The 144,179-nt window shown below is 46.4% G+C and overlaps 3 protein-coding genes across 4 annotated transcripts; 1 reads left to right on the top strand and 2 right to left on the bottom strand.

Moving 5' to 3' along the window:
- Positions 1–64,662: 64,662 nt before the first annotated feature.
- LOC123139417 (uncharacterized) lies at positions 64,663–130,565 on the bottom strand. The gene is made up of 2 exons (XM_044559225.1): positions 130,458–130,565; positions 64,663–65,822 (listed from the first exon to the last, which is right to left on the bottom strand). The coding sequence occupies exons 1-2, from the start codon at positions 130,563–130,565 to the stop codon at positions 64,830–64,832; spliced, it is 1,101 nt and encodes a 366-aa protein (XP_044415160.1). The 3' UTR covers positions 64,663–64,829.
- A 3,698-nt stretch (positions 130,566–134,263) lies between these two features.
- Positions 134,264–135,413, bottom strand: LOC123138141 (protein CURVATURE THYLAKOID 1A, chloroplastic). 2 transcript variants are annotated; one of them, XM_044558050.1, is made up of 5 exons: positions 135,175–135,413; positions 134,997–135,091; positions 134,789–134,896; positions 134,588–134,659; positions 134,264–134,475 (listed from the first exon to the last, which is right to left on the bottom strand). In XM_044558050.1, exons 1-5 carry the CDS (start codon positions 135,299–135,301, stop codon positions 134,404–134,406), a joined length of 474 nt encoding a protein of 157 aa, XP_044413985.1. In that variant the 5' UTR covers positions 135,302–135,413; the 3' UTR covers positions 134,264–134,403. The 2 variants fall into 2 exon arrangements, with proteins under 2 accessions (XP_044413985.1, XP_044413986.1); XM_044558051.1 differs by having other exon boundaries at positions 135,184–135,393.
- Positions 135,414–135,678: 265 nt separating this feature from the next.
- LOC123138140 (membrane protein PM19L) lies at positions 135,679–137,053 on the top strand. The gene is made up of 4 exons (XM_044558049.1): positions 135,679–136,022; positions 136,113–136,293; positions 136,408–136,453; positions 136,540–137,053. Exons 1-4 carry the CDS (start codon positions 135,893–135,895, stop codon positions 136,741–136,743), a joined length of 561 nt encoding a protein of 186 aa, XP_044413984.1. The 5' UTR covers positions 135,679–135,892; the 3' UTR covers positions 136,744–137,053.
- Positions 137,054–144,179: the final 7,126 nt, after the last annotated feature.

Here is a 144,179-nt window from a genome sequence, read left to right as displayed (position 1 = left end):
AATAAGCTGTTGGATGCTTTATATCGAAAGATCTCCAAGCATGAGGGGAAACGCAAGGAGCCTCCCGGATCCGAGCATAACTCCATTAAAAAGATAAATGGCAATACTTAGATCTATCCTCGCTTTTATGCCTAGCTTGGGGAGTTAAACCATAGCGCTTGTTGGGAGGCAACCCAATTTTATTTTTGTTTCTTGCTTTTTGCTTCTATTTAGTAATAAATATTTCATATAGCTTCTTCTTAGATGTGTTTTCATGTTTTAGTTAGTGTTTGTGCCAAGTAAAACCTATAGGATAACCTATGGTAATAGTTAATTTGATTCTGCTGAAAAACAGAAACTTTGCGATCACGAGAAAAAATTCAATAAATCACATAAACATTCTTTTTCATGGATTATTTTTTATGTAGATCAACAGAGAAATTGCCTAGGACGTACTCTTTTGGTAGGATTTTTAGAGTTCCCGATGTATTCGAAAGTTATAGATTGCTACAGACTGTTCTGTTTTTCGTGTGTTGTTTGCTTATTTTGATGCATCTATGTCTAGTATGTAGGGGTATGAACCATAGAGAAGTTGGAATATAGTAGGTTTAAAACCAATATAAATAAAGAATGAGTTCATTACAGTACCTTATGTGGTGGTTTTTCTTTCTTGCACCAACGGAGCTTATGAGATTTCCTGTTGAGTTTTGTGTTGTGAAGTTTTCAAGTTTTGGGTAAAGATTTGATGGACTATGGAATAAGGAGTGGCAAAAGCCTAAGATTGGGGATGCCCATGGCACCCCAAGATATTCAACGACAACCAAAATTCTAAGCTTGGGGATGCCCCGGAAGGCATCCCCTCTTTCGTCTTCGTCTATCGGTAACTTTACTTGGAGCTATATTTTTATTCGCCACATAATATGTGTTTTGCTTGGAGCGTCTCGTATAATATTAGTCTTTGCTTTTTAGTTTACAACAATCATCCTTTCTGTACACACCTTTTGAGAGAGACACACTTGATTTGGAATTTATTAGAATACTCTATGTGCTTCACTTATATCTTTTGAGCTAGATAGTTTTGCTCTATGTGCTTCACTTATATTTTCTAGAGCATGGCGGTGGCCTTATTTTGAATAAATTGTTGATCTCTCATGCTACACTTATATCATTTTGAGAGTCTTTTATAACAGCATGGTATTTTCTATGGTTATAAATTTGGTCCTAGAATGATGAGCATCCAAGTTGGGTATAATAAAAACTATCTTAGAAAGTGCATTAAAAACTATGATCAATTTGATGCTTGATAATTGTTTTGAGATATAAAGATGGTAATGCTAGAGTCATGCTAGTTGGGTAATTATGAAATTGAGAAATACTTGTGTTGAAGTCGGCAAGTCCAGTAGTATGCACGTATGGTAAAAGTTGTGTGACAAATTTGTTGCATGGGGTGCTCTTTTAATTGTCTTCCTTATGAGTGGTGGTCGGGGATGAGAAATGGTCTTTTCCTACCAATCTATCCTTCTAGGGGCATGCGTAGTAGTACTTTGCTTCGAGGGCTAATAAACTTTTGCAATAAGTATATGAGTTCTTTATGACTAATGTGAGTCCATGGATATACGCACACTTACCCTTCCACTTTGCTAGCCTTTATGCCGCTCAACTTTCGCTGGTATCATGCACCTATTATTTACCTTCCTCAAAACAGCCACCATACCTACCTATTATGGCATTTCCATAGCCATTCTGAGATATATTGCCATGCAACTTTCCACCGTTCCATTTATTATGACACACTCCATAATTGTCATATTGCTCTTTACATTATCATGTAGTTGACATCGTATTTGTGGCTAGGCCACCTTCATAATTTTTCATACATGTCACTCTTGATTCATTGCATATCCAGGTACACCGCCGGAGGCATTCACATAGAGTCATATTTTGTTCTAAGTATTGAGTTGTAATTCTTGAGTTGTAAATCAATAAAAGTGTGATGATCTTCATTATGAGAGCATTGTCCCAAGTGAGGAAAGGATGATGAAGACTATGATTCCCCCACAAGTCGGGATGAGACTTCGGACTTTATAAAAACAAAAGAGGCCAAAGAAGCCCATAAAAAAAGAGGCCAAAGAAGCCCACCAAATAAAAAAAAGAGAAAAGAAAAAAAAGAAAAAAAAATAAATGAGAGAAAAGAGAGAAGGGACAATGCTACTATCTCTTTTCCACACTTGTGCTTCAAAGTAGCACCGTGATCTTCATGATAGAGAGTCTCCTATGTTGTCACTTTCATATACTAGTGGGAATTTTTCATTATAGAACTTGGCTTGTATATTCCAATGATGGGCATCTCCTATGTTCTTTATGAACTGTCACGACCGGTTTCTCCGGGTACTAATTCCCAGAAAATGGCCCTTGTGCTCATCAGCCCCAGGATAACTGTTAGCTGATGAGGCACCAACTTGATACAGAAATTCCAAGCAAATATAAAATATGCAGTACAAGATCATTCTGGTCTGTGAGTACAACGAATGGTTTCTAATGGTTGATGGCGGAAGCGGGCTATAAATCATCAGAGTCTATGGGACTCCATTTCTCACGGGAACAGCTGACCTGGTTAACTCCTATCTTCGCGAGGCTAATATCACCGTTGCTTAGGTTCCGGGGCTGTCATCGCGTCGCTCCTCTTCGCGCAAGAAATCTGGCCAAGACAATAGCCAGGGACGAACCAGTGAGTACTTTGAACGTACTCGCAAACATAATGAACACGGATATAATATTGCAATGATGTGCTAATAATATGATATGCTCATGACGTCAGTCACACAAGGTAATTAAATCTCTGATGCACGTAAGTAGTTTATTTATGGGAATGCAATATCATGATAATAACAAAAGGCACCGATCGGGCGTCTGAAGCAACGCCACATAAAGGGCTCTTTAAAAGAAATGCCACAGTCGGGCGTCTGAGCGACACCACATAAAGGGCTTGAAAAGAAATGCCACAGTCGGGCGTCTGAGCGACACCACATAAAGGGCTTTTAAAAGAAATGCCACAGTCGGGCGTCTGAGCGACACCACATAAAGGGCTTCAAAAGAAATGCCACAGTCGGGCTTCTGAGCGACACCACATAAAGGGCTTTTAAGGAAATGCCACAGTCGGGCATCTGAGCGACACCACATAAAGGGCTTTTAAAAGAAATGCCACAGTCGGGCATCTGAGCAACACCACATAAAGGGCTTTAAAAGAAATGCCACAGTCGGGCGTCTGAGCGACACCAAATAAAAGGCTTTAAAAGAAATGCCACAGTCGGGCGTCTGAGCGACAGCACATAAAGGGCTTTTAAAAAGAAACAATCATAGTGAATCTCCCGGAGGTAGAACCATCCCAGGAGTATTCGATAATACCAAAAATATCACGGGTTAGTCCACAACAAAATAAAAATCATCATTATCACATGTCACAAGTTGTAATATCCGTTCTGGTTTAACAGTTTCACCTCCGAAGACTGACACTAAGACCGACACTTGACCCATCCCAGACTGTATGGACACGGCTATCCGAATAGATTTAATCTCTGCGGAGGGTGTACTCTTTACCCACAAGTAACGGATTCCTTTAGTCCATCGGGACAAATTCCGTCTACGGTCTTTTAAATGAAAACGCACCTGACTTGCACACACCATCTTAACTCACACGTGTCTGGAATCACCCACGACACTTGTCAAGCAAACTCTAAGTGGGGAGGCTACAACCTCGATTAGCATGGGATCACAAAATTTATACTGCGCGCAAAACTAGGGAAGCTACCCCCTCGGCTACAACCGAAAACACCCATGCCCCCTGACCGGATGACTAGCTTTAATCCACGACCGTGGTACCCTCATCCCGGCCCCTCTGTATGGTGTGTGCTAGAAAGGGGTTGACAAATTACTGAACCGTACTCTACTTGTTGTAGAGACGAGTGGTAGTACGAAACAAGTATGGGGGTTACTGGAACAAGACTCGATCTACGGTCGACTCAGGAGGTTTAAGTATTCCCTGCATGATTAGCATAACGAATATATTTCAACCAACAGAGTCACCACTCATTATACCTTACCACGCCATACCGGACATAACCGTCCCGACGGAGACCGGCGACAAACTCATGCCTACCCAAGGCCGAGGTTTTCCCGGATTCCTTCCGGTATGCATGCAAGGCACATGAGGATGATCATCTTCACAAGTATGCTCATTTCCAACATCATGGAAATCACCAATATGCATTCATGCAAATGACCACATCACATGAAATAACAACTCTTCGAAAAGAGGTGGTACGGTAAACGTGTCAATGAACACCCAAAAATATCATGCCGGGGTTCAGAATGCTTGCCTTCAATGTGTGGAAAGTCAGGGTGCACTCCAAAACTTTAGAAGGTTTTCTTCTCTCTCTCTCCAAAGTCCTATTTTAAAACAAATTTGAATTAACACACAAATTCAAAAACAGCACAAAAAGTTGTTTGAAAAATTTCCAAATAAATCTTAAAATAAACTAGACAGAATTTGAGAGATGTAGGAAAAAGAATCAATTCATTTGGAGCTACATTTAAAAAGTTATAGCCGGTCCAAGCTGTGGTCAAAATCTGTATTTAAAAAGAAAATAAAACAGAAAGAGAAAAACGATTCGGACTGACCACGTCGAAGGCGTATTCTAAAAATACGTTTCCACTTATCCCGCGTGGACCGTGCGTGGTCACTGACAGTGGGCTCGCCTGGCCCACTGGTCAGGTTTGACTAGTCCACGCGCGCGTCGCCTCCTCCGGCCGAAACAGAGGCGAAGCTCCGGCGAGGCTCGCCGGTGAATGACGGCACCGTTCGGAAAACGGAGGCCATCTACGTGCTCAGGGGATCAAGACGGTTACTCCGGTGGTTGATATGGTCTCTGGGGTGGACGGAGTTGCCGATGGTGAGCTTCGCGGCGGACGGTGGTCGTTGGGCAAAGTGATTTTCCCCCCACAGTGGGTCTCGATCAAAATTGAGCAGGGGGATGGATTTACGAGGGGGAGAGGGAGTTCCTGGTGAAGAGAGTGGAGAGGGGGAGGCTCTGGTGGTGCCGGAATGATCGGGGCAGTGGCGGCGGCTGCAGTTGCCGGATACGGGGAAGAAGACCTCCCCGGGTCGATTGGCTGCCACGGGAGAGCTAGTGGAGCATGCTGAGGCTGCTTAGCCAATGGAACGTGCTCGGGGCCTCCTTATATAGCGCAGCGAGGTCGGTTTGCGGCGGCCAGGGATAAGTTCGTCGGTGAACCGCCTCCCTGTAGCGTCAGGGCGTCGTGGCGACGACGATAGCTAGCCGATGGGCGAGGGGATAAACTTGCGCTGCTCACAGGGGCAGGTGGCGAGCCGGGGTGGCTTGGGCGGTGCTAGCCTGAGCAGGGTTTGTCGGGCGGCCGTGGCGGCTAGTTCTCGGCTTGCCGGGGACGCGGCGAGGCTCTGCTTGGAGCATTGCGGTGAGTGGGGAGCATGCTGCGCGCAAGGGGACACGGCAAGCCGGCTGCGGTCAGTCACGGGCTGGGGTGAGTGCGGGGCGTGACGCGGCGGCTCTGGCGCTGCTCGTGCAATACGCGCGCTCTGGGCGCATCCAGTGCACGCACGGAGGTGCTCGACACAATGCCGTGGCACGCTACAGGTCACAGGTGAGGTTGGCAAGCAATAGGACTAGGTTGGAGATAGAGGGAAACTCCATGGACAAGCTGATTTGGTTAGTTGGCCAAGTTCATAATGTAGACTTGAAATCATGCCAAAACTGTTCATGCCTACAGGGTGTTTGACAAAATGCCACAAGTACCTAGGCTATTCTTGGAGGGGCTAAATCTTCCAGATCAGTGCCTCCTTGGATGCACAAGAAGGTGGTGAGGTTAGTTGGTGGAAAGCACAAACTTGCTAGTGCAAGCTTTGCAGAACTTCAAATCTGGACAGGATGTGAATGGCATTATTTCATGAACCAAAAATATGCCAATGGTTGCATGCTCCTGGACTTAGGGGTTTAGCATGGAGGACTACAAGTAGGAGAAATAATCAAGGGCCAAAGAGCAAGCAATAATATGGTTGCTGTACAAACCATCATGTTGGACCAGAATGGAGATGAGGTTGATTCACTCAAAATTTTCAAAGAACATCCCTGGATTTATGCATATAATGGAATCATATGCTGTTACTGACATCCCATAATTTTGGTGGAAGCTAGAAACAAATATTTAAAAGGGTTGCAGTGCAAAATGCCTAGTGGACCAGAGAAGAAAAACATGTGTAGCACTCAAAATATGCAATGAATGAACTATATTATTGCATAACAGTGATTTAGAGGCATCACATGACATCTCCAAATTTTGGTGGAATTTTTAGTTAAGTTTACCAAATGGTTGTAGTACAAAAAGAGCTCCAAACTCAAAACAAGTCATTTTAATGAATATAGCTCAGGGTGGAATAATTTAATAAATAAACCTACTGATTAGGAAATTGTTTTAATGAGATGGCATAGAAGTTCAATATGTTTGGAAGGATCCACTTGGGAAAAATAAATCCTTAATAATAAAAGAAAGGTTTTGAAATCAACAGAAATATTCTTGCAGGCAAATTTTTTTTAACTCCTGGCAAAATTTTAATAACCAAAAATTTGGTTAAATTTTTGGGGTGTTACATGAACTTAATACTCTAGATGCAGGCAGGAGTCGGTCGATGTGTGGAGTAATAGTAGTAGATGCAGGCAGGAGTCGGTCTACTTATCACGGACGTGATGCCTATATACATGATCATGCCTAGATAATCTCATAAGTATTCGCTTTTCTATAAATTGCTCAATAGTAATTTGTTCACCCACCGTAATACTTATGCTATCTTGAGAGAAGCCACTAATGAAACCTATGGCCCCCGGGTCTATCTTTTATTATATAAGTTTGCCATCTACTTTTATTTGCATCTTTTACTTTCCAATCTATATCATAAAAATACCAAAAATATTTATCTTATCATATTATCTCTATTAGATCTCACTTTCGCAAGTGGCCCTGAAGGGATTGCCAACCCCTTTATTGCGTTGGTTGTGAGGTTCTTGTTTGTTTGTGTATGTGTGTGGGACTTTTGAGGAGCCTCCTACTGGATTGATACCTTGGTTCTCAAAAACTGAGGGAAATACTTACGCTACTTTGTGATGTCTACTACACAACCTTCTTGTAGACGTTGTTGGGCCTCCAAGTGCAGAGGTTTGTAGGACAGTAGAAAACTTCCCTCAAGTGGATGACCTAAGGTTTATAAACATGGGAGGCGTAGGATAAAGATGGTCGCTCTCAAACAACCCTGCAACCAAATAACAAAGAGTCTCTTGTGTCCCCAACACACCCAATACAATGGTAAATTGTATAGGTGCACTAGTTTGGCGAAGAGATGGTGATACAAGTGCAATATGGATGGTAGATATAGGTTTTTGTAATCTGAAAATATAAAAACAGCAAGGTAACTAATGATAAAAGTGAGCGTAAACGGTATTGCAATGGTAGGAAATAAGGCCTAAGGTTCGTACTTTCACTAGTGCAAGTTCTCTCAACAATAATAACATAACTGGATCATATAACTATCCCTCAACATGCAACAAAGAGTCACTCCAAAGACACTAATAGCGGAGAACAAACGAAGAGATTATGGTAGGGTACGAAACCACCTCAAAGTTATCCTTTCTGTTCTATCCATTCAAGAATCCATAGTAAAATAACATGAAGTTATTCTTTTCATTCAATCTATCATAGAGTTCATACTAGAATAACACCTTAAGACACAAATCAACCAAAACCCTAATGTCACCTAGATACTCCATTGTCACCTCAAGTATCCGTGGCCATGATTATACAATATGCATCACACAATCTCAGATTCATCTATTCAACCAACACAAAGTACTTCAAAGAGTGCCCTAAAGTTTCTACCGGAGAGTCAAGACGAAAACATGTGCCAACCCCTATGCATAAGTTCATTGAACCCGCAAGTTGATCACCAAAACATACATCAAGTAGATCACGTGAATATCCCATTTTCACCAAAGATAAGCACGGCAAGACATACATCAAGTGTTCTCAAATCCTTAAAGACTCAATCCGATAATATAACTTCAAAGGGAAAACTCAATCCATTACAAGAGAGTAGAGGGGGAGAAACATTATAAGATCCAACTATAATAGCAAAGCTCGCGATACATCAAAATCATATCACCTCAAGAACGCGAGAGAGAGAGAGATCAAACACATAGCTACTTGTACATACCCTCAGCCCCGAGGGTAAACTACTCCCTCCTCATCATGGAGAGCGCCGGGATGATGAAGCTGGCCACCAATGATGGGTTCCCTCTCCGGCAAGGTGCCGAAATGGGCTCCCGAGAGGTTTTTGGTGGCTACAGAGGCTTGCGGCGGCGGAACTCAAGATATATTGTTTTCCCCAAAGGTTTTAGGGTATATGGACTTATATAGGTGAAAGAAGTCAGTCAGGGGAGTCACGAGGGGCCCATGAGGGTGGAGGGTGCGCCCAGGGGGTGAGCGTCCCCCCCTTCCTCGTGGCCTCCTTGAAGCTTCCCTGACTTCAGCTCCATGTCTCCTGGATCACGTTCGTTCCAAAAATCACGCTCCGGAAGGTTTCATTCCATTTGGACTCCGGTTGATATTCCATTTCTTCGAAACACTGAAATAGGCAAGAAAACAGTAATATGGGCTGGCCCTCCGGTGAATAGGTTAGTCCCAAAAATAATATAAAAGTGTATAATAAAGCCCGTAAACATCCAAAACAGATAATATAATAGCATGAATGCTTCATAAATTATAGATATGTTGGAGAAGTATCACTTTGCTACATCACCCTTTCCTCTTCAAGGAAAACCAACGCAAGCTCAAGACGTAGCAGCCAGCCAATGGGGAGGCAAGCAGGCGCTGGCCGCGAGAGGCCCAGTAGGCCGTTGGCTGTGCGGCGATGGTGGCGGAGGAGCGGTGAGCCTCGACGCGCTACTCGGTGAAGAGAAGGCATGAGTAGAGCTCGTGAGGCGGCATTGGTGGCTTGGAATTGTGAACGGCCTCCGTGAGATTGTCGTACTCGGTTTTGAGGCCTTTGATGACGAAGCCGGCGAACTCCTCGTCGCTAAGCGGCCGACCAATGGAGGTTAACGTGTCCGCCAGCACCTTCATCTTGTTGAAGTAGGTCGTGGCTGAGGAGTCCAACTTCTTGATGTCTGTGAGCTTGCTGCGAATGGCCATCGAGCGGGAGGTGGAGACCTGGGCAAAGGCATGCTCCAGGGTCGTCCAAGCGTCCATGGAGGTGGCAGCAAAGTGGCAGAGGCCGATGACCCCATCGCCCAGGAAACCCTGGATGGCGGAGAGGATCACTTGGTCCTGCTGCACCCATACACGGTGTTTTGGGTTGATGGCCGGGCCATGAATGGTAGGGATGACCTGCGAAGGACATGACAGGGAACCATCGATGTACCCAAGGAGGAAGCGGCTACGGAGCCGTGGTAGGACCTTGGCGCGCCAGAACAAGTAGTTGTTCGGTGTGAGTCTGATGGTGGTCAAGTTGTTGAAGTGGAATGGCCCGGCAGGCGCAATGGCGCCAGCAACCGAGGCAGCGGGCGGCGCAGCCGCGACGGGGGCCACAACCGCAAGTGAGGCATCGGGGGGCCCCGAGGCCGTCGGGAGGATGGTAGGTGGCGGGGACGAGCCGAAGGAAGCCGAGGGTTGTGCCGCAGGCATGACTGCCCCCGAGGCCACCGGGAGGATGGTGAGTGGCGGGGAAGACCGGAGTAGGCTGCAGGTGGCGCCGAGGGCAGGACCGTCGGCGTGGCGGCGGCGGGATCGGAGCCAAGAACATGGATCCCATGGTGGTGGTGCCGAAAAATTGGAGCACCGGCAGAGCTTGGGTGCGAGGCGGGAGGTTTAGGAGGGTGGCAAGCGATGCATGGATGGACCCGGAGCTGGCGGCGCCCGAGGTGGAAGCGGACATGGTGCCGCCAGCGGCCCTGGGTTTAGGGTTTTGGCACGGCGGCGGCGGCGTGTAAGGTGTAGGAGGACCTAGGTTAGGCTCTATACCATGTAAGACGTAGGATTTTGGGGGAGCTGGCTCAACCTTGTATGGGGTAGCCTATCACACATATATAATGATGATATACAAGTCCTATACTAATATGGTATGGATTACATAGGTGGGCTACAATACGAAGTCTAACAGACATATTGGTCATATAGATATGTTAGAAAAAGATTATGACATTTGATATAATAAAAGTAATTTTCATGGTCCATATAGTGATAGTATTTCCACTAGAGAAATGTGATTTACAAATCACATCGTATTATAGGAGGTTATCTATCTCCTTGGCAGATTAAGCACTTGTATTTTACAATAGTGAAGTCTATTTTAAACCTTGAATTCGTAGAGCGAACCAGCAGCTCCCAGTCGCCGGCCTTTCTCCAAGTGGCTCATGAAGCGAGGCTAGCTATTGGGAGATGCCGCTTAGGGATTCAGACATGAAGGTTTGATTCTGACGAGCTCTACAAGTTCAAGGTTTAAACAGACTCTACTCATTTTACAAGATAAGTGTTGGGGAACGTAGTAATTTCAAAAAAATCCTACGCACATGCAAGATCATGGTGATCCATACCAATGAAAGGGGAGAGTGTTGTCTACATACCCTTGTAGACCGTAAGCGGAAGCGTTAGCACAACGCGGTTGATGTAGTCGTACGTCTTCATGATTCGACCGATCAAGTACCAAACGTACGGCACCTCCGAGTTCAGCACACGTTCAGCCCGACGACGTCCCTCGAACTCCGATCCAGCCGAGTGTTGAGGGAGAATTTTGTCAGCACGACGGTGTGGTGACGATGATGTTCTACCAATGCAGGGCTTCGCCTAAGCACCGCTACAGTATTATCAAGGTGGACTATGGTGGAGGGGGGCACCACACGGCTAAAAGATCAAACGATTAATTGTTGTGTCTATGGGGTGCCCCCCTGCCCCCGTATATAAAGGAGCAAGGGGGGTGCGGCCGGCCAAGGGAGAGGGCATGCCAGGAGGAGTCCTACTCCCACTGGGAGTAGGACTCCCCCCTTTTCCTAGTTGGATTAGGACTTGGGAGGGGAAAGGGGTGGAGGAGAAGAAGGAAGGGGGGGGGCGCCGCCCCCCTCTCCTTTTCCTATTCGGACTAGGGGGAGGGGCGCGCGGCTCAGCCCTAGCTGCCTCTCCTCTCTTCCACCTAGGCCCACTAAGGCCCATTATGTTCCCGGGGGGTTCCGGTAACCTCCCGGTACTTCGGTAAAATCCCGATTTCACCCGGAACACTTCCAATATCCAAACATAGGCTTCCAATATATCAATCTTCATGTCTCGACCATTTCGAGACTCCTCGTCATGTCCGTGATCACATCCGGGACTCTGAAAAACCTTCGGTACATCAAAACATATAAACTCATAATATAACTGTCATCGTAACGTTAAGCGTGCGGACCCTACGGGTTCGAGAACTATGTAGACATGACCGAGACTCGTCTCTGGTCAATAACCAATAGCGGAACCTGGATGCTCATATTGGGTCCCATATATTCTACGAAGATCTTTATCGGTCAGACCACATAACAACATACGTTGTTCCCTTTGTCATCGGTATGTTACTTGCCCGAGATTCGATCGTCGGTATCTCAATACCTAGTTCAATCTCGTTACCGGCAAGTCTCTTTACTCGTTCCGTAATACATCATCCTGCATCTAATTCATTAGTTGCAATGCTTGCAAGGCTTAAGTGATGTGTATTACCGAGAGGGCCTAGAGATACCTCTCCGACAATTGGAGTGACAAATCCTAATCTCGAAATATGCCAACCCAACATGTACCTTCGGAGACACCTGTAGAGCACCTTTATAATCACCCAGTTATGTTGTGACGTTTGGTAGCACACAAAGTGTTCCTCCGGCAAACGGGAGTTGCATAATCTCATAGTCATAGGAACATGTATAAGTCATGAAGAAAGCTACAACAACATACTAAACGATCGGGTCCTATGCTAACGGAATGGGTCAAGTCAATCACATATTTCTCCTAATGATGTGATCCCGTTGATCAAATGACAACTCATGTCTATGGTTAGGAAACATAACCATCTTCGATTAACGAGCTAGTCAAGTAGAGGCATACTAGTGACACTCTATTTGTCTATGTATTCACACATGTATTATGTTTCCGGTTAATACAATTCTAGCATGAATAATAAACATTTATCATGATATAAGGAAATAAATAATAACTTTATTATTGCCTCTAGGGCATATTTCCTTCAGTCTCCCACTTGCACTAGAGTCAATAATCTAGATTACACAATAATGATTCTAACACCCATGGAGCCTTGGTGCTGTTCATGTTTTGCTCGTGGAAGAGGCTTAGTCAACGGGTCTGCAACATTCAGATCCGTATGTATCTTGCAAATTTCTATGTCTCCCACCTGGACTAGATCCCGTATGGAATTGAAGCGTCTCTTGATGTGCTTAGTTCTCTTGTGAAATCTGGATTCCTTTGCTAAGGCAATTGCTCCAGTATTGTCACAAAAGATTTTCATTGGACCCGATGCACTAGGTATGACAATTAGATTGGATATGAACTCCTTCATCCAGACTCCTTCATTTGCTGCTTCCGAAGCAGCTATGTATTCCCCTTCACATGTAGATCCCGCCATGACGCTTTGTTTAGAACTGCACCAACTGATAGGTCCACCGTTCAATGAAAACACGTATCCGGTTTGCGATTTAGAATCGTCCAGATCAGTGTCAAAGATTGCATCAACGTAACCATTTACGATGAGTTCTTTGTCACCTCCATAAACGAGAAACATATCCTTAGTCCTTTTCAGGTACTTCAGGATGTTCTTGACCGTTGTCAAGTGATCCACTCCTGGATTACTTTGGTACCTCACTGCTAGACTTATATCAAGGCACACATCAGGTCTGGTACACAGCATTGCATACATGATAGAGCCTATGTTGGAAGCATAGGGGACATCTTTCATTTTCTCTGTCTTCTGCAGTGTTCGGGCATTGAGTCTTACTCAACTTCACACCTTGTAAAACAGGCAAGAACCCTTTCTTTGCTTGATCCATTTTGAACTTCTTCAAAACTTTGTCAAGGTATGTGCTTTGTGAAAGTCCAATTAAGTGTCTCAATCTATCTCTATATATCTTAATGCCCAATATGTAAGTAGCTCCACCGATGTCTTTCATTGAAAAACTCTTATTCAAGTATCCCTTTATGCTATCCAAAAATTCTATATCATTTCCAGTCAGTAATATGTCATCCACATATAATATCAGAAATGCTATAGAGCTCCCACTCGCTTTCTTGTAAATACAGGCTTCTCCAAAAGTCTGTACAAAACCAAATGCTTTGATCACACTAGCAAACTGTTTATTCCAACTCCGAGAGGTCTGCACTAGTCCATAAATGGATCGCTGGAGCTTGCACACTTTGTTAGCTCCCTTTGGATCGACAAAACCTTCCGGTTGCATCATATACAACTCTTCTTCCAGACCATTCAGTAATGCAGTTTTTACATCCATTTGCCAAATGTCATAATCATAAAATGCGGCAATTGCTAACATGATCCGGATAGACTTTGTCGGATTTTGGGTTCCGACAGACCCTTAAGGTTCGAACTCTGGGGTGCGCGCGGAGATCACTCCTCTACCAACTCACGTCTCGTCGCCTCGCAAAGGATCTAGGCTACACGAAGAACAACATAAGGGACGCAAGGTTTATACTGGTTCAGGCCACCATTGTGGTGTAATACCGTACTCCAGTGTGTGGTGTGTGGATTGCCTCAGGGGCTGATGATGAACAATACAAAGGAAGAACCGCCTCACAAGGGGAGGAGTCCTTGTGTTGGTGTGGTGGTTCTGGCTCAAGTTCGATTCGTCGATCCCCCTAATGGCTAGTCCTATATATAGAGCGAGGCCCTGGTCCTCTTCCCAAATATTGAGCGGGAAGGGCACCAACAATTGGCCATTTTGAAGGGGAACATCTAGTACACTTATCCTGACTAAAGTTGGTCCTCGCCTGCCAAAGACTCTGACGATGACGCCTTCCTCGGCTCCACGATGACCTCCATCCCGCTATTCTGCTGGTCTTGGTCTTGTTGCACCGAAACGGTAACCTTTGCCTGATGCCTTGGCCTGTGCTTGCCCCTTTTGCACCGAATGGGAAACAAGGACACTGCGCAGGCCGGCGCCCGCCTGGCGCCCGCCTGATGTCGGTCGTCATGGCTTGCGTCACGGGCACCTCGTGAGGTACCCCACCTTGATCTCTCCGCCTCCTCGCGAGCCAGCCTGATGTGGCTGCGCCTGAGGAAGCTTCGTGTCGTCCGCCCCGCTAGGCTTGGCCCCTCGCAAGGGTCTTAAGCTTGTGTTGACAAAGATGGGCCGTACTGGGCCACTCCTTGAGCCACGCTGCAGGCCACGGGCAGGCAAGTCTGGGTACCCCCGTTCCCAGAACGCCGACAGTAGCCCTCGGGCCCAAGGCGCGCCCGGACTTGGCTTAGCAGAGAAGCGAAGGGGCAAGTGCGAAGCGCCGCGGGCCCCAACAGCATGCGGCCTTGGGCGCCGCGTGGCGGTTGATTGGATGTGGGCGTCCACGCTTCCCCACGACGCCTAGGCAACTACATGACTTGACAAGTCCCTGCATGCAAAACGGGTCATGATTACCTGTGATTGTGGAGGCCAACGGTTGGCCTCCTCCGGCTATATGTACGGAACAGCGTGAGCCCTTCTAGTCCATCCCTTCCTACTATTCTCTTTCTTCCTCTTCCTCGCCCTTGCTCCACCTTACGCCAATGGCACCAATCCGTCGATTTTCTGCAAAAGAGAAGGGGAAGGCCCCCCGAGAGGGTCCTGACCCGCTTCCGCCGAAGAAAATGCTAGCCCTCTGCCGTGGAGACGGGGGTGCTTGGCTGGAGGTGTCGAGGCCCTGGTTCGAGCGGCCGCCACCTGGGTTTCCGCTGCCCTTGTACATCCGGGGCAAGGGCCCTGGAGGAGAAGGCACCGAGCGACATCGCCGGAGCCACGGTCGTCGGCGGCGGGTTACGGCGATGCGCGTTGTTCCTCCTGGAGTCCACGTCGAGGGCTCCTATCGCGAGCTTGTGCTTCACGCCGCCATGCCTCCTCGATCTTGGATTTGCCTTCCTCCCTCCTTCGCCTTCGAGATCCCGCCGAGGGGGCCTCTTGAGCTCTGGCTGCAGCACGCTGACTGTAGTACCCCTACTACCGGAGCGGAGGTCGAGGTCGTCACTCCGGGCAAGGTCTACATGACCCAGGGCTGGGGCGAGATTGCCCGGGTCTGCCGATCGAAGGGGCCCCTCGTGATCCACCTTGAATACGATGGCGCCTCCTTAATGTTCTTCAAGGTCTTCGACATGGAAGGACGTCGGCTGGAATGTTGCCCCGAGAAAGGAGGCCGGGGCATCATCGTGGCAAGGAGCAGGCCCGCCAACAGCTTCCCCAGCGTCTCCTCTAGCAGCAGCGGAGGTGCCGGAGGGTCCAGCGACTCCGTCGAGCTTTACGCGACTCCGAAGACGAGCGACGACAGCTATGAGCCCCCGAGCTCGTGTCGCGCCCGGAGCGGGGCAGCTACATCAGGCCGTTGACGCCATTGATCTGGATGGGGTTGGTGCCGGCACCTGATGGCCCACTGTAGATGATGGCGTCTCCTGCGGAAGCGCGCGTAGTTAACGCTCCTTAGGACTAGCACCTTTTGTTCCCTGCGAGGAATCAAAGTACCACCCCACGGGGGTATGTAAGGCGCTGGCCATGTCTTTTGTGAATATATATCCTTATTATGAATTGATGAGAGATGCTAGTCCTGTCCCAGCTCGGCTCCCCCTTTCTTTCCTCATGACGGCTTGGTGCTCTACGCTAACAGGTCCCGGTCCCCAAGAAGGCTTCAGCCGTCGCTGGTATGCCAGGTCGCGATGCCGTGGTCAAGGCCAGGAGGTGAGCGGTCCGAGGTCCAGTAAGAGCCCCTGAGTCACGATGCTCAGGAGGTCCCCTTTAGCGCTCAAGCGGCCTCCGCTGGGCAAGAAGTGTAGGCAACATTGCCGTGACAGAGCTGCAGTAGGCGAGGGTTTAGCGCTGAGTCGAATTAGTTTTGGTGTGACTTATCTTGTCGGTTTGGAGTAATTTTCGGTGAAGTGTCGGTCCTGCGTGGCGGCAGCTGAGGTGTTGCTGGGTCAGGTCTTCGCGAGCTTCTTCCCTCTCCCCCACACTTCCCTTCATGCTCTACGTCCTCAGGTCCCGGCCCTCGAGCGAGCTCAGCCGCCGCTGGTATGACAGGTCGCGATGCCGTGGGTCAAGGCCAGGGGGTGAGGGATGGAGAGCCAGTAAGATCCCATGAGTCGCGATGCTCAGGCGCCCGCCTTTTAATGTGCAAGCGGATTGTGCTGGAGAGAAGGAGAGGAGGCTCACGTCGTGCCCAGCGTTGCTCCTAGAGCGGGTCCTGCGTACCAATCACGAGAGAAAGCAAGGTCTGTTGTTGCGGTTGCCAGCCAACCATTGGTCGCTCCGAGGGAGTGACTAGGGCACTGAGGGCCCGATGAGGTGGCACCTTGCGGGGCTGCCGCGGCCAGAGCTCGACCACTCAGATTTATTGTCCTTGCAGGGATGGGCCCATGCGCAAGTGCCGTGCCAGAGCGAGCGGCTCCAGACGTAGGTGTCAATTGAGCAGGCGATTAGGTCGAGCACATTAAGCATGAAGGAGCAAATCCATTTAGATAAATGCAGAAAAAGGCAAATACCGCTGGGCCATGCCCGAGTGGCTTGGGGATAATGCGGCCCGAGGGGCGCCCCCAACAAGGTAACCTAAAGGCATGAACAAAAGAGATACATGCCGCAGGGACGGACCCATGCGACCTGAGAATGATGCAGCCCTGGGGGCGCTCCTAACTGAAAATGAAACTCGAATGATGTCACCTAATGATGTTGGAGATGAAGGAATGCCGAAGTAGCGGACGACATGCACTGCGGAAGCCGATCCTCACGAGCCCCCAGGCCAAGGAGCCTCGGGAGGCTCCGGGGGCGCAGGCGGCTCCTCGAGGACCATCTCCATTTCCGCCAGGATTGTGGAATGCCTGACCTCCTGAGCCTCCAGAATGCTCCTCATAGGACGCTGACGCGTGGCAGCTGTGTTCAGCAGGCCAAAAGGCATGCGAACATAGCTGTGGGGTGGACCCTCGCAGCGTCCCACGCGCGAGGGCCAGAGGCGCTCCTGAGAGGCGGCTCGGTTGAGCCCTGTTACATCGATGCAGACACGCAACCCACCATCCTCGCCTAGATGGGGAGCTACGGCGGGTAAGCGGCGGCCGCCACTCATGACTCTTGACTCCTGCAGCTCCTGAATGATCTCGCTGATGAACTTCCGTGGGTTTGGCCCTCCGTGCCTCGTTCCTTCCTGAGGGAAACGTGCTTTGAAGAATGCCTCCAAGTGGTGCCCGAGCGCCTCCCTCATGACCTTGGCAAAGTCGGCGGCCCTCCAGGAGAGAGCCCCCAAGCATTGCCCGAGGAGGACGTCGGGCGCGCCTTCCTATGCGATAGAAGGTGGCGCCCCTTGAACGGGTGCGGATCCTGACACAACGCCATTGGAGGGGCCTGCCTCCCGAGGGTTCGGACCAGGTGATGCCTTCTTCTTCTTAGGGACTGCCTCGGGAAGTCTTCCACTCCTGTGATCTGGGTCTTCGATTGCCGCGGCTTGAAAAGCACGCTCAAGAGAACACACTGCATCCCTCTCCTCACAAGACACCGTGATGACTCCATCGCTTCCTGGCATCTTGAGGACATTGTAGCCATGATGAGTCATTGCCATGAACTTGGTCAGGGATGGGTACCCAAGGATGGCATTGTATGGCAGGCCAATGTGGGCGACGTCGAAGTCAATGAGCTCGGTGCGGTAGTTGTTGCGCTACCCAAAGGTGACAGGAAGGTGAACTTGCCATATTGGAATGGTGGAACCATCAGTGACTCCTGAGAAGGGCTTGGTTGGCTGAAGCTGATCGTATGGCACTTGGAGATTGTTGAATGTCTCGACGGACAAGACGTTGAGTCCCGCTCCACCATCGATGATGGTCCTGGTGACTTGCACGTTGCTGATGACTGGGGAACAAAGCATCGGGAGGACTCCGGCCATGGCTGCGCACTTGAGCTGATCCGTTGAGCTGAATGTGATGGCGCACGCTGACCACCTGAGAGGGCGCATGGCCTCAAGCTTGGGGAGGACTGCATTCACCTCGTGAGAAAATTGTTCGAAGATGCGCTGAGAGGCTGGAGCCTGAGCGCCGCCCAGGATGCAAGCGATTGCGCGCGGCTCCTAGAAGCCCCCAGCCCCTTCGTCCTGATGATGGTCTTCATTCCTCCTCAGCGGTGGTGGCAGAGGAGGGAGGCTTGCATTGCCTTGCGGGTGATCCTCGCGAGGCTGATCCCTCTAGCCTCCCACGCGAGGCTGGTCCTGCCAGCAGTCCTCGCGAGGTCGGTCACGCCACCCTTGGCCAGGGCCTCGGTCTTCCCATCGTCCTCCACCTCTTCCTCCTCCTCGGCCATAGCCCCGGTCGCTACGCTCGGGGCGTCGGTCGATACACCCATCTCGCATAGCCCTGAGCTCTTGGCATTCGTTGGTGTTGTGGGTGTGGAGGTCGTGGTACACGCAGTACCGGCTGCCCTTGGATGACTCAGGCTGATCCTTGCCTCGCTTGGTGTCTGGCTCTGCTGCAAGCACAACAGCCCACTTGCACTTCACATCCTTGACCTTGGGCATCTTCTCTTCTAGATCGGCAACCGGAAGCTCGAGGAGGGAGAGGCGCCCTTCCTCAGCCCTGGCGCACTTGGTCGCCAAGTTGAACAGCTCCAGGGATGTGCACAGGTCTTCATGGATTGCTAGCTCCTCTTTCATCTTGATGTCACGCACGCCGTCAGAGAAGGCTGAGATGATGGCTTCCTCAGTCACCCTGGGGATTTTGAGGCGAGCGTTGTTGAAGCGCCGGATGTACTTCTGCAGGGTTTCTCCTGGCTGTGGCTTGATGCGGCGAAGGTCGCTCATGGCCGGGGGCCGATTGCGAGTGCCTTGGAAGTTGGCGATGAAGCGAGTGCGCATCTCGTCCCAGGAGGAAATCGTGCCAGGAGCCAGGTTCAGGAGCCAGGTGCGGACACCGTCCTTGAGGCCATGGGAAACCAATTCGCCATGACCTTCTCATCCCTGTTGGCGGCTTCGATGCGCAGCTCGTAGAGCTGTAGGAACTCCGCGGGGTCGACAGTGCCGTCATAGCGTGGGGGCAGATCTGGCTTGAACTTGCCCGGCCAGGCCATGCTACGCAGCTCGACGGTGAAGGCACGACAACCTGCAGTGGCCACTGGAGGCCTTTGGTGATGAAGGGCCTGAGCTTAGAGGTCTCCGAGCACTGCCGCCAGGAGCAGCGCGGGGTCTTGGCGCGCTGGAGCAGGAGCGTGGTCGTGACGTGCCGGTGCGGGGAGCACGCGGGCAGCCTCTTGAGGACGAGGGATCTCTTGGCAGCTCTTCTCTTGCTGCGCAGTGCTGGACGGAGTGGGTCCCGTCCAGGGGCCGCGTGCCTTGTGGCCAGGGCGCCTTCTTGAGGGGGAGGCGGCGGAGGCGCCTCCGGAGCTGCGTTGCCCGCGCAGGGCGGGGGGCGATGCAGCGAGAGGGATGGTGCAGGGGAGCCTCCTGTGGTGCTGGCGAGCTAGGTGATGCGGGCAAGGCACTCGTCGTAGAGGTCGTCGACGGGACGGTAGTGCAGGAGCTCTCGCGCTAGGAGCAACGCGGCGTGCGCGTCCGTAGGAGCGCGAGGGGCGTGCGACAACTAGCCTTCTTGAGTCAGCGATGGGGTGGCGGTGCGGCCTTCTCGCCGCACCAAAGGATGAAGGGACGAGGCCTGCTGCTCGTTCCCCGCCGGGCCGGTGGCGGCGTTGGCGGCAGGCGATGGGGAACGACGGGGGCGTCCGCCGACGGGCGCCGTCTGGGCGACGTGGGTGGAAAGAGCAGCCCGACGCTCGGCGCGGGCTCGACGAGCGTCAGACATGGATGCGATGGACGGCGAGACGCAAGATGGCGGAAGGTGTGATTCCGGCGCACCCCTACCTGGTGCGCCAAATGTCGGATTTCGGGTTCCGACAGACCCTTAAGGTTCGAACTCTGGGGTACGCACGGAGATCACTCGTCTACCAACTCACGTCTCGTCGCCTCGCAAAGGATCTGGGCTACACGAAGAACAACACAAGGGACGCAAGGTTTATACTGATTCAGGCCACCATTGTGGTGTAATACCCTACTCCAGTGTGTGGTGTGTGGATTGCCTCAGGGGCTAATGATGAACAATACAAAGGAAGAACCGCCTCGCGAGGTGAGGAGCTCTTGTGTTGGTGTGGTGGTTCTGGCTCACGTTCGATTCGTCGATCCCCCTAATGGCTAGCCCTATATATAGAGCGAGGCCTTGGTCCTCTTCCCAAATATTGAGCGGGAAGGGCGCCAACAATTGACCATTTTGAAGGGGAACATCTAGTACACTTATCCTGACTAAAGTTGGTCCTCGCCTGCCAAAGACTCTGACGATGATGCCTTCCTAGGCTCCACGATGACCTCCATCCTGCCGTTCTGCTGGTCTTGGTCTTGTTGCACCGAAATGGTAAACTTTGCCTGATGCCTTGGCCTATGCTTGCCCCCTTTGCACCAAAGGGGAAACAAGGACACTGCACAGGCCGGCGCCTTCCTGGTGCCCGCCTGACTTCGGTCGTCATGGCTTGCGTCACGGTCACCTCGTGAGGTACCCCGCCTTGATCTCTCCGCCTCCTCACGAGCCAGCCTGACGAGGCTGCGCCTAAGGAAGCTTCCTGTCGTCCACCCCACAAGACTTGGCCCCTCGCTAGGGTCTTGAGCTTGTGTTGACGAAGATGGGTCGTACTGGGCCACTCCTTGAACCATGCTGCAGGCCGCGGGCAGGCAAGTCTGGGTACCCCCGTTCCCAGAACGCTGACAAACTTAAGCATCGCTACGGGTGAGAAGGTCTCATTGTAGTCAATTCCTTGAACTTGTTGAAAACCTTTCGCAACAAGTCGAGCTTTGTAGACAGTAACATTACCGTCAGCGTCAGTCTTCTTCTTGAAGATCCATTTATTCTCAATTTCTTGCCGATCATCGGGCAAGTCAACCAAAGTCCATACTTTGTTCTCATACATGGATCCCATCTCAGATTTCATGGCCCCAAGCCATTTTGCGGAATCTGGGCTCACCATCGCATCTTCATAGTTCGTAGGTTCATCATGATCTAGTAGCATGACTTCCAGAACGGGATTACCGTACCACTTTGGTGCAGATCTTATTCTGTTTGACCTATGAGGTTCAGTAACAACTTGATCTGAAGTTCCATGATCATCATCATTAACTTCCTCACTAATTGGTATAGAGGTCACAGGAACCGATTTTTGTGATGAACTACTTTCCACTAAGGGAGCAGGTACAGTTACCTCATCAAGGTCTACTTTCCTCCCACTCACTTCTTTCGAGAGAAACTCCTTCTCTAGAAAGGATCCATTTTTGGCAACGAATGGCTTGCCTTCGGATCTGTGATAGAAGGTGTACCCAACAGTCTCCTTTGGGTATCCTATGAAGACACATTTTTCCGATTTGGGTTCGAGCTTATCAGGTTGAAGCTTTTTCACATAAGCATCGCATCCCCAAACTTTAAGAAACGACAACTTTGGTTTCTTGCCAAACCATAGTCCATAAGGCGTCGTCTCAACGGATTTCGATGGTGCCGTCTCTAAAGCATAACCCCAAAATGATAGGGGTAAATCAGTAAGAGACATCATAGATAGCACCATATCTAGTAAAGTACAATTACGACGTTCGGACACACCATTACGCTGTGGTGTTCTGGGTGGCGTGAGTTGTGAAACTATTCCGCATTGTTTCAAATGTAGACCAAACTCGTAACTCAAATATTGTCCTCCACGATCAGATCGTAGAAACTTTATTTTCTTGTTACGATGATTTTCAACTTCACTTTGAAATTCTTTGAACTTTTCAAATGTTTCAGACTTATGTTTCATTAAGTAGATATACCCATATCTGCTTAAATCATCTGTGAAGGTAAGAAAATAACGATATCCGCCACGAGCCTCAATATTCATTGGACCACATACATCTGTATGTATGATTTCCAACAAATCTGTTGCTCTCCCCATAGTTCCGGAGAACGGTGTTTTAGTCATCTTGCCCATGAGGCACGGTTCACAAGTACCAAGTGATTCATAATCAAGTGGTTCCAAAAGTCCATCAATATGGAGTTTCTTCATGCGCTTTACACCGATATGACCTAAACGGCAGTGCCACAAATAAGTTGCACTATCATTATCAACTCTGCATCTTTTGGCTTCAACATTATGAATATGTGTATCACTACTATCGAGATTCATCAAAAATAGACCACTCTTTAAGGGTGCATGACCATAGAAGATATTACTCATATAAATAGAACAACCATTATTCTCTGATTTAAATGAATAACCGTCTCGGATTAAACAAGATCCAGATATAATGTTCATGCTCAACGTTGGCACCAAATAACAATTATTTAGGTCTTATACTAATCTCGAAGGTAGATGTAGAGGTAGCGTGCCGACCGCGATCACATCGACTTTGGAAACATTTCCCACGCGCATCGTCACCTCGTCCTTTGCCAGTGTTCGCTTAATCCGTAGTCCCTGTTTCGAGTTGCAAATATTAGCAACAGAACTGGTATCAAATACCCAGGTGCTACTGCGAGCTCTAGTGAGGTACACATCATATCTCTCAATCCGGGCATTTGCTTGAAATATTAACTTCAACTCCTGGAACATCTCATATGCTCCATGACGTTCAAAACGTCGTTGAAGTCCCAGTTCTAAGCCGTAAAGCATGGCACACTGAACTATCAAGTAGTCATCAGCTTTGCTCTGCCAGACGTTCACAACATCTGGTGTTTCTCCTGCAGTAGCTCTGGCACCCAGCGGTGCTTCCAGGACGTAATTCTTCTGTGCAGCAATGAGGATAATCCTAAAGTTATGGACCTAGTCCGAGTAATTGCTACCATCATCTTTCAACTTTGCTTTCTCAAGGGACGCATTAAAATTTAACGGAACAACATCACGGGCCATCTATCTACAATCAACATAAACAAGCAAGATACTATCAGGTACTAAGTTCATGATAAATTTTAAGTTCAATTAATCATATTACTTAAGAACTCCCACTTAGGTAGACATCCCTCTAATCCTCTGAGTAATCACGTGATCCAAATCAACTAAACCATAACCGATCATCACGTGAAATAGAGTAGTTTTCAATGGTGAACGTCATTATGTTGATCATATCTATTGTATGATTCACGCTCGACCTTTCGGTCTCAGTGTTCCGAGGCCATATCTGCATATGCTAGGCTTGTCAAGTTTAACCTGAGTATTCTGCTTGTGCAAAAACTGGCTTGCCCCCGTTGTAGATGGACGTAGATCTTATCACACCCGATCATCACTTGGTGTCTGGGCACGACGAACTTTGGCAACGGTGCATACTCAGGGAGAACACTTTTATCTTGAAATTTAGTGAGAGATCATCTTATAATGCTACCGTCAATCAAAGCAAGATAAGATGCATAAAAGATAAACATCACATGCAATCAATATAAGTGATATGATATGGCCATCATCATCTTGTGCTCGTGATCTCCATCTCCGAAGCACCGTCATGATCACCATCGTCACCGGCGCGACACCTTTATCTCCATCGTAGCATCGTTGTCGTCTCGCCAATCTTATGCTTCTACGACTATCGCTACCGCTTAGTGATAAAGTAAAGCATTACAGGGCGATTGCATTGCATACAATAAAGCGACAACCATATGGCTCCTGCCAGTTGCCGATAACTCGGTTACAAAACATGATCATCTCATACAATAAATTTAGCATCATGTCTTGACCATATCACATCACAACATGCCCTGCAAAAACAAGTTAGACGTCCTCTACTTTGTTGTTGCAAATTTTACGTGGCTGCTACGGGCTGAGCAAGAACCGTTCTTACCTACGCATCAAAACCACAACGATAGTTTGTCAAGTTGGTGCTGTTTTAACCTTCGCAAGGACCGGGCGTAGCCATACTCGGTTCAACTAAAGTGAGAGAGACAGACACCCGCCGGTCACCTTTAAGCAACTAGTGCTCGTGGCGGTGAAACCAGTCTCACGTAAGTGTACGCGTAACGTCGGTCCGGGCCGCTTCATCTCACAATACCGCTGAACCAAAGTATGACATGCGGGTAAGCAGTATGACTTATATCGCCCACAACTCACTTGTGTTCTACTCATGCATATGACATCTACGCATAAAATCAGGCTCGGATGCCACTGTTGGGGAACGTAGTAATTTCAAAAAAAATCCTATGCACACGCAAGATCATGGTGATGCATAGCAATGGGAGGGGAGAGTTTTGTCTACATACCCTTGTAGACCGTAAGCGGAAGCGTTAGCACAACGCGGTTGATGTAGTTGTACGTCTTCATGATCCGACCGATCAAGTACCGAACGTACGACACCTCCGAGTTCAGCACACGTTCATCCCGATGACGTCCCTCGAACTCCGATCCGGCCGAGTGTTGAGGGAGAGTTTCGTCAGCACGATGGCGTGGTGACAATGATGATGTTCTACCGACGCAGGGCTTCGCCTAAGCACCGCTACAGTATTATCGAGGTGGACTATGGTGGAGGGGGCACCGCACACGGCTAAAAGATCAAACGATCAATTGTTGTGTCTATGGGGTGCCCCCTGCCCTCGTATATAAAGGACCAAGGGGGGTGCGGCCGGCCAAGGGAGAGGGCACGCCGGGAGGAGTCCTACTCCCACCGGGAGTAGGACTCCCCCCTTTTCCTAGTTGGATTAGGACTTGGGAGGGGGAAGGAGTGGAGGAGAAGAAGGAAGTGGGGGGCGCCGCCCCCCTCTCCTTGTCCTATTCATACTGGGGGGGAGGGGCGCGCGGCCCAGCCCTAGCCGCCTATCCTCTCTTCCACCTAGGCCCACTAAGGCCCATTATGTTCCCGGGGGGTTTCGGTAACCTCCCGGTACTCCGGTAAAATCCCGATTTCACCCAGAACACTTCCGATATCCAAACATAGGCTTCCAATATATCAATCTTCATGTCTCGACCATTTTGAGACTCCTCGTCATGTCCGTGATCACATCCGGGACTCTGGACAACCTTCGGTACATCAAAACATATAAACTCATAATATAACTATCATCGTAACGTTAAGCGTGCGGACCCTACGGGTTCGAGAATTATGTAGACATCACCGAGACTCATCTCCGGTCAATAACCAATATCGGAACCTGGATGCTCATATTGGGTCCCACATATTCTACGAAGATCTTTATCGGTCAGACCGCATAAGAACATATGTTGTTCCCTTTGTCATCGGTATGTTACTTGCCCGAGATTCGATCGTCGGTATCTCAATACCTAGTTCAATATCGTTACCGGCAAGTCTCTTTACTCGTTCCGTAATACATCATCCCGCAACTAATTCATTAGCTGCAATGCTTGCAAGGCTTAAGTGATGTGTATTACCGAGAGGGCCCAGAGATACCTCTCCGACAATCGGAGTGACAAATCCTAATCTCGAAATACGCCAACCCAACATGTACCTTCGGAGACACCTGTAGAGCACCTTTATAATCACCCAGTTACGCTGTGATGTTTGGTAGAACACAAAGTGTTCCTCCGGTAAACGGGAGTTGCATAATCTCATAGTCATAGGAACATGTATAAGTCATGAAGAAAGCAACAGCAACATACTAAACGATCAGGTGCTATGCTAACAGAATGGGTCAAGTCAATCGCATCATTCTCCTAACGATGTGATCCCGTTGATCAAATGACAACTCATGTCTATGGTTAGGAAACATAACCATGTTCGATTAACGAGCTAGTCAAGTAGAGGCATACTAGTGACACTCTGTTTTTTTATGTATTCACACATGTATTATGTTTCCGGTTAATACAATTCTAGCATGAATAATAAACATTTATCATGATATAAGGAAATAAATAAGAACTTTATTATTGCATCTAGGGCATTTTTCCTTCAATAAGGGCCATAATATAATTTCAAGTAGCGATGGCCGAACCTGTAGGTTACAGATTGACCACTGGCTGGATGGGCACTCTATCGCCGAAATCGCCCCGTCGATTGCTGCCATGGTCAAGAGGGGTCACTGGCATACATGCCTCGTCCACGACGGCCTCTCTAAGCGCAACTGGATCATTGGCATCTCTAGCGCATTAATGTCGATTGCTACGATTGAGTACGTCGACCTCTCGCGCCGTCTCCAGTTCGTCTCCCTCTCGACCACACCAGATACCCTGACCTGGCGCTGGGAATCGAAAGGCTCCTACACTGCTAGCTCCTGCTACTCTGCCATGTTCTATGGCTCCACCACCGTGCTGTTCTGGCAGCTTATCTGTCAAAGCTGGGTGCCCCTGAATGTCAAGTTCTTCCTATGGCTGGCATCACAGAACCGCTGCTGGACTGCCGATCGGTTGTCTCATCATGCGCTGCAGCACTCGCTCATGTGCAGTCTATTCTCTCAGGAGGACGAAATGCTGCAACACTGTTGGGGAACGCAGTAATTTCAAAACATTTCCTACGATCACGCAATATCTATCTAGGTGATGCATATCTATCTAGGTGATGCATATCACGTAACCTCGTAGACCGAAAGCAGAAGCGTTATGACAACGCGGTTGATGTAGTCGTACGTCTTCACGATCCGATCGATCCTAGCACCGAAGGTACGGCACCTCCGCGATCTGCACATGTTCAGCTCGGTGACATCCCACAAACTCTAGATCTAGCTGAGGTCGAGGGAGAGTTTCATCAGCACGACGGCGTGGTGATGGTGATGATGAAGTTACCGGCGCAGGGCTTCGCCTAAGCACTACGACGATATGACCGAGGTGGAAATCTGTGGAGGGGGGCACCGCACATGGCTAAAAATATCAACTTGATCAACTTGTGTCTATGGGGTGCCCTCTCCCCCGTATATAAAGCAGTGGAGGAGGGGAGGGCTGGTACTCTATGGTGCGCCCAAGGGGGGGAGTCCTACTCCCAGTAGGAGTAGGTTTCCCCCCTTCCCTAGTTGGAGTAGGAGAAGAAGGAAGAGGGAGAGGGAGAGAAGGAAAGGGGGGCCGGCCCCCCTCCCAATTCGGATTGGGCTTGGGGAGGGGCGCGCCCCCACCTTGGATGCCTCCTCGTCTCTTCTACCATGGCACATTAAGGCCCATTGACTCCCCGGGGGGTTCCGGTAACCTCCCGGTACTCCGGAAAAATGCCCGAACCACTCGGAACTTTTCCGGTGTCCAAACATAGACTTCCAATATATCAATCTTTATGTCTCGACCATTTCGAGACTCCTCATCATGTATGTGATCACATTCGAGACTCCAAACAACCTTCGGTACATCAAAACACATAAACTCATAATACCAATCGTCATCGAACGCTTAAGCGTGCGGACCCTACGGGTTCGAGAACTATGTAGACATGACCGAGACTCACTTCCGGTCAATAACTAATAGCAGAACCTGGATGCTCATATTGGTTCCTACATATTCTACGAAGATCTTTATTGGTCAAACCGCATAACAACATATGTTGTTCCCTTTGTCATCGATATGTTACTTGCCCGAGATTCGATCATCGGTATCTAAATACCTAGTTCAATCTCGTTATCGGCAAGTCTCTTTACTCGTTCCGTAATACTTCATCCCGCAACTAACTCATTAGTTACAATGCTTGGAAGGCTTATAGTGATGAGTATTACCGAGAGGGCCCAGAGATACCTCTCCTAAACACAGAGTGACAAATCCTAATCTCGATCTATGCCAACCCAACAAACACCTTCGGAGGCACCTGTAGAGCACCTTTATAATCACCCATTTACATTGTGACGTTTGGTTGCACACAAAGTGTTCCTCCAGGATTCGGGAGTTGCATAATCTCATAGTCTGAGGCACTTGTATAAGTCATGAAGAAAGCAGTAGCCAAGAAACTGTTACGATCATAATGCTAAGCTAACGGATGGGTCATGTCCATCACATCATTCTCCTAATGATGTGATTCGGTTCATCAAACGACAACACATGTCTATGGTTAGGAAACATAACCATATTTGATTAACGAGCTAGTCAAGTAGAGTCATACTATGGACTATATGTTTTGTCTATGTATTCACACATGTACTAAGTTTCTAGTTAATACAATTCTAGCATGAATAATAAACATTTATCATGAATTAAGGAAATAAACAATAACTTTATTATTGCCTCAAGGGCATATTTCCTTCAGTCTCCCACTTGCACTAGAGTCAATAATCTAGATTACATAGTAATGATTCTAACACCCATGGAGTCTTGGTGTTGATCATGTTTTGCTCATGGAAGAGGCTTAGTCATGCAACATTCGGAACCATGTGTATCTTGCAAATCTCTATGTCCCCTTCCGACACTTGATGACGGATGGAATTGAAGCGTCTCTTGATGTGCTTGGTTCTCTTGTGAAATCTGGATTCCTATGCCAAAGCAATTGCACCAGTATTGTCACAAAAGTTTTTCATTGGACCCGATGCACTAGGTATGATACCTAGATCGGATATGAACTCCTTCATCCAAACTCCTTCATTTGCTTCTTCCAAAGCAGCAATGTACTCCGCTTCACACATAGATCCTGCCACGAAGCTCTGCTTGGAACTGCACCAACTGACAGCTCCTCCATTCAATAAAAATATGTATTCGGTTTGTGACTTAGAGTCATCCGGATCATTGTCAAAGCTTGCATTGACGTAACCATTTACGACGAGCTCTTTTTCACCTCCATAAACAAGAAACATATCCTTAGTCCTTTTGAGGTATTTCAGGATGTTCTTGACTGCTGTCCAGTGCTCCACTCCGGGATTACTTTGGTACCTCCCTGCTATACTTATAGCAAGGCACACATCAGGCCTGGTACACAGCATTGCATAAATGATAGAACCTATGGCTGAAGCATAGGGAATGACTTTCATTTTCTCTCTATCTTCTGCAGTGGTCGGGCATTGAGTCTGACTCAACTTCACACCTTGTAACACAGGCAAGAACCCTTTCTTTGACTGAGATCAATTTTGATCTTCCTCAAAACTTTATCAAGGTATGTGCTTTTTGAAAGTCCAATTAACCGTCTTGATCTATCTCTATAGATCTTGATGCCCAATATGTAAGCAGCTTCTCCGAAGTCTTTCATAGAAAAACTCTTATTCAGGTATCCCTTTATGCTATCCAGAAATTCTATATCATTTCCAATCAATAATATGTCATCCACATATAATATCAGAAATGCTACAGAGCTCCCACTCACTTTCTTGTAAATACAGGCTTCTCCAAAAGTCTGTATAAAACCATATGATTTGATCACACTATCAAAGCATTTATTCCAACTCCGAGAGGCTTGCACCAGTCCATAAATGGATCGCTGGAGCTTGCACACTTTGTTAGCATCCTTTGGATTGACAAAACCTTATGGTTGCATCATATACGACTCTTCTTCCACAAATCCATTAAGGAATGCAGTTTTGACATCCATTTGCCAAATTTGATAATCATAAAATGCAGCAATTGCTAACATGATTTGGACAGAGTTAAGCATCACTACGGGTGAGCAAGTCTCATTGTAGTCAACTCCTTGAACTTGTCAAAAACCTTTTGCAACAAGTCAAGCTTTGTAAAAAGTAACATTACCGTCTGCGTCGGTCTTCTTCTTAAAGCTCCAGTTATTTTCTATGGCTTGCCAATCATCGGGCAAGTCCACCAAAGTCCACACTTTGTTCTCATACATGGATCCCATCTCAGATTTCATGGCTTCAAGCCATTTCGCAGAAACTGGGCTCATCATCGCTTCCTCATAGTTCGTAGGTTCATCATGGTCTAGTAACATGACTTCCAGAACAGGATTACCGTACCACGCTGGCGTGGATCTTACTCTGGAAGAGCTACGAGGTTCGGTAGTAACTTGATCTGAAGCTTCATGATCATCATCATTAGCTTCCTCACTAATTGGTGCAGGAATCACGGGAACTGATTTCTGTGATGAACTACTTTCCAATAGGGGAGAAGGTACAACTACCTCATCAAGTTCTACTTTCCTCCCACTCACTTCTTTCTAGAGAAACTCCTTCTCTAGAAAGGATCCATTCTTAGAAACAAAGACTTTGGCTTCAGATCTGTGATAGAAGGCGTACCCAACAGTTTCCTTTGGGCATCCTATGAAGATGCACTTCTCTGATTTGGGTTCGAGCTCATCAGGTTGAAGCTTTTTCACATAAGCGTCGCAGCCCCAAACTTGAAGAAACGACAACTTTGGTTTCTTGCCAAACCACAGTTCATAAGGCATGGTCTCAACGGATTTTGATGGTGCCCTATTTATAGTGAATGTAGCTGTCTCTAAAGCATAACCCCAAAACGATAGCGGTAAATCAGTAAGAGACATCATAGATCGCACCATATCTAATAAAGTACGGTTACGACGTTAAGACACACCATTTTGTTATGGTGTTCCAGGTGGCGTTAATTGTGAAACTATCCCATGTTGTTTCAAATGAAGACCAAAATCATAACTCAAATATTCTCCTCCACGATCAAATCATAGAAACTTTATTTTCTTGTTACGATGACTTTCCACTTCACTTTGAAATTCTTTGAACTTTTCAAATGTTTCAGACTTATGCTTCATTAAGTAGATATAACCATATCTGCTCAAATCATCTGTGAAGGTAAGAAAATAACGATACCCACCACGAGCCTCAATACTCATTGGACCACATACATCGGTATGTATTGTTTCCAACAAGTCAGTAGCTCGTTCCATTGTTCTGGAGAACGTAGTTTTAGTAATCTTGCCCATAAGGCACGGTTTGCAAGCACCAAGTGATTCATAATCAAGTGATTCCAAAAGTCCATCAGCATGGAGTTTCTTCATGCGCTTTACACCGATATGACCCAAACGGCAGTGCCACAAATAAGTTGCACTATCATTATTAACCTTGCATATTTTGGCTTCAATACTATGAATATGTGTATCATCACTATCGAGATTTAACAAAAATAGACCACTCAACAGGGGTGCATGATCATAAAAGATATTACACATATAAATAGAACAACCATTATTCTCTGATTTAAATGAATAACCGTCTTGTATTAAACAAGATCCAGATATAATGTTCATGCTCAGCGCTGGCACCAAATAACAATTATTCAGGACTAAAACTAATGCTGATGGTAGATGTAGAGGTAGCGTGCCGACGGTGATCACATCGACCTTGGAACCAATTACCCACGCGCATCGTCACCTTGTCCTTAGCCAATCTTCGCTTAATCCGTAGCCCCTGTTTCGAGTTGCAAATATGAGCAACAGAATCAGTATCAAATACCTAGGTGCTACTGCGAGCATTAGTTATGTACACATCAATAACATGTATATCAAATATACCTTTCACTTTGTCATCCTTCTTATCCGCCAAATACTTGGGGCAGTTCCGCTTCCAGTGACCAATCCCTTTGAAGTAGAAGCACTCAGTTTCAGGCTTAGGTCCATACTTGGGTCTCTTCTCTTGAGCAGCAACCTTTTTTCCATTCTTCTTGAAGTTCCCCTTCTTCCCTTTGCCCTTTTTCTTGAAACTAGTGGTCTTGTTGACCATCAAAACTTGACGCTTCTTTTTGATTTCTACCTCCACAACCTTTAGCATTGCGAAGAGCTCGGGAATAGTCTTGTTCAACCCTTGCATATTATAGTTCATCATGAAGCTTTTGCAGCTTGGTGGCAGTGATTGAAGAACTCTGTCAATGACACTATCATCAGGAAGATTAACTCCCAATTGAGTCAAGTGGTTGTGGTACCCAGACATTCTGAGTATATGTTCACTGACAGCACTATTCTCCTCCATTTTACAGTTGTAGAACTTATTGGAGACTTCATATCTCTCAATCCGGGCATTTGCTTGAAATATTAACTTCAACTCCTGGAACATCTCATATGCTCCATGACGTTCAAAACGTCATTGAAGTCCCGGTTCTAAGCCGTAAAGCATGGCACACTGAACTATCGAGTAGTCATCAGCTTTGCTCTGCCAGACGTTATTAACGTCATCAGTAGCATCTGCAGTAGGCCTAGAACCCAGTGGTGCTTCCAGGACGTAATTCTTTTGCACAGCAATGAGGATAATCCTCAAGTTACGGACCAAGTCCGTGTAGTTGCTGCCATCATCTTTCAACTTAGCTTTCTCTAGGAACGCATTAAAATTCAAAGGAACGGTAGCATGGGCCATTGATCTACAACAACATAGACATGCAAAATACTATTAGGTACTAATTACATGATAAATTAAAGTTCAGTTAATCATATTACTTAAGAACTCCCACTTAGATAGACATCCCTCCAATCATTTAAGTGATCATGTGATCCAAATCAACTAAACCATGTCCGATCATCATGTGAGATGGAGTAGTTTTCAATGGTGAACATCACTATGTTGATCATATCTATTATATGATTCACGCTCAACCTTTCGGTCTCAGTGTTCGGAGGCCATATCTGCATATGCTAGGCCCGTCAAGTTTAACCTGAGTATTCTGTGTGTGCAAAACTGGCTTGCACCCGTTATATGTGAATGTAGAGCTTATCACACCCAATCATCACGTGGTGTCTCGGCACGACGAACTGCAGCAACGGTGCATACTCAAAGAGAACACTTGTACCTTGAAATTTAGTAAGGGATCATATTATAATGCTACCGCCGTACTAAGCAAAATAAGATGCATAAAAGATAAACATCACATGCAATCAAAATATGTGACATGATATGGCCATCTTCATCTTGTGCTCATGATCTCCATCACCGAAGCATCGTCATGATCTCCATCATCACCGGCGCGACACCTTGATCTCCATCATAGCATCGTTGTCGTCTCGCCAACTATTGTTACTACAACTATCACTACCGCTTAGTGATAAAGTAAAACAATTACATGGCGATTGCATTGCATACAATAAAGCGACAACCATATGGCTCCTGCCAGTTGCCGATAACTTTCTTACAAAACATGATCATCTCATATAACAATTTATATCTCATCATGCCTTGACCATATCACATCACAGCAAGCCCTACAAAAACAAGTTAGACATCCTCTACTTTGTTGTTGCAAGTTTTACGTGGCTGCTACGGGCTTAGCAAGAATCGTTCTTACCTATGCATCAAAACCACAATGATTTTTCATCAAGAGTGCTATTTTAACCTTCAACAAGGACCATGCATAGCCGCACTCGATTCAACTAAAGTTGGAGAAACACACACTCACTACCCACCTGTGTGCGAAGCACGTCGGTAGAACAAGTCTCGCGTGCGCGTATGCGTAATGTCGGTCTGAGCCGCTTCATCCAACAATACCGCCGAACCAAAGTATACATGCTGGTAAGCAGTATGACTATTATCTCCCACAACTCTTTGTGTTCTACTCAGCATATAACATCTGCACATAGACCTGGCTCGGATGCCACTATTGGGAAACGCAGTAATTTCAAAAAAATTCCTACGATCACGCAAGATCTATCTAGGTGATGCATAGAAATGAGAGGGGAGAGTGTTGTATACTTCCCTTGTAGACTGGAAGCGGAAGCGTTATGATAACGCAGTTGATGTAGTCGTACGTCTTCACAATCCTACCGATCCTAGCACCGAAGGTACGGCACCTCCGCGATCTGCACACGTTCAACTCGGTGACGTCCCACGAACTCTAGATCTAGCTGAGGTCAAGGGAGAGTTTCGTCAACACGACGGCGTGGTGATGGTGATTATGAAGTTACCAGCGCAGGGCTTCGCCTAAGAACTACGACGATATGACCAAGGTGGAAATATATGGAGGGGGCACCGCACACAGCTAAAAAGATCAACTTGATCAACTTGTGTCTATTGGGAGCCCCCCTCCCTCGTATATAAAGGAGTGGAGGAGGGGAGGGTTGTCCCTCTATGGCGCACCCAACGGGGGGAGTCTTACTCCCAATAGGAGTAGGTTTTCCCCCTTCCCTAGTTGGAGTAGGAGAAGAAGGAAGAGGGAGAGGGACAGAAAGAAAGGGGGGCCGGCCCCCCTCCCAATTCGGATTAGGCTTGGGGGGAGCCCACACCTTGGCCGCCTCCTCCTCTCTTCCACCATGGCCATTAAGGCCCATTGACTCCCCGGGGGGTTCCGGGAACCTCCCGGTACTCCGAAAAAAATGCCCGAACCACTCGGAACCTTTCCGGTGTCCAACCATAGCCTTCCAATATATCAATATTTATGTCTCGACCATTTTGAGACTCCTCGTCATTTCCATAATCACATCCGGGACTCCGAACATCCTTTGGTACATCAAAAGTCATAAACTCATAATACCGACCATCATCGAACATTTAAGCGTGCGGACCCTACGGGTTCGAGAACTATGTAGACATGACCGAGACTCACTTTCGGTCAATAACCAATAGTGGAACCTGGATGCTCCTATTGGTTCCTACATATTCTACGAAGATCTTTATCGGTCAAACCGCATAACAACATACCTTGTTCCCTTTGTCATCGATATGTTACTTGCCCGAGATTCGATCGTCGGTATCTCAATACCTAGTTCAATCTCATTACCGGCAAGTCTCTTTACTCGTTCCGTAATACTTCATCCTGCAACTAAATCATTAGTTAAAATGCTTGCTAGGCTTATAGTGATGATTATTACAGAGAGGGCCCAGAGATACCTCTCCAAAACACGGAGTGAAAAATCCTAATCTCGATCTATGCCAACCCAACAAACACCTTCGGAGACACCTGTAGAGCACCTTTATAATCACCCATTTACGCTGTGATGTTTGGTAGCACACAAAGTGTTCCTCCGGTATTCGGGAGTTGCATAATCTCATAGTCTGAGGAACTTGTATAAGTCATGAAGAAAGCAGTAGCAAAGAAACTGTTACGATCATAATGCTAAGCTAATGGATGGGTCATGTCCATCACATCATTCTCCTAATGATGTGATCTGGTTCATCAAACAACAACACATGTCTATGGTTAGCAAACATAACCATCTTTGATTAACGAGCTAGTCAAGTAGATGCATACTAGGGACTATATGTTTTGTCTATGTATTCACACATGTACTAAGTTTCCAGTTAATACAATTCTAGCATGAATAATAAACATTTATCATGAATTACGGAGATAAATAATAACTTTATTATTGCCTCTAGGGTATATTTCCTTCAAACACATCCTGGTTGGCTGCGTCCTCTCTCGGATCACCTGGCATGATGTCCTCTCTTGGTGTCGATTGCCAATCTTGCCGCCAGACGGAACAATGGAGTTCTTTGACTGGTGGTCGAACAACACCCTCGCTGCTCCATCCCACTTTCGCAAGGGCTTCACCTCGCTCACCACCATCACTGCCATGGAATTGTCACGTCAGATGTCCTCGTGAAAGGACTTAGTTGTGGAGCCATCACAACTAGGAAGCTTGAAGGGGTTAATCGGGACAAAGGACACGAGAGGTTTTATACTAGTTCGTCCCCTTACGGTGAAGCTAAGGCCTACGTCTAGTTGGGTTGGTATTGATGTTTTGATGACCAGGGAGCGAGACACGCTATGCCTGGCTCTCGATGGGTTGTTCTTGCCCTAAGTCACCCGCAGGTCGTCCCCTTATATACACGGGTTGACACCTTGCAGCTTACACAGTCCCGGCTGGCTTATACACAATGTCTGGCCCAGTGACTAGTTAAGTCTACCTTATGATACAAGTATATTATTATGGCGGTTTACTACAACGGGCCTTAAGTCGCCTGCGGGCCTTAAGCTCTCTATGAACCGCCATCTTCATACTTTGTAGTCTTGGGCTTCTCTCTGGTGAGTCTTCTTTGCGTAACCTGGCCCCTCCTGGGCGGCTTACACAAATAGTTATATCCCCAACATTAGGCCCCAGATTGATTTGAACCTGTTCATGTCAATCTTAAAATACCTTATGTACTGTCCTGCAGTCTTTTGTCTTGCGCGAAGAATTTTAACCCACTGTGACGTCATCATCTGGATCCGGGTTAAATCATCATGATGTCATCCTCAATAAAAATTAACTTTTACTCCGTCATATCTTCAATGGATCTTTGTCTTTACTGACCATCCCGAGAATCGAGGCGCTAGAGTCGCTGGATAATAAATGTTATCTCCTCGTCTTTCGCGCCCTCTCGGTCAGTCTTCCCTTATAAATAGGGCAACCTAGGTCTTTCCCCAGTCGTCTTCTTCCTCTTGCCTCCTCTCGAGCTCTGCCGCCGCCACCGTCGAACCCCCCGTCTTCTCCGACTCAGGCCGCTGCATCAACCTGACTCTGACCAGAGATCGACGGCGAACCTCTGCAGCTCATCCGCATCTGTGAGTTCCTTTCATTCCCTTTCTCAGATCTGCATTAGGTCCTTGTTGAGTTCGTCGGTGTTCATCACTGGCCGACACCAAACCATCGCTAGTTCCTCCCAATGCCCTGTTTAGATCGTGAAAACTACGTAGAACTGCCGCGGTGCTTGTTTGTGTTGATCTTGCCTACAAATAGATCTCCTTTCCCTTGTTCAGGAACCCTCTTCGAGTGCATGAACTTCTCTGCCTCGTTTTAGGTCTAGAAAATTTCCTTTCAGAGCAATATTTTGATCCAGAGTAATAACTATTATCTGTGAAACTTGCTTTTATCACCTGGAAACATTCTTCTGGTAAATGCCCTGAAATACAACTGTCGAGATGTCCGGCTTAAATAAATCACACGGAACTTTAATTTGCTCCTCATGACCCGGAAAAATTGTGAACTGCACTTGATATTGATAGCGGCTTAAGTATTGTTGCACAGTCATCCTTACATCATTAGGCCCCTCATTAAGCCGCCGCCTTAAATAATTAAGATTTTTCTCCCGGGCTAAAATTGAACCGGATACTCTTGTTTTTCCATAGGCCAACTGCTGTGATGGCTCCTAAGGCTACCAAGGCCCCTGTAACTTGCAATTGGGTTCCATCCATAGTTACCAATAGCAAACTAGCTGAGTTTGTGAAGTCTGGGCATCTGTCAAAAAAGGATGTCATGTCTTACTGTGCCCCTGACCCGTCTGAAGAAAAGCCTCATCCCAAAGCAGGGGAAGTAATAATTTTTATGGATCATATGAGCCGTGGATTTGCTCCTCCCGGCTCAAAATTCTTCAGGGAGGTTTTGAATTTCTTTGACCTTAGACCTCAAGACATTGGACCCAATTCCGTGTCAAATATTTGTAATTTTTAAGTCTTCTCCGAGGTGTACCTGGGTGAGGAGCCAAGTCTGCTATTGTTCAGGGAACTTTTTTACATGAACCGGCAAAATGAACGTGCGAATGGGCCCAGTCTTGAGCTTGGCGGCATCTCAATCCAGCGACGGAGAGACTGTCTTTTCCCTTATGCTGAGTTGCCGAGTCACCCCAAATCTTGGAACCAGACGTGGTTCTACTATCAGGACACTTCTCCGACTGATGAAAAACCTCTGCCCGGCTTTCGCGCCCTTCGCCTTGAGTCTAACCATCCGCTACCAGACAAGCTGACAACCCTTGAACGCATGCCTCTCAATTCCACCATCAAGAAGATTAAAGCTCTCTTGGGAAATGGTTTAAACGGCATCGACCTGGTCCGAGTCTAGGTCACTTGGCGAATACTTCCATTAAGCCGCCGTCCCGGCTTAATGTGTACTTATACAGGCGAAAAGAATGATCCATTATGCCATAGCCCCGACGACCTACCAGATGACGTAGTGGATGCTACAACCCAGTCACTGCTGAAGGAAGGCACTGTGACGAGCAACGCCTTTGGCTTGCTTCCATTTTGCAAGAATAACCCGGCCCCTGCGGTAAGTTATCAATCGTAACAAATGTTTACGGATACATTATACCTTTCTTGATACTCATAATTCTTTAACTTTTTCCACAGGCCGGTGATGACTTCTGGAAAGCCAAATATGACCATGAAGCTGCCAAACAGGCCAGGACGACAAAGAAAGCTGAAAGGAAAGCCGCCAAGGTAGGAACCTCAAAGAAGAAGAAACTCAGCGCCTCCGACTTACTCAGATTGGAGGATAGCTCTTCGGATAAGGAAGAGGTAATCTTTAAATTTTCTTAAGTCCCTTCTTATCACCTGTCTGACATTTTATCCCTTCAGGAGGATACGGGGAACAGTCGAGCAGCCAATGAAGAGGTAACTATAATCTCCTCCGACTCAGAGCCTTTGCCAAAGAAAAAGATCCGAAGGGTGACCCGGAAAGTAAGATTTTCACATGCACTTGCTTATCAAGATCCTCAATTTCTTTTGAAGCAACAACAGCTTCAGAGCCGGAGGCAGGCCCGGAACAACAAGGATGCAGAACTTTCCTCCGGCTTACCTGACGTAACCAGGAAGCGTTGGACTGAGGTTATCTCCGACTTATGTTCTGTTTTACCTTTAGCGGGCTTAATTTGTCATCCTCTTAATTCGTCCGACTCCAATTATCAGGATACTTCTCCTTCTTCCGGTGAATCCATGTAGTCAAACATGCCGACTTTCAAAACTACTCCCGGGTAATGTAACCTTATGCACTTTTACTTTACCTATGCTTGCATATTCATCCTTCTGCTTTTGTTAACAGCATGCAAGTGAAGCCCAGTAAACGGGCAAAGAAGAATAAGCCATCTGAAGAGCCGGTCGTAGCTGAACCGGTGATTAATGCATCTGCTCCAGACAGCTCTGCCCATCAGCCACCGCCAGACCCGGCTTCTGATATTCCAATACCAACTTCTGATCCACCTGCCGAAGATACTCTCCACACAAGTGACCCGGAAACTCCTAGACCGGTCAAAACAAATGAACCAGAAGTTGAGATTGTGAAGTCTTAGTTTGTTGAACCAGGACGACCTACCGTCCTTGCCAAATGTAGCTCCAAGGAAGAATTTGCCCAACGCCGACAGGCCAAGCAGGACATTACTGATAATACTCACTTAAGCATTGGGGATATAGTCTCGAGCTATCTGAATCAAGTGCATAATAGCCGTGAACTGGAAATTGACATGGTGAAACAAATACAGCACAAATCTGAGGTATTACTTATACTGTTTACCTGAGTCTTACATACTGTACCAGCCCCCAAGTCTATTGCTTATTGAACAAATATGTTGTAGACTTTAGAAATCTGTTGTACCTGTTAACTTATCCGGCTCAAGAAAAATTTACTTAACCCGGTTATAACATAAGGCTTTTAACTTTTGCAACATACATTAGCCCCCAAGTGTCAAGTATCTTTACTTGTAAGGTGCTTGAGACTTTAATATAAGTGACCCGGTAATATAAGGTAAAAATTCTTCAGCATACATTAGCCCCCAAGTGTCAAGTATCTTTACTTGTAAGGTGCTTGAGACTTTAATGTTACCTTAAAATCCTTACCATAACCTAGTGTTAATGCAGGCTGCCATAAGTCAGTTTGAATTAGAGCTTGCAGTCCTGAAGAGTCGTCTGAAAACTCAAGAACTTGAGACACAGAAGGCTAACTCCAAATTTGAATTCAGTGTCTCTGAAAATGAGAAACTAAAGAAGAAATTTGAGTCGGAGAAGAAAACTTGGGCTGATGAGAAGGCTTCCCTGGTGACTCGGGCCGAAACAGCCGAAGCATCTCTTGTAGAAGCAACAACCGAGCTGACCGACTTAAAACAGCAAATATCTCAAATTGTCTCAGCCATCTTCGGTAAGTTATTGTGAAACAGATTTAAATATTGTAGCCTTATAAGGACTATTGCATTAATTACTTCCGGCTGACGGTTATGTTTATGCACTTACAGGCTCCAGGAGTACCAATCTGAAGCAAAACATGCAGATCAAGCTCAAAGCAGTTTACACCTTAGTGGAACAGCTGTACTCCGGGTCACAACGCGCTTTGGCCATTGTAGCCTTATCAACTCCACATCCCCGCCTTTTGCAAGATGTTTTGAAGAGCCTCGCCTTTCTTCCTCAGCGAATCCAAGACTTAACGAGGGCGTCCTCAAGAGCCAGTGTTGTGGCCACACTGAGCCGGGCTAAAGCATGGCTCCCAGAACTAGACCCGGCCGACCTTGCCCTTGGGTACCCAAGTTTGAAGGAAGACGACACTGCATTTGATGACCATGATTTCACTGCCTGCGTCAGAGCCATATGTCCAGTGGCAACCCTTATTGGAAATGACACGGACCTTAGCAAGTATGCGCCGGCTTATGATAGTGAAAACCGGAGAATCCCAAACGCTCCACATGATCAAATCAGCCTGATCCCTCCAATTTGTAAGCATACTTTCGCTCCTGAAGTAGACTCGGCCGGTTTAATAGATGATGAAGCTGAGTTTGAAGCTTTGAGCGGCATTGATTGGGCCTCATCAACTTTCCAGGACAAAAAAGTCGACGGAGAAGCGGAGAAGGATAACCCGGAGCCCTCAAGCCCGCCGAAGGAGTGAATCGCCAGGTGTTTGGCCAAAAAACAATGCTTCACCAATTCAGACTCAGGGAGTCTTGTAATAGGGTAGAAAGAACTCCCAATGCTCTTCATGCCTTCGTGCATGCTCTTAGCGCTTAACGCTTTCCGTAAGCCGCTGTGGCTGTATATTTCTGGCTTTATTTCTTTGGCGTTTTAGATTCTGCTCGCCTTATTCTGCACAGAAAGTGTTGATAACCCGGACACAAACCAACTGTTTGATATACAGGCTGGTTTATGACCATATTTTGCTAAACCTAAGCATAATAGCATACCTGCGATCCTTGGATAATCTTTCCGGCTCATATGACGTTCACCCGACACTTAACGACCTGGGGCGATGAATATTAAACCGGCAAGACAAAAAACATCTCATAATGCTTTCCACAAGGTTTCAGGATAATCAAAATACTTTACAGGCTTCTGATTCAGATACGATCAGTAAACCGTTCCAAAGGGGTTAAGCTAAGATTCGGATACGATCATATAGCCCCCAGTGGCTTGGCGATGCCGATCAAGTGGGTATCGACATCTATGTTCTCTTTGGTTCGAATACGACCTATGCTTGAACAGGAAGCCCCCAAGTGACCATAGGATTTGTTTAATGATGCTGATTTGTATACGATCCATGTTAGACCTAAAGGGGTTAAGCTGTGATTCAAATATGATCAGGAAGCCCCCAAGTAGGCTTGGCAAGTATGACGATCAAGTGGGTATCGACAGCTATGTTCTCCTTGGTTCGGATACGACCTATGTTTGAACAGGAAGCCCCCAAATGACCATGGCTAGATTCAGATATGATCATAAGCCGGACCAAAGGTAAAGCCAGATTCAGATATGATCCGGTCCCTATTGGTTGTTTCCACCACCTGTCAAAAAGACATATACACTTTTTTGAGGGTGAAAAAAGGACAGAGGTCCTGCTTTATTACTTTATATAATATGTACATTGTCAAAAAATATATACATCTAAAGAGCCGGTGGCTTAAGTATAGTAAGGCCGAAGATGGGCTATATTCCACGGCCGGCGGGTCTCCTCCTCCGACTTACATGAGTCTTTATGCTCTCGAATATCAATGAGGTAGTATGACCCGTTATTCAGATTCTTGCTGACCACAAAGGGTCCTTCCCAAGGAGAGGATAGCTTGTGCATATCGGACTGATCCTGGATGAGCCGGAGCACTAAATCGCCTTCCTGAAATGTTCTGCTCCTGACCCGGCGGTTGTGATAATGACGAAGGTCTTGCTGGTAAATCGCCGAGCGGGCTATTGCCAAGTCTCACTCCTCATCCAACAAGTCAAGTGCCTCTTGTCGAGCCTTTTCATTGTCAACCTCAACATAAGCCGCCACACGGGGTGAGTCGTGCCAGATATCACTTGGCAGAACTGCCTCTGCTCCATACACCATGAAAAAAGGTGTATAACCCATGGATCTATTAGGCGTAGTGTTGATGCTCCACAGCATAGAGGGCAACTCTTCCACCCAACAACCCGGAGTCCGCTGTAAAGGGACCAAGAGCCGTGGTTTGATACCCCTTAAGGTCTCCTGATTAGCTCTTTCTGCTTGACCATTGGATTGAGGATGAGCAACAGCCGAAACGTCAAGCCGGATATGTTCCTGTTGACTAAACTCTTCCATGGCACCCTTGGAGAGATTAGTGCCATTATCAGTTATGATGCTATGTGGAAAACCAAAACGAAAGATCACCTTTTTGATGAACTGAACTGCCATGGCCGCATCAAACTAACTGACCGGCTCTGCCTCAACCCACTTTGTAAATTTATCCACTGCCACCAGGAGGTGTGTATTTTTATCCTTAGACCTTTTGAAAGGTCCCACCATGTCAAGCCCCCAGACTGCAAATGGCCAAGTAATTGGAATCATCCTCAATTCTTGAGCCGGCATATGAGCTCGTCGTGAAAATTTTTGACATCCGTCACACTTGCTAACAAGATCTTCTGCATCTGCATGAGCCGTCAGCCAATAAAAACCATGACAGAAAGCCTTGGCCACCAGAGATTTTGAACCGGCAAGATGACCACAATCTCCTTCATGGATTTCTCGAAGTATCTCTTGACCCTCTGCAGGCGACACACAACGCTGGAACGCCCCTGTGACACTGAGATGATGTAACTCGCCGTTAACAATTGTCATGGATTTGGACCGCCTAACAATTTGTCTCGCCAAGGTCTCATCCTCAGGCAGCTCTCCCCGGGTCATATAAGCCAAATATGGCAATGTCCAATCCAGGATGACGTGAAGTGCAGCCACCAACTGTGCCTCCGGGTCTGGCACTGCAAGCTCCTCCTCTGTAGGTACCTTGACAGAAGGATTATGTAAAACGTCAAGAAAGGTGTTAGGCGGCACCGGCTTGCGCTGAGAGCCCAACCGGCTTAAAGCATCAGCCGCCTCATTCTTCCTTCTGTCAATGTGCTCCACCTGATACCCTTTGAAGTACCTAGCTACGGCATCGACTTCACGGCGATAAGCCGCCATAAGGGGATCCTTAGAATCCCATGTTCCTGAGACCTGTTGAGCCACGAGGTCTGAGTCGCCCAAGCACCTTACCCGGCTTAAATTCATCTCCTTAGCCATCCGGAGACCATGGAGCAAGGCCTCGTATTCAGCTGCATTGTTAGTATAAGGAAACATGAGCCGGAGCACATACCGAAATTTATCACCTCGAGGGGAAGTTAAGAAAACTCCAGCCCCTGATCCTTCTAACCGCCTGGACCCATCAAAGTGAATAGTCCAATACGTATTGTCTGGCTTCTCCTCAGGTGCCTGCAACTCTGTCCAATCATTGATAAAATCCACCAAGGCCTGAGATTTGATGGCAGTACGGGGCATATAATTTAAACCATAAGGCCCAAGCTCAATGGCCCACTTGGCAATTCGTCCTGTAGCTTCCCTATTCTGAATGATATCTCCCAAAGGAGCTGAGCTTACCACCGTTATAGGGTGACTTTGGAAGTACTGCTTCAGCTTCCGGTTTGCCATGAACACACCATAAACAAGCTTCTGCCAATGTGGATACCTTTGTTTAGACTCAATGAGCACCTCGCTGATGTAGTAAACCGGCCGTTGAACCGGATGCTCCTTGCCTGCCTCCTTACGCTCCACCATGATGGCAACACTGACGGCCCGTGAGTTAGCAGCCACATATAACAGTAGCGGCTCTTTATCAATGGGAGCTGCAAGAACCGGTGGCTCAGACAACTGTCTCTTTAAATCTTCAAAGGCAGTGTTAGCAGCATCACTCCAGACAAAAGTGTCTGTTTTCTTCATCATCTGATATAGCGGTAAGGCCTTCTCTCCTAACCGGCTTATGAACCGGCTTAAAGCAGCAACCCGTCCTGCCAGGCGCTAAACATCATTGATACATGCCGGCTTAGCCAGAGAGGTAATCACCGTGATCTTCTCCGGATTATCTTCAATGCCTCTATTTGACACCAGAAAACCCAAGAGCTTACCTGCAGGTACACCAAACACACACTTGGATGGGATAAGCATCATCTTGTAAACCCGGAGATTGTCAAAGGTCTCTCTCAAGTCGGATATTAAAGTTTCCTTTTCTCTGGACTTCACCACGATGTCATCCACATAAGCATGAACATTGCGCCCGATTTGATCATGCAAACAGTTCTGCACACATTGCTGATAAGTTGCCTGGGCACTCTTGAGCCCAAACGGAATAGATACATAACAGAAGGCCCCAAACGGAGTGATAAAAGTTGCCTTCTCCTGGTCCTTAACTGTCATCTTGATCTGATGATAACCAGAGTAAGCATCCAAAAAGCTCAAACGTTCACAACCCGCCGTAGCATCAATGATTTGATCAATACGAGGGAGAGCAAAGGGATCAGCCGGACAAGCCTTTTTTAAGTCTGTGTAATCCACACACATCCGCCAAGTGCCGTTCTTCTTGAGCATCAGCACCGAGTTAGCCAGCCACTCCGGATGAAAAACTTCAACACTAAACCCGACCGCTAAGAGCCGGGCCACCTCTTCCCCAATAGTTGTCCGTCTTTCTTCATTGAATCGTCGGAGAAACTACATGCCCGGCTTATACTTCGGATCAATATTGAGAGTGTGCTCAGCGAGTTCCCGGTACACCTGCATGTCAGAAGGTTTCCATGCAAAGATGTCCCGGTTCTCACGGATGAACTCGATGAGCGCGCTTTCCTATTTAGGATCCAAATTGGCACTAATACTGAACTATTTAGGGGCGTCTCCCTGTTGGGGAACGTTGCAGAAAATAAAACTTTTCCTACGGTTTCACCAAGATCCATCTATGAGTTCATCTAAGCAACGAGTGAAAGGACAGATGCATCTACATACCACTTTGTAGATCGCGAGCGGAAGCGTTCAAAAGAACGGGGTTGAGGTAGTCGTTCTCGTCGTGATACTATCACCGGAGATCCTAGCGCCGAACGGACGGCACCTCCGCGTTCAACACACGTACGGTCAGCGTGACGTCTCCTCCGTCTTGATCCAGCAAGGGGGAAGGAGAGGTTGATGATGATCCAGCAGCACGACGGCATGGTGGTGGATGCAGCAGAACTCCGGCGGGGCTTCGCCAAGCTGCTGCGGGAGGAGGACGAGGTGTAGCAGGGGAAGGGAGGCGCCAAGACTTGGGGTGCGGCTGCCCTCCCCCCTGCCCTCCTTTATATAGGCCCCCAGGGGGGGCGCCGGCCCTGGGAGATGCAATCTCCCAAGGGGGCGGCGGCCAGGGGGGGTGGAGTGCCCCCCAAGGCAAGTGGTGCACCCCCCCACCTAGGGTTTCCAACCCTAGGCGCAGGGGGGCCCAAGGGGGGGCGCACCAGCCCACTAGGGGCTGGTTCCCCTCCCACTTCAGCCCACGGGGCCCTCCGGGATAGGTGGCCCCACCCGGTGGACCCCCGGGACCCTTCCGGTGGTCCTGGTACAATATCGGGTGACCCCGAAACTTTCCCGATGGCCGAAACAGCACTTCCTATATAGTTTTCTTTACCTCCGGACCATTCTGGAACTCCTCGTGACGTCCGGGATCTCATCCGGGACTCCGAACAACATTCGGTTTGCTGCATACTCATATTCATACAACCCTAGCGTCACCGAACCTTAAGTGTGTAGACCCTACGGGTTCGGGAGACATGCAGACATGATCGAGACGGCTCTCCGGTCAATAACCAACAGCGGGATTTGGATACCCATGTTGGCTCCCACATACTCCTCGATGATCTCATCGGATGAACCACGATGTCGAGGGTTCAAGCAACCCAGTATACTATTGCCTTTGTTAGACGGTATGTTACTTGCCCAAGACTCGATCGTCAGTATCCCAATACCTCGTTCAGTCTCCTTACCGGCAAGTCAATTTACTCGTACCGTAATGCATGATCCCGTACCAGACACTTGGTCACTTTGAGCTCATTATGATGATGCACTACCGAGTGGGCCCAGTGATACCTCTCCGTAACACGGAGTGACAAATCCCAGTCTCGATCCGTGTCAACCCAACAGACACTTTCAGAGATACCTGTAGTGCACCTTTATAGTCACCCAGTTACGTTATGACGTTTGGTACACCCAAAGCACTCCTACGGTATCCGGGAGTTACACGATCTCATGGTCTAAGGAAGAGATACTTGACATTGGAAAAGCTCTAGCAAAACGAACTACACGATCTTGTGCTATGCTTAGGAATGGGTCTTGTCCATCACATCATTCTCCTAATGATGTGATCCCGTTGTCAACGACATCTAATGTCCATAGTCAGAAAACCATGACTATCTGTTGACCAACGAGCTAGTCAACTAGAGGCTTACTAGGGACGTATTGTGGTCTATGTATTCACACGTGTATTACGATTTCCGGATAATACAATTAGAGCATGAATAAAAGACAATTATCACGAACAAGGAAATATAATAATAATCCTTTTATTATTGCCTCTAGGGCATATTTCCAACAGTCTCGCACTTGCACTAGAGTCAATAATCTAGTTACATTGTGATGAATCGAACACCCATAGAGTTCTGGTGTTGATCATGTTTTGCTCGCGGAAGAGGTTTAGTCAACGGATCTGCGACATTCAGATCCGTATGTACTTTGCAAATATCTATGTCTCCATCTTGAACATTTTCATGGATGGAGTTGAAACGACGCTTGATGTGCCTGGTCTTCTTGTGAAACCTGGGCTCCTTGGCAAGGGCAATAGCTCCAGTGTTGTCACAGAAGAGTTTGATCGGCCTCGACACGTTGGGTATGACTCCTAGGTCGGTGATGAACTCCTTCACCCAAATTGCTTCATGTGCTTCCTCTGAGGCTGCCATGTACTCCGCTTCACATGTAGATCCCGCCACGACGCTCTGCTTGCAGCTGCACCAGCTTACTGCTTCACCATTCAACATATACACGTATCCGGTTTGTGACTTAGAGTCATCCAGATCTGTGTCGAAGCTAGCGTCGACGTAACCCTTTATGACGAGATCTTCGTCACCTCCATAAACGAGAAACATGTCCTTTGTCCTTTTCAGGTACTTCAGGATATTCTTGACAGCTGTCCAGTGTTCCTTGCCGGGATTACTTTGGTACCTTCCTACCAAACTTACGGCAAGGTTTACATCAGGTCTGGTACACAGCATGGCATACATAATAGATCCTATGGCTGAGGCATAGGGGATGACGCTCATATCTTCTTTATCTTTTGTCGTGGTCGGGCATTGAGCCGAGCTCAATCTCACACCTTGCAGTACAGGCAAGAACCCTTTCTTGGACTGATCCATTTTGAACTTCTTCAAAATCTTATCAAGGTATGTGCTTTGTGAAAGACCTATGAGGCATCTCGATCTATCCCTATAGATCTTGATGCCTAATATGTAAGCAGCTTATCCAAGGTCCTTCATTGAAAAACACTTATTCAAGTAGGCCTTAATGCTGTCCAAGAATTCTATATCATTTCCCATCAAAAGTATGTCATCTACATATAATATGAGAAATGCTACAGAGCTCCCACTCACTTTCTTGTAAACGCAGGCTTCTCCATAAGTCTGCATAAACCCAAATGCTTTGATCATCTCATCAAAGCGAATGTTCCAACTCCAAGATGCTTGCACCAGCCCATAAATGGATCGCTGGAGCTTGCACACTTTGTTAGCATTCTTAGGATCGACAAAACCTTCCGGCTGCATCATATACAGCTCTTCCTTAAGATAACCGTTAAGGAATGCCGTTTTGACGTCCATCTGCCATATCTCATAATCATAGTATGCGGCAATTGCTAACATGATTCGGACGGACTTAAGCTTCGCTACGGGAGAGAAAGTCTCATCGTAGTCAATCCCTTGAACTTGCCGATAACCCTTAGCGACAAGTCGAGCTTTATAGATGGTGACATTACCATCCGCGTCCGTCTTCTTCTTAAAGATCCATTTGTTTTCTATCGCTCGCCGATCATCGGGCAAGTCAGTCAAAGTCCATACTTTGTTTTCATACATGGATTCTATCTCGGATTGCATGGCTTCTAGCCATTTGTTGGAATCTGGGCCCGCCATTGCTTCTTCATAGTTCGAAGGTTCACCGTTGCCTAACAACATGATTTCCAGGACAGGGTTGCCATACCACTCTGGTGTGGAACGTGTCCTTGTTGACCTACGAAGTTCAGTAGCAACTTGATCAGAAGTACCTTGATCATCATCATTAATTTCCTCTCCAGTCGGTGTAGGCACCATAGGAATGTTTTTCTGAGCTGCACTACTTTCCGGTTCAAGAGGTAGTACTTCATCGAGTTCTACTTTCCTCCCACTTACTCCTTTCGAGAGAAACTCTTTTTCCAGAAAGGATCCATTCTTGGCAACAAAGATCTTGCCCTCGGATCTTAAGTAGAAGGTATACCCAATGGTTTCCTTAGGGTATCCTATGAAGATGCATTTTTCCGACTTGGGTTCGAGCTTTTCAGGTTGAAGTTTCTTGACATAAGCATCGCATCCCCAAACTTTTAGAAACGACAGCTTAGGTTTCTTCCCAAACCATAATTCATACGGTGTCGTCTCAACGGATTTAGACGGTGCCCTATTTAAAGTGAATGTAGCTGTCTCTAGAGCGTATCCCCAAAATGATAGCGGTAAATCGGTAAGAGACATCATAGATCGCACCATATCCAATAGAGTGCGATTACGATGTTCGGACACACCGTTACGCTGAGGTGTTCCAGGCGGCATGAGTTGTGAAACGATTCCAAATTTTCTTAAGTGTGTACCAAATTCATGACTTAAATATTCTCCTCCATGATCCGATCGTAAGAATTTTATCTTTCAGTCACGTTGATTCTCTACTTCATTCTGAAATTCCTTGAACTTTTCAAAGGTCTCAGACTTGTGTTTCATCAAGTAGACATACCCATATCTACTCAAGTCATCAGTGAGACTGAGAACATAACGATATCCTCCGCTAGCCTCAACGCTCATTGGACCACACACATCAGTACGTATGATTTCCAATAAGTTGGTTGCTCGCTCCATTGTTCCGGAGAACGGGGTCTTGGTCATTTTGCCCATGAGGCATGGTTCACATGTGTCAAATGATTCATAATCTAGAGACTCTAAAAGTCCATCAGCATGGAGCTTCTTCATGCGCTTGACACCAATGTGACCAAGGCGGCAGTGCCACAAGTATGTGGGACTATCATTATCAACTTTACATCTTTTGGTATTCACACTATGAATATGTGTAACATTACGTTCGAGATTCATTAAGAATAAACCATTGACCATCGGGGCATGACCATAAAACATATCTCTCATATAAATAGAACAACCATTATTCTCGGATTTAAATGAGTAGCCATCTCGTATCAAACGAGATCCAGATACAATGTTCATGCTCAAACTTGGCACTAAATAACAATTATTGAGGTTTAAAACTAATCCCGTAGGTAAATGTAGAGGTAGCGTGCCGACAGCGATCACATCGACCTTGGAACCATTCCCGACGCGCATCGTCACCTCGTCCTTCGCCAGTCTCCGCTTATTCCACAGCTCCTGCTGTGAGTTACACATGTGAGCAACGGCACATGTATCAAATACCCAGGAGTTACTACGAGTACTGGTAAGGTACACATCAATTACATGTATATCAAATATACCTTTAGTGTTGCCGGCCTTCTTGTCCGCTAAGTATTTGGGGCAGTTCCGCTTCTAGTGACCCTTCCCTTTGCAATAAAAGCACTCAGTCTCAGGCTTGGGTCCATTCTTTGACTTCTTCCTGGAAACTGGCTTACCGGGCGCGGCAACATCTTTGCCGTCCTTCTTGAAGTTCTTCTTACCCTTGCCCTTCTTGAACTTAGTGGTCTTATTGACCATCAACACTTGATGTTCTTTCTTGATTTCAACCTCCGCTGAATTCAGCATTGAAAATACTTCAGGAATGGTCTTCACCATCCCCTGCATATTGTAGTTCAACACAAAGCTCTTGTAGCTCGGTGGGAGCGACTGAAGGATTCTGTCAATGACCGCCTCGTCCGGGAGGTTGATCTCCAGCTAGGACAGGCGGTTGTCCAACCCAGACATTTTGAGTATGTGCTCACTGACAGAACTGTTTTCCTCCATCTTACAACTATAGAACTTGTCGGAGACTTCATATCTCTCGACCCGGGCATGAGCTTGGAAAACCATTTCAGCTCCTCGAACATCTCATATGCTTCGTGTTTCTCAAAATGCTTTTGTAGCCCCGGTTCTAAGCTGTAAAGCATGCCGCACTGAACAAGGGAGTAATCATCAGCACGTGATTGCCAAGTGTGCATAACGTCTTGGTTCTTTGGGATGGGTGCTTCACCTAGTGGTGCATCTAGGACATAATCTTTCTTGGCTGCTATGAGGATGATCCTGAGGTTCCGACCCAGTCCGAATAGTTGCTGCCATCATCTTTCAGCTTGGTTTTCTCTAGGAACGCGTTGAAGTTCATGTTGACATGAGCGTTGGCCATTTGATCTACAAGACATATTTTGCAAAAGTTTTAGACTAAGTTCATGATAATTAAGTTCATCTAATCAAATTATTTAATGAACTCCCACTCAGATTAGACATCCCTCTAGTCATCTAAGTGTTACACGATCCGAGTCGACTAGGCCGTGTCCGATCATCACGTGAGACGGACTAGTCATCATCGTTGAACATCTCCATGTTGATCGTATCTTCCATACGACTCATGTTCGACCTTTCGGTCTCTGTGTTCCGATGCCATGTCTGTACTTGCTAGGCTCGTCAAGTTAACCGTAAGTGTTCTGCATGTGTAAATCTGTCTTACACCCGTTGTATGTGAACATAAGGATCTATCACACCCGATCATCACGTGGTGCTTCGAAACAACGAACTTTAGCAACGGTGCACAGTTAGGGGGAACACTTTCTTGAAATTATTATAAGGGATCATCTTATTTACTACCGCCGTTCTAAGTAAACAAGATGCATAAAACATAATAAACATCACATGCAATTATATAGTAGTGACATGATATGGCCAATATCATATAGCTCCTTCGATCTCCATCTTCGGGGCTCCATGATCATCTTCGTCACCGGCATGACACCATGATCTCCATCATCATGATCTCCATCATTGTGTCTTCATGAAGTTGTCACACCAACGACTACTTCTACTTCTATGACTAACGCGTTTAGCAATAAAGTAAAGTAATTTACATGGCGTTCTTCAATGACACGTAGGTCATACAAAAAATAAAGACAACTCCTATGGCTCCTGCTGGTTGTCATACTCATCGACATGCAAGTCGTGATTCCTATTACAAGAACATGATCTCATACATCACAATATATCATTCATCATTCATCACAACTTCTAGCCATATCACATCACATGACAATTGCTGCAAAAACAAGTTAGACGTCCTCTAATTGTTGTTGCATCTTTTACGTGGCTGCAATTGGGTTCTAGCAAGAACGTTTTCTTACCTACGAATAACCACAACGTGATTTTGTCAAATTCTATTTACCCTTCATAAGGACCCTTTTCATCTAATCCGCTCCAACTAAAGTAGGAGAGATAGACACCCGCTAGCCACCTTATGCAACTAGTGCATGTCAGTCGGTGGAACCTGTCTCACGTAAGCGTACGTGTAAGGTCGGTCCGGGCCGCTTCATCCCACAATACCGCTGAAGCAAGAAAAGACTAGTAGCGGCAAGCAAGTTGACAAGATCTACGCCCACAACAAAATTGTGTTCTACTCGTGCAATAGAGAACTACGCATAGACCTAGCTCATGATGCCACCATTGGGGAACGTTGCAGAAAATAAAAAATTTCCTACGGTTTCACCAAGATCCATCTATGAGTTCATCTAAGCAACGAGTGAAAGGAGAGATGCATCTACATACCACTTTGTAGATCGCGAGCGGAAGCGTTCAAAAGAACGGGGTTGAGGTAGTCGTTCTCGTCGTGATCCTATCACCGGAGATTCTAGCGCAGAACGGATGGCACCTCCGCGTTCAACATAGGTACGGTCAGCGTGACGTCTCCTCCGTCTTGATCCAGCAAGGGGGAAGGAGAGGTTGATGATGATCCAGCAGCACGACGGCGTGGTGGTGGATGCAGCAGAACTCCGGCAGGGCTTTGCCAAGCTCCTGCGGGAGGAGGACGAGGTGTAGCAGGGGAAGGGAGGCGCCAAGACTTGGGGTGCGGCTGCCCTCCCCCCTGCCCTCCTTTATATAGGCCGCCAGGGGGGCGCCGTCCCTGGGAGATGCAATCTCCCAAGGGGGCGGCGGCCAGGGGGGTGGAGTGCCCCCCAAGGCAAGTGGTGCCCCCCCCCCACCTAGGGTTTCCAACCCTAGGCGCAGGGGGGCCCAAGGGGGGGCGCACCAGACCACTAGGGGCTGGTTCCCCTCCCACTTCAGCCCACAGGGCCCTCCGGGATAGGTGGCCCCACCCGGTGGACCCCCGGGACCCTTCCCGTGGTCCCGGTACAATACTGGGTGACCCCGAAACTTTCCTGATGGCCGAAACAGCACTTCCTATATAGTTTTCTTTACCTCCGGACCATTCCGGAACTCCTCGTGACGTCCGGGATCTCATCCGGGACTCCGAACAACATTCAGTTTGCTGCATACTCATATTCATACAACCCTAGTGTCACTGAACCTTAAGTGTGTAGACCCTACGGGTTCGGGAGACATGCAGACATGACCGAGACGGCTCTCCGGTCAATAACCAACAGCGGGATCTGGATACCCATGTTGGCTCCCACATACTCCTCGATGATCTCATCGGATGAACCACGATGTCAAGGGTTCAAGCAACCCTGTATAATATTCCCTTTGTCAGACTGTATGTTACTTGCCCGAGACTCGATCGTCGGTATCCCAATACCTCGTTCAGTCATGTTACCGGAAAGTCACTTTACTCGTACCGTAATGCATGATCCCATGACCAGACACTTGGTCACTTTGAGCTCATTATGATGATGCACTATCGAGTGGGCCCAGTGATACCTCTCCGTAACACGGAGTGACAAATCCCAGTCTCGATCCGGGTCAACCCAACAGACACTTTCGGAGATACCTGTAGTGCACCTTTATAGTCACCCAGTTACGTTGTGACGTTTGGTACACCCAAAGCACTCCTATGGTATCTGGGAGTTACACGATCTCATGGTCTAAGGAAAATATACTTGACATTGGAAAAGCTCTAGCAAAACGAACTACACGATCTTGTGCTATGCTTAGGAATGGGTCTTGTCCATCACATCATTCTCCTAATGATGTGATCTCGTTGTCAATGACATCTAATATCCATAGTCAGGAAACCATGACTATCTGTTAACCAACGAGCTAGTCAACTAGAGGCTTACTAGGGACGTATTGTGGTCTATGTATTCACACGTGTATTACGATTTCCGGATAATACAATTATAGCATGAATAAAAGACAATTATCATGAACAAGGAAATATAATAATAATCCTTTTATTATTGCCTCTAGGGCATATTTCCAACACTCCCGGGGTGAAGTCAACAAGCTTTGTCTCAGCAGCCGATTTAAACTTCAACGCCGGATCATGCTCAGTAGTTGGTTTCTTGAGGGAGGTCATATCTGCCGGGTCAACATTGTCTTGATAAAATTTGAGCTCCTCCGCGGCACAGGCCGTCTCAGCGTAAGCCGCGTCGCCTTCTTCACATTCCAAAGCCACCTTTCGACTCCCATGCACGGTGATGGTGCCCTTGTAACCCGGCATCTTGAGCTGTAAGTAAATGTAACACGGTCGTGCCATGAATTTAGCATAAGCCGGTCACCCAAATAGAGCGTGATATGGACTCCTGATTTTGACCACCTCAAACATCAGCTTCTCAGCCCTGGAATCATACTCATCTCCAAAGGCCACCTGTAGTTCAATCTTACCAACTGGGTAAGCCGACTTGCCTGGAACCACCCCGTGGAAAACAGTGTTGGATGTTCTCAGATTCTTCTCAGTCAACCCCATACGCTGGAAGGTCTCATAATAGAGTATATTGATGCTGCTACCTCCATCCATGAGTACCTTAGTGAATTTATATCCACCAACCTGAGGTGCTACCACCAAGGCTAACTGACCCGGATTATCAACGCGTGGAGGGTGATCCTCTCTGATCCAAATGATGGGTTGTTCTGACCATCTCAAATAATGAGGAACTGCCGGCTCAACCGAATTTACAGCCCTCTTACGAACCTTCTGGTCACGTTTGCATAAGCTAGTGGTAAATACATGGTACTGCCCACCACTCAACTGTTTCGGTTGGCTCTGGTAACCCGACTGCTGCTGCTGCTGTCCTCCCTGACGAGATTGCTGCTGATTATTTCCACCCGGCTGTCCCTGAAAACCGAAATTTGAACCGCCGCCCGGGCCATGAAAGCCGCCAGCCCCTGAACCGCCACCAGATCCATGACCACCATCAAAGATATTGGAGTTTTTAAATGCCTTCATGATCGCACAATCTTTCCACAGGTGCGTAGCGGGGTGCTCCCGGGTGCCGTGTTTCGGACAGGGCTCGTTGAGTAGCTGCTCAAGAGATGGACCTGACCCGCCGGTTCGAGGCCACTTGCCCTTACGTCTCTAATTGTTACCCTGTGTACTAGCGTTAGCCACAAGCTCTGGGTTGCTATCCGCCTTACGCTTATTGCCGCTTTGATTCCCCGGGTTGTGCTGTTGACCCTTTCCATTATCGTTCCTTTTACCCTTCCTTGTCTTCTCATCGACAGACGCGGGGTCCTTGGTATTATCAGAATCGGCATATTTGACTAAAGCTGTCATCAGCGTTCCCATATCGGTGCAGTCACGCTTAAGGCGGCCCAATTTCTGCCTTAGTGGTTCAAAGTTACAATTCTTCTCCAACATGAGGACTGCAGAGCCGGCATCCATCTTATCAGATGAGTGAATTATCTCCTTGACTCGGCATACCCAATGGGTGGTGGATTCACCCTCTCCCTGCTTACAACTCGTCAAGTCCACGATCGACATAGATTGCTTACAGGTATCCTTGAAGTTCTGGATGAAACGGGCATTTAACTCCTCCCACGAACCAATGGAATTAGGTGGTAAACCTTTTAGCCAAGACCGGGCCGTTCCATCTAACATCATGGTGAAGTATTTGGCCATTGCCGCGTCACTGACCTCCAATAGCTCCATGGCCATCTCATAACTCTCAATCCATGCTCCGGGCTGTAAGTCAGCCGTGTAATTCAGCACCTTTTGAGGTCCCTTGAAGTCCTTAGGCAGGCGCACGTTGCGTAAAGCCGGTATCAAACAAGGAACTCCGCCGGTTTTGGTGGCTACTCCCATCTCAATAGAGGTCCTTGGATACTCTGGGATATCCTGGTGAGCCGCCAGCTGAGCCGCCTGTTGAGCCACCCGCTCGTTCTCCTGACGTACTCGGTCTTGCACCGGGTTATAGCCACCATGCTGGTTACGGTGTTGGGCGTTGCTTGATAAAGCTTTGGACTCCATGTGCCTGCTGTAACTTGGGCTCCGGTTCTAACGAGGCGGTGCTAACCAAGGTGGAGGGGTTGAATGAATCCTATCCCGGCTGTAAGAATAGGTCTCCTGCTGAGCCAGGGCCGTCTGGACAAGTTCCCTGATCCTCCGGGTCTCCACTGTTGTTGGATCATCACCGTCCACTGGAAGAGCCGCCAAGCGCGCTGACGCCGGGATTAAATTCTCCATGGGGTTGGAAAAGTGACCCTCCGGTACCAGCACATAATGCAGCGGCGCCATGCTCATGTGAGGAGGTGGCATCTCCCGACGTTGAGCCGGTGCTCCCGCTCCGGATGTCATAAACTGATTAGCATCGGGCGGGTTACTTGGGCCGGCTCCGGGTGTAGCAAAAAGAACCCTAGGGTCATAATTCGGAGGCAACCGGGATTGGGTCTTCTGGTGTCTCCTCCTCATTACCTCATTGGATGTGTTTAAACTCATCGTGAGCTGGTAAGCCTCTGACTGCAACCGCTGTGCCCGGGCGTCAAGAGCCGCCCGCTCCGTAGCTAGCCTAGTATCCTCAGCCGCTAAGGCCTCCTTGGCCTGAGCTATCTCCTCACGTACCCGTGCTACCTCTGCGTCGTGCTCATCTTTGTTTGCAGGGATAACCGTGGCGGTTAACAAGGTCGTAAGCTTGTCCATGAGGTCTATCAGTACTTGAGCCGGTGGGCGCACAGGGCCTCCTGCCCCGGCTGCTCCTAACTGGGAAGTAATTACAGCCGCGGCTATAGAGTTTTGTCCGGGTTGAGTCCCAGCCATAAAGACTCCTGCCCAATTTGGCAACTCACAGAGGTCCGGAATACTAAGGCCATCGGAACAGCCCCCGAGCGCACCATCTTGAACTTGATACAAAGAATCTGTTGAACCGGCGGACGAATCACCGTCAGAGTGGACGACCGTCTCACCACCATCTTCAGGACCTTCAGAAAGTTCTTCTCCGTGGACGCAGCCCACAAAGACACGCTTCATGCCGGTTTGAACTCGGGCGGGTTTCGCACGCTGAGCCGTCTCGACGAGGTCGGTGCAGTTGTCCGGCTCAGGCCCCGGCTCACCGATCCGGCCGATGAAGACATGGATCCCTCCGAAGGGGACCCGATACCCGTACTCAATTGAGCCGGCGTCGGGGCCCCAGCCTTCGTCGTCGATGTAGATCTTGCTGCGATGACTCTTGGTCATCCGGCCCACTACGTATCCCTTGAGCCCTTCGAAGTTGCTCTTCAAGAAATCAAATCCACCATGCGCTGGCCCCACGGTGGGTGCCAACTGTCGTGGAATTGTCACGTCAGATGTCCTCGTGAAAGGACTTAGTTGTGGATCCATCGCAACTAGGAAGCTTGAAGGGGTTAATCAGGACAAAGGACACGAGAGGTTTTATACTAGTTCGGCCCCTTACGGTGAAGGTAAGGCCTACATCTAGTTGAGTTGGTATTGATGTTTCGGTGACCAGGGAGCGAGACATGCTATGCCTGGCTCTCGATGGGTTGTTTCTTGCCCTAAGTCACCCGCAGGTCGTCCCCTTATATACACGGGTTGACGCTCTGCGGCTTACAGAGTCCCGGCCGGCTTATACACAATGTCCAGCTCGGTGACTAGTTAAGTCTACCTTATGATACAAGTATATTATTATGGCGGTTTACTACAACGGGCCTTAAGTTGCCTGCGGGCCTTAATCTCTCTATGAACCGCCATCTTCATACTTTGTAGTCTTGGGCTTCTCTCTGGTGAGTCTTCTTTGCGTAACCCGGCCCCTCCTGGGCGGCTTACACAAATAGTTATATCCCCAACAATCACCGCTTGGGCCATCTTGAAGCACATGAATGCCTTTATCTTTGATGGTGCCCGGCCTTCGACTGATGACCTGCTCGATGCGATCAAGGCTGAGGCAAGGCGCTGGGCTTGGGCTGGAGCCAAAAGATTGGATAGGATAGTTCCTGTAACATGATCCTTGTAGCTTGGGGCTAAGCAACCCCCCCCCCTTCTCTGGCTTGCGGGACTCCTCTTTGTTGCCTCTCTGTGCATGGCAAATTGGAACCCTAACTTTGTACTCTCTACTCTACCTATCAATGGAATGATACGCCTCCGAGCGTATTCGCGAAAAAATAAAGGTTTTGTATGTACAACATGCCATGTCCAGAAGGTCGTATATATAGTTATATGCCCAAATGCAAGAAAACGCAGATGCGCTTTTTCGTCGTGTCAAGCGCACGTGCTACCGACAAATTAACGTACAAGCCGTCCACCACCCAGACCTTATCCACTCATTCGAGCTTCCACACGCCGTTCCACCACCTGCCGCCTCGTGCCTCTTTCGTGAGATGTGTCCACCGCCTTGCTCCTCCGGGCCACGGGCCCTCCAGCGCGCTCCTCCTCCCGCGTGGCTGCCGCCCTAATCCTCCTCTCGTCGATGTGCGCCGCGCCAAGCACACCCCCGGCCGCCTCCTACTCTTGCCAACTTCTGGTGACGAACTCCGCGCCCAGCATGTGCACGACCATCTGTCTCCTCCCGCCTCCTCTTGGTGCCGCACGCCGCACCAGGCAGGGCCTGCTCCCCCGGCCAGGCCTGCGCCACCTGTCATTAGCCAATTTTAGTGTAGGAGCGACAGCAGACGCCATCGACTGCGAGAAGCAGCAGCAACCACTACGGATGCCTATGTCTAGAACGTAGTAAAGATCCTCTCCCACCCCAAGGCCAGGGGCTCGACACCACCGACAGGATCGAAGAGGCCTTCCACCGAGTGACACTACTAGGGAAAAGCCTAGCAGTAGCGCTGGTTTTGGGCCTATCAGTAGCGTGGGAAAGCGCGCTACTGATAAGGCGCTACAGCTAAAACTTAGCAGTAGCGCCTGCGAGCACGCGCTACTGATATATCTTCTTAGTAGTAGTGCGTCATGTGCCAATCGCTACTGCTAATTACTAGTAGCGCTGTCGATAACAATCGCTACTACTATTATTTCGTATCCCATTTCATTTCGATTTTAGGTCATATTCCTACACCTGTATACAATTTTTCATACACTAGCAATTTAGAGATTTTCTTAACATCATAATGAGTTATTAAATCACTAGGTGAAATAGTCTTGGATTAGTTTCAAGCGCATGGATCCAAAGTAACCAGTGGTCACTTTGGATCCATCCATTTGAAACTAATCCGCGGTTCTTTCACCCAATGACATAATAACTTATCATCATCATCATAATATATCATTGTCATATAACTCCTCATAAGCATCATTGAGGGGCGGTGGGAGGAGGCGGTGGGAGGGGCGGTGGGAGGAGGGCTATCGGCGGAGGAGGAAGGAGGAGCGGCCGCAGGCGGAGGGAGGAGGGCGCGGTGGGAGGAGGAGGGGGAGGGCGTCGTGGGAGGAGGAGGGACGGAAGGAGGGAGTACCTCGGTGGCGGACGGACGACGGTGGCGGCGGCGACGCACGACGACGGTTATCGGCACGGGCGAGAGTGACTGAGAGGGGGAGAGTGAGTGAGAGAGAGGGTCGGCCGCGCGCGTGGGGATAAGGTAGGGTTAGTAGTAGCGCGTGTACCAAAACGCGCTATAGCTAATGAGAATAGCAGTAGCGCTGTGCGGGGTTGCACGCTACTGCTAAGTTGGACTAGCAATAGCGCTTTGCTACTAAAAGCGCTACTGCTAAGTGTAAGCATGCAAAAATACATTGTGTGTCAATGCAAAAATACATTGGCCATCAATGATCTTTTTGTGTATAATTTGAATTGTTAATATGAGTCCTCTCTGGTAGGAACCGGAGAGGACTCATATTGCGGCCACAAATTCTACACATAGAGTTCAGTGAAGACCAAGTGGTTGTGATAGTTTCAGAAGTAACATATTTAAGGTGCTAAACATCCTGTTCGTGGAGCGAGGTGGGACTAAACTTGTGGGCTGAACATAGCAGTAGCGATTTTTGCAGAAGTGCGCGCTGCTGCTAACATCTATAGCAGTAGCGCGGTTCATTATAGGGCGCTACTGCTATAACTAGTTGGACGGCGAGGTCATGACAATTAGAACAGTAGCGCGGTTTAGGGGGGACGCACTACTGCTATTTTTCTTTCAGCGGCGCATTTTGCTTGCACGCGCTGCTGCTAAATAGTAGTAGCATTGTATTTTGGGGAGCGTTGCTGGTAAGATTCTATGTATAAGGTTTTCCCTAGTAGTGTGACCATATGCACGCACATCTCCCATTTGCTTCTCCATCTACTCCTACTTGTTCTAGCTAACCTGCTCTGAATTGCTGCAAGATTTGCCACGGTGCCACCCACCACCACATCCCCTTCAACCTAGAACCTGTAATTTCTGCCACACACAGTGACGGCTGTTTCTTCTCTTTCTTCACCCAACCACGAGTTGCTCGCTTCAAAGGACGAAGCTATACTAAACGTTTCTCCATTCAATTAACTGAACCTTTTGCCACAATATTTGATCTAGTTTTCTGCTTCAATTCAGATTAATAGCCACACCATTTGGGATAGCCACTTAATTTGGATTACAAACATGGATTACCTGCAAGAATTTTGTGTATGTTTTTTAGTCAACGACCCTTGTGCACCCGAGTTAATGACACATCTCTAGCACTTGATGTTAAAAAATAGCACGCCCTAAATATGAATGGAGTTGCACAAAATGTCAGAAGGAGTTGCCTAGGAATGGACCAGAAGTGCCTTATTTTTTTTCTTTCTGTTTTTCTATTTGCCAAGTAGTGTTGCCCAGTAACATTTTTATATGTGTTTTCTGCGACAGGAGCTTGCATAAAACGACATCAGGAGTTGCACCATATGTGGTAGCAGGTTGGACAAGAGGGAGGGAGCGAGGGGTTGGCTAAAATTAAAACAAGTTTTAGCTAAAACCATGAAGTTTGTTTATGGTATTAAGTTTAACAGTGAACCCCTAAAAAAATGAACATGTGTATGTTTTTATTCCTTTTTCAGGTGCCATAGTTGCCCACAGTTGCCTAGAAACCATGTATCCAATAGCCCAATCCTTATGAAAAGAAACATTACCAAGACCTATGAAAAGGTTTTAGATACCTTTCAATTAAGATTGTGTCATAGAGATGCATCAAGAATATCATCACCTTGGGGTGGGATCCCTTGGTATAATCAAAAATACTTGACGAAATATCATAGAGGGAAAGCAGTGTGGAGCTGGTCATGAGGACATAACTAAAACCACTAAGTGTTCTTAGGGGAGTAAGTTTATTTGTGACTCCTCCAAAAATGAATATGTGCATGTTCTTTATCCCCTTTTTAGGTGACATAATTGCCTACAATCAACCATATTGTTGGCTAAAACCATGTATCCAGTCGTCCATAATTAACCTTACAGTTGTCTAAAACCATGTATCTAGTTGCCCACAATTAACTATACAGTTGCTAAAACCATGCATCCAGTTGCCCAATCCTCATGAATAGAATACTTACCAAGACATAATTAGGCCAATATGTAAAGGTTTTCGATACCTTTCAAGTTCGTGGCATAGAAATGCATCAAGAATTTATCTCCTCGGGTGGGATCCCTTGATGTGATTGTAAATACTTGGCGAATAATCATAGAGGGGAGTAGGGTGGGGTTGGTCATGGGGGACGTAACTAAAATTGGGAAGTTTTTCTTTGACCATGTAAAACTAAGAAGTGTTCTGAGGGGATTAAATTTATCTGTGAACCCTCCAAAACTGAACATGTGCATGCTCTTTATCCCTTTTTTAGGTTTCATAGTTGCCCACAATCAAGCATACAATTGCCTAAAATCATGTATCCAGTTGCCCACACTATACAGTTTGCCTAAGACCATGTATCCAGTTGTCCAGTCCTTGTGAACAGATATATTACCAAGACCATTATTTTGTAAATATCTGAAGGTTTTAGATACCTGCAGTTAAGTTTGTGTCATAGAGGTGGAGTCAAGATTTTTTCATCTCCTCGGGTGGGATCCATTTGTGCGACCGTGGAGGGGAGGGGGTGGAACTGGTCAGGTTTCCTTGCTGGAGATATGAGTAGTGCCTAATATAGACAATCTAAGTAGTAGTGCTAGGGACATCTGCTTGTTTCTGCTACAAAGGTTTCTCATTTTTTGCGTTTCTTTGTAATTGAGTTGCTTTGATCTGCTACCACAACATACGAGAAGGCGGATGAGAGGGGAGTTGCTTGGTTTTGCTAGGATATTTTTTCATAAAAGGCTATTCAAGTTGCTCATACGTTTTTCCTCTACCTAAAGTAGATGCCAGGAGAGTTGCTTGGTTTTTCTAGGACAATTGCTTGGTTTTGCTAGGGCAGTTGCTTGCTATTTTTTCCTAGACCAGTTTTGCATTTTTGTGTTTTTTATTGAGTTACAAGCAAAAGGGTCGCTCAACCTGATGCTTCATAGGGCAAAATGGTGGATCAATAGGAGGTACCCATGGTTTTTTCAGATTTTTTTGGTGAAACGATGAAGATGAAGAGGAAGGCAACCAAAACGGGCGAAGAGAGGTGGATGGGGAGTAATTCTAAAAATACTATATTAATAGATTAGCTTCCATCGGAATATATATGGAGCTGCTCAGTTCATATCAACAGATGCATAAAAATGCCTGGAACACATTTTTTGTTTTTTTTAATAGTTGCCCATGAATCACACTATAGTTGCCTATGTTAGAGAATATATATGCATTAGTGCCACCTATATATGTTGTCTCTACTTGTTGTTTTCGTGGATTTTTTTCTGCATAAGGGTTGCTTGATATTACTGCAAGGAGCTTACGGGGCAGCAACCCCTCTTTTAATACATGACACTAGCCGCTTCAAATTTTACAAGAGTTGTCTGAAATCATAGCAAAGTTGATGTATGTCTTTTACTTTGGATAGAGGATGCATGCTATTTTTTGCTGCAAGGAACTCATATGGGGCAGCTTTTTTACATGCCTGATAGTAGTTGGACTCATTGGATGGTTAAAATTGTCTACAGAGGCTAATTCCGATATTTTGGGGCGTTTTGGTGATCCACGTTGGAGTTGTCCTTATGGTAGGCAATTTAGACGTGAAACTAGTCAATTGGTAGTCATGGTAACTGACTTATAAGGATCCTCCGTAGATAGGTAGTCATACTGGAAAAAAGGAGTTGTTTTTCTATAGCACTAAATTTGCCTCTATAACGATTACGGCTGCCGTTGGTCTATACTGATGATGTTTTGACTGTTACTTTTAAAAGCTCCTGGATTTCAACAAGTTTACTCTGCTATGACGGATCCCAGAGGCATCAACGAGCTTTGTTCACGTCATGCCACCAATGGATGTAGAGAAAGAAGATTGGGACACTGAAGGATTGAGACATATATTTTTTTCAAGAGTCTATCACTCTGTGCATTTTAAAATCTGACGGAAAACCACACAAACATAAAACGAATTGAACCAATTTCATGATTTTATGGTTTTTGGTACTCTATGTAATTTCCTTACCATTTTGAATGTCGTCTTTTTGGTATTAGCAAAAAGCTAAATCGTTACATGAATTTACTGAAGTAAAAAAACTATTTATATTTCTCGAGCAAACAAACATAGGAGTAGTCGATCACGTGAGCCTGTCTCTCTTGCATTGTCCAACATTCACACGTTATGCACAATTTTATAGGTGTATGTTCTTTATCCATTTTTAGGTGTCATAGTTTCCTACAAGCAACCATAATGTTGCCTAAAATTATATATCCAGTTGCCCACAATCAACCGTACAGTTGTCTAAAACCATGTATCCAGTTGCCCACAATCAACCATACAATTGTCTAAAACCATGTATCCAGTTGCCCAATCCTCATAAACAGAAACATTACCAAGACATTATGAGGTACATGACTATGTGTGTGTGCGTGCGCGCGCCCGTGCATGTGTGTGTGTGTGTTTTCTCCTCTGCTACTGCCTAGATGCCCAAGGAAAACTTTGGAGTTGTTCAGGCTTAGACTACACACGAGTTGCCTGGTGAACTTTGTCTTCTCTATATGTGGCCGCTTTATCTAGATACCAAGTCAGACTGGGACTACACACGAGTTGTCTAATGAATGCATTGGAGTTGCACAAAAATACCATAAAAGTTGTTGGCTTTCTTAGGTACAACATCAGTGCATATAAGTCGCATAGTTGTTTTTCTTTTCTACCCCAACAGGCTCTGATGGGTGAACTTAGTCTTTTCTATATGTGACTGCATTTATCAATATTCGAAGTTGTTGTTTTTATCTCCTACAACAGAAATGGTTGGTGCAGTGGAGACAATGTCTCCTCCTTTACGCGACATCTAGTTTTGGACGTCGTGTATGCTCGGGAGCAGCGTAGAGGGCGTCGTTAGACAACGGTCGGAGGTTGATCGTTGGGTTAGCTTCTCCATTTGTAGTGCAGACTCTTTGTCCATCGTGGGGACCTCGGCTAGGAGGGACGGATTCTGCTCCTCTTGTCGTCTGAGGAGATGGGATCTGGCTTGATGTCCAAGGGAGCAATGGACGCCGAGGGGCCATGAGGACGCCCCCTCGTCGTTCGGTTTAGAGGATTTTGGACGTACGAACTTGTTCAAACAAATTAGGTGACCGTCATAGGATGGTTAAAAGTGTCTAGAGAGGTTGATCCCGACATTTGTGGCGATTTGGTGATCCGCGTTGGAATTGTCCTTATGGTAGGTGATTTAGAGGTGAAGCTAGTCAACTGGTAGTCATGGTAACCAACTTAGAAGGATTCTTCGTTGATAGATAGTCATACTAGGGGAAAAAGAAGTTGCTTTTCTATAACACTAAAGTTGCCTCTGTAGCACACAAAGTTGCTCGGGAAAAAAAGTTCGCTGAAACCTACTCATATGGGATCTAGTTTTGAAGAACTCGTCACGAGAAACCCAACGATGGAAACGGATCTGAATTTTGATACTTGAATAAAAAGTTACAACTTTTTAAATTTTTGATCGCCCTAATAAATGTAAGCGCTTGGGACCTGACGCTTTCCTTTTTATGCAATTAAAGAAGACCAGGTGCTTTTGTTTCTTTAAATGGAAAGTGTGCTTAATCCAACGAACGAGCGCACGGGCGCCGGCTAGCTAGTTACATATAGTAGGAGCATGCATTCCAAACACACACACACACACACATAGTCTAACATACATGAAGTAAAAATTACAGCCAACCATTTGGTGTGACAAGTAGAATGATCAAGCGTTTGCTTCTTCCGTTGATAACTTGGCGTATACAGTATCCCCCAGCTGGCCGTCGATGTTCTCCCTGCGCTCGTAGTAGAACGCGGTCATGGCACAGACGGCGAACAACTGCACGAGTGCCATCAGAACCGCGTACACAAAACCCAGGAGCAACCCAAGTGCCACGCTACTACCCGCACATGTCCTCGCGAGCGTGTGCACTTGCGATAGGACGGTGGCCAAGGCACTGGTAACGGCGACGAACAGCACGACCTGCCACTTCTTCCCCTTCGCCAGCCTACACGCCCTACCTAACGCGGCTGCGCCGTGGCAGCCGGGCTCGGCCACCGCCACGACGACGCTGAAAGAGCAGACGAAGGAGAAGTACACGAGGGAGATGGCCGCGGAGAGGACTAGCAGCGACGCCAGGATGAGCAACACGAAGTACTGCTTCACTATGAGAACAACGAGAAGTGCCCCCATCAACGCCAGAAACACGATGTAGACGATCTCGAGGACGTAGACGAAGGCGAGCGTGAGCAAGGGCCCCTTCAGGTGCGCGTTAGCTTTTCCGAGGAGCTCGCTGAAGGTAGCACGCTGCTCGCCGGAGTACGTCAAGACGGTGGCGAAGAGGAGGAGGATCCGGACGGCGGAGCTGACGACGACCGCGAACAGGATGTACCCCGCGCCTACGAGCAGGAGCTCCTTGGTGTCATTCTGGATCTCCTGTACGAGCTTGGCGTACTCCAGGCTGCCCGGGTCGGTGCCGTTTAGCGCCTTGACGTCGAGCTGGATCTCGTCGGCGAGGGGTTGGAGGGCGAGGTCGCTGCCGAGGAGGAGGAGCGTGGTGGAGGCGACGATGATGGCGCCGACCGCTATGAAGAGCCTCCGGTTGCGGGTCGGGAGGAGGACGCCTTCCTTTAGGAAGCTGAAGAACGAAGGTGCTATGCTTTGACTGGTTGCCATGGCTATGGGTTGAGTAGCTAGCTTCAAATGACCGCGATGATGCTGAGAGAAGAGAGACGCGCAGATATATATAGTACTTTGGGCATAGCAACGAGGGCCGGCAACTGGGTATGGGTAAGGCAGGGGTTTGGATAACGCGTGGCGACTAGCGACTAATAATAATAAATGAACATAGTTTTATATGGGGAGACTTTGATAATTTGGTGGTGTGACAGAGTCAGAATAGCCACGAAGGTGGGTATCGTGACCGTTTAACGCGGTGTGACTACTTTAAAAAATTGTGTGTAACAGCATTGTGACGAATAATGTTCTGCCGAATTTACGATATGAGGTTTATCGTGGAAGAAAGTAGAGAAGAGGAACACAGACGAAGGTACGGGCAAAAACGTGCCATGACCCGCCCTGCCCGAAATAAAATAAATGTACTTATGCTCAGTCCACTCCCTGGGAAGTATGCATGAGATACTTCTCGTTATTAGCCGGACTGAATGCACAAAAGTCTTTACTGTAGTTCGCAGGCTGAATGTGCAGTCTACGAGCAGACCAAACCAGCATGCCTCACATCTAGCGGTGCATCATCTCCAATTGACAAATAGTAGAAACTTTAAACGTACAGACCAATTTCCTACGGGCTAATCACCACTAAATTCAAAGTTACAAGGAAATTACCGTGGGAGATGAAAGCAAGGCTCATGTGTTACAAGGAAATTACAATTGTTTAGTGATATATATGTTTAATATATACATAATCATTTTTATCATATTTGAGGATTTTATGTTCAAATATTTAACGAGCTTAACAAGCTAAACGAACCAGCTCGCGAGTTATACGAGTCGAGCCAATGTTGAACTTGAGCTCGTTATAGTGACGAGTCGAGTCGAGCTAGCTCATTAACAAAACGAGCTCTAGAGAGTCAAGCCGAGTTGGCTCGACTCGGCTCGAATTCCAGCCCTACTTCCGCCCAAGACTCGGCTTGGTGTTGGCTCGCCATGTTGACAATGATCGTGACATATTTGCGGAGGCCACTTAAGTTACCGTGGGAGATGAAAGCAAGGCTAGGTTTCGGGATTCTCCTTGGCTACAGGGTGTTAGGCCGAGAGGTGTCTCCCCCAAAATCTTCGAGCTCTTCCACCATAAGAACTGCACAGTTAGCATGGCTGTGCGGGATAACTCATTGGTCCAGCCTGGTGGCTGCTCTGGTCGTGGGCTACGGCGGCGGCGGGAGGTATGGTGGCCTCCCTACTGCTTGGTGTCTACACGGCAGCTCGGCGGTTCCGGCTGCAGTGACGGTTGGCTTCTCCGTCGGCATCGGCTCGTTTGCAGGTGGACTCTTTTGGCCTTTGACCCCTCTCCTCGGCGTCCTGACGCTACTTTCGTCGAAGCGTGAGCTCTCCCCCAGTTGCGGTTCATCACTCGTCCTGCACCCGGCAGCAGGACGAGCTCGTCTCGCGCCCGGCAGCAGGACTGAGCTCGTTTCGTGCCCGGCAGCAGGACCGAGCTCATCTCGCGCCCGGCAGCAGGACCATGCTTGTCTCGCGCCCAGTAGAAGGACCGAGCTTGTCTCGCGCCCGGTGCCGCGGACGGGTTGATGGAGGCCGATTTTGGCCGGCCTTTTGGGTCTCGGCACTAGAGCCCGCCCAGGGGTGCGAAAGGCGGGTCCTTTCCGCTCGTATCTTTGGTTGGGGCAGCGTCAGGGCTCTGGTGAGGTGGTGTCATAGTCTTGGATGCAGGGACGGCGGCCCTGGTGGTGGATCCACGGTGATCATGAGCAGAGCTCGTGGCTCGGTGCTGCCCGGTGCCACGGCCATGTGGGTGGCATGGTAGCCGGGGTGTGGCGTGCGGTGGCGATGAGTGTGGCTGGGGTGAAAACCTGGTCTATCTTTGGATGGACCGGCGGCGGTGAAACTCGTTCCCTTCTTGAAGGCGTTGTCACGGCTCTCATTGCCCGTCGTGTTGCTCCAGGGGAAACTCTGATCCTCGGATCGGGCGGTGGCGACGCTCCGGTGTCGTTTCCTTTCTGAGGGCGCTGTCTTGAAGCCCACGGTTCGTCATATGTGGCTTCACTTCTACGCGGTGGCGTGTTCACGGCGGTAGCCCTCGGCTACTCACTACAAAAAAAATACACTTTCGTGATGATACGTGTTTGTCACAGTAGGTCGCGTTTTTTGTCATGCATGTACATCCATGACAAATTTATGATAGAATCAAGATAGTCATACATGTGCTGTCGTAGAAGTGTTCCATGACATTACCAAAAATATCATCACGGAAGTGTCCACTTCCATGACGATAAATCGCGCATCACAGAAGTGCTTTCGTCAAGGGTGACCGACACGTGGCATCCACCTTAACGGAATGACGTTAAGCTATCGGGTCGGATTTTGGATCCGATAACCCGTTAACAGCCCCGACCAATGGGAAATTTCCACGTGTAAAATTCTGATTGGCCGAAGGGAACACCTGCCAGCTCCGCGTTGGCACAGGTGTCACTCATCCAACGGTCGAGATGGGCCTATGATATGTTGACACGTGGACCGGCCCAAAAGTGGCCCACAAAGTTTAAATGGGTCGGCCCAACCGAAGGCCCATAAGATTTAGCGGACCATAATGGTCCGGCCCAGCTAAAAGCCCACAAAATTTAGCGGACCATAATGGGCCGACCCAGCTAAAGGCCCACAAGATTTTGCAGACCACAATGGGCCGGCCCAGCTAAAGGCCCACAAGATTCTGCAGGCCATAATGGGCCGGCCCAGCTAAAGGCCCAACATTCTTTGTCAAATCGGCCCATCAACGGCCTGTTCTAAACTTCTCATCAATGCGGCCCATGGTCACTTCTGGCCCGTTAACAGTCTGCTAAGTAATTGGGCCGAATTACGGCCCGGTGTATTTCCGGCCTGTTAAAGGTCCGGCTTCATTTGGGCCCATTTACAGGCCATCAAAACTTTCGGCCCATAAACGACCGTGAAGGATTTGGGTCATATTCGGCCATGTCTGTCATTCGGCCCGTTAGAGGCCCACTATAGATTTGGGCCACTTTCGGCCTGTTGTCATTTTCGGCCTGTTAACACCGGACGTAAACCATGGGCCATATGTGGCCCAACGTCATATCGGGCCCATTAACGGCCCATATAAAAATGACGATAATCTAGCCCAACCAAAGTTCCGGCCTGTTAAAGGCCCGTGTATTAGGTCGGCGCATTTACGGCCCGTCCGAATTTCGGCCTGTCAAATATCTGCATCGTAAATGGGCCACCATTTCGGCCTGCTAAGTCCAGTGGGTTATTTGGCACAATAGGGCCCAATCTCACTTTCGGTCTATTAAAGGCCCATCTTTTTTATGGGCTCGAGATATTTACACCTGTAAAGGCCTATTTTTACTGAGGGCCCAAATTATGTTTAGGCCTGTTAAAGGCCCACTATGGGCACAGGCCTACCAGAAAAATTTGAAAGCTTATGCTAATTTAAGCCCAGATATTTTTAGTGGGCTACAGGCCAATTTCGGCCCGTAATCGTTTTTAGCCCAATTGGAATGGGCCCGACGAATGTTGGCATGTTGGGCTCCTACGAAGCTTTCGGCCGAATACATTACTAAGATAAACCTACACTACAAAAATAGCATCGTAATTACTGCAGCCTGTGGCAGCATCATAAATGTTGTATCTCAACAAAATAAATCCCAATCATACAACAAAAGGCCTGTTGGCATAAAGTTTATAGTCCTTCCAGATAAAAGTACCATCATATGTATAGAAGCACAAATCATTTGACCTGAGTGCTAATGTTTCAGGCTGTAGAATCTGATGGAGCAGCACGATCTCCACCTTTTTCCGCCAGTGCTCTTCAACAACGAAGCGAATGTCTGATAGTCTGGTTTCAAAACCATTCATATCTTGACGACATTTGTCAACCACTATTCTTGTTTCCGAAACAACGTCCATTAGGGATTGGACTTGTGTCTGGAGCACAGATACATCACTCTGTCTAGCAGGAAGATTTTGTTTAGTAGGCGATTTGGACGAGGTTACCTTGACAACCAACCCAGAATTACGCAGGAATGTGCTTTTGTTGGGGAACATAGTAATTTCAAAAAAAATTCCTACGCACACGCAAGATCATGGTGATAGCATAGCAACGAGAGGGGAGAGTGTTGTCCACGTACCCTCGTAGACTGTAAGCGGAAGCGTTATGACAACGCGGTTGATGTAGTCGTACGTCTTCACGATTCGACCGATCTAAGCACCGAACGTACGGCACCTCCGTGCTCAGCACACGTTCAGCTCGATGACGTTCCCCGGGCTCCAATCCAGCAAAGCGTCGGGGATGAGTTCCGTCAGCACGACGGCGTGGTGACGATGATGATGTTCTACCGGCGCAGGGCTTCGCCTAAACTCCGCGACGATATGACCGAGGTGGAATATGGTGGGGGGGTACCGCACACGGCTAAGGAACGATCCGTAGATCAACTTGTGTGTCTATGGGGTGCCCCCCTCCTCCGTATATAAAGAGGCAGAGGAGGAGGGGGCCGGCCAAGAGGGGAGGCGCGCCCTAGGGGGGGCAAACCTACTCCAAGTAGGTTTGGCCCCCCTTTCCTATTAGGAGTAGGAGAGGGAAGGAAGAGAGGGGAGGGAAGAAGGAAAGGGGGGACCCGGCCCCCCTCCCAATTTGGATTGGGCTTGGGGGGGCGCGCCCCCTCCTTTGCTCCTTCTCCCTCCCTTCCACTAAGGCCCAATAAGGCCCATATACTTACCGGGGGGTTCCGGTAACCTCCCGGAACTCCGGTATAGTCCCAATCTCATCCGAAACCTTTCCGGTGTCCAAATATATCCGTCCAATATATCAATCTTTATGTCTCGACCATTTTGAGACTCCTCGTCATGTCCGTGATCACATCCGGTACTCCAAAAAACCTTCGGTACATCAAAACTTATAAACTCATAATAAAACTGTCATTGTAACGTTAAGCGTGCGGACCCTACGGGTTCGAGAACTATGTAGACATGACCTAGAACTATTCTCGGTCAATAACCAATAGCGGAATCTGGATGTTCATATTGGTTCCTACATATTCTATGAAGATCTTTATCGGTCAAACCGCATAACAACGTACGTTGTTCCCTTTGTCATCGGTATGTTACTTGCCCGAGATTCGATCGTCGGTATCCAATACCTAGTTCAATCTCGTTACCGGTAAGTCTCTTTACTCATTCTGTAATACATCATTTCATAACTAACTCATTAGTTACAATGCTTGCAAGGCTTAGGTGATGAGTATTACTGAGAGGGCCCAAAGATACCTCTCCGACAATCGGAGTGACAAAACCTAATCTCGAATTATGCCAACTCAACATGTACCTTTGGAGACACCTGTAGAGCACCTTTATAATCACCCAATTACGTTGTGATGTTTGGTAGCACACAAAGTGTTCCTCCGGTAAACGGGAGTTGCACAATCTCATAGTTGCAGGAACTTTGTATAAGTCATGAAGAAAGCAATAGCAACATACTAAACGATCAAGTGCTAATCTAACGGAATGGGTCAAGTCAATCACATCATTCTCCTAATGATGTGATCCCATTAATCAAATGACAACACATGCCTATGGTTAGGAAACATAACCATCTTTGATCAATGAGCTAGTTCAAGTAGAGGCATACTAGTGACACTATGTTTGTCTATGTATTCACACATGTATCATGTTTCCGGTTAATACAATTCTAGCATGAATAATAAACATTTATCATGATATGAGGAAATAAATAATAACTTTATTATTGCCTCTAGGGCATATTTCCTTCAGTCTCCCACTTGCACTAGAGTCAATAATCTAGATTACATAGTAATGATTCTAACACCCATGGAGTCTTGGTGTTGATCATGTTTTGCTCGTGAGAGAGGCTTAGTCAACGGGTCTGCAACATTCAGATCCGTATGTATCTTGCAAATATCTATGTCTCCCACTTGGACTTGGTCCCGAATGGAATTGAAGCGTCTCTTGATGTGCTTGGTCCTCTTGTGAAATCTGGATTCCTTTGCCAAGGCAATTACACCAGTATTGTCACAGAAGATCTTCATTGGTCCCGATGCACTAGGTACAACACCTAGATCGGAAATGAACTCCTTCATCCAGACTCCTTCATTTGCTGCTTCCGAAGCAGCTATGTACTCCGCTTCACATGTAGATCCCGCCATGATGCTTTGTTTAGAACTGCACCAACTTACAGCTCCACCGTTTAATAAAAATACGTATCCGGTTTGCGATTTAGAATCGTCCGGATCAGTGTCAAAGCTTGCATCGACGTAACCATTTACGACTAGCTCTTTGTCACCTCCATATATGAGAAACATATCCTTAGTCCTTTTCAGGTATTTCAGGATGTTCTTGACCGCTGTCCAGTGACCCACTCCTGGATTACTTTGGTACCTCCCTGCCAAACTAATAGCAAGGCACACATCAGGTCTGGTACACAACATTGCATACATGATAGAGCCTATGGCTGAAGCATAGGGAACTCCTTTCATTTTCTCTCTATCTTCTGCAGTGGTCGGGCATTGAGTCTGACTCAACTTTATACCTTGTAATACAGGCAAGAACCCTTTCTTTGCCTGTTCCATATTGAACCTTTTCAATACTTTATCAAGGTACGTGCTTTGTGAAAGTCCAATCAAGCGTCTTGATCTATCTCTATAGATCTTAATGCCCAATATGTAAGCAGCTTCACCGAGGTCTTTCATTGAAAAACTTTTATTCAAGTATCCTTTTATGCTATCCAGAAATTCTATATCATTTCCAATCAACAATATGTCATCCACATATAATATTAGAAATGCTACAGAGCTCCCACTCACTTTCTTGTAAATACAGGCTTCTCCAAAAGTCTGTATAAAACCATATGCTTTGATCACACTATCAAAGCGTTTATTCCAACTCCGAGAGGCTTGCACCAGACCATAGATTGATCGCTGGTGCTTGCACACTTTGTTATCTCCCTTAGGATCTACAAAACCCTCTGGTTGCATCATATACAACTCTTCTTCCAGAAATCCATTCAGGAATGCAGTTTTTACATCCATCTGCCAAATTTCATAATCATAAAATGCGGCAATCGCTAACATGATTCGGACAGACTTAAGCATCGCTATGGGTGAGAAAGTCTCATCGTAGTCAACCCCTTGAACTTGTCGAAAACCTTTCGCAACAAGTCGAGCTTTATAGACAGTTACATTACCGTCAGCGTCAGTCTTCTTCTTAAAAATCCATTTGTTCTCAATGGCTTGCCGATCATCGGGCAAGTCAACCAAAGTCCATACTTTGTTCTCATACATGGATCCCATCTCAGATTTCATGGCCTCTAGCCATTTTGCGGAATCTGGGCTCATCATCGCTTCCTCATAGTTCGTAGGTTCATCATGGTTAAGTAACATGACTTCCAGAACAGGATTACCGTACCACTCTGGTGCGGATCTTACTCTGGTAGACATACGAGGTTCAGTAGACACTTGATCTGAAGTTTCATGATCAATATCATTAGCTTCCTCACTAATTGGTGTATTTGTCACAGGAACTGATTTCTGTGATGAACTACTTTCTAATAAGGGAGCAGGTACTGTTACCTCATCAAGTTCTACTTTCCTCCCACTCACTTCTTTCGAGAGAAACTCCTTCTCTAGAAAGGATCCATTCTTAGCAACGAATGTCTTGCCTTCGGATCTGTGATAGAAGGTGTACCCAACAGTCTCTTTTGGGTATCCTATGAAGACACATTTCTCCGATTTGGGTTCGAGCTTATCTGGTTGAAGTTTCTTCACATAAGCATCGCAGCCCCAAACTTTAAGAAACGACAACTTTGGTTTCTTGCCAAACTACAGTTCATAAGGCGTCGTCTCAACGGATTTAGATGGTGCCCTATTTAATGTGAATGCAGCCGTCTCTAAAGCATAACCCCAAAACCATAGCGGTAAATCAGTAAGAGACATCATAGATCGCACCATATCTAGTAAAGTACGATTACGACGTTCGGACTCACCATTTCTTTGTGGTGTTCCAGGTGGCGTGAGTTGCGAAACTATTCTGCATTGTTTCAAATCTAAACCAAACTCGTAACTCAAATATTCTACTCCACAATCAGATCGTAGAAACTTTATTTTCTTGTTACAATGGTTTTCCACTTCACTCTGAAATTCTTTGAACTTTTCAAATGTTTCAGACTTGTGCTTCATTAAGTAGATATACCCATATCTGCTCAAATCATCTGTGAAGGTGAGAAAATAACGATATCCGCCACGAGCTTCAACATTCATCGGACCACATACATCTGTATGTATGATTTCCAACAAATCTGTTGCTCTCCCCATAGTACCGAAGAATGGTGTTTTAGTCATCTTGCCCATGAGGCACGGTTCGCAAGTACCAAGTGATTCATAATCAAGTGATTCCAAAACTCCATCAGTATGGAGTTTCTTCATGCGCTTTACACCGATATGACCTAAACGGCAGTGCCACAAATAAGTTGCACTATCATTATCAACTCTGCATCTTTTGGCTTCAACATTATGAATATGTGTATCACTAATATCGAGATTCAATAAAAATAGACCACTCTTTAAGGGTGCATGACCATAAAAGATATTACTCATATAAATAGAACAACCATTATTCTCTGATTTAAATGAATAACCGTCTCGCGTCAAACAAGATCCAGATATAATGTTCGTGCTCAACGCTGGCACCAAATAACAATTATTCAGGTCTAAAACTAATCCCGAAGGTAGATGTAGAGGTAGTGTGCCGACTGCGATCACATCGACTTTGGAACCATTTCCCACGTGCATCGTTACCTCGTCCTTGGCCAGTGCTCGCTTATTCCGTAGTCCCTGTTTCGAGTTGCAAATATTAGCAATAGAACCAGTATCAAATACCCAGGTGCTACTACGAGCTCTAGTTAGGTACACATCAATAACATGTATATCACATATACCTTTGTTCACTTTTCCATCCTTCTTATCCGCCAAATACTTGGGGCAGTTCCGCTTCCAGTGACCAATCTGCTTGCAGTAGAAGCACTCAATTTCAGGCTTAGGTCCAGACTTGGGTTTCTTCTCTTGAGCAGCAACTTGCTTGCTGTTCTTCTTGAAGTTCCCCTTCTTCTTACCTTTGCCCTTTTTCTTGAAACTAGTGGTCTTGTTGACCATCAACACTTGATGCTCCTTCTTGATTTCTACCTCCGCAGCCTTTAGCATTGCGAAGAGCTCAGGAATTGTCTTGTTCATCCCTTGCATATTATAGTTCATCACAAAGCTTTTGTAGCTTGGTGGCAGTGATTGGAGAATTCTGTCAATGACGCTATCATCCAGAAGATTAACTCCTAGTTGAATCAAGTGATTATTATACCCAGACATTTTGAGTATATGCTCACTGACAGAACTATACTCCTCCATCTTGCAGCTGTAGAACTTATTGGAGACTTCATATCTCTCAATCCGGGCATTTGCTTGAAATATTAACTTCAACTCCTGGAACATCTCATATGCTCCATGACGTTCAAAACGTCGTTGAAGACCCGGTTCTAAGTCGTAAAGCATGGCACACTGAACTATAGAGTAGTCAACAGCTTTGCTCTGCCAGACGTTCACAACATCTGGTGTTGCTCCTGCAGCAGGCCTGGCACCAAGCGGTGCTTCCAGGACATAATTCTTCTATGCAGCAATGAGGATAATCCTCAAGTTACGAACCCAGTCCGTGTAATTGCTACCATCATCTTTCAACTTTGCTTTCTCAAGGAACGCATTAAAATTCAACGGAACAACAGCACGAGCCATCTATCTACAACAAACATAGACAAGCAAAATACTATCAGGTACTAAGTTCATGATAAATTTAATTCAATTAATCATATTATTGAAGAACTCCCACTTAGACAGACATCTCTCTAGTCATCTAAGTGATCACGTGATCCAAATCAACTAAACCATAACCGATCATCACGTGAGATGGAGTAGTTTTCAATGGTGAACATCTCTATGTTGATCATATCTACTATATGATTCACGCTCGACCTTTCGGTCTCTGTGTTCCGAGCCCATATCTGCATATGCTAGGCTCGCCAAGTTTAACCTGAGTATTCTGCGTGTGCAAAACTGGCTTGCACCCGTTGTAGATGGACGTAGAGCTTATCACACACGATCATCACGTGGTGTCTGGGCATGACGACTTTGGCAACGGTGCATACTCAGGGAGAACACTTCTTGATAATTTTTAGTGAGAGATCATCTTAAAATGCTACCGTCAATCAAAGCAAGATAAGATGCATAAAGGATAAACATCACATGCAATCAATATAAGTGATATGATATGGCCATCATCATCTTGTGCTTGTGATCTCCATCTCCGAAGCACCATCGTGATCACCATCGTCACCGGCGCGACACCTTGATCTCCATCGTAGCATCGTTGTCGTTTACGCCATCTATTGCTTCTACGACTATCGCTACCGCTTAGTGATAAAGTAAAGCAATTACAGGGCGTTTGCATTTCATACAATAAAGAGACAACCATATGGCTCCTGCCAGTTGCCGATAACTTCGGTTACAAAACATGATCATTTCATACAATAAAATATAGCATCACGTCTTGGCCATATCACATCACAACATGCCCTGCAAAAACAAGTTAGACGTCCTCTACTTTGTTGTTGCAAGTTTTACGTGGCTGCTACGGGCTGAGCAAGAACCGTTCTTACCTACGCATCAAAACCACAACGATAGTTTGTCAAGTTGGTGTTGTTTTAACCTTCGCAAGGACCGGGCGTAGCCACACTCGGTTCAACTAAAGTTGGAGAAACTGACATCCGCTAGTCACCTGTGTGCAAAGCACGGCGGTAAAACCAGTCTCGCGTAAGCGTACGCGTAATGTCGGTCCGGGCCGCTTCATCCAACAATACCGCCGAACCGAAGTATGACATGCTGGTAAGCAGTATGACTTGTATCGCCCACAACTCACTTGTGTTCTACTCGTGCATATAACATCAACGCATAAAACCTAGGCTCAGATGCCACTGTTGGGGAACGTAGTAATTTCAAAAAATTTCCTACGCACACGCAAGATCATGGTGATGGCATAGCAACGAGAGGGGAGAGTGTTGTCCACGTACCCTCGTAGACTGTAAGCGGAAGCGTTATGACAACGCGGTTGATGTAGTCGTACGTCTTCACGATTCGACCGATCCAAGCACCAAACGTACGGCACCTCCGTGTTCAGCACACGTTCAGCTCGATGACGTTCCCCGGGATCCAATCCAGCAAAGCGTCGGGGATGAGTTCCATCAGCACGACGGCATGGTGACGATGATGATGTTCTACCGGCGCAGGGCTTCGCATAAACTCCGCGACGATATGACCGAGGTGGAATATGGTGGGGGGGGCACCGCACACGGCTAAGGAACGATCCGTAGATCAACTTGTGTGTCTATGGGGTGCCCCCCTCCTCCGTATATAAAGGGGGAGAGGAGGAGGGGGCCGGCCAAGAGGGGAGGCGCGCCCTAGGGGGGGCAAACCTACTCCAAGTAGGTTTGGCCCCCCTTTCCTATTAGGAGTAGGAGAGGGAAGGAAGAGAGGGGAGGGAAGAAGGAAAGGGGGGGCCGGCCCCCCTCCCCATTCGGATTGGGCTTGGGGGGCGCGCCCCCTCCTTTGCTCCTTCTCCCTCCCTTCCACTAAGGCCCAATAAGGCCCATATACTTACCGGGGGGTTCCGGTAACCTCCCGGAACTCCGGTATAGTCCCAATCTCATCCGAAACCTTTCCGGTGTCCAAATATATCTGTCCAATATATCAATCTTTATGTCTCGACCATTTCGAGACTCCTTGTCATGTCCGTGATCACATCCGGTACTCCGAACAACCTTCGGTACATCAAAACTTATAAACTCATAATAAAACTGTCATCGTAACGTTAAGCGTGCGGACCCTACGGGTTCGAGAACTATGTAGACATGACCTAGAACTATTCTCAGTCAATAACCAATAGCGGAATCTGGATGTTCATATTGGTTCCTACATATTCTACGAAGATCTTTATCGGTCAAACCGCATAACAACATACGTTGTTCCCTTTGTCATCGGTATGTTACTTGCCCGAGATTCGATCATCGGTATCCAATATGTAGTTCAATCTCGTTACCGGTAAGTCTCTTTACTCGTTCCGTAATACATCATTTCATAACTAACTCATTAGTTACAATGCTTGCAAGTCTTAGGTGATGAGTATTACTGAGAGGGCCCAAAGATACCTCTCCGACAATCGGAGTGACAAAACCTAATCTCGAATTATGCCAACTCAACATGTACCTTTGGAGACACCTATAGAGCACCTTTATAATCACCCAATTACGTTGTGACGTTTGGTAGCACACAAAGTGTTCCTCCGGTAAACGGGAGTTGCACAATCTCATAGTTGCAGGAACTTTGTATAAGTCATGAAGAAAGCAATAGCAACATACTAAACGATCAAGTGCTAAGCTAACGGAATGGGTCAAGTCAATCACATCATTCTCCTAATGATGTGATCCCATTAATCAAATGACAACACATGCCTATGGTTAGGAAACATAACCATCTTTGATCAATGAGCTAGTTCAAGTAGAGGCATACTAGTGACACTATGTTTGTCTATGTATTCACACATGTATCATGTTTCCGGTTAATACAATTCTAGCATGAATAATAAACATTTATCATGATATGAGGAAATAAATAATAACTTTATTATTGCCTCTAGGGCATATTTCCTTCAGCTTTTTGCACTATTAGTGGAGAGATACTAACGCACTGCAGCAAGAGGTGACATTGTGCCTGTAGTAGCCTCGTCACCTTCAGGTGGTTGTGGTTGTTCAATCATTTGTTCCGGAGCTTCCTGAAAGTTTGAACTTGTAGATTAGTGTACCAGATAAGTTACTAATGAGACAAAAACAAACAAAGTAGATTAAACGTTTATACATAACTTATTTTGGTGAACTACTTTAATACATTAGCATGTATTGTAGTGCCAACTACATAATAAAATCACTTTCGGAACATATGTCCATGTAGCATGCCTACTGTATTGTCTATTTCCTCACATTCGTTGACATCTAAGGATAAAGAGACATGGTTTAAAGTAGGATGAACATAGTATGACATAATTCATATCATGGGCAAATAGATATAAAACAAACAGGCTATTTTATCATTATGTGCGCACGTGAACATAACAACTAGATTACAGATCAAGACCAAAAGAATATCCTTCATCTCTTTTAAACCATGTAAGGTGAAATGATACATTAAGACAACTGTGTATAAAAGTGAATAGAGTAACTGACATTGGCTGCAAACCAAGTAGTTAAATGAACACATCACAGTATCAATCAGTTCAAGGCAGGAGGAGTAAGGACTTACAACAGCGGCTTGAGCTGGTGTGCTCATGCCCTTCATCTTGCTGGTGTGGCAATGCTTGAAAATTTGCACTGCATTCAGTTCAGGTTCTTTTTGGTCCGCACGGGCTTTCTTTGTATTTGGAACAAGTCAATATAGATACGATAATATGGCACAAAAAAAAGAAGGAAGTAGTAGTTATTTACAAGAGCCTCACAGTGTGCAATATAGCTACGAGATCCTGTTGTCTGTTGGAATTTCACTTTAGAACGGTTGGTTTTGTTCTTCAAACAGTTAGCCTAGAAGAAGATACACTTGTAAGGCACATACATAAATACAAGTTCAATATGTGGTCTGATCAAATACATATAGCCTACCTGATACTTTGGATCAGATCAGTGTTTAATGAGGGCTGTCCAGTCTTCATCTGTAATATATTCCACTGGAGATGTTTGGGCGATTTTATTGTTAGCCTTGCCTTCAAAGTGATATTTTCTAAGGTGGTACCGATAGTGTTGCAGAGCAGATTGAAAAACATGAGTGCATGCTTGTTTAGTTGCATCATCTTTCGGATCCAACTTGAACCTCATCTATTGAAAAAAGAATGTGAGTCTTATTAGGAGGAAGCTAGAAAGTATGGGACAGAGCAAGACAATATTACTAATTGTGATGAATAACATTACTTATGGATAAATGGTCAAGGAAGGTGTTAAACTAGGTATTGTCTTTCTCATTCCTGTACTGGATCCACGTTGGGAGGATACGTGCATGACACCTAACGGCAATGGCTGCCTCTGATACTAACTTGGCTGACTCTGTAGCATCACGTGGCCTTTTTAAACCTGCCTCAAAATGGATCTCCATTCTTCCTCCTTTAGATTTTGTTAATCTGTCAAGCATTATCCCTGATGTTTGTTTCCGCTTGCGCTGTGGTGCTAGTTCAACAACGAATATGGAAAGTGTTAGTGTACATCAAACTGTGAGAGTACATATAAAGGAGCATGCAACTACAACTTGACACGGTCAGGTACCGTCTTGGTGTTGATGCTCATGAGGTTCATCTAATCTTGCCAAGTCCTGTTGTGTCAGCAGTGCTTCGGAAGTAGTGTTAGGTGTGAAGGCAGCTTGGGAACTGGCCAGTTCCGGAGCAAACGAACGAGTAACTGGTTGAGATGCTTGTACAGTTGAAGCGGATGCTGCAGCTGGTGGAGCAGGTGATACTGTGTTTGTAGATTTAGCCGGTGGACTTGGACCTTCTACTACACTATAAGTACCAGCAGAATCTCGATGGCAGAACCTTTTCCGTTTCACCCGACGAGTAACAGCACTCCCTACTATATTATTTTCCTTGCTCTTTTTTGACTTTGCCATGTCAAGCTGTACCCACAACACAAAAGAATAAAATCACTCTTCAGAACTAATTGATGCATGATACAGACAAGCAATACTTTGATGTAAGACAATCGTATGAGGATGGAATATGTAAGAAAAACAGGACGGCATGACATATTCACAGCTACGATGTGCAAACTAAGCAGAAGGATTTTCAAGAAAATAGAAGTAATGCAAGCTAGACACCATATGAAAGATGCAACCAATATTACTCTGCCAAGTTAAAAGTGTCTTGTCATAAGTGGCAATTCGAAAAATTAGAAGCAGTACAACATAGAAATCAATGCAAGATGCAACCACTATCAAACTGCCATGTTAAAAGCGTCCAATCATGAGTTACTGATGTGGGATACACAACAGCAGTACTTTGATGTAAGAACATGGTATGATAGATAGATGCAGTGTATTCTAGACACAGAAAGCCATGTCATATGCACATGTATAACGTATAAACTCAGCAGGTGCAATTTAATCAAAATAGAAGAAATACAGGCTAGACAACATATGCAACATGAAACCAATTATCACACTGTCAACTTAGAGCAAGCACCTGTGATGGTGGAGTGCGGGAGATGAACTCATCATGTAGACTTGGGACTTCAACTTCATTAGCAGTAGCAGTGGCAAATCTAGAGAGTCTCTGTTTGCATCGGTGCGGAGTACCACCAACATCCCCTAACTTACTCTTTTCCTTCCTATTTTCTGATATTGCCTTATGAAGTCAAAACCACAAGAAGATGAATAAAATTAGCTCTGCATAACTGGTTGATGCATGATACAGACGAACACTACTTTGATGTAAGGCAAGCGCGGGATAGGAGGATGGAATATATACAAAAAAAGACAGCGTTTCATATTCACACGTACGATAGGAGGATGGAATATGTATGAAAAAACAGTAAGCGGAAGGCATTTCAACAACATTAGAAGAAATGAAAGCTAGGCACCATATGAACATGCAACCAATATCACTCTATCAGGTAAAAAGTGTCTCGTCGTAAGTGCCATTTCAAGAAATTAGAAGCAGTACAAGCTAGAAGACAATGCAAGATGCAACCTACATCACAGTCCCAAGTTAAATGTGTCTTATGGGTAAGTGATCGTTGCAGGTATAAGTTGTAAGCTACGCAGATGCAATTCTACATAATCAGAAGCAATACAAACTAGACATCATACGGAAAACGCAACCATGTATAACAGTTCCAAGTAAGAGGAAGCACATGTGATGGTGGAGTAGGGGAGATGTGCTCATCATGTACACATATGTTCTAGAAACAGGAACATGTGTCATATTCACAGGCATTATGTGTAAAGTAAGCAGATGCAATTCAAGTTAGAAGCAATACAAGCTAGACATCATACGCAACATGCAACCACATATAATAGTGTCAAGTTAGAGCAAGCACCTGTGATGGTGGAGTAGGGGAGATGTGCTCATCATCTACACAACTGCGTTGACTGTCTAGCCTTGTGTTGTCTTGCGAATCTTGTTGGGAGGATGGCGGAGTAGAATCTTTAGAGACCCCCTGTTTGAGTTGCTCCGAAGGACTACCATCATCCACTCCCGGACTAATTTCCTTCAGTTGTAATGATTTTGCATTGTGAAGTCAAACCGATAAGAAAAAGGAATAAAATTCGCTCTTCAGAACTCATTCATGCATGATACTGATGAACACTACTCGGATGAAAGGCAAACACATGATGCGAGGATGGAATATGTACGAAAAAATGGACGGCTTGACATATTCAAACCTATGATGTGGTAACTAAGCAGAAGGCACTTCAACAAATTAGAAACACTGCAAGACACCATATGGACGGTGCAATCAATATCACTCTGCCAAGTTAAAATTGTCTCGTCATAGGTGGCGTTCATCAAACTAGAAGCAATACATGCTAGAAATCATATTCAAGAGGCTAACCAATATCACACTACCAACTTAAAGGTGTCCCATCATAAGTGACTGATGCAGGATACACAAGAAGAGTAGTTTCATCTAAGAACATGGTGTGATAGACAGATATAGTATGTACCAAAAACAGGAAAGCGTGTCATATTCACATGTATCATGTGTAAGCTAAGCAGATGCAGTTTACACTAATTAGGAGCAATACGAGCTAGACACCATATGCAACATGCAACCAGATATCACACTGCCAAGTTAGAGTAAGCACCTTGGATGGTGGAGTAGGGGAGCGGAGACTTGGACCATGTAATGCACTATCAGTACAAGGAGAATCGGTACAGATGCTCCATTTACGTTGCTGCAGAGGACCACCATCATCGCCTTCCTTACTCTTTTCCTTCCTCTTTCTTGATTTTGCCTTGTCAAGTCAAACCCACAAGAAAAAGGAATAAAATTTGCTCTTCAGAACTTATTGATGCATGATACTGACGAACACTACTTTCATGTAAGGCAGCCGCATGATAGGAGGATGGAATATGTATGAAAAACAGGACGGCGTGACATATTGACATGTATGATGTATAAAGTGTAAACTAAGCACAAGGTGCTTGAACTTGTTAGAATCGATACAAGCTAGAAACCATATGAAAGATGAAACCAATATCACTCTATCAAATTAAAAGGGTGCCCTAACAAATGTATTTGACCAAATTAGAAGCAATACATGGCAACAGGCTAGAAATAATATGCAATATGCAACGAATAAAGGTGACTCATCGTAAGTGATTGATGCAGGATACAGAAGAGAGGTAGTTTCATGTAAGAACAAGGTTAACACATAGATGTAGTGTGTACCAAAAATAGGAAGGCATGTCATATTCACAGGTATAGTGTGTAAACTAAGCAGATGCAATTTACCCTAATTAGAAGCATTACAATCTAGACACCGTATGCAACATGCAACCACATATCACACTGCGAAGTTGGAGCAAGCACCTGTGATGGTGGTGTAGGGGAAGTGTTGTCTTCAGGTACAGAGCAACGTTCAATATCTTCATTTAGGCTTGCTGTTTCTTGAGAATCATGTGGAGAGGATGAAATTGCATTCTTTATAAGAGTACTGCGTCTCATATTAACCCACGCGTGTGACTGTCTCATCATAAGCGATATACGCAGGATACACAAGAACAGTAGTTTGATGTAAGAACATGGTGTGATAGGCAGATGAAGTATGTACCAAAAACAGGAAGGCGTGTCATATTCACATGTATAATGTGTAAGCTAAGGAGATGCAATTTAACAAATTAGGAGCATTGATGAGGGATACACAAGAAAAGTAGTTTGATGTAAGAACATGGTTAATAGAAAGACGTAGTATGTACCAAAAACAGGAAGGCATGTCATATTCACAGGTATAATGTGTTAACTAAGCATATGCAATTTACCCTAATTAGAAGCATTACAAGGTAGACACCATATGCAACATGCAACCACATATCACACTGCCAAGTAAGAGCAAGCACCTGCGATGGTGGTGTGGGGGAATTGCGGTGATTAACTAGAGAGCTACGTTGACTATCTTCATTTAGCCTTGCTGTTTCTTGAGAATCATGTGGGGAGGATGACACTGCACTCTTTAAACGAGTAGGGCATCTCACAGTAACCCACCCGGGTGACTGTCTCATCATAAGTGATTGACGAGGGATACAAAAGAGCATTAGTTTGATGTACGAACATGGTTAATAGACATATGTAGTATGTATCAAAAACAGGAAGGCATGTCATTATCAAAGGTATAATGTGTAAAGTAAGCAGATGCAATTTAACCAAATTGGAAGCAATACAAGCTAGATACCATATGCAACATGCAACCACATTTGACAACGCGAAGTTAAAGCAAGCACCTGGGATGGTTGTGTGTGGCAACTGAGATCATCAACTACAGAGCTACGTTTACTGTCTCCAACTGCTGACACTGCACCCATTAGAGCGCTGAAACGCTTAGTGCTTATCTTCGAATTACACTGGAGCGACTTCTATCTTTTCTTTTCTGCATTCATCAACACTGCGTTAGAGTCTGAAATACCCATGCATAAAAAAACAATAGTGTGAGAATGGGTGAAGTGTGTGCATAATTTGTACAGTGTAAAGGTAGCAGATAACAGGTCGGTGAGAAATAAATGACGGGAGACATATGATAGCTCTACAACATGCATGGCACACACAATTACTACAGGATTCTATGAAAATAACAGTCAACTGAAAGCAAATAGGTCAGTCCATTTTTTCTGCACCATCCGATGTACAAAGAACGGGCAGATCACCTTCATCTACCTCCAGCCAGTCAGTGTGGACGATCTTCCTCGAAACGCCAGCGACCACCGGCCCAGTATTCCTCCCCTGCCTGCGCCCTCCCCTCGACCTCACCGCACCGCCGTGCTTTGCACCGCCCCCCTCCCCCCGGCCATCCATTCAAGCCCCGCCGACCTCCAGATCGGGCGCAAGCAGCTCCTGCGCCCCACACCCCTATGATAGACACCGATGTGCCGCTTCCCCGGGGAACAGGCGGACTAGGTGTTCTGCGCGCCTAAGCGGGTGCTGCTTCTTTTAATTGCAGTTCGACTGACCCTGAATTGAAATCCAGGCGGGCTACTGACCTCTAGCAAAGGTGAAATAGTAAAAGGGAGGAAACCTTGCGCATTTAGTATCACGAAGAAGATGCAGTAAGAAGCGCTCAACTAGTTTATTTCGTGGGATGAATACGGTGTGAGCGAAGACGTAAGATTTGCACGAATAAGGGAAGAGGAGTACCTCTTTCTGCTGGCAGTGCTGTGTCCTCCTTCTGTTTTTCCGACAATCTTGTTGTTCGCCGGAAACCAGAAGTTGTGGAGGATGGTGCAGCCTTGGACGAACCCATGGCCAAGTTGTTGAGTGTGGTGCGATGGCCGTCTGTCGGCGGCGGGGAAGCAGATCCGAGGCGGCGAACGACGGCGTAGCGGGAACAACTCCGGTGTGGTGGACGGTTGCGACAGTGGAGCCACAGCAGTGAGGCGCAGGACGGCGTGGTCGGAGTGGTTCTGGTATGGCGCATGTCGGCATCGGCGTCTTGGAGGCAGCTCTGCTTCGGCTTCAGCTGCTAAGTCCTTGAGGGTGTTGCGGTTGCGGTTGCGTTGGACGACGACATCGGGGTACCAGCTCCGGCGTGATGGAGGAGGGCGGTGGTGGATTGGACGCTATGGGGTGGAGGACAGAGGAGGCTGGGGGTTCGCGGCTGGTGGAGAGGGCATTTTCGCGCCCACGGAGTATGAATGGGGAAACGGAGGGAGGCGGGGAACTAAGGGGGAACAATGTTTCGGTTTGTGACGCGCTTGTTTGAAATTTGGGGAAAGTTACAAACTTTGCCCCCATCTAAAATTTCAGACATATTACGGGTTGGGGGTAGGACAGTCATGTCAGGTGTCCCAAATGTGGGCGGGATAGATTTCGACCGAGCGCATGGGTGTTTAGGCGCCCACGGCGTATGAATGCTTCTCGGAGGCGGTTGAGACTGGCGTCTTGGTGAAGTTACAAACCTACCCCAGTTTAGACCTTTGGACATCGGGCCGATAGGCTATACAGGCCAGAGTTAGGACAGTAATTTCCTACCACCAAAACATTAGTCTCGCGCGGTTACAGGTGACCAGAGGCCTATTTGGCGCTTCGTTCAATATTTGGGAGCAGAAGCATTAACGTTTCCGGTTCTCTTGAATTGAACTTTCAGGATTTGTCAAACTTCACAAATCTTTACTCTTGAAAATCCTAAAGCTACGATTATTTTGGAATGGAGGGGGTACATTTTAATATACATTGTACACGAGTATATATTAAAAAATATGCAACTTACCTCAGTTCATGCATGGTTCCAGGTATAATCTCCTTGGTTGCAAAAAAAAAAAGTTAGATATGCGTATGAATATATATAGCATGTTCAAACTCACAACAAAGATTGATGCCCCCTTTTACATCTGATTTACAAATGCCATTATCTCGGGTTCAAATAGATGAATGCACTTCCTATGAATTCGAATCTTCGAAACCCCCTTTATGTTGAATTCGACATTTATTTTATTTCGTAGCTAGCAATTTGGAATGTATCCATGCAAGTGACAAATGTATAAAGTGCTTCACACTAACAACATGGAGTGCACTAATTAATGTTTATATATGAATTGCAAAAGCATCCATTGCCTGTATTTCAAACCACTTTCACTCTATGGATCGATAATATGAAATAAACACATGCACATGCTAGAATTCAATAGAGTATGGGTGTCTGATAGACTGATTTTCGTCCATATGCAAATTTGCAAAATTCATGATCTCATCCAAATATAATAATGCCATTTATATTTTAATTTAATGCGTAGAACCGCCTTTTACACGTAGATGCACTATGCCTCGCCCCGTTCTCACAAACGCGTTATATATCTCTCTATCTAACGCATAAGTGCACACACTTTATATGCATCGGCATTTCTCTTTCACACATGCTCACAATCTCTCTCAGGGTGTCGGGGTGTCTCACGCACATGCTCTCTCTGTTTCTCTCTCTCTCTTTCTGACTACTATGTACCACTCTTTTCACTAATCTCAGTTGGAAAACACTATTTCTCTCACATGCATATATACACATGCACGGTCTCTACTAACCCTCTATACGCACATATATGTGCCTACGTGTCTCCCGCACGCACATTATCTTTAGGCCTCTCTTGCACACATTGCCCCCCCCCCCGACACACCTCTCTAATAGTAGTTGGCATATATGATTTCATCATATCATTCGGTAGGATATCCCTGGCTGTTAGGCTAGATGGTAATACGAGGCAAAGTTTTACCCTAGTTCGGATCGGACCCTTGTAGTTGAAGAAAGAGCCTACTCCTGGTACTGTATATTAGTGATAGGGGTGTGTACAAAGTACACGTGAATACCAGGCATTGTGCTTGTATGTATACTATCGATGAACTAGCCCCCAATCTTGTATAACATACTAAGGGCCTAGGGTTACAAATCATATATAGTCGGCTTATCACCAGTGGGGATAGAGTCCTCCGCGACTCTGGTAGCTTCGTGTTGTACGCCGAGTCCTCCACATGGGTCCTCGTATAACACGTCTAGGTCCAACCTATATGTGGTGCAGGATGGAACCGACCCATGAGTCTTCATGTTGACCCACCACAACTAGAAATGATGTGCCCGCCACACCACACACGCAATCGGCCACTAAGAAAATAAGCATATACAATAGTACAATGGTATCTAGCTCACGATACGTCTCCATATTTTGTTGATGACACTGACGGATTTTGCATTTGATGTGTGCTCTGTATTTTGTTGACGACACTTACGGTCATTGTATTTGAAGCGAAAGCGCGATATGGTCACTGGACTTAAGAGTAAGCTCATCACGGTCACCACATACATTTTGTCATGCTAACCAACATGTGGTTGGATGGTTAGAGGACAGTGGTTTCTCGAGCCCACCAAGGTTAAAGTCTCGGTGCTCGCATTTATCTTGTGTTAATTTCAGTATTTTCCGGCGATGTACGTTCAGTGGGAGGAGACGTTCCACTCGACTACGAGGCACCTATGGTGGCTTCGTAAAATTTCAAGATCATATATGCTGGCCCACTCTCTCGAAGGTGCTCATAGGGGTAGGGTTCGCGTGTGTGCACCTATAGCGGTGAGTGCTTGCGCGTATATATGAGCCCTTGCGTGTGTACCGTGTTAAACAAATACATGTCATGATTATACTATCACTGGCTCACCCGTACAACTCCGTATTTTGTTGATGACACAATCAATTGACCAGTCAAACGGCACAACTAGTGTTGCACCATCGGGGCGCGTAACCGTGGGGCCCACCTGTCAGCCCGTATATGAAAGAAAGAAATGGTAGTTTGAGTCTTTACTATGTTAATAAAATAGGAGTACATATTAGGGTGATCATACGGTCATTGGCTCACCATACAGCTCCGTAATTTGTTGATAACACGATCAATTGACCAGTCAAACGGTCCACATTCAGCAGCGCACATTACCATAGGGCCCACCCATCAACGCGTATATGAAGGACAGAAATGGTAATAAACTAGTGGTCGGTGGGTATTCGAAGTCATGAGACCTCTGGTTGGCAGTCACCGGCGGTTGGGAGGGCGTTCATTGGGCGGTGGGGTGGGGATCCCCGGAGAAAAAGCTCGGCACGGGGTGGAGGGGGGCTAGAGGGATGGCTGGTGCGGCGGCGGACCGGCGGTGGGGAGTGGTTTCGAGGAGGGCGGGCCGGCCGCGGGCCACGGGGGCGGGCGGTTCGGCCGGTGGTGGCTGGCGGCTCAGGGGGTGGAGTTTGATGACAAACTAGAGGCCCTTGATTTCGTATCCAACGGCTGGAAAATCTAATGACCAGAGATGAAAAAGTCAGTCGACTGACGTGTAGCCTCACCCCGCACGTACACATGCACGCATGCAAGACACGCACGCATGTAGGCGTGCAACACTTACACGTACACATAACGTACACACGCATGCATGTTGGCGTGCAACACTGACACGTACACATGCACTCATGAACACACGCACGTACGCACCCATGCATGCAACACTGAAACGCACCCTTGCACGCACTCAACACTCGCACGCCTGCATGCACACAGCACACGACGCAAGACACACGCTCAACCTATACGTGCATGCACCCTTTGTTAAGGACATGGATTGTTACGGGTGTTAATCAATCTTATCTGTGATAAGCAGAACATTGATGTTTTCATCGGTCTTTATGAATCACAACGTATCGAACGGGCTATCAACATAATAGGCTTAACTACATGAAAAAGATGACGTCACACTCAATGAACAATCATCGGTTTATGAAATGCCCGCTTCTGACCGCCCTGGCCCACCAAAGGTTCCTCTGCTGTGTGCTGCCTGCGTTGGGTCACTGACATGCAGGCCATGCACCCAAAGAGCCCACACGTCAGTGGAAGAATGGCGCGGTGTCCTAGATCAGAGTCGAGGGCGCCACTCGCGGCACGCCCGGCTGAACACGCCTCCGTGCCGCATTCAAACGCCTCCATGAAACCCGCCCGTGTGGAAGCCGAGAAACCCACTCTGGACACACGTCCATTCATGACCGGGTCGGCATTAAACGCAACGCCGACTGAGCTCCTCCCGTCCGCCGTCTATTTAATCTCCTATTTAAACGAGGCCAAACGCCGGCCAAGAATCGCACACCTCCCCCGCTCCCCTATCTCCTCCACCATTTTGTCCACTCTTACAATGGCTTACGAATAGTAGTTATTCAGCATCCAAGCCGGCTGGGTAGCCCGCCGGATACAAGCTATGCAGCTTGCTGATCCACCTCCCTCCCCTCGCCCGACGGAGCCAGTTGCCGCCCCAAGCCAGCGCGCGGTTCAAACACTCGCTGCTCCAGGCCAGCTCGACGAGGAGCAGCGCACGGGCATCGTTGCTGCCGTCCATGCCGCCGCCTCATACCGCGTCTCCCGTTTCTGTGGCCGAGACTCCCATGCTGGCGGCCGCGCCATGCAAGCAGCGACAGAAGCTGGGTGCACAGAGAGCGACGAGTCGGTGGCCAGCGCCTCCGCGTCCACCGCCATCATCGAGGAGAAGTAGAACACGGGAGGCTGCCGCCGCTTGGGTCCCATGAAGGCCACCGCGGAGGCGATGCCGGTGTACACAGCAGGTGTCTTGCCAGATCCTTTTGTTGCGAGGACCTTCATCGACCCCGCATGGGATCCACGGGAGAGGGGAATGTTAGGATGAACTCGAGCCGGTGCCGGCCATGGCGAAGCAGTGGCCGGTGATGAACTCGAACCGGTGCCGGCCACCATCATCTTCGGCACCAGCCAATGATATCAGTTGGGCAGTGGGGAAGCGAGCCGTCCTTTGCGTTGAAGCATATACCTCCGGGGCTCCCGGCAGTCCGGTGATCGTGTTGCCGGACATGAGGAACACAAATCGATCGGCGGGCGACCATTTAGGCCAGGTATTATATACCTGTGCTGTCCAGAACTAGCACCGCGTAGTTCATTTGAATGTAACGAAATCCGTCATGTTTGTGTGAAAACCCGGTATTTTATATGATTTCTGTCGTTGTTTATATGAAATATCAGTTTCTCTACGTGTTTGCGTGAATTTCGTCCGGTTGGTTGAGTTGTTGTCATAATGTGTGCGGCTACGGTTGGATGGCGTAATTTGCGGGTCGCCGGTCGGTCTACGGGCGGCTCGGGCGGCGTTGTGGGACAAAAAAACACGACTCGTGCGAGCTCGGCTCCAACGTGCGCGCTGGAGGATGCATGACAGCATAGGCACCCGAGCCATTCCTCGTTCATCGGTGGCAAAGGCACCAGTGGACAAAAGGGTCGCCAATATTTTGGCTACCCCGGGCAAGATCCAAACAGCCCCTCCCAACAGATTCAAATCCCTCGTTCGCCGTGGAATTTTGCCATGTGTTGTTCTCATGGACTAACAAGATGCCCGTGCATTGCACGAAACATCAAGATGCATTTTTTTACAAACTCCCGCATGCACGCAAGGGATAATTAATGTCCTCCTTTGCTGGTACCACGAGGCAAACACCATTAATATTGCATCGATTAGTGTTAGTGGCCTTGTATATCTGCAAATTGTAATTTTGATAGCGGCCCCTTGTATATAAAAATGGAGGGAGAAATATGAGAGATAAGGTGAGGAGGAGTGGGGCGTGGTGCCGTGGTGGTGACTGGTGGTCGGACTGGGCGGAGGCATGGGGATGGACGGTGCATTATGTCTAGGTTTGTATCACTCTCACACACACCCACGTAGGTGGGGGACGTGCACGAAGAGAAGAGGTGCACGCACGGCGCATGTACTCCCGTCTCTTTCCCAACCACACCCGCGTGGGTACACGGTGGAGCTCATTTCTGTATGAAAAAAGCAGCCCACGTGGTAATTTGGCACGTGTACTGGTTGTCCACTTGGTGGAGGGAGGATCATCTACCACGGGTGAACAAACAAATTGCGACTTGACGCGTTATGTTAAATTAAAAAAAGAGGCAAATCATGTGGGGCCTACCTTAGAGGCAAGGCTCTATACACTGGAGTACTTTTGATGTGTCCCGTCAACTCGCAGAATGAGGAGAAACTTGCTTAGTACGCCGTCTCCCCTGCCCACGGGCACGGTGGCTCGCAGGATGAGGTGAAGCTTACGTACTATTGTACGCCTTTACGCCCGCTCCCTCGCCCACACGCGCGGTGGCTCACAGCACGAGGAGAAAATTTTACTACTCCCTTCGTTTACTCCTCGTCCCTACTAGTACGTACGTACTTTGGTTAGTACTCCCTCCATTTACTTATACAAGGCCACTATAAAAAAATACATTTTGCATCTATACAAGGCCACAAATAGTAATCGAGCCTTTCTAGTTTATGGCTCAATTTCAAAATCTCTCCAACCAAGGTAGACGGTGAGGGGTCGAATTAATTTCGTAGTTTGCACAGTACGCTCGTTTTTCTCAAGAAGTTATGTTTACCGAGGCATTAATTAGAACGAATGCATGAATGACCACTAAATTTCCATGAACTTGTACATGCATTGGTTAGTTTCTTCTTGACACTGCTTGCGTCGGTTGATCTAACGCACCTCGAAATCCAACATGTAATGGTACTACTACTAGTATAGTAGAATTGAGACTTATCAAATGGAAAAACGAATGTTTTTTAGATGAGCCCTATAAACCCTAGTGGGTACGTACTCCGTAAAAACATATTTTTCCAAAACTAAGTCGCTCCCTTTCATGAATTCTGTAGTATACTCCTCCATTGATGCTCCCTTTCATGAATTTTGTACTTCCTGTCGCCGACATGTGGGACATATAGCAACCGGGTCAACATGTCAAGCACCAAATAACAGTGCAGAATAGCAGGGGGGACGCACCCCACTCATACCGGCCCAGTAGTAGTAATGAGCAATGAGACGTCAAATCACAATGCTGCACCTTCCCAGATGAACGAAGCAACCATTATTTCACACTTCGGTTTGACATCATCTCAAACCACGTACTAGTATTGCTTCTGCCTCAAGAGGGACACACGCATCGCCTTGGTACATCATGACACATGGGATTGTAAGTGCATCTAGTGCACCTTAGTGATTTTGGTGTATTGAAGACTTATAGGTTAAGGGACTAATGCGTTTGTGAGTGTACACAGGTCTATAAGTCTATGAGGAGTTTGATATTTACAAGGAAAGTCAACCCCTAAAAATGAATATCTTCGACTGAAGTTTTGGTATTTCTGAAGACTTTCATGAAGACTTTGAAAGTGAAGAAATTGGTGTATCCGTGAAGACTTGATATTCATGCGAGGAATATGAAGCTTGAAGACTTTCATTTTCATAGTTTTGTTTTTCTCTTTCTTGAGTCATAGGAAACACCGTACTGTTAAAGGGGGTCGAGGAAATACTAAGGAAAAATTTCCATGTGATGCTCAACTCAAAATCCTACACCTACCAAACCCTTTGAGTGAAGCCTTTGGAAATCTCATACAGTTCAGTCATTTCTTCAGTGATAGAGACGAAGTTCTTCTGGTCGCTGAGGAATTTGTTCTGACTAAGGAGTTAGAATTCGCCAGTGCGGATTGCCTACACAGTGAGGAACATGATAGCCCTGAGGAATTTGATAGTCAAATTTCCGACCGTTGATGTGCTACGCGCCAGCTGTCCCAAAATATCTTATCCACCTAACGGTCATATCAGACAAGGGCATTTATGTCTTATCATGTCGGGCTGCTCCCTAGGCTATAAATAGCCGCCCCCTACAACCACTAGCTGGTTGGCTGCTCCGAGAGAACTAGACACTTGTCATTTGAGAGCAACCCATTCTCCTAGGACTTTAAGCGAAAATCATCGAGTGAGGAAAATCCCAAACCCAAACACCTACAAACCCCAAAGTGATTGAGCATCACTGAAGAGATTGATCCTGCGTGGATCCGACGCTTGTTACCTTTGAAGATTGTGCTTCTTCCAGATGGTTAGGCGTCATGGTCTAGAGCATCCAAGAGGAATTGTGGATTGCCGAGTGACCGAGTCTGTGAAGGTTTGGAAGTCACCTGAAGACTTACCACGAGTAATTGGACGAGGTCTGTGTGACCTTAGTTCAAGGAAAATACGGTGAGGACTTGGTGTCCTGAGCTGCGTGCTCAGCGACTGGGTGTCCGGGACTGTGTGTCCTCGAGTTTAAATACTCAGTCGCTCCAACCAGACGTACAACTGAGACAGCAGTTGGAACTGGTCTAACAAATCATTGTCTTCACCAACCTTACTGGTTCTATTTCCTCAACTCTTTCATTTCCTCATTACTGTGTTGAGTGATTGTTCATATCTGTGTTTGAAGACTTTGACTGAAGACTTTCTCAATTTCCTTGGTTCAATTTCTTCAGTCTGTTTGTCTTCATCTTGTGTTATCATGTGTTTACGCTTTCTATACTCCATGCTTTTCTTCATTTCATCATGATGACTAAGTCTGTATCCTGTTATGCTTACTTCTGAGTACTTATTCTGCTGCTAGTAGTTCTTCGCTAAGGAATTTCCTCACCGGCAAATTCCTCAGCGAAGAATTCATAAAAATCGCCTATTCACCCCCCCCCCCTCTAGTCGATATAACGCACTTTCAATTGGTATCAGAGCAAGGTACTCCCTTGTTCTGTGTGATTTTGGTTTAACCACCTGGAGTTCTAGTTATGTCGACCGCAGGTATGATCAAGGTCCCCGCTGGGTGTCCTACCTTCGATGGCACGGACTACCCCTACTGGAAGAATAAGATGCGAATGCATCTTGAAGCAATTGACAACGATCTCTGGTACGTTGTGGAAAATGGTGTTCCCTCAGTCACACCTTCTCTGAATGCTATTGATGTGAAGAGATTCAAGCAACTCGATTCTCAAGCGAAGAATATCATATGTGGTCATCTGAGTAAAGGACAGTATGGTAGAGTGAGTGCTTTGGAAACTGCTAAGCTTATCTAGGATAGGCTCTCCAAAGTAAACGAAGGAGTCTCAACTCAACGTGACTCTCGTGTTGACATTCTTCGCAATCTCTTCAACCACTTCACAAGACTCGACAATGAAAATGTTCAGCAAACCTTTGATCACCTCACTGACATCTCAAATGAGCTTCAAGCGCTTGGCACCACTGACATCACCGACCATGAGGTGGTGAAGAAATTGCTGAGATTGCTAGATTCCTCATTTGATACTCTGGCATTGATGATTCAAGAGCGAGCTGATTACAATTCACTAGATCCCGCTGATATCCTTGAGAGGCTAAATACTCATGAGTTCCAGCTTGGTGAAAAGAGAGATCTCTATGGTTTAAGCTATGGCAAAACACGTGCCCTGAAGGCCAAGGTTGTGTCTGAATCTGAATGTGAAGACTCTGGTAGTAGCCTCGGTGATCCTGAAGAATTGAGCCAGGAGCTAGAACTGCTCTTGGAGAAGTTCCAGAAGTTCTCAAGACGTGGTCGCTTTGGAAAATCCTCAAGAAGAAGTGATTCCTCATCAAGTGACTATAAGAGAAGACTTTGCCACAAATGCAAGAAACCTGGTCACTATATTCAGGATTGTCCTCAATGGGAAAAGGAATTAAAGAAGACGAAATACAAGGATTACAGTTTTGATGACGCTAAGAATAAGAAGAAATCTTCAAAATCTTCATCATCAAAATCCTTGAAGTCTTCATCTCACAAGAAGGGCAGCTCCAAGAAGGCTCGGGCATTCATTGGCAAGGAAATGGACTCTGAAGCTGAATCTGAGGAACATGAGGAAGAGGAGGCTTCTGAGGAGTCCGAGTTTGGTATGGCGAGTCTGGCTCTTGCTACTGCTTTCGTCAGCAAGTCTATCTTCAACTCTGAAGAAATTGACCGCACCAACAAGGCTGACAAAGACAATGATGACTATGCTCCCACCTATTGCTTCATGGCAAAAGGTGCCAAGGTAACAAAATACCCCTCCTCTGAATCTAGTGAGAATGAATCTGATGAAAATCTTAAGCCCAGCTACTCTAAACTTTCTAAGATTGTTGTGAAACAACAAAAGGCTATTGAAAAACTTCAGAACATGCTAGACAAAAGTGATGATATGTTGGGTGATGAAATGGACCGCACTAAAGACTTAACTGAAAATCTTCAAAGACTTCAGTCTAAGTTTGAAAACCTTCAAAGTCATCATAACACTCTCTTATCTGATCACGAGAAGCTTTCTTATGAATTTCTTCACAGAAAGCAAGATCTTGAGAAGCTAAGAGTGAGTCATGAAGATCTTCAGAAGGATCGCGATTCATTACTTGCTCAACAAATCAGCGCTACTCAAGAAGAATTTGTTCCTCCATGCTTAAAGTGCATTGAACGTGAATCTGCTAATTCTTCACCTGAATGTTCAAATGCTTCAAATGTTACAAATTCTTCACCTGCCTCTGCTATCACTAATTCCTCATCTGAGGACATTGCTAGTATCACTAACGATGCAGGGCTGAAGGAATTGTACACGACAGGCATGTACAAAAGCCTCAAAGGGCATCAGATTCTTTGTGATGTGCTCAAAAAGCAGATCCTCAACAGAAACCCTAGGAAAGAGGGTATTGCCTTTGAGAGGAAACTCAATGCTGATGGAACATATTGGAAGCCTGAGCAGTACCCCAAAACCTCATGGGTTGCTGCAAAGGGACCTCCAGTTGATCCATCTAACTTATCTGGCTTTACATGTGAATCTTCTCATTCTTCTGATGAGTCATTTGACTCCAACTATAAACTGTTCAAAAATCAGAATGGTGAAGTATTTGCTAGATATGTTGGCACTAACTGCAGGAACGGTTCCCCTATGAAGAAAATCTGGGTTCCCAAAAGTTATGTTGAAAGTCTTCAGGTGAATGTCCTCATGACACCACATGTGAAGAACAGGAACCCCAGATCCAATTCTTCATATGGACCTAATTCTTCACATGGATCAAATTTCTCAAATGGATCAAAGTCCTCATATGATCATCATCGTGCTAACCCCTCTGTTTCGCAGGGTAGAGCTAAGGGCTATGAATATGCGCATTATTCTTCAAATCATTATGCTCAGAAGTCCTCGAAGAATTTATCTGCTTATTCATATGCTTACCCTAACCCCTCTTATGTCAAACGAAATGGATTGGCCTCAATGCCACCTTTCTCATATGGTGCTCGCAGAGTGATGAACTCTTTGCCACCCCTTCAGATGTGGGTGGTGAAGAAAAAGAACTAATCTCTTATGCAGGGTCAGGTGTCCAGACATGCTTCAAACGTTTGAAGAATTTGCTGGAGACCTGACAAAAATGCCTGAAAGGATGTAGGCGAATCATGATGAAATGAACTTTCATTTCACACGTCCTCATACTGAAATATCTGTCTTACTGCTTGATGAAATTCATCTGATGAACTTGATATCATATTCTTCACTGATGAAGTATATGAGATCGTAAGTTGCACTAATTCATCTGCAGGATGATCAACCCAAAGCCAACGAGTGGGTTCTAGATAGTGGATGTACAAATGACATGATGGGTGACAAGAGTCTATTGATGGATGCTCCTTTATCACTGTCACATCTGAAGCACATCATCTTCGCTGACAAAGGCCAAGCATCCAGCGAAGACTATCATGACCACCACTCGTCCATTTGAATTGCTTCACATGGATCTCTTTGGTCCTAATCACTATTCTGTTGTTTCAAATGATGCATCTCTATATGGCTTTGTTATTGTTGATGACTATTCTCGTTACACATGGATAAACATTGTCACTTACAAACATGAAGTGCAGGAAATCTTCAAACGATTTTCCTCGAGGGCTTCAACCAACTTTGGTGTGAAAATCAAGCACATCAGAACTGACAATGGAACCGAGTTCAAGAATTCCGATCTTGATAGTTATCTTGATGAACTTGGTATTACTCATGAGTTATCTGCTCCTTATACTCCTCAGCAGAATGGCGTCGTGGAGCGCAAGAACAGAACCCTCGCTGAAATGGCTCGCACTATGTTTGATGAATACAAAACGCCTCATCATTTTTGGATTGATGCAATTGATACTGCGTGCCACATCATCAATCGGGTATATCTTCACAAATTCTTCAAGAAGACTGCCTATGAACTCCTCACTGACAAGAAACCCAATGTGAGTTATTTCAAAGTCTTCGGTGCTAAATGTTGGATTAGAGATCCTCATCACAATGCTAAATTTGCATCGAAAGCACATGAAGGTTTTATGCTTGGTTACGGAAAGGACTCGCACACCTACAGAGTCTTCAACAACGTTCTTCACAAGGTTGTTGAAACTGTAGATGTGCGGTTCGATGAAACTAATGGCTCGCAAAGAGAGCACCTACCTTCTGTGATAGATGAACCAGAACCTGATGATTCTATCAAGTTCAAGGCTACTGAGGATGTTATTCCTACCGAAGAATTTGTTGAAGAATTCATTCCAGAACGTGAAGAAAACTGAGCTGGTGCACCTGATGAAAATGCTGAAGAAAATGCTGATCAAATTCCTCAATGACAACCAGCTCATCCTCGCATTGCAAAAGAAGTGCAAGTTGAAAAGATCATTGATGACATTTGAGCGCCAGGTCCTCTCACACGCTCAAAAGCTTCACATTTATCTAACTTTTGTGGGCACTATGCTTTTGTCTCTATTACAGAGCCCACTAAGGTAGATGAAGCATTTCTGGAGCCTGAGTGGATTCAGGCCATGCAAGAAGAATTACATTAGTTCGAGCTCAACAATGTCTGGGAACTGGTCAAACGTCCAGATCCTCACAAGCATAATATCATCGGCATAAAGTGGATCTACCGCAACAAGGAAGATGAAAATGGCCTTTTAGTAAGGAATAAGGCACGACTTGTAGCTCAAGGCTACACACAGGTTGAAGGAATTGATTTCGATGAAACTTTTGCACCTGTTGCTAGACTTGAGGCTATTCGCATATTACTTGCTTATGCTAACCATCATAATATTATCTTACAACAAATGGATGTGAAAAGTGCATTCCTCAATGGTAAGCTTGAGGAAGAAGTATATGTTGCTCAACCCCCAGGTTTTGAAGATCCAAAGAATCCTGACAAAGTCTACAGACTCAACAAGGCCCTGTATGGCCTCAAACAAGCCCCTCGGGCGTGGTATGACACTTTGAAGGAATTCTTCATGAAGAATGGCTTCACACCCGGTTCACTCGACCCTACTCTCTTTACTAAATCTTATGATGGTGAACTTTTTGTGTGCCAAATATACGTTGATGATATTATCTTTGGCTGTACTGGCCAACGTTATAGTGATGAATTTGCCTATATGATGAGTGAAGAATATCAAATGTCTATGATGGGAGAGTTGAAATTCTTTTTAGGTCTTCAAATTCGTCAACAGCACAATGGCATATTCATATCTCAGGAGAAATACCTCAAGGAAGTTCTGAGGAAATTCGGCATGCAAGACTGCAAAGGCGTCAAAATTCCTATGCCCACGAATGGCCATCTATGCACTGATGAAAATGACATTGACTTCGATCACAAGGTATACCACTCCATGATTGGTTCGTTATTGTACTTATGTGCATCTAGGCCAGATATAATGCTTAGTGTTTGCATGTGTGCCCGATTTCAAGCTGCACCGAAGGAATCACACCATAAGGCTGTGAAGCATATTCTTCGATATCTAGCTCACACACCAACACTAGGATTATGGTACCCCAAGGGCTCTACTTTTGATCTCATTGGATATTCTGACTCTGACTATGCTGGTGATCATGTGGACCACAATTCAACATCTGGTACTTGTCATTTCCTCGGACGATCTTTGGTTTGTTGGTCCTCGAAGAAACAGAACTGCGTATCACTGTCTACTGCAGAGGCTAAGTACATTGCTGCGGGTTCGTGTTGTGCTCAACTGCTATGGATGAAGCAAACCCTCAAGGACTACGGCATCAACGTGAAGAATGTGCCTCTCCTCTGTGACAAAGAGAGTGCAATCAAGATTGCTCACAACCCAGTTTAGCACTCGAAGACAAAGCACATTCAGATTCGTCATCATTTTCTTCGTGATCATGTGTTGAAGGGCGACATCTCCATCGAACACATGAAGACTGAAGAACAGCTAGCCGATATCTTCACAAAGCCCTTGGATGAGAAGAGATTTAACAAGTTGCGGTGTGAGCTAAATATCTTAGAATCTTCGAATGTTCTCTGAAAATGACACACATCCTGACACTTATGCAAAATTGATGACTTAGATGTGCAACACATGAAGAAACGTTTTTCTTCAATCAATAAAGAATAACACTCTAAGTGTGAAGAAATTAATGAAGAATTTGATTCTCAGAACCCTACAACAATTGTACGCGGTGTCTGAAGTCATCATTCTTATACGGTGGGTCACGCCACCACCAAAGTTGAAAATCTTCATTTTTGAAATTCCTCAGTTTTTGAAATTCTTCAGTTTTTTAAAATTCTTCAACTTTGCAAAATATTCAATGTTTCCGTCGTTTTTCTTCATTGGCGATATATATATATATATATATATATATATATATATATATATATATATATATATATATATGAGTTTAAGTCCTATACAGCATTCACTTATGGCTAATTCTTCAAGTTGCATTTTTCTGCTAAGTGAATGTGATCGGACCCTTCCCCCTCTATGCTATACTCAACCCAGTCTATTCACAAATTCTTGATGTGCGTTCTATTTGAAACTCGTTCAAAATCTTCACTGTGTCCTTGACAGCTGAAGAATTTGCGAACGAACTTTAAAATTAATCTTATCCAAATTTTTCGGTTTTACCGCTCAATCCGTTCCGGATCCCACGATAGACTTATCTATTCACCCACAATCTAACACGATCTCCACTTCTCAGTACATGGGTGACACATGTCAAGCGAAGGAGAAGGGTCAGGGGCAGGCTCATCCTAAATCTTCGGGCGAACAGTTTTTCACTGCGACTATAAATACCCCCTCATCCCTTCCTCACTTCCTTTACTCCGCTCGACCGCTCTCTATCTCTCTCTATCGCTCGAGCTCCTCAAACCCTAGCGCCGCCGCTACTCCATCATCACCGGTGAGGAAGAGCTTCACTGCCTCGACCTCGTCGCCGTCGTACTCGCACCGACCGCGGAAATCTTCACTCCGCCGCCGCCGTAGCTGACTTCCTCCGCCAAGTTAGGGCGTGTAAGATCTACACTGAGGAGCTTCACTGTTCTGCTTCTCAGTTTGTCGTGTTCTTCATCCAGGGTAAATTAAAAGTTACTTTTACTACCCCTTTTGATTCGAAATTTCACAACAAAATCTTCAAAGGTGTTTTATTCTTCAAATCCTCACACACAAAACACCTCACTAGTCATCTGTTCTTGACTCGTTTCTCTAAGCATCATTTTTCTTCAAGATTCCTCAATTGTGTGGATCCTCGATCTATACAACTCTGGAACCTAAGACAAAGAACGCTTAGTGAAATTCTTCAAGGCTAATCTGGTCAAATTCCTCAAACTTGTTCTTTTTGAAAAACCTTCTGAGAACGCATATGACCTCTCCAAATTCCTCGCAACTATACTCTGTTCACTGGTACTCATGTCCGCTGCTGAATCACTAGGTTCTCATCAACTTAACTCATTTGCAGCATTCCTCGAAGAAAAGTTACACACTTCTTCAGAGAATTCGATTGTTCAAATTCCTCATCTGAAGAATATGGCTGATGGTAAGAAGCCACAGAAAGGAGGAAAGAAACCTGAGGTCATGACTGCTTTTGAAATACCTGAGCCAATTTATGCTGATTATTGCACACCTGATGAGGCAAAGTACGGAAAAGAAAATAAAAATCAGCGCAAGGTGCGCATACAAAAAATTGAACGGGGATGGGCAAGAGAATGGAGGGAGTACAGATATGTGACTCCAAAGTATATGAAGAAATTCGCACTTAATCCTCCATGCCCAAGAGCTCCATTGGCACCTGGCCAAGTGGCTGACCCCACTAGCATCAAGCGTGGTGAGGACTTTCCTGAAGAATGGGTCAAACGCCAAGCTAAGTTGGCAAGACAAGCCAAAGAAGCAGTGAGGAAATTCAATGAAGACTCTGCTGCTGCTACTGCCACTGAGGCCTCTGTCAAGCCAAGAAAATCAATGGCAAAGAAGCTTGCTCACAAGCCAAGTGCTTCACCAACTATGCCCTCACGGCCAAGTTCCTCAGCAATGCCCTCACGGCCAGAATCTTCAAAGCCCTCACGGGCAGTACCAACTACTGCTCCTCCTCCAAAGTCCTTAGCTGCTCCGGCAAAGTCCTCAACACCTGTACATCTGGCCACGTGCCAAAGGACAACAGGCATCTCTATTGCCTCTGGTGCCTCAGCAAGTTCCTCAGCTGCACCAAAATCTTCATCAGGCCCCACTCTGTTAAAGACTAAGGCAACGGCTGGTCGAGGTCCTCGGCCAAGTCCGAAGAAGAAATAGGTTGCCTTCCACGTGCCATCTGACGATGAAGCTGATGATGATGAACTTGCAGAAATCATCAGAGACCGACAAGAAAGGGCCGCTAGAGCCAAAGGCACAAATGTACCACTACTTTTGGATCCAAGGGCGATCCTTGATTACATTGATCTTTGGCACAAGGATCCAAATACTCCTATGCCTGATTTCAAGTTGACTCCTGGTCAAAGTCACATGCTGACCCATTTCATCACTGAAGAGAAATGGAAATTTGGGAAGGCCAGGAAGATCAAGAAAACTCAGTTCAGAAAGCCGAAGTTCCTGAAGAATAACGTTGTCAATATGACACCTGATGAACTCCTCAAGATCGAAGCTGAAATCAAAGCCCTCAGCGATGATTTCAATGCTTACTATGCTGATTGGCAAGGAGCCAAAGTCAGGTTTGTGAAACTGACTGAGAAATTCACAAATGTTGCAGCCCATCGCAACAAGAAATTCCTCAAGCTGAAGCGTCTGCTCAGCCAACTGAAGAACATGCCAGCACCGCTGATGACATTCAGGCTGCTCAAGAAAATGCTAGTTCCAGGGCTGATGACTTCATTCCAGCCGCTGAAGAAATTGTCAGGGCATCCACTAGTGGTGCGCCTGAAGAAACTGAAGAAGTCAGGGCAACTGCATCAGTTGCGCTTGAAGAAATTCAAACAGAAACCTCATTTCCATCTGCGCCTACCCCAACTCCAATTCTTCCATGTGCATTCGATGTGAAGAAGACCAAGGCTGCAGAACAAGCTGCAGTGAAGAAAAGGAAAGCATCCAGTGCTTCAGAATCTTCAGCTCCAAATAAGATGAAGCCTCTGACAAGCTCTATTGAAAATCCAATTGATGTTGTTCCAATTTCCACCATGTCATCAAAGGACCTTGTTCCTTTTGGTGAGGAATATGTGATTCCAAGCGGATCTAATGAAGAACCTCAATCCGCTGCTTCGTCAGAGCAGGTTGATGAAGAAATTGAAGTGGATGCGATCCCTTCAACACATGTTGCTTCCTCACTAATGCCTCAGTTCACAGCTGAAGAGGCTGGCATTGAAGAAATTGAAGATGAAGATGTGGACATTGGCTGCACAACTCCAGTGATGAATGATGACTTTTGGGAAAGTCAGCACCCCAATACTCCACTCTTCACCCCACTTCAACAAATACCTCAGTCACCTGCACCAACTGTTCAAATGGGCTCTGAAGAAACTCATCCCACCTCGTCTATTCATGAAGACATTCCAGCCGCTAGTGCTGAAGAAGCTGCTGTTGTTGAACCCTTGAACACGCAGCCTGCTACTGAAGAGGAACCAGAAATTCCTCAGCCTGAAGAACCTGAGATTGCGATTCCTGAGGTTGTGATGCAACTCACTGACACTCCTGTGCCCAAGCCAACTGATCTATTCTCAAAGAAGCAAAAGTTCAAGGCACCAGCAACTCAGTGACACTGAGAACTTATTCTTCAATTCTATGCAATGCTACACATCACAGGAAACTCTGAAGATGTGAATTCATGGGTGTTCGACTGGAAGTCTGAAAATACTCACTACAAGGCACCAGCAACTGAATTGCTTCGTGCCCTTCCACTCAGTCCTCCCCTTGACGGTGCTCGTTGTGTCTACAATGAACCTGAACTTTGAAATCGTTTCATGCAAGTGCTGATAAAGCCTTTGAAGCCAGGGCAGGCTCCTCGAACCAAATTCCTCGTCAAGGAATTACTATATGTGCCCCGAACTGTCTATCGCATTCTGTCGAAGACAATGAGTCCTATCAAAGGCCACAACTCAAATGATGAAGAGGTCGTTGGCATCATGAAGAACATGCTTTTCAATATCATTCATGGCATTCCCGTCAACTTCCATGATTTCTTCATGAGGACTCTGGCGAATACTGCTATGTCACCTTTCGAACTGAAGCCTTATGCACCATGGATTATGAGGTTCATCAGGACAAGGGCTTCAGTAAATTACAAAGCTGACACTTTGAACCATCGCAGCTACTTGCCCCTGATTGAAGTCCTCAAACGGTCATATTCCTCAGCTGATGACAAAGGCAAGGCAACTGCTGTGATAGATGAAGGCATTCGTCCATTGGATGGTCAATTTCGCAAGGCTGCATCCTACTCCACCAATGATGACTCTGCCACACATGACTCTGCCGCCAAGCAAAATCCTCAAGCCACAGCTCCCAGGGTGATGACTGATCGTGAGTTACTCCTCAGTCTTCATCAGAAGGTTGATCGCAATCATAAATGGGTCAAGCGTCAGTTTGGTTCAATTCTTCACAACATGACCTCAACACATAATGCAGTGAAGAAAAACCAATACTACCTCCATGAAACCTTCAACCGTACCTGGGTTGTTCTATCTCATGTCTACAGCGCTGCAGATCTGAAGAATATGGGTCTCAAAGAAGAATTTGACTGGTCTGCACCTCCACCGAAGAAATTCAAGAAGGTCAAAGTTCCTTCCTTGGTGGCCAGCTCCTATTCTTCATCGCGCAACACTGATGAAAATGAAGACTTGGACGACACTGCGGCAGGCCCTACTACAACAACCGACCCCAACAACGCTGGCGCTCCTCCATCAACTTGACATTCTTTCGGGGCGTTAGTCCTCAGTTTTGATTCTTTTGGTCATTCGATGACAAAGGGGGAGAAATTTGAGTTAGTCTTCAAGCGGGTCTATTATATGGGCATTTTTTGCTAAGTTACAACTCTCATCCTTCTGAAACTTTATTGGATCGAGTTGTAATCTTAAACCCGATGGTGCCCTGATACTTTTGATGCAATGTGCGTTGATACTCTCGATATGTTATTCTACATGCTTGTTACTCATTAATATTATTGCACGCATGCTAAATTTCATCAGGCACCATATTTCATCATGCATTTCAAACTCTTCATATTATATGTCAAATGCGTGTATGAATTACAAGATATAGGGGGGATCTCCATGATTTAACTCTTCAAGTGTGCATTGCTTCAAAAGCAAATTCCTCACTATGCACATCTTCAGGGGGAGTTCTTCTATATCTTGCAATCAAATTCCTCAATATCAGTAGTTACACTTCACATGTTTATCCCCGTTGAAAACTTAACCTATATTGTCATCAATCACCAAAAAGGGGGAGATTGTAAGTGCATCTAGTGCCCCTTAGTGATTTTGGTGTATTGAAGACTTATAGGTTAAGGGACTAATGCGTTTGTGAGTGTACACAGGTCTATAAGTCTATGAGGAGTTTGATATTTACAGGGAAAGTCGACCCCTAAAAATGAATATCTTCGACTAAAGATTTTGGTATTTCTGAAGACTTTCATGAAGACTTTAGAAGTGAAGAAATTGGTGTATCCGTGAAGACTTGATATTCATGCGAGGAATATGAAGCTTGAAGACTTTCGTTTTCATAGTTTTGTTTTTCTCTTTCTTGAGTCATAGGAAACACCGTACTGTTAAAGGGGGTCGAGGAAATACTAAGGAAAAATTTCCAAGTGATGCTCAACTCAAAATCCTACACCTACCAAACCCTTCAAGTGAAGCCTTTGGAAATCTCATACAGTTCAGTCATTTCTTCAGTGACAGAGACGAAGTTCTTCTGGTCACTGAGGAATTTTTTCTTACTGAGGAGTTAGGAATTCGCCAGTGCGGATTGCCTACATAGTGAGGAAAATGATAGCCCTGGGGAATTTGATAGTCAAATTTCTGACCGTTGCTGTGCTACGCGCCAGTTGTCCCAAAATATCTTATCCACCTAACGGTCATATCAGACAAGGGCATTTATGTCTTATCATGTCGGGCTGCTCCCTAGGCTATAAATAGCCGCCCCCTACAATCACTAGCTGGTAGGCTGCTCCGAGAGAACTAAACACTTGTCATTTGAGAGCAACCCATCCTCCGAGGACTTTGAGCGAAAATCATCGAGTGAGGAAAATCCCAAACCCAAACACCTACAAACCCCAAAGTGATTGAGCATCACTGAAGAGATTGGTCATGCGTGGATCCGACGCTTGTACCTTTGAAGACTGTGCTTCTTCCAGACGGTTAGGCATCATGGTCTAGAGCATCCAAGAGGAATTGTGGATTGCCGAGTGACCGAGTCTGTGAAGGTTTGGAAGTCACCTGAAGACTTACCACGAGTGATTGGACGAGGTCTGTGTGACCTTAGTTCATACGGTGAGGACTTGGTGTCCTGAGCTGCGTGCTCAGTGACTGGGTGTCTGGGACTGTGTGTCCTCGAGTTTAAATACTCAGTCGCTCCAACCAGACGTACAACTGAGACAGCAGTTGGAACTGGTCTAACAAATCATTGTCTTCACCAACCTTACTGGTTCTATTTCCTCAACTCTTTCATTTCCTCATTACTGTGTTGAGTGATTGTTCATATCTGTGTTTGAAGACTTTGACTGAAGACTTTCTCAATTTCCTCAGTTCAATTTCTTCAGTCTGTTTGTCTTCATCTTGTGTTATCCTGTGTTTACGCTTTCTGTACTCCGTGCTTGTCTTCATTTCATCATGATGACTAAGTTTGTATCCTGTTATGCTTACTTCTGAGTATTTATTCCGCTGCTAGTAGTTCTTCGCTAAGGAATTTCCTCACTGGCAAATTCCTCAGTGAAGAATTCATAAAAATCGCCAATTCACCCCCCCTCCAGTCGATATAACACACTTTCAGGGACCGCATGACAGGCCATGCTCCCCCGCCGATCGCTCGGTAAAATCACCTCATTTTTACTATACTTCCTCTCGATCGGTTTACTACATGGCATGCACGTCGTTCTAGGTTGAGAATTTAACTGGCTATATATATATATATATATATATATATGTGTGTGTGTGTGTGTGTGTGTGTGTGTGTGTGTGTGTGTGTGTGTGTGTGATGAACAGTACGCTAGCCTTTTAAAAATGTATACTTTTGTATAGTAGTACTACCTCCGGCCTGGTTTATTAGTCCCCTATGTAGTTTGTGTTAAATTTTGACCAAAGATTTAACTGACAAAATGTTAGTGCATGTTAACAAATTATAACGCTGGGTTCATATTCGAACATAGTTTTCAAATATATAATTTTTTGTGACATGCATGACCATTTTGTTAGTTAAATTTATGGTCAAAATTTGGCACAAATTACAATGAGGACCAATAAACCAGGACGGAGGTAGTACTCCACTATCGATGGATTGCGCCATGGAGCAAAAATTGAAATTTTAAAAAAAGGTGGTACATATAGAGAGCGCTCGTCGCCAAATTATGCATATAGTACTATTAAAAAAGCTAGTACGTGCTTAATTGGGGTGCTAAATTCTATTAAAGAAATACTAGTACTAGTATGTACATACTGAAGAGTTAAAGTAACGAGAAGAAACATAACATAGTTCTGCTGGGGGCTCAGCACAACACACCCCTCAAATTAAACTAAGCACACCTGAAATTAAACTATGCAACTAATCTGGTAGACACTGCATTAGAAGTTTAGAACCACCATAATGCAACGACACTGCCACCTTACTCGGAGTCCTCGTCCACGTCCTCGACTTCGTCCTTGTCCCTCTTCCTCTTGGCCGATACTTCTTTGCTTGAACCGCCAACTTGGCTATTGCTCTTCATCGAACCCTTGTAGACATTGAAACAAAGGTAGCCATCCATTGCAGCGTACTGGATGTGGTCTATATCTAGTACATTCCGCTGCCATGCATGACGATGAAATGTGTATGGAGGTTTCTCCAGTTTACCGTACGAAGGATGAACCATGGCTCCTGCCAGGGTCAGCATTGAAGGCTGACGAGAGGGCACCAGCCGATTCTTCTGGAGGTCGAAGGGGTTGCCTACAACGAGGCCTATCCGACGCAGGACTTCTTTGTCGTTCTTAAAGTCTACAGTAACGAATTTGGCTGTTTTGTCCTCGAGGAAGTTCTTAAAATCCTGGCACTCAACGTCGGCATGGCATATGTGGTAAACCAAGAAAATGTTATGTACGCAAACCTGGATTACGGCGGGCTTCTTCCTCTCTTCGTCCTTTAGATCCTTCTCTCGTCCCACGACTGTGGTGTACTCAACATCTAGCCCAGCGACCCACTCATCATGTGAGTTTTCGAACATGCGTCTGAAGCGAGAAAGGCATCCTTTCACCATTGCGGAAGTACGAGTGTAGATGACGTCGAACTCATCGCCGGTGATGGTTCTAACCTTGTACTCACCGCCGATCGGGGATATTTGGGACGCCATGGATTTGGGAGGAGGGTTAGGATTAGTGGAACTGCCGTAATGTACTAATGTGAATGGACGGGACGACTAGGAGAGAACCGCCGTAGTATTAAAGGACTTGCGGGGACGAGTAGGAGCGAACTGCCAGCGTGCGAACGACAGGGTAGTGGCTTTCCATTCTCCCATGATACGGGCTTCCGAGAGCCCTTGGATCTGAGATCGAACGGTTGCATGGCGTGATTCTAGACCTATGGGTGAATATCCTATCCTGGAGGGTTATTCTTAAAATTTTCAGCAACTTAGCATGCGACCGTTTGATCTCAGATCCAAGGGCTGCCAGCAGCCCGTATCATGGTCGCGCCTACCACGACCGTCGCGTCGCTCGCGCGGTCGCGCCCTTGGAGATTTAACATGGTGCGTTAGGCTATCTGATGTTGGCATGTCATACATAGTCATCACTTAGTCACTCATACTACAACAAGGTTGGCTATAAGTGTTTTTTTACTCCTCTCTATCTCTTTCTTCGTACTCCCTCCGTCCCATAATATAAGAACGTTTTTGACACTAGTGTAGTGTCAAAAACGTTCTTATATAATGGGACACAGGGAGTACTAGTATTTATTGCATTTGCCAAGGAGTGACCTCTTCCAATGAAATGGGGTTGCTAAGTTTGCTTCATTTAATTAGCTATAGACTCAAAATTGTCTTTTCACCTAGGTACACGCGCTTAGCACCGTTTCTTCCTTGGGTCACCAAACTAGACTCTCTCTTCTTGATTAACTTGCCACATCAGACTTTATGCCTATGTGGCAAGCTTAAGCACCTGTAGGAGCAAGTAAGTACAATAGTGCGCTTTACATGGCATTTTTGCATATGTGGAGGAAAGAGAGGCAAGGAAAAACTGGAGAAGTGGGCTCTCATGCAAGAGCCAGCCTCTACTACTACATGGTGGAGCATTGAGAGAGGCACCTGTGTGGAGGTGGTCAGGAATCGAGAGACTCACGCCGGTCGTAGCACCGCAGTTAAAATGATAATGGCAAGTCAAATCACGGGGCCCCACCTATCCAGCAGTAACTCGCTGTCAAATCACACAGCCCTACGTTTGCAGCAACCTACTCCCTCGTCTTCTCGCGTCTCTGTCGAACCGACTAGGCGGAACTGCCCCGCCTACCACGCAGGAAAAGCCCCGCCCTCGACTTTTAAATACAACTACTCCCTCCATCTAGGTGAGTAAGTCATCTTACGAAAACCAAATAATCCCAAAATACTAAGGCGCGGTGCATTAACTTCTACCTCGTTTCTTGTTTCTTCACATATCAACCAATAAGAATGCAATGATATACTTTTTGTGACATAGTAACTCATATTTAGTTAGTCAAATGGATGACCTAGAACTACGTGCAGGCCCTATAAACCGAGACGCCTACAAGTAAAAAACCGAGACGGAGAGGGTAGTTCATCACGTATCTTTTTAGATCAATATAGTTGGGATTCACCAAGGAGCAAAACCAAGTGGTAGGCTGCTCATGTCGTGTTGGCGTAGCAACTCAAGCAGGGTCAGTCCGCACACGAAATGGCGACACACTTAACAGGACCCCTGTGGCAGACATGTGGCTCATCCACCATCTTGTTCCATGTGCGATGCACCAAATTACAGTTCGGAGCAGCGGTTGGAATTGGAGGCACCCCGGTCGTAGCGCCGCGGTAGTAGAAAATGAGCGATGAGGGGTCAAATCACAAAGCCCCACCTTTCCCGCATTAAGCTGGACGGACGAAGCAACCATCATTTCACTCTAGCACGCAAGAGCATAAAGAAAAGAGAAAACAATGATGCGTGCGGTAGCTACCTAGGGCACCCTAGGGTAGGGGTCTCCACTACAGATCCTTTTTTTTTGAAAGCGCCTCCACTACAAATCGGCTTCTCCCTCGTCCTCTTGAAGAAAACCGATCATGAGTGCGGCGGTAGGGTTTGTAGGAGTACTACGGCGTGCGGGGCCATGTCGTAGTAAACGGGTTGGAGTCGACGCCTTAAATATGTGTGGGCCGCTTGGTTTTACGGGAATGAGGCAGCATTTTGGGTTCGGGGACCAGTGGAGATATAGCACGTACAAAAAATTGTGGACGTAGGTTCGACCGAAAGGCAATGATGCATGGGCCCTGCATTTTGATATACCCGGGGCTGCGTGAAATTTGCTACTCTACTCCAAACTAGTAAGGTACACATGTATTGAACGCATGAGATTTCAAAACCAAATTATGAATAAATACACACTATAGCATGTAAAGCTTTGAGTCATATATGCATGATGTAGATGTTCGTTTAGTTCTTATAGTTCATCTCATTCAAAATCAATTGGTTTTATAAAAATGTTAAGATTCATGGGGTTGTGCATTGTAAATCATAAAGTAAAAAAAAATAATGGCAATTCATTTAGAAAAAATAATCAATTATGATACAGAAGATTCTAGAACAAAGGAGAAGTGCTTGTGTTTTGAGGTTTGTGCATTATGCTGAAGTTCAACCATGGAGTCTTCTAAATTGTACATGTGGCATATCTGGTGGAATGTTGATGATATCTCGGATTTTCCCATCTCTGCACTGTCGGGTTAGCTTCATCCAGTGACCATCTTTCAAAGTTATTGGCACACTATATAGTTCTTGTGCCATAGTTGCATGTTTTGGAAAAAAGCTACTAGTGGGTTGTACTATCTATTTAGGAATAGAAGATGTATACATGGAAATTGTAGGGAAAGAGATGACATGGAGGATCTCAATTCCTATGAGTAGGGATTGGAAAAGAGATGTCATTTGGCTCACATCATAGGAACCTTTCTATTGAATCTAGAGATGACATGTATCTCAATTCCTATGAGGAGGGATTAGTAAAGAGATGTAATTTGGTTCATATCATAGGAACTTTTCTATTGAATATACGCTAATGTTTATTTTCCTTTGAAATTAAGGGAGTATAGGAATCCATTCATATGAACCAAGTGGCTCTAAAGCTATAGAAATAATATCATGTTTATTTCCTTTGAAATGTAGAGTATATGAATCTATTCCTATGAACCAATTGGCTCTAAAGGAAAAAAATCCTATAAAAATCATATCATATAGAGTTCCTATGATATTCCTCGACACTAAAGGATGGTTGAAATTGCTGCGGGTGATACGATGGTCTTTCTTTGTAGACTCCTCACCCATCTTTATAGTTACCTCTCGAAGATGAATGAAATGATATATACAGGGTATTCTACATGTGCAATTTGGTACACGAAAACTCGGTAAAAGTTTGCGAGGTTCTAATTTTCAATAAAGCTATATGCACTGCATTTCGGAACGGAGGGAGCATACGGCAGTTGCTAACACTCATGTGGAAGATTTGTGTGTAGGAGGAGTGGCTGTTCTATTAAATGACATGGCAAAACTGACACTGTCGGATGCCGATCTAACGGTTCTTACGGCGTTCGTCAGGAAAAGGCTTGTGGCGAACGTTTGTCGGATAATGATTTACGGACACATGCATTTCATTGATATGTGCCCCCCTCTCTCTCACGCACACGCACCCTCACGAGTCACAACTCTCCCGAGTCCTCTCACAGACTTGCACGTCGCACCCATCCTCTATCTGCAGGTAGACGTCACGCACATATGTGCTCTTCACACCCTACCCTCAGAACTTATAAAAAACAAAAGACGGCGCACACATTTTATTTTAGCTCACACGTCACACACTTATATTATTACTCTTGCGGCGGACGTTCTTTGGGCATAGTATATATTGTACTCTCACGAAGAGAAGCGGTGCACGCACGCACTAGTTCTCTCACACCCACTCGCGGGTACACATAGGAGCGCATTTTTTTTAAGCCGGTACAACAAAATCACTCCACTATATATAAAAGCAGGAGCCTTAGCGCTTGCTTTACTAGGGTTCCTCTCGTTCACTCTCTCATGCTCTCCAGATCTAAGCAAGACATAGGTGGCCACACACTCTCTCCCAGCTCACGGCTGGTCACAAATCCGGTCGGACAACCTTGACCGGGGCAGGGGGTGTAGGTGCATCGTTCACGCTGTCGGCGGCGGCGAGGGAGGAGACCAACGGCTGCCCGCGCGTCCCGATCGGCGGCCGTGTCGTTCTCTCTGAGAGAGCAGCGGCTCGAGAGGGCCTCCGACCCCTTCTTCCTCCCCGCGGTATTGTGGCCAAGATGCGGCCTCCTGACACCGTCTTTACCACATGCCGACGACCCTCGGGTATATATTCCTTCAAAACCTGCCTTGCTCTACTGCCCCAGCTCTTCCTCCTTCATGTGGATCCTTTTCTACTTCCGTCCGCTGTTCTTAAGCCACCTAGACTTCTACTATTATTAGAAGTAAAGCTAGTTCATACAGTCAACTCAAAGCGTTGGTTCAAACAGGGAAGAAAGTGGGAAAGTTGTAGCATGAATCTAGGACTTGGTTCTAAGAGGAAACGGGGGAAAGTAGTAATATCTGTCACTGTTTAAATAACCGTATTTCGTATTTGCGCAAACAGGGATGTCTGTCTCCATATCGTTTCGGTATGTCTGTCTCTGTATCATTTCTATCCGCGCAATCAAAAGCACACACCTCAGTTTTAGTACAACTGTGCAAAATGAGATGGCTATCCCTTGTTGCCGTCGTCTAACCTCCAGTCTTCAAGGTATTCCTACATTGGTAGTAACTAAGGTAGAATGACCAACGCAATCTAAAAGAAGCTGATTCGTACGTTTTACTTCCTGATTACAGTGCAGGGATGAGCAAAAACAACTACATCCTAGCCCGGAATGCACTTTCTGCCAGTTCTTCCACGGACCGAGGACTAGCTGGCACGGCTGCATGGCGGTTTTTTGGACAGGCGCGCAGACAAGAGGCATTGTGGTCTGCTTATTTCTACAAATAACGGTGCTTAAATTTAGTGGAATGCACAAGCATTTCAACTGGTCAGTACACTGCATGGTTCAGTTCAGCATTCCAGCTGAGACCACAATTATAATTGATTATTCTGGAATGAGAGAACCTAACCCTGGATGGTGCCAACAAGAAAAAACTAGAGTGAACTCCAGGAAATTTAAGCCTGTCGGGAGGCCCTTTGCTCAGAGAAGCCTTGCTTGTTTTTTCCTGATTTGTAAACCTTCTCACAACTTTGTATTTTGCTGTGAACTAGTATATGTTTGTTATGTTCTATGAATCATTGAGATGTCTAAAGCTGCTTAACTTGTGCTTTTCAAGATTTTTATGAAGACGAGTTTAATGTGAGTGTTCCACATGAGCGCTGGACTAGCGTTGAACGTTTGGAATTTATTACATTGTGGCCTCAATTAACTGCATGAACCACTGTAACAAAATACATAGTTGCTTATATGTCAGACAGCAGATTGTTGATTGTTAGTTGGTCGATAGCCTAGTGTTGAAGCGAGCTGAGCCAATGTGCCATGTTTTGCAAAACTGCTTACAAGTGGGGTAGCACCAACAGTGTTCACAAGTACTGCTTATGTATACGTCGGTGCACGGTTCTCGAACGAGTGCTCTATTTCATTAAAACACACACTGCTCGTATGATAAACCGTGACAACTTATGTCTTACCATGCCATATTCATGAAAAACCTAGTGAGGATGCATCTGTTTCGGCAACAATTACGATGGTTCTCACATGATTCACGGGCACACAAAAGTAGCAGTAGTTCCCATAGACGGATTCAAACAGAGTACTAGCCCCAGAGGGGTCGACAACAGGCAAGGTTCAGATAATTAGACACAATCCAAACTACTATTAAACACTAGCTGGGGCAACTATTTCATGTCTCGATCTAATTTGGGCTGGACACAAGACGGACCTTGCCATGAACATCATCGAGGACGTATTGCAGCAACTCAATCCTGTGAACCTTCATGAAGACAACCTTGTGGCCTCGCCACTGATAAACTTGTTTGTGGAGGCATGCCACGTTATCTTCCTGCGTAAGCTTGACAAGAACAGTATGCCTCACAAACGAAGGAGTAGCTTTGAACTTCTTGTGCTTCAGTACACCCTGGACAACACGCCTGACAACAGTGAGGCTGGAATACACCTCTTCATTGGTATAACCACAAATGGCTTCCAGGATCCAACAACCTAAGAACTCTGTTTTCCCAGTGCGTATACTAAGGTCGTCCGCCTCATAGCGAGTGACATGCACAACCACACAATCCTTGTCTGCATCAGGGCTCTAATTGAAACAGAAACAAATTCTGAATTACTTTTCAGTATAAGAAACACAAGTTATTTAAACCACTATGTATAGCATGGCATCAAAGCTAATAAAATTTTGCATTATTAATCACCACATACTTCCTTTTCTAAAAAAATCACCACATACTTAGATGAAAAACCACAATCGAGATCGGCAAAGAAGGAAATCACCTTGGGCAGCTCAGCGGGGGGGGGACACATCCTCGAAGGGGGAAAACTGCTCCTGCAGTGCCACGGGGGCTGTAACCTCAAACGGGGCGTTGACCATCTCAGTAGTGGCCGTGAGCGTATCTGGGGTCGGCTTGGTGGTTGCCTCCATCTTCTTGGAGCTCTCTGTCTCGTGGGGATCAGCCTCCCGCGTCTGCTCCAATATCGGCAGATCTTTGCCTGGTTCTCCTTGGTCCATCATGAAACTGACGAATACTAGGAGACCACTGAAAGGAAAACACAATCGCAATGACAATGAAACAAAAAAGAGAGTGAGGATCGGTTACTGCTTTGCAAAAGTTCTTTTTTTTCTCTGAACAAAAATATACCAACATCACGGATCCGCTTACCTTCCCTTCGTTGGGAGAGAAGAACAGTGGCAGATGCGAGTGTTGCCTTTCTTGAAGACGGTGAGGGAGAAGGGGATTCAGCGAAGAGTGAAATGATGGTTGCTTCGTCCGTCAAACTTAGACTGCGGGGAGGTGGGGTTTTGTGATACGACGGCTCGTTACTGCCGCGCTATGACCGGGTTGACTCTCCGCCTGCATACTGCCTTCTAATTTGGTGGATGGCATTTGGGCCCGCGCGCTGCATGGCCCGCATGTCGGTGAACAAAAGTAGAACGGCATTCAGTAGAGGGAGACGTTTCAATGACCTAGGAGGAGCCAGAAGCGGTAGAGTGTCTCCACTGTACTAGTAGTAATTGTTTTTCTGGGTAGCTGTAGAGTGTCTCCACTATACTAGTAGTAATTGTTTCTCTGGGCCCAAGACAAAACAGCCAATCCACACTAGTAAATAGTAAAATCAATTCAAAAGGCGCTACCCACACCCAGCACCCCCCCCCCCCCCAAAAACCTGGGTGCTCTTCTTCCTCCTCGCTCCCACCCACCTCACGTCAGCTCGCTCCACTCGTACCCCCAAATTCCTCACCTCACTCCTACAGAAAACCCCAGCTCCCCTTCTTCCTCACTCCTACAGAAAACCCCCAGCTCCCCTTCTTCTTCGCTCGCACTACAACTAGGCTCGTCATTCGTTACTCTGCTCAAATCCGTGAGCGCGACGCGACGCCCTCGAGGAAAATGGAGTCGGCTGACCCCAGCGCCAAGAAGATGAGGCTCCCGCCAGCGGCGACGCCTGTTGTAGATCCCGCATCCGGCAGCGCGGGGAGAAGCGGCGACCCCGCCCCCACCGGATCCCAGGAACCCGTAGAATCTCGGGTGGACCGCATCAGCGATCTCCCGGACGCCGTCCTTGGGGAGATCATCTCGCTTCTCCCCACCAAGGATTGCTGCCGCACCCAAGTCCTCTCAATTCGGTGGCGCCCTCTATGGCGCGTCGTGCCCCTTAATCTCGACTGTCGTCAGCTATCTCTCTTCAATGATTTTGAAATCCCTAGAGCCATCATCTCCTCCCACCAGGGCTCCATTCAAAGTGTCTGCATCCCGTCATGCTACCTGAGCAAGCATACCATGCCCTGCACGGTGGACGCCTGGCTGAAATCCCCTGAACTCACAGAACTACAGCTGCTTGAGTTCTACTATTCCCCTGGAAATCACATACCACATACCGAACGCCATGAACTTGTGCCCTCAGCACCGATGTCCATCTCGCGGTTTTCCTCCTCTCTCCACACCGCCACCTTTGCGTTGTGCTACCTACCAGACAATCTGGTACTAAACCTTCGACTCCCATTTCTCAAGAAACTTTCACTTGTGCGGGTTCGTATATCGGAGGCCTCATTGCACAGCATCATCCACTCCAGTTGCCCTGCGCTGGAGTGCTTGGTGCTTGTTTTCACAGTTAGAATCGGTTGTCTCCAAATAAAGTCGCCTAACCTTGTAAGAATTGGAATTTCTTTTGACGGAAGGCAGCTCATCATCCAAGATGCCCCTTCACTTCAAAGCTTGATCCTTGATTCTAGTTATTCACCGTTGCAAATAACCGTCCTCTCTGCGCCTAAACTGGAGACCTTGGGTGTAATACATGATCTCTGTGCTCATTTCAATATGGTGTTTGGCTCCACAGTTCTTCAGGTACTTTATATTATCATCTACACTTGTAACCATAAGCTGCATTTTAAATTTCTGCGCATAATTTATATATCATCTTGGAGTACACATTTTGTACTAATATTATGTTCTATGCTCAATGAAGAGTTTCTCCATGGATGGCCTATCAATGGTGCTGGATTCTGTCAAGATCTTATATATCCAAATGAATAGTTTTGATCTGAACAAGATTATTGGCTTGCTGCAATGCTTTCCATGTCTGGAGAAGTTGTATATAAAGGTGATAATTTCACGCACATTGGAAGCCCGCATATAGTGTACTAGAATTAACCATTCAGCTGTTGCTCTTTCGACACTCTTCTTTTAGACCTTAACTGTTTTCAATCTTCATGTCTATTTAGGCAACAGGACGGGGTAAGAAAGTTATAACCAACCGGTGGATTCGTAAGCATCGGGATTTTCTCACTTCTCATGAGATTCGATTGAAAACAATAACGCTAGAACGATATGTAGCCAACCGTGCAAACACAAGATTTGTCACATTCTTCCTGCTGAATGCGAGGTTACTATTCTCCATCAAGCTTAAGTTTATCAGCAGCATGGTTTTGACGGATGGGTATGTCGAAGAGCAAAAAAAAGGAGTTTCAGGTGGGCAAAAGAGCTTTTGAACGTGCCGGGCTTCTATTTACAACATATTATGGTAATAATCCAGTAAATTTTACGACCCAGGATGTTCATTCTATGGACCTGACCGATCCATTTGACTGTGACTGCCGAAAACAGTGCTGGAGTTAGATGTTGTTGCCCTTTTCAATCTGGGTTTTTTTGTAAACCTGATGAACAATCAACCCTCGTGCTTTTGTACAGTTTGTAAGCTGGAGTTAGATGTTCCTGCCCTTTTCAACTCGGCTGTGACTGTCATATTTTCTTTGAAACAAGGCAAATGGCTTGCCATTCGTTTAATTTAGAGTGAAGTATTGTAACAAATCACAACCAAGGGAAATAACATCACTCACGCCGGCTGCTTGAGCTCACTATGCATTACAGAAGCCAAGTGATTAGCCCCCACCAGCACCCACAAACTTATTTCGAACTAGCACATCAAATGGGCTGTAAATTTTCATAGGAAAGGCTGCATGACCGTGACAGATTTGGATTATGACATTTGGGGCCCGCGAGGAAATAGCCTATCCAAGGTGGTGTCGACTTACTAGCCAGTCAACAAACGATTCTGCCTACCAGCCGTTGGATTGACATCCAACATATGTCGTGTATCTTCTATCTCTTGTCTTCTTCTTCCTCCAGCCGCCCAAACCAAACCACCACGTTGGCTCCGCCTGCTCCCGCCTCCCATGGCTGGTTGCGCCTCCGCCGCCCTACCGTACGTACCCTCCAACGTTGGCTAGTCCCTCCCTCTATTCCCCCACATATCCTGTTATTCTCCGGCGACGTCAGCCCCAACATGCACTCGTGCCCGAACCAGTCAACCCTCGTACTCCCCTCCGCCTGCGACTGGACCGGTGCATCTTTAACGGCTCCTGTTCGTTCCGTCCGAGGCCTCGCCGTCTTCCTCCGCCTTGCGGCCTTGGTTCGCTCGCCGTGCGCGGTGCGCCGCCCTCTTGCATTGTCAATGTCATCAACAACCGAGAGGAACAAGGAGATGACTGTACATGGAGAGGATGACAGTAGGGACCCACCAGCGTCATGGCAGTACGCAAGCAAGTGCCTCTATAGTACAAGCCCAAAAATATGGTTCCTCCTATGATACGTCTCCAACGTATCTATAATTTTTGATTGCTCCATGCTACTTTATCTACTGTTTTGGACTATATTGGGCTTTATTTTCCACTTTTATATTATTTTTGGGACTAACCTATTAACCGGAGGCCCAGCCCAAAATTGTTGTTTTTTGCCTATTTCAGTATTTCGAAGAAACAGAATATCAAACGGAGTCCAAACGGAATGAAACCTTCGAGAACGTGATTTTCTCACCGAACGTGATCCAGGAGACTTGGAACCTACTCCAAGAAGTGCCAGAGGCGGTCACGAGGGTGGAGGGCGCCCCCCCCCCCCCCGGGCGCGCCCCCCTGCCTCGTGGGCCCCCTGTTGCTCCACCGACGTACTCCTTCCTCCTATATATACCTACGTACCCCCGTCAGATCAAATACGGAGCCAAAAACCTAATTCCACCGCCGCAACTTTCTGTATCCACGAGATCCCATCTTGGGGCCTGTTCCGGAGCTCCGTCGGAGAGGGCATCTACCACGGAGGGCTTCTACATCAACACCATAGCCTCTCCAATGAAGTGTGAGTAGTTTACTTCAGACCTTCGGGTCCATAGCTAGTAGCTAGATGGCTTCTTCTCTCTTTTTGGATCTCAATACAATGTTCTCCCTCTCTCTTGATCTATTTGATGTAATCTTCTTTTTGCGGTGTGTTTGTTGAGATCGATGAATTGTGGGTTTATGATCTAGCTTATCTATGAATAATATTTGATTCTTCTTTGAATTCTTTTATGTATGATTGAGTTATCTTTGCAAGTCTCCTTGAATTATCAGTTTGGTTTGGCTAACTAGATTGGTAGTTCTTGCAATGGGAGAAGTGTTTAGCTTTGGGTTCAATCTTGCGGTGTCCTTACCCAGTGATAGAAAGGGTTGCAAGGCATGTATTGTATTGTTGCCATCGAGGATAACAAGATAGGGTTTTTTATCGTATTGCATGAATTTATCCCTCTACATCATGTCATCTTGCTTAAGGCGTTACTCTATTTTTAACTTAATACTCTAGATGCATGATGTATAGCGGTCAATGAGTGGAGTAATAGTAGTAGATGCAGAATCGTTTCGATCTACTTGTCTTGGACGTGATGCCTATATACATGATCATACCTAGATAATCTCATAATTATTCTCTTTTCTATCAATTGCTCAATAGTAATTTGTTCACCCACCGTAGAATACTTATGCTCTTGAGAGAAGCCACTAGTGAAACCTATGGCCCCCGGGTCTATTCTCATCATATCAATCTCCATTACTTTATTACTTGCCTTGTTTTTACTTTGCCTTTTACTTTTTACTTTGCATCTCTATGTCAAAAATACCAAAAATATTATTTATCATCTCTATCAGATCTCACCCTCGTAAGTGACCATGAAGGGATTGACAACCCCTAATCGCGTTGGTTGCGAGTAGCTATCGTTTTGTGTAGGTACGAGGGACTCGTGCGTGATCTCCTACTGGATTGATACCTTGGTTCTCAAAAACTGAGGGAAATACTTACGCTACTTTACTGCATCATCCTCTCCTCTTCGGGGAAATCCAACGCAGTGCTCAAGAGGTAGCAAGAAGAATTTCTGGCGTCGTTGCCAGGGAGTTTGCGCAAAAGTCAACCATACCAAGTACCCATCACGATCCCTATCTCTCGCATTACATTATTTGCCTCTCGTTTTCGTCTCCCCCACTTCACCCTTGTCGTTTTATTCGCCCTCTCTTTTTCGTTCGCCTTCTTCCCTTATGTATCTTTGTTTGTGTTTCCTTATGCCTTCTATATGCTTGCATCTTTGCTTGCTAAAAATCTATTGATATAGATCCACTTAAAGTGTTCTACTTGGATCATCTTCGATCCTTATGCGCTCGTGCTGAAACCCCAACTAGCCTAGTTGATGGGAAATCTTTAGATGAGCATGCTCATTTTGTGCGTCATCGTTTATCTGAAAAAGGGAGACTCTTACAGTATCATATAAATAGTTTGCTATGCTATGCTTGGAATCTTTGTGAAATGTGTGATTTTACTTGTTGCTCCAAGAACCCTAAAAAACACCTTCCCTACCTATGTGAGTTCAATGATAACGAAATCTTATCTTCTTATGCAAAGGGTGTTTATAGTTACTATGATATCGAACAAATTGAAGAATTTGTCGTTTTTAAGGGTGCTCATGAAGTTGCTTCTTTGATTGAAAAGTATGATTTTACTCTCAACAAATCTGAAAATTCCGTCATACTTAAATATTGCAATGAAAACCTTGCTCATAATGTCTATGTCCAAGAATTTATTGAAAGAATGACCGTTGCTTTGGAAGAAAATAATGATATGCATGAATCTATAGATAATGATGATTCCGATGATTTGATTGAAATATCCCTTGATGAACATGATGCTTTCTATTCTTGTCGCCATGAAGCCAATATTTATGAAGACGAATTTGCTATGGTTCCTTATGTTAAAAATGAGATCGTTGCTATTGCACCCATGCTTGATAGCTCCCTCAACGAAAAGCATGATTTAAATGATTATACTATAAATTCTCTTGATATCAATTGTGCTAATAATATGCAAAACCCTAAGCTTGGGGATGCTAGTTTTGCTATGTCTACTACTTGTTGCAATGATCATGATTGGGGTGATTCTTCTTATGATCTTGAAAATTTATTTAATCCCCATGATGAATATGAGATTGATAATATTGTTTGCAATAATATTAAAAGTGGGCTTGGAAGAGTGTCAACTTTAGATCCCACATGTTTGGAGAATATTTAATCTTATAAAATTTTGGATAAAAGTGGGTTTGGAGAGGTCATGACTTTAGTTAATGTTAATCCCACTATTTCGGAAGAGTGTCAACTTTGCATGCATGTGGATCGTGTTGAGCATATGTTTTGTGATAGCTATATTGTTGAATTTGCTTATGATCCTACATGTAATTATTATGAGAGAGGAAAATATGGTTGTAGAAATTTTCATGTTGCTAAATTACCTCTCGTCATGTTGAGATTGCTATCGTCTCTTTCTTCTTCCTTGCATATGCTAGTTTTTGCTTGCCTTGCAAATTTGTTTGATTATAATATGCCTATGCATAGTAAGTATGTTAGACTTAGATGTGTTTTTCACGTGTTTCATGATGCTCTCTTTGTGCTTCAATTCTTGTCTTTCATGTGAGCATCATTAAAATTATCAATGCCTAGCTAGGGGCGTTAAACGATAGCACTTGTTGGGAGGCAACCCAATTTTATTTTGTGTTTTTTGTTTTTTGCTTCTGTTTAGGAATAAATAATCCATCTACTTTCTGTTTAGATGTGTTTTTATCTTTTAATTAGTGTTTGTGCCAAGTAGAACCTATAGGATAAGCTATGATGATAGTTGATTTGATTCTGCTGAAAAACAGAAACTTTGCACTCACGAGAAAAAATTCAATAAATCACAGAAACGTGCTCTTGCATTGATTCTTTTTTCTGCTGATCAATAAATAAATTTTCCAGTACTTCCTATTTTGGTAGAATTTTTAGAGTTCCAGAAGTTTGCGTTAGTTACAGATTCCTACAGACTGTTCTGTTTTTGACAGATTCTATTTTCCGTGTGTTGTTTGCTTATTTCAATGCATCTATGGCTAATAAATTAGTTTATAAATCATAAGGAAGTTGGAATACAGTAGGTTTAACACCAATATAAATAAAGAATGAGTTCATTAAAGTACCTTAAAGTAGTCTTTTGTTTTCTTTCACTAACGGAGCTCACGAGATTTCTATTGAGTTTTGTGTTGTGAAGTTTTCAAGTTTTGGGTGAATTCTTTTGATGGATTATGGAACAAAGAGTGGCAAGAGCCTAAGCTTGGGGATGCCCATGGCACCCCCAAGATAATCCAAGGACACCAAAAAGTCAAATCTTGGGGATGCCCCGGAAGGCATCCCCTCTTTCGTCTACTTCCATCGGTAATTTACTTGGAGCTATATTTTTATTCACCACATGTCATGTGTTTTGCTTGGAGCGTCTTGTATTATTTGCATCTTTGCTTGTTAGTTTACCACAATCATCCTTGCTGTACACACCTTTTGAGAGAGCCATACATGATTTAGAATTTGCTAGAATACTCTATGTGCTTCACTTATATCTTTTGAGCTTGATAGTTTTGCTCATAGTGCCTCACTTAAACTTTTTTGAGCGTAATAATTTTTGCTCTAGTGCTTCACTTAGATCTTTTAGAGCACGGTGGTGGATTTGTTTTAAAGAAACTATTGATCTCTCATGCTTCACTTAGATTATTTTGAGAGTTGTTAATAGCATGGTAATTTGCTTAATGTTAATATACTTGGTATTCAAGATTTGTGAAACTTTCTTTTGAGTGCGTTGAATACTAAGATAAGTTTGATGCTTGATAATTGTTTTGAGATATGGAGGAGATAATATCAAAGCAATGCTAGTTGGGGTGATTATGGATTTAAAGAATGCTTGTGTTTAAGTTTGTGATTCCCGTAGCATGCATGTATGGTGAACCGCTTTGTGATGAAGTCGGAGCACAATTTTATTTATTGATTGTCTTCCTTATGAGTGGCAGTCGGGGACGAGCGATGGTCTTTTCCTACCAATCTATCCCCCTAGGAGTATGCGTTAGTGCTTTGGTTTTTGATGACTTCTAAATTTTTGCAATAAGTGCATGAGTTCTTTTGATTAATGTTGAGTCCATGGATTATACGCACTCTCACCCTTCCACCATTGCTAGCCTCTCTAATACCGCGCACTTTTCGCCGGTATCATACACCTACCATATACCTTCCTAAAAACAGCCACCATACCTACCTATCATGGCATTTCCATAGCCATTCCGAGATATATTGCCATGCAACTTTACACCGTTCCATTCATATGACACACATTACTTTTGTCATATTGCTTTTTGCATGAACATGTAGTTGACATTGTATTTGTGGCAAGGCCACCTTCATAATTTTCATACATGTCACTCATGATTCATTGCATATCCCGGTACACCGTCGGAGGCATTCATATAGAGTCATATTTTGTTCTAAGTATTGAGTTCTAATTGTTGAGTTGTAAGAAAAATAAAAGTGTGATGATCATCATTATTAGAGCATTGTCCCAGTGAGGAAAGGATGATGGAGACTATGATTCCCCCATAAGTCGGGATGAGACTCCGGACTTTATGAAAAATAAAAGAGGCCAAAGAAGCCCAAATAAAAAAAGAGGCCAAAGAAGCCCACCAAGAAAATATGAGAGAAAAAGAGAGAAGGGACAATGCTACTATCCTTTTTCCACACTTGTGCTTCAAAGTAGCACCATGATTTTCATGATAGAGAGTCTCATATGTCGTCACTTTCATATACTAGTGGGAATTTTACATTATAGAACTTAGCTTGTATATTCCAATGATGGGCTTCCTCAAAAGTGCCCTAGGTCTTCGTGAGCAAGCAAGTTGGGTGCACACCTACTTAGTTTCTTTTGTTGAGCTTTCATATACTTATAGCTCTAGTGCATCCATTGCATGGCAATCCCTACTCACTCACATTGATATCTATTGATGGGCATCTCCATAGCCCGTTGATACGCCTAGTTGATGTGAGACTATCTTCTCCTTTTTGTCTTCTCCACAACCACCATTCTATTCCACCTACAGTGCTATGTCCATGGCTCACGCTCATGTATTGCGTGAAAGTTGAAAAAGTTTGAGATTACTAAAGTATGAAACAATTGCTTGGCTCGTCATCGGGGTTGTGCATGATTAAATACTTTGTGTGATGAAGATAGAGCATAGCCAGACTATATGATTTTGTAGGGATAACTTTCTTTAAACCATGCTATTTTGAGAAGACATGATTGCTTTAATTTGTATGCTTGAAGTATTATTACCTTTATGTTAATATGAACTTTTGTCTTGAATCTTTCGGATCTGAATATTCATGCCACAATTAAGAAGATTCACATTGAAATTATGCCAAAGTATCACTCCGCATCAAAAATTCTTTTTTTATCATTTACCTACTCGAGGACAAGCAGGAATTAAGCTTGGGGATGCTTGATACGTCTCCAACGTATCTATAATTTTTTATTGCTCCATGCTACTTTATCTACTGTTTTGGACTATATTGGGCTTATTTTCCACTTTTATATTATTTTTGGGACTAACCTATTAACCGGAGGCCCAGCCCAGAATTGCTGTTTTTTGCCTATTTCAGTATTTCAAAGAAACAAAATATCAAACGGAGTCCAAACGGAATGAAACCTTCGGGAACGTGATTTTCTCACCGAACGTGATCCAGCAGACTTGGACCCTACTCCAAGAAGTGCCAGAGGCGGTCACGAGGGTGGAGCCCCCCCTGGGCGCGCCCCCTGCCTCGTGGGCCCCCTATTGCTCCACCGACGTACTCCTTCCTCCTATATATACCTACGTACCCCTGTCAGATCAAATACGGAGCCAAAAACCTAATTCCACCGCCGCAACTTTCTGTATCCGCGAGATCCCATCTTAGGGCCTGTTCCGGAGCTCCGCCGGAGAGGGCATCTACCACGGAGGGCTTCTACATCAACACCATAGCCTCTCCGATGAAGTGTGAGTAGTTTACTTTAGACCTTCGGGTCCATAGCTAGTAGCTAGATGGCTTCTTCTCTCTTTTTGGATCTCAATACAATGTTCTCCCCCTCTCTTGTGGAGATCTATTCGATGTAATATTCTTTTTGTGGTGTGTTTGTTGAGACCGATGAATTGTGGGTTTATGATCCAGCTTATCTATGAATAATATTTGATTCTTCTCTGAATTCTTTTATGTATGATTGAGTTATCTTTGCAAGTCTCTTCGAATTATCTGTTTGGTTTGGCCAACTAGATTGGTAGTTCTTGCAATGGGAGAAGTGTTTAGCTTTGGGTTCAATCTTGCGGTGTCCTTACCCAGTGACAGAAAGGGTTGCAAGGCACACATTGTATTGTTGCCATCGAGGATAACAAGATAGGGTTTTTTATCGTATTGCATGAATTTATCCCTCTACATCATGTCATCTTGCTTAAGGCGTTACTCTGTTTTTAACTTAATACTCTAGATGCATGCTGTATAGCGGTCGATGAGTGGAGTAATAGTAGTAGATGCAGAATCGTTTCGATCTACTTGTCTTGGACGTGATGCCTATATACATGATCATACCTAGATAATCTCATAATTATTCTCTTTTCTATCAATTGCTCAACAGTAATTTGTTCACCCACCATAGAATACTGATGCTCTTAAGAGAAACTATTAGTGAAACCTATGGCCCCCGGGTCTATTCTCATCATATCAATCTCCATTACTTTATTACTTGCCTTGTTTTTACTTTGCCTTTTACTTTTTACTTTGCATCTCTATATCAAAAATACCAAAAATATTATTTATCATCCCTATCAGATCTCACCCTCGTAAGTGACCGTGAAGGGATTGACAACCCCTAATCGCGTTGGTTGCGAGTAGCTACCGTTTTGTGTAGGTACGAGGGACTCGTGCGTGATCTCCTACTGGATTGATACCTTGGTTCTCAAAAACTGAGGGAAAGACTTACGCTACTTTACTGCATCATCCTCTCCTCTTCGGGGAAATCCAACGTAGTGCTCAAGAGGTAGCAACCCATAGGAAGGGCCTCTGTATTTCGTGAAAAAAACGTTCCCCCCGCTGACAGGTCAGACCCACCAGCTATATCTTTGCACGCAAGGAAGTGCCTCCTTATTACGCCCAAAAAAATGAATACCCCCCTGCTAGCTGGGACCCATCATATTGTTGGGCTGACTTGTGGGCCTACTAAGTTGACGGGGACGGAGGGCTTTGTCAACTTAGTCAATAATCCAGTGACTGTATGATGTCCATCCAACGGCCATAGTGCTTCTTCAACCTCTGGTCTTCTTGCTTCAGCCGCCCAAAGCAGCGCCGGTCGTGCCATCTGCTCCTGCCTCCCGTGGCCGGCTGTAGTACCTCCTGCTCCTGCCTCCCGTGGCCCGGCTCCGCGTCGTCCTCTTCCTAGGCCACGCCGTCGTCCACCGCCGTGGTGCTCTCGGCGTGGCGTGGTCAATGTGGTCAACGACCGACTTCCATCGGAAGAGTACTGTACATGGAGAGGCTGACAGCTGGGTCCACGACAGCCGCAAGGAAGTGCCTCCTTATTATGCGGAAAATAATTATTCCTCCACCTGACAGCGGGGACTCACCAGACGGGCCACCGATATTTTGCGAAAAAATCCGTTTCCCTCTGACTGCTGGGACCCACCAGACGGGCCACCGTATTTCGCGAAAAAAACATTCCCCCCGCTGTCAGCTCTGACCCACTGGAAGTGCCTCCTTATTATGCACAAAAAAATGAATACTCCCTCGGCTAGCTGGGACCCACCTTGGTGAGAGGCTGTCTTGTGGGCCTACTAAGTTGACGGGGACGAAGTGCTTTCTCAACTTAGTCAATATGAACGATTCTAGCTCCAGTGACCGTACGATGTCCATCCAACGGCCGTAGTGCTTCTTCAACCTCTGGTCTTCTTGCTCCAGCCGCCCAAAGCAGCGCCAGTCGTGCCGCATGCTCCTGCCTCCCGTGGCCGGCTGTGCTGACGCGGAGGCCTCACCGCCCCCTACTATTCCCACCGCTGGCCAGGCCCTGTGGCGACGGCAGCCTCACACCACAGCCGAACTAGTGAACCCTCGTATTCCTCTCCGCGCGGGCTTCCACTGCCGCGTCTTCCCCGGCTCCGCGTCGTCCCCTTCCTAGGCCTCATCGTCGTCCACCACCGTGGTGCTCTCCGCGCGGCGTGGTCAACGTGGTCAAGGAACGACTTCCATCGGAAGAGTACTGTACGTGGAGAGGCTGACAGCTGGGTCCATGGCCACAGCCCAATTTTTTTGTGATTTGCTAAGTAAGTCGCTTTGTCAGGCCTGTTGGGCTGTAAACCTTTCAAGCTGAGAAAATGGCCAATCAGTAATGAGAAATGGGATGTACATTTTTAAAACACATCAAACCGGCAATTAGTTTCAAATATATTTTTTCTTTTCAAGATTTTAAATTACATTAATTTTTATGCGTGGAGAATTTGTTGGATTTTATATTGATATACATTTATTTTTAAAATTAGTTTGAATGTGAGTCAAAATTTCGGGATTAAAAACAGTTCGGACCGCACCGAAATATACAAAATTTCGTATAATTTTTTAACCATGGCCACAATATGGGCTGTAATGCTTACAAAAAGAACATGGGCTCCAAAAAAACCTTAAGAATTAGCAAGTGGGCTCTAAATTATTAGAAATAATGGCAGATGGGTTGTATGCTATTTTCCACAGATTTGAGGCTTTCCTAAAAAAATGTTTGGCGCACAAGCAGTGACGGTTGGATGTCCATCCAACGGCCGTCGTGCTTCTTCAATCTCTGCTCTTCCTGCTCCAGCCGCTCAAACAACAGTCGGCGGGACTGCCTGCTCCCTCCTCCCTGCGGCCGGCTGTGCTGCCGCGCAGGCCTCACCGCCCCACCGTACTCCCATCGCTGGCCTAGTCATCCCTCTACTCACCCACACCTGCTGTTATTCTCCGGCGACGGTATATGAACCAGTAAACCCTCGTACAGTCGTACTCCCCTCCGCGTGGGAAACAACTGTCGAGTCTTCCCTGCATCCGTGTCGTCCCCTTCCTAGGCCTCGCCGTCGTCCACTGTCGTGGTGCTCTCGGCGCGGCGTGGTCAATGTGGTCAACGACCGACTTCCATCGGAAGAGTACTGTGCGTGGAGAGGCTGACAGCTGGGTCCACGGCCGCAGCAAGGAAGTGCCTCCTTATTACGCGCAAAATAATTATTCCTCCACCTGACAACGGGGACCCACCGGACGGGCCACCGTATTTCATGAAAAAAATGTTCCCCCCTGACTGCTGGGACCCACCAGCTACACCTTCGCACGCAAGGAAGTGCGTCCGTGCAAAAAAAACGATTAGCCCCCTTGACTGCTGGGACCCACCAGCTACATCTTCGCACGCAAGGAAGTGCGTCCGGGCAAAAAAAAAACAATTCGCCCCCCTAACTGCTGGGACCCACCAGCTACATCTTCGCAGGCAAGGAAGTGCCTGGCAGTCGGGACCCACCTGGTCGAAGCGTACGTAGCGTTGTCATTCTGGTCGCGAACGTGTACGTACATATATACTGGTGGATGTAGAGGCGCGCACGTGTTGTAGTAAAGGCGCGGACGTAGCATGTACACGTACGTACAGCGGCCAGGGTACAAGAAAGAAAATACAGCCACGTATGTGTACATACGGGCGGGTCTCGAACGCCTACTCGCGCATACATACGGCGAGGGCTCGTGTACATAGCTAGGTCGGAACGGAGAAACAGTGTCGTCGTCGTGTTCATGGGGAGGCAACAGAATGCGTCGTGTTCATCGGGAGGCAACGGAATGCGTTGTGTTCATCGGGAGGCAACGAAACGCGTGGGAGCCAACCGATTGGGTCGGAACGGAATGCATGGTCGTGTTCATCGGGAGGGCTTGGACGGAACAGGCGATGGAAACGAGATCTGGCGTACCGCGGAACGGAGGAAACGGACCTCCTACGTTCGGAATGGGGTCCTGTTGATCGGGAGGGGTGTGGCATACCGCAAAACGGAGAAAACAGACCTCCTACGGTCGAAATAGGGGTCCTATTGATCGAGAGGGGTGTGGCTACCGCAAAACGGAGGAAACGGACCTCCTACGATCGAAACGGGGGTCCTGTTGATCGGAAGGGGTGTGGCGTACCACAAAACGGACGAAACGGACCTCCTACGGTCGAAACGAGGGTCATGTCCATCGGGAGGGGTGTGGCGTACCGCAAAACGGACGAAACGGACCTCCTACGGTCGAAACGGGGGTCCTGTTCATCGGGAGGGGTGTCGCGTACCGCAAAATGGGACTCCACGGGATACTGTTCATCTCCACCGTCGACCTCCTCCAGCATCCACGGGCTACCGTCGACCTCCTCCAGCCTCCACGGGCTCCTGTTCATCCAACCTCCACCGCGCGCTACTCCACCGGTTACTGTTCAACCACCCCTCCATCGTCTACTGTTCATCCAGCCCTCCACACCATGGGGTCCTGTTCAACCACCCCTCCACGGCCACCCCTCCACCATCTACTATTCATCCAGCCCTCCACACCACGGGGTCCTGTTCATCCTGAGGCAACGCCACCGCTCACTGTTCATCCAACCCCCCCCCCCCCCCCCCCCGCAACGCTCACTGTTCATCCAATCGATCGGCTTCAGTTAGCAGTAGCAGCAAAGGAATCGCTCCATCGGGTTCAGTTAACAGCCATCGACCGATCGCTCGGGTTCAGTAACGCGTAGCCTGCAGTGCAATCGCTCGGGTTCAGTTAGAGCCCAACGCCTCACTCGGGTTCAGTTAGAGCCAACATCTCGCACACACGCGCGTACGTGTACGAGAGAAACGCGCATCGCTCGGCCCCCGACCTCCCACCATAACCGGCAACTCCCCGAAATTTTCCTCCCCCTCGCTTCTACCACGGTTTTTTCCGTCATGGACGGCCCAAAGAATATCATGCAGCTATGTCTCCAGCCCTCCCAGGATGAAAAGCCCATTTTCTATCATGATTTTTTGTCATAGAAGTAGGAGCCCACCACATCTATGATGATACCGGGTTCTGTCACAATTATCGTCATAGAAGTGTCATATGTATGATAGAAAAAAAATTCGTTCGGCCCAAAATGTCACGGATGTGTCTTTTTTTTTGTAGTGACTCGTGTAGTGCTAGGGATGGTGTTGCTGCGCTCAGCACCTATGTATCTTGCCTTAGGTGTGTGTGAGTGTGGTGTGGGAGCGTGCATTTGTTCGGGCCGTTGATCATTGCTTTATATATATAATGGGGCAAAAGCCTTTTTCTGTAACTCATTGGTCCACCAAATTTACACTCACCGTGCCTTGTTAATAGAGCACATCCACGAGCTTATTTCCCTTTTGGGAAAATCTTGCTCATATTCACCTCACCCAAGGAATCCTGGACACCATTACCTAAATTCATTGTTAGTGGGGAGTACTTGACGACCTCGACATACAAGGTGCAATTTGTTGGGCTGACCTCCATGGCCATGGTTCCCATAGTGTGGAGGGCTTGGGCTTCCCACCCCCAAGGTACAATTTCTTTGTTTGGCTTATCATCCCGGATAGAGTTTGGACGGCCGATAGGTTGCTTCGTCGTGAATTGCCAAATCATGGGTTGTGCCTCCTATGTAAGCGCAATTCTAGGAGAATGTGGTGCACCTCATTTGTTACTACAGATAAACACGACATATTTGGTCGGACGTTACTACCTGGCTTGTGCTCCATCACATCATGGCTTCAAATTAGCGCCTAGTTGCCTTGGTGAAGGACTGGCCGGTCGGTATGGCTAGCATGAGGGGCCAACATAGGAAGGCCATCTCCTCCTCAATGATGGTCGTTTTTTTTTACAAAGGGAATATATTAATATCACCAAGATACCAATTACACCCAGCCTCTGCACCAACAAAATGTCGCGAAGACATTCAGAATGCACACAACCTGAAAAAGAAAACAAAAAAATGGAAAATAAAGGCCCCACCACAATGATCAACTCCTGTCAGTAGCACCACACAAACCACCACCAAGGACAACACCCGAGAAACAAAAAAGTCCTCCAAAAATGACGCCTTCAATAAGGGAATAGTGCAGAAGCGCCATCGTTGCCCGATCATGCAGACCGTTCCCTTGTTGCGAAAAGAACACAATGATCACCGCCTTTATTCACAAGACCAGCAACCCCCACACCGCCAGTAAACTCCAGCCCGACTGGCCGTGGAGGAGCAGGTAGCAAGACGCTTGGGTACAACACATGGGAAAATCCTATATGCCGCTCGTTGCGTCAAACTGTCGGCGCTTCGCACAGGCGAGCGACCGAGCAGCGACGCAACGGGCCGGCCCGTTTAATCGTCCAGCGCTCCCGGTTTTGGGAACCTTCTAGAGGTTCCCAGCTGGGTTTTTTTCCGGATTTGGGAACCTTCTAGAAGGTTCCTGAACCGGTTTTTTATTTTCTTTTCTTTTTCTATTTTTGTTTCTTTTACTTTTCTTTTTTTCTTTTTTGTCTTTCAAGTTTATGTTTTCTCTTTCAAAAAAATGTTCGCGCTTTTTCAAAAATGTTCGTGAACAAGTTTGTTCAGAAAATGTTCTTTTCATTCATAAATTTGTTCTCAAGATTCAAAAAATGTTCATGCTTTAAGAAATTATCCAAATTTGTTCTTTGTTTCAAATTTGTTCTCAAGATTCAAAAAATGTTCGTACTTTCAGAAAATATTTATGTTCAAATTTTGTTCTCAATTTGAAAATTTTGTTCTCTAAATTCAAAAAATGTTCGGGATTTTATATTTTTGTTCAAAAAATGTTCTTTTCATTCATAAATATGTTCTCAAGATTCAAAAAATGTTCATGCTTTAAGAAATTGTCCAAATTTGTTCTTTGTTTCAAATTTGTTCTCACGATTCAAAAAATGTCCGTGCTTTCAAAAATTGTTCCCGCTTCCAAATTTGTTCTCCATTTCGAAATTTGGTCTCAAGATTCGAAAAAATGTTTGCACTTTAAAAAATTGTTCATGCTTCCAAATTTGTTATCCGTTTCAAGTTTGTTCTCAAGATTCAAAATATGTTTGTCAACTAGAAAAATGTTCAGGGAATTTTATAAAATTTCTTGTTTTGAAAATTTGTTCGTAATTTTGAAAAAAAATTCGAGTTTTCAAAATATGTTCTCCGTTTCTTTTTGGTTTTTATTTTCCTTTACTTTTTTGTTGTTATTTTTCATGTTTCTATAAAAGTTCGGAAAAAAATTTGTTCACAAATTCCAAAAATGTTCGGGTATTTCAAAAAGTGTTACAACTTTTCAAAGATTGTTCATTTTTAAAAAAATGTTCTCATGTTTCTAAAATTGTTCACGGATTCAAAAAAATGGGTTCACAAATTTTTAAAATGTTCTCATCTTCTTTTTATATTTTCTTTTTTTAGATTCCAAAGATGTTCCAATTTTAAAAAATTTGTTCACAAATTTGAAAGAGATCACAATTTTCAAATATTGTTCACAATTTCAAATAATGTTCTTGTTTTCAAGTTTGTTCCTTTTTTATTCACAAAAACTGTTTGTGCTTTTGAAATTTGTTCCCATTATCAATTTTTTGTTCTCAAAATTCTATAAATGTTTGGGTTTTCAGAAAATGTCCACGAATTTCAAAAACCAGTCTGTCGAAAAATGTTCACGTCTTTTGTTTTACTTTTTTGAAATTTGAAAATAGTTCTGAGTTGTTAATTTTCTTATCGTATTTTGGTACACTTCCCGTTTGTTAAAAGAAATTCACAATTTCGAAGGAAAGTTTAGAAAAATTCAAAAAATATTGTCCACATTCTTCATTGGTATTAGTTCTTATACTAGCACGCTTCATATTTAGCAACAAGGCTTGTTACGTCTACTGGTTAGCTCCTCTCGTACGCAACATGGAGGTGCAGAGATCGAATCCTGGCATCATTGCAAGCTTGGTTTTTTTTTCACATTAATATCGCCGCGCTACTGTACAAGCAAGCGCGCCCACTATTGGGCCGGCCCTGTCGGGGTTCTGTGCGTGCGTCGCGCAGCTGTTTGACGCAGAATGCGTCCAATAGGAGTTCCCCAACACATGACCGGTGTAGCCGAAGCCACAACCAACCTCGCGCGCAGGATGGGTCCTGATTGGGCCCAGATCTGGCTCACGGCCCAGATCCGCTGTAAGCCGAAGATCATGGCCTCACCGGTTGCGCGCCACCAGCTCCTCTTGCAGGTCTGCTACATCCGCTGCCTGTCGGAGATCACGGCCGCACCGACACCTTTTGCAGGTCCGCTGTCCGCCGGAGACCCTCAGGCCACGGCCGCCATGGTCGCGCCACCCTGCACCCACTGCCCACACGCCACCTCTCCCGTGATGATGCTTATTAGGTGACACGTTTGGAAAGAACGGAATGTTAGTCTTACGCAATCACAGTGCCCCGGCGATGGTGATTATCTCGAAGATCAACAAGGAGGATAGATTCCATCCCTTGGCTGGGACTACACACTTGAGTATTGTATAATGTCACAAGAGTAATCTTTGTTTTCCTACTAGACGGATTTTGTCTAAACATTCTTTGTTAGTCAATGGAAATTGCAAGCTTGGTTTTTTTTTTTCACATTAATATCGCCGCGCTACTGTACAAGCAAGCACGCCCACTATTGGGCCGGCCCTGTCGGGGTTCTGTGCGTGCGTCGCGCAGCTGTTTGACGCAGAATGCGTCCAATAGGAGTTCCCCAACACATGACCGGTGTAGCCGAAGCCACAACCAACCTCGCGCGCAGGATGGGTCCTGATTGGGCCCAGATCTGGCTCACGGCCCAGATCCGCTGTAAGCCGAAGATCATGGCCTCACCGGTTGCGCGCCACCAGCTCCTCTTGCAGGTCTGCTACATCCGCTGCCTGTCGGAGATCACGGCCGCACCGACACCTTTTGCAGGTCCGCTGTCCGCCGGAGACCCTCAGGCCACGGCCGCCATGGTCGCGCCACCCTGCACCCACTGCCCACACGCCACCTCTCCCGTGATGATGCTTATTAGGTGACACGTTTGGAAAGAACGGAATGTTAGTCTTACGCAATCACAGTGCCCCGGCGATGGTGATTATCTCGAAGATCAACAAGGAGGATAGATTCCATCCCTTGGCTGGGACTACACACTTGAGTATTGTATAATGTCACAAGAGTAATCTTTGTTTTCCTACTAGACGGATTTTGTCTAAACATTCTTTGTTAGTCAATGGAAATAGCAAGTCTTTTGTCTTGTTAAAAAAAACAAGCAAACCCTCGGATAAGCGTTCTCTGAATAATCGTCCAACAAAATAATAATCCATACAACATTATTTTCTTTTATTACTCTGCCTCTGTACCAGCAATGCTCTTCTTCAAAGACTCCACGTCGTCGGCCAGCTCTTTCCTGCGTTCCTGCAATAGTATTTTGTCCAAGATCATGTTAACGAATTGCAGGTTTCTTGCAATCGAATTAGTTCTACCACCAGATACTACCGACTAAGCGAGCCTGTAACTGATCGCGCACCTTGAAGAGGAGGTAGCGGTACACGAACCATCCGGTGTAGCCGAGCCCAACAAGCTCCATGATTTTGGGAAGCTGCATGCAGAAATTAAACAACGTGTCAGCGCTCAAGTCTGATGAGTGGACACACGACGGCATGATCTGATCGGAGCCAAGACGGCGGCCATGCACTCATGTATGAGCACCGGCGGTCGACGTACGCACCAGAGGCAGGGAGTTGACGGCGCCGACGATGACGGAGGAGAACCATACGGCGACGATGGCGCCGCCGGCGTACGTCAGCACGGTGGACTTGTTCTCGACGGCGTCCCACTGCGACAAAGCAAACAACACGTACGCACCGTCGCTCAAGCTGGTCAGCTCGCCGTTCTACCTAGCTTACCAAAGGTCGCGCCTCCTGTTTCGAGAGTACCTTGGCTTTCAGGTCGTCGACGAGCTCGTCGCCGCTCGCGGCAGAGGTGTCATCGGAGGCGGCCTTCGCCGGGAGCAGAGAGAGCCGCGGTGCATCTGGTTAACAGATCGTACTAATTGTTAATGTGTCTACTTATCTGGGCATCGCCATTGCGGAATGTAGTACGCAGTATAGGTACCGTGCGCGCCTTGGAGGCGAAGAGGGGAGAAGTTACGCCGTGGGAGAAGAACGGTTGGCGGCGCGCCGGCGGGGAGGCGTGCTCCTGCTACACCCAGAAGCGCCGTAGAGCACGCCGTTGCGGCCATGTTCTCACCTGCAAGCTCTTCTCTGGCTCTCGCCTATGCTGACACGCTTCTAGTCCTGTGCGTCCCTGGGCCTCTCTTTCTTCTTGTGTCCCAGACTCTAATCATTTGATTTGATGCTTTTGCGCGCTGATCGGCCACATGGCAGGATGGTGGGCTCTGATTGGCTGGCTGCCTATCTTAGAAATCTGTGGCTGCCCCCACTGTCTGGTTGGCTGTCCTAGGAACAGAGGTCTCAGCTCACAGCACCATACTCCATACCAGACCACATTGTCCCGTAGGAGTACATCGGTGGGCTGGCCGGCAGTCGCCGTCCGAAGCTGGCCCATGTTACTATGTAGTACCTGCCTTTGCGTGCAGACGGTACAAGCGGACCCCGTCCTCCAGGCTAGCTTCGCGTGCACAACAGCATTGCCGTTGCACGAAACTTCTAGTGCGCGTCATCACAAACGGCCCCCCTCGGCTGGACGCTCGAACACTTCCAGTAGTAGTTACATAGCGACCAGAGTCACCAAATCAATTGCCCACACTCGAGACCTGCGGCCTAGGCTAGGTACTAGCATTCCTGGCCGGGGAGCTAGCAGTGGTGGATCCATGGCCGTGGGCGCGGCGAGCAGGCGGTACATCGGGCCCCTGCTGTGCATCAACCTCGTCATGCACGCCGCCGTCCTCGGCATCGCCGGCTGGTCGCTCAACAAGTTCATCGACCGCGAGACGCACCGCCGTACGTTACGTAGTACTACGTCTTGCAGTGGTCGTACGTCCTTGCGTGCGACATGATCTGGTCTGGTTAACGACGTGACGTGGTGTGCAGATCTAGGAGGTAACACGGCGACGGGGTATCTGCTCGTCTTCTCGCTCATGGCCGGGGTGGTCGGCGCCTGCTCGGTGCTCCCCGCCCTGCTCCACGTCAGGGCGCCCTGGCACAGCGAGAGCCTCGCCGCCGCGGCCTCCACCGGGCTCGTCTCCTGGGCGCTCACCGCCCTCGCCTTCGGGTTCTGCTCTACACTCACACTCGCACCGCCTGTTTCAAAAATGTAATCCCTCTCTATCTGCTACTCCAGTACGTAACTCACAGTGCTGTGCCATCTTTTCCTGAACATCTGCAGCCTCGCGTGCAAGCATATCACTCTGGGGAACCGAGGAAGGCGCCTGGTACGTCGCTATCTGCTAGCAACTCATCACACTGCTTTTCCTTTCGATGATTCAACTTATGAATTATGTGTTCGTCTTGCTGGCAGAGGACGTTGGAGGCGTTCATCACGATCTCGACGCTGACGCAGCTGTTCTACCTGCTTCTGCTCCACGCCGGCGCCTTGAGCGGGGTGCTCGGAGTTGGACAGGCCTGCGGGAACCACGGCGAAACTTGCTGCCGCGAGATCCCTCGGGGAGAGCTCGCCGCGGACCATAAGACGGCGGGAGGGGCTCCGTCCCCGGATGCATGACCAAAACTACCGGAAACTTGAATTGCACCGAGTACCAGCAACTGTATCGAGTGCAGTTCATCGGGCACTCGTATGGTAAGCAATTTACCAAGCGCAGGATGACACCCTCGTGTATTTCCGTAGGCACTTGGTAGACAAATAACACTCAGGACAATAGGGATACATGTTGTAGACGGAGAGATTTGCAATACAATGAACGTTGTATTGATGGAGTGTTGTGCATGTATATATAATACAGGGAGGGTCTCTACCTCAACTATACAAGATTAGGAGGTGGGCCACAACTCCAATACACGTGCAATAGAAAATACATACTCAACACCCCCCTTAATCGAAGCGTCGTTGGAGACACGGAGACTGGACTGAAACTCCTCAAAGACGGGAGTAGGCAATCCCTTAGTCATAACATCAGCAAATTGTTGCGTCGTCGGCACGTAAAGAACCCGAACACGGCCAAGGGCAACTTGCTCGCGCACGAACTGAATATCGAGCTCAATATGCTTCGTACGTCGATGGTGCACCGGGTTGGCGGAGAGGTAGACCGCGCCGACGTTATCGCAGTAGACAAGAGTGGCCTTGTGAACATCACAAAGCAACTCCTGGAGCAGCTGACGTAGCCAAGAGCATCCGGCCACGACATTAGCCACAGCACGATACTCTGCCTCGGCGCTGGAGCGGGAGACCGTGGGTTGCCGCTTCGATGACCAAGAGATCAACGAGGGCCAAGGTAGACGCAGTAGCCTGACGTAGAGCGTCGAGTGTCGGGGCAACCAGCCCAGTCGACATCCGAGTAGGCCACGAGGTCGGTGGAGGCGGAGGCCGTCAGGGTGAGTCCCAAAGACATGGTGATGCGTATATAACGGAGAATATGCTTCACCAAGGTCCAGTGAGAGTCACGCAGAGCGTGCATGTGGAGGCACGCCTGCTGGACAGCGTACTGCAGGTCAGGTCGGGTGAGCGTCAGGTACTGTAAAGCACCGACGATGGAGCGAAAATGTTGCATCGGACGCGAGAGACCCCTCTAGAGCAGAGACCTTAGCCTTCGCGTCGACGGGGGTGGGCGCCAGCTTGCAGTTAAGCATACCGGCACGCTCCAGGAGCTCGTTGGGCGTACTTCTGCTGATGCAGAAAGAAGCCGTTAGGCCGTCGGACCACCTCGATGCCGAGGAAGTAGTGCAGGGACCCCAAGTCCTTCAGGGCGAACTCATCACGAAGACGAGCAGTCAGCCGCTGAAGGATATCAGGGGTGGACGCCGTGAGGATGATGTCGTCGACGTAGAGCGGCAGATATGCAGTGTCAGCTCCCTGATGGTACACGAAGAGTAAAGCATCGGAGCGAGTGGACCGAAATCCCAGAGACTGCAGGAAGGCTACGATACGCTGGTACCAAGCCCGAGGCACCTGCTTCAACCCGTAAAGAGAACCGGAGAGCAAGCACACGAAGTCGGGGTGCTCGGCATCGACGAAACCAGTGGGCGCTGCTCACAGAACAACTGCTCAGCGAGATGGTCGTGCAAGAAGGCGTTGGAAACATCCAACTGGTGCACAGGCCAGGCGTGTGAGACCGCCAGCTGGAGCACGGCGCGAATCATGCCCGGTTTCACAACCGGGGCGAAGGTGTCGGTGAAGCCCACGCCCGCGCGCTGCCGAAAACCATGAACCACCCACCGAGTCTTGTAGTGCTCGAGAGAACCGTCCGGACGAGTCTTGTGGCGAAACACCCACTTGCTAGAGATGATGTTGGCACGAGGGGGTCGCAGGACAAGCCACCACGTGTGGTTGCGCTGTAGGGCGTCGAACTTCTCGTGCATCACAGCTAGCCAATGGGGATCCCGAAGGGCAGCGCGAGCGGAGGTGGGGATGGGTGATGGCATCGAGGTCAAGGCGGCGCACACATACTCGTCGGAGGAGTAGCACGTGCTCGGCCGAAGCACTCCTCCTTGGGCACGGATAGTCACGCCAAGCGGCCGGACAGCAGGGCCGCGACGGTGGGGGGCACGGTGGCGGCAGGGGCCGCAGCGATGACAGGGACGCTGGCGGCGATGGGTGCACACGTGGTGGGGGCCGCGGTGGCGGGGGCCGCGGCGGCAGCAGCGCCGGACGAGCCGGCGACGGAATGGGCGACAAGCGAGGAGGACGTCGAGCCCATCGCAGGGGTGCGTTGCCAGCTGGGGTGGCGGGTGAGGTGCCCACCGGCTCAACCTTGGAGGAGGGAGATGGGGACCCGGGGGCTCGGTCAGACTCGACCTCGGGGGAAGGAGTCGAGAAACCGGGTGGCGGCGGCAAAAGGCGCCGTGCCGGGGGGCGCTGGGGGTGGGCGCCGCGCATCGCTCCAGGAAGGGGACGCGGGGGCCGGCGCCGAAGGAGCCGAAGCCGGAGGAACCTGAAAAAAAGGGAACACTTGTTGGGGAACGTAGTAGAAATTCAAAATTTTCCTACGAGTCACCAAGATCTATTTATGGAGAAACTAGCAACGAGGGGAAGGAGAGTGCATCTACATACCCTTGTAGATCGCTAAGCAGAAGCGTTCAAGTGAACGGGGTTGAACGAGTCGTACTCGTCGTGATCCAAATCACCGGAGATCCTAGTGCCGAACGGACGGCACCTCCGTGTTCAACACACATGCAGCCCGGTGACAGCTCCCATGCCTTGATCCAGCAAGGAGAGAGGGAGAGGTTGGGGAAGACTCCGTCCAGCAGCAGCACAACGGCGTGGTAGTGAAGGAGGAGCGTGGCAGTCCTGCAGGGCTTCGCCAAGCATCGCGGGAGAGGAGAAGGACTTGGGAGTGGGGGAGGGCTGCGCCAGAACTTGGGTGCGGCTGCCCTCCCACCCCCCACATATATATAGGGGCAAGGGAGAAGTGGGCCGGCACCCTCAGATCCAATCTGAGGAGGGGGCGGCGGCCAGGGGGGTTGCCTTGCCCCCCAAGGCAAGGGGACGCCCCCCCTTTAGGGTTTCCCCACACCCTAGGCGCATGGACCCTAAGGGGGGAGGCGCCCGGCCCACTAAGGGGCTGGTCCCTCTCCACAAACAGCCCATAGGGCCCTTCGGGGCAGGTGGACCCTCCCGGTGGACCCCCGAAACCCCTTCGGTGGTCCGGTACAATACCGGTAACCCCCCGAATTATTCCGGTGACCGTATGATGACTTCCCATATATAAATCTTTACCTCCGGACCATTCCGGAACTCCTCGTGACGTCCGGGATCTCATCCGAGACTCCGAACAACATTCGGTAACCACGTATATCTATTCCCTATAACCCTAGCGTCATCGAACCTTAAGTGTGTAGACCCTACGGGTTCGGGAACAATGCAGACATGACCGAGACGTTCTTCGATTAATAACCAATAGCGGGATCTGGATACCCATGTTGGCTCCTACATGTTCCACGATGATCTCATCGGATGAACCACGATGTCGAGGATTCAATCAATCCTGTATACAATTCTCTTTGTCCAGCGGTATTGTACTTGCCCGAGATTCGATCGTCGGTATCCCGATACCTTGTTCAATCTCATTATGGGCAAGTCTCTTTACTCGTTCCGTAACACATCATCCCGTGATCAACCCCTTGGTCACATTGTGCACATTATGATGATATCCTACCGAGTGGGCCCAGAGATACCTCTCCGTTACAGGGAGTGACAAATCCCAGTCTCGATTCGTGCCAACCCAACAAACACTTTCGGAGATACCCGTAGTGCACCTTTATAGCCACCCAGTTACGTTGTGACGTTTGGTACACCCAAAGCATTCCTACGGTATCCGGGAATTGCACAATCTCATGGTCTAAGGAAATGATACTTGACATTAGAAAAGCTCTAGCATACGAACTACACGATCTTTGTGCTAGGCTTAGGATTGGGTCTTGTCCATCACATCATTCTCCTAATGATGTGATCCCGTTATCAACGACATCCAATGTCCATGGTCAGGAAACCGTAACCATCTATTGATCAACCAGCTAGTCAACTAGAGGCTTATTAGGGACATGGTGTTGTCTATGTACCCACACATGTATCTGAGTTTCCTATCAATACAATTATAGCATGGATAATAAACGATTATTATGAACAAGGAAATATAATAATAATAACTAATTTATTATTGCCTCTAGGGCGTATTTCCAACAGTCTCCCACTTGCACTAGAGTCAATAATCTAGTTCACATCGCCATGTGATTAACACTCATAGGTCACATCGCCATGTGACCAACATCCAAAGAGTTTACTAGTGTCATTAAACTAGTTCACATCATCATGTGATTAAGACTCAATGAGTTCTGGGGTTTGATCATGTTTTCTTGTGAGAGAGGTCTTAGTCAACGGGTCTGCAACATTCAGATCCTTATGTACTTCGCAAATCTCTAGGTCATATTGTAAATGTTGCTTCCACGCTCCACTTGGAGCTATTCCAAATGGTGGCTCCACTATACGTATCCAGTTTGCTACTTAGAGTCATTCGGATAGGTGTTAAAGCTTGCATCGACGCAACTCTTTACGTCGAACTCTTTATCACCTCCATAATCGAGAAACATGTCCTAATTTACTCCAAGGACAATTTTGACCGCTGTCCAATGATCCATTCCTGGATCATTCTTGTACCCCTTGACTGACTCATGGCAAGGCACACTTCCGGTGCGGTACACAGCATAGCATACTATAGAGCCTACGTCTGAAGCATAGGGGACAACCTTCGTCCTTTCTCTCTCTTCTGCCGTGGTCGAGCTTTAACTCTTAACTTCATACCATACAACTCAGGAAAGAACTCCTTCTTTGTCTGATCCATCTTGAACACCTTCAAGATCATGTCAAGGTATGTGCTCATTTGGAAGTACCATTTAGCGGTTTTTGATCTATCCTCATAGATCTTGATGCTCAATGTTCAAGCAGCTTAATCCAGGTTTTCTATTGAAAAACACCTTTCAAACAACCCTATATGCTTTCTAGAAATTCTACATCATTTCCGATCAACAATATGTCAACAACATATACTCATCAGAAATGCTATAGTGCTCCCACTCACTTCTTTGGAAATACAAGTTTCTTATAAACTTTGTATAAACCCAAAATCTTTGATCATCTCATCAAAGCGTATATTCCAACTCCGAGATGCTTACTCCAGTCCTTAGAAGGATTGCTGGAGCTTTGCATACTTGTTAGCATCTTTCAGGATTGACAAAACCTTCTAGTTGTATCACATACAACCTTTCCTCAAGAATAATGTCGAGGAAACAATGTTTTGACATCCTATCTGCAAGATTTCATAAATCATGCAGTAATTGCTAATATAATTCCAACAGACTCTTAGCATCGCTACGAATGAGAAAGTCTCATCGCAGTCAACTCCTTGAACTTGTCGGAAAACATCTTAACGACAAGTCGAGCTTTCTTAATGGTGACACTTACCATCATTGTCTGTCTTCCTTTTAAAATCCATCTGTACCCAATGGCCTTACGACCATCAAGCAGTTCTGCCAAAGTCTACACTTTGTTTTCATACATGGATCCTCTCTCGGATTTTATGGCCTCGAGCCATTTGTTGGAATCCGGGCCCACCATTGCTTCTCCATAGCTCGTAGGTTCATTGTTGTCTAGCAACATGACCTCTAAGACAGGATTGCGTACCACTCTGAAGTAGTACGCGTCCTTGTCGACCTATGAGGTTCGTTAGTGACTTGATCCGAAGCATCATGATCACTATCATCAGCTTCCACTTCAATTGGCGTAGGTGCCACATGAACAACTTCCTATGCCCTGCTACACACTGGTTGAAGTGATGGTTCAGTAACCTCATCAAGTCTCCACCATCCTCCCACTCAATTCTTTCGAGACAAACCTTTCCTCGAGAAAAGACCCGTTTCTATAAACAATTACTTTTGCTTCCGGATCTAAGATAGGAGGTATACCCAACCATTTTGGGTATCCTATGAAGCTGTATTTATCCGCTTTGGGTTCAAGCTTATCACGATAAAACTTTTCATATAAGCGTCGCAGCCCCAAACTTTCAAGAAACGACAACTTAGGTTTTTCCAAACCATAGTTCAAACGGTGTCGTCTCAACGGAATTACGTGGTGCCCTATTAAAGTGAGTGCGGTTGTCTCTAATGCCTAACCCATGAATGATAGTGGTAGTTCGATAAGAGACATCATGGTACGCACCATATATATCCAATAGGATGCAACTATGATGTTCGGACACACCATCACACTATGGTGTTCCAGGCGGTATTAATTGTGAAACAATTTCCACAATGTCTTAATTGCGTGCCAAAGCTCGTAACTCAGATACTCATCTCTATAATCATATCATAGACATTTTATCCTCTTGTCACGATGACCTTCAACTTCACTCTGAAATTACTTGAACCATTCAATAATTCAGACTTGTGTTTCATCAAGTAAATATACTCAGTATCTACTCAAATCATCCGTGAAGTAAGAACATAACGATATCCACTGCGTGCCTCAGCACTCATTGGACTGCACACATCAAAATGTATTACTTCCAACAAGTTGCTTTCTTGTTCCATTTTACTGAAAATGAGGCTTTCAGTCATCTTTCCCATGTGGTATGATTTGCATGTCTCAAGTGATTCAAAATCAAGTGAGTCCAAACGATCCATCTACATGGAGTTTCTTCATGCGTATACACAAATAGACATGGTTCACATGTCTCAAACTTTTCAAAAACGAGTGAGTCCAAAGATCCATCAACATGGAGCTTCTTCATGTGTTTTATACCAATATGACTTACATGGCAGTGCCACAAGTAAGTGGTACTATCATTACTATCTTTTATCTTTTTGGCATGAACATGTGTATCACTACGATCGAGATTCAATAAACCATTCATTTTAGGTGCAAGACCATTGAAGGTATTATTCAAATAAACAGAGTAACCATTATTCTCCTTAAATGAATAACCGTATTGCGATAGACATAATCCAATCATGTATATGCTCAACGCAAACACCAAATAACAATTATTTAGGTTTAACACCAATCTCGATGGTAGAGGGAGCGTGCGATGCTTGATCACATCAACCTTGGAAACACTTCCAACACATATCGTCAGCTCACCTTTAGCTAGTCTCCGTTTATTCCGTAGCTTTTATTTCGAGTTACTAACACTTAGCAACCGAACTGGTATCTAATACCCTGGTGCTACTAGGAGTACTAGTAAAGTACACATTAACATAATGTATATCCAATATACCTCTATCGACCTTGCCAGCCATCTCATCTACCAAGTATCTAGGGTAATTCTGCTCCAGTGGCTCTTCCCCTCATTACAGAAGCACTTAGTCTCGGGTTTGGGTTCAACCTTGGGTTTCTTCACTAGAGCAGCAGCTGATTTGCCGTTTCATGAAGTATCCCTTCTTGCCCTCGCCCTTCTTGAAACTAGTGCTTTCACCAACCATCAACAATTGATG

This window comes from Triticum aestivum, chromosome 6B, assembly GCF_018294505.1.
Source record: "Triticum aestivum cultivar Chinese Spring chromosome 6B, IWGSC CS RefSeq v2.1, whole genome shotgun sequence".
Classification (NCBI taxonomy): domain Eukaryota; kingdom Viridiplantae; phylum Streptophyta; class Magnoliopsida; order Poales; family Poaceae; genus Triticum; species Triticum aestivum.
The sequence above is the reverse complement of the archived record's forward strand: the minus strand, read 5'-3'. Positions and strand labels throughout refer to the sequence as shown.

Coding starts and splice junctions, on each gene's coding strand:
- LOC123138141 (XM_044558050.1), bottom strand. CDS start 135,301: ATGGCCGCAACGGCGTGCTCTACGGCGCTTCTGGGTGTAGCAGGAGCA. Junction 134,660..134,788: donor CCGTCAACTCCCTGCCTCTG/GTGCGTACGTCG, acceptor TTCTGCATGCAG/CTTCCCAAAATCATGGAGCT. Junction 134,476..134,587: donor ACCGCTACCTCCTCTTCAAG/GTGCGCGATCAG, acceptor ATACTATTGCAG/GAACGCAGGAAAGAGCTGGC.
- LOC123139417 (XM_044559225.1), bottom strand. CDS start 130,565: ATGGCCATGGAGGTCAGCCCAACAAATTGCACCTTGTATGTCGAGGTC. Junction 65,823..130,457: donor TCCAGGATTCCTTGGGTGAG/GTGAATATGAGC, acceptor CTCTTCTCTCAG/CATCATCGCGGTCATTTGAA.
- LOC123138140 (XM_044558049.1), top strand. CDS start 135,893: ATGGCCGTGGGCGCGGCGAGCAGGCGGTACATCGGGCCCCTGCTGTGC. Junction 136,023..136,112: donor CGACCGCGAGACGCACCGCC/GTACGTTACGTA, acceptor CGTGGTGTGCAG/ATCTAGGAGGTAACACGGCG. Junction 136,294..136,407: donor CTCACCGCCCTCGCCTTCGG/GTTCTGCTCTAC, acceptor GAACATCTGCAG/CCTCGCGTGCAAGCATATCA.